Source organism: Puma concolor, chromosome D3, assembly GCF_028749965.1.
Source record: "Puma concolor isolate L17-30 chromosome D3, mPumCon1.1.hap2, whole genome shotgun sequence".
Taxonomy (NCBI): Eukaryota; Metazoa; Chordata; class Mammalia; order Carnivora; family Felidae; genus Puma; species Puma concolor.
Genome location: NC_141678.1, coordinates 70657981 through 70785751, shown reverse-complemented (window position 1 = coordinate 70785751; position 127771 = coordinate 70657981). Strand labels below are relative to the sequence as shown.

The 127771-nt window shown below is 39.9% G+C and overlaps 2 protein-coding genes, 1 long non-coding RNA gene and 3 pseudogenes across 3 annotated transcripts; 2 read left to right on the top strand and 4 right to left on the bottom strand.

Annotated features, from left to right (window-relative positions):
* Positions 1–26813: 26813 nt before the first annotated feature.
* On the bottom strand, positions 26814–40211 carry ELAC1 (elaC ribonuclease Z 1). The gene is made up of 4 exons (XM_086683008.1): positions 40088–40211; positions 36525–36689; positions 30048–30515; positions 26814–28301 (listed from the first exon to the last, which is right to left on the bottom strand). The coding sequence occupies exons 2-4, from the start codon at positions 36679–36681 to the stop codon at positions 27835–27837; spliced, it is 1092 nt and encodes a 363-aa protein (XP_086539134.1). The 5' UTR covers positions 36682–36689; positions 40088–40211; the 3' UTR covers positions 26814–27834.
* A 15774-nt stretch (positions 40212–55985) lies between these two features.
* ME2 (malic enzyme 2) lies at positions 55986–108578 on the bottom strand. Its single transcript, XM_025931217.2, has 16 exons — positions 108395–108578; positions 101157–101276; positions 91593–91726; positions 87472–87621; positions 84957–85032; positions 83708–83869; positions 83290–83393; positions 80308–80417; positions 80109–80206; positions 79698–79811; positions 76958–77072; positions 74605–74747; positions 71030–71132; positions 62481–62551; positions 61618–61716; positions 55986–56858 (listed from the first exon to the last, which is right to left on the bottom strand). Exons 2-16 carry the CDS (start codon positions 101262–101264, stop codon positions 56691–56693), a joined length of 1755 nt encoding a protein of 584 aa, XP_025787002.1. The 5' UTR covers positions 101265–101276; positions 108395–108578; the 3' UTR covers positions 55986–56690.
* Positions 108579–116522: 7944 nt separating this feature from the next.
* Positions 116523–116968, bottom strand: LOC112868353 (large ribosomal subunit protein eL33 pseudogene; annotated as a pseudogene).
* A 5376-nt stretch (positions 116969–122344) lies between these two features.
* LOC112868481 (U6 spliceosomal RNA) lies at positions 122345–122443 on the top strand (annotated as a pseudogene).
* A 3269-nt stretch (positions 122444–125712) lies between these two features.
* Positions 125713–126752, bottom strand: LOC112868279 (small ribosomal subunit protein eS6-like; annotated as a pseudogene).
* Positions 126271–127309, top strand: LOC147575624 (uncharacterized). The gene is made up of 3 exons (XR_015242750.1): positions 126271–126381; positions 126636–126799; positions 127067–127309. It is a non-coding gene; the product is annotated as an uncharacterized LOC147575624 (long non-coding RNA).
* Positions 127310–127771: the final 462 nt, after the last annotated feature.

Sequence of the window (127771 nt, the reverse complement as noted above, 5' to 3'; positions counted from 1 at the left end):
GTTGTCACAGGACAGGAGAGGAGGGGAATTGAAAGACACGGGGTTTGTTTTTGAGGTAATGGAAATGTTCTGGAATTAGTGCTGATGGTTGTGCTACATTGTGAATATATTAAAAGACTGAATTGTACACTTTAAAATGATTAAAACACATGCACCTGAAACTAATGTAGCACTGTGTGTCAACTATACTTCAATAAAAACAAATAAATAAAATCGTTCAAATTCATAGAAACAAAGAGTTGAATGGTGGTTGCCAAGGGTTGGGGGAGAAATGAGAAAATGTTGGTCAAAGGATACCAGTTTCCAATTATAAGATGAATAAGTTCTAGGGATCTAACATATAGCATAGTGACTTTAGTTAACAATACTGTATCATATATACTTGAAAGTTGCTAAGATCTTAAATGTTCTCGCCACCAAAAAAAAGGTATAATTATGTGAGGTGAGTGATGTATTAAACTAACTTTATAAGGGTAATCATTTCACAATATATACATGTATAAAATCATTGCATCGTATGCCTTAAACCTATACAATGCTTTATGTCAATTATCTCTCAATAAAGCTGGGGGAAATAAAATTATTAAAATGGTGAGCTTTATGTTATGTACATTTTATCTTAAAAAGTTACATTCTAGGTGGCATTCACTTTCGAATGCCCCCTCTCTGTAAAGAGAGCTTTCCTACTATTCTTCCTTTCTGATCTTATACTCTAATAAACTTGCCTGCTACTCAAAAAAAAAAAAAAGTTACATTTGAGGTAAGCATCACTAACAAGGTTACTAAGCAAATAGCCCTTGGAGGCAGCCTCACTTGTTTCAGGTTCTCATTTCACTTCTTACTAGCTATGAGACAGGGGACAAAGCATTCTAAGTCTCAGTTTCTTCATCTGTGAAACAGGGATAAAAATAAAGCCTGTTGTGCCACTGAGCTGTAGAGAGGACTCAGTGAGATAATGCCTGTAAAGCACGTAACATGGTCCTGACAAGCACCTAATCAGTATTAGCTAACTTTTTAATCCAACTACACCTGCATATGTCAAGTCTATAACATGTCTTAATTTATTCAATTCAACACGAAGCAGGGATTATTCTCAATCTATAGGTGGTGAAACTGAACTATCAAGAGATTAAAAATAACTTGTCCCCATATTAGGGAAGATTCTATAAAATAATTGGTCTGTATTTTTCAAATGTGTCAATGTCATGAAAAACAGACTGGAGAACTGTTCTGGACTGAAGGAGGCACAATAGACATGACAATCAAATGCTGTGCGTGCTCCTGAACTGGGGATGGAAGAAGGGGGGGACATTATTGGGACAACTGACAAAATTGGAATATGGACAGCAGATCAGATAATAGTAGTGAATCCATGTTAGGATTCCTGATTTGGGCAACGATAGTGTGCAAAGCCAGGACCTAGGGTGTGGCGAGCAAAGCTCTTGGGAAGCCCTCTCAGGGCCATGACTCAGGCATTGCTTGCTTCCCCCCTGAATCTGGCCCTGGTGTTATGGTGGCATAAGAGATGTCCTTGTTTTTATTTTATTTTATCTTATTTTATTTTATTTTATTTTATTTTATTTTATTTTATTTTATTTTTTATTTTATTTATTTTTTTTTTTGAGAGAGAGAGAGAGAGAGCATGAGTGGGAGAGGGGCAGAGACAGAGGGGGACAGAGGATCCAAAGCTGGCTCTGCAGTGTCAGGACAGAGCCCGATGCGAGGCTCAAATTCAAAAACCACGAGATCACAATCTGAGCCGAAGTTGGATGCTCAACCAACTTGAGCTCAACTGAGCCACCCAGGCGCCCCAAGAATGTCCTTGTTTTTAGTAAGTACACACTGAAGTATTAAGAAGAAAGGCATGTATGTATGTAACTAGCCTTCCAGTAGTTCCAAAATAATATATAAGCATAGAAAGAAAATATTAAAGCGTATGTGGCAAAATGTTAATAATTTGTGAATCTGGGTAAAGGATATGCAGAAGTTTTTTGTACTACTCTTGCAAGTTTTCTGTAAGACTGGGTTTTTAAAACAATTTTTAAGTTACCTGCCCATGTAATGAAGTCCCTTTAACAGCAGAGCTGGAACCTGAGCCCTCTCCAGCCTCCAGCCCTCCACACTGAGTGCAGTGTGGAGCAGTCCTGCAACCCAAATCTGAAGCCAGGACCCAGAAGGGCCTCCTGACCAGATGCCTCAGGAAGTGGCCCAGGTGCCTTTGAACAGTGTTTCTTCCACTTTAACATGATCTTGTTAAAATACAGGTTTGGGGTGCCTGGGTGGCTCAGTCGGTTGAGCGTCCAGCTTTGGCTCTGGTCATGATCTCGGATTCATGGGTTCAAGCCCCGCATCAGGCTCCTTGCTGACAGCTCAGAGCCTGGAGCCTGCTTTGGATTCTGTGTCTCCCTCTCTCCCTGCCTCTCCCCGGCCTTGCACTCTTTCTTTGTCTCTAAAAAAATGAAACATTAAAAACAAATTTTAACAAAAAATGCAGGTTTTGATTTGGTGACTCCGAGGTGGGGCCACATTTCTAACAGGCTCCCAGGTGAAGTGATGCAGCTGGTCGCTGGACCAGAGCTCTGAACGCAAGACCCTAGACTCCAGAGCCTAGATCTCTAGAGCCTAAACTGCAAAATTTCTTGAGGTGGGAAATAGAAAGGAAAACTAGCTGATTTAGGAGACAGTCCACAGTTGCGATGCTACCTACTTCAAATGCTTGTCAATGATTAGCTTAGCTTTCTTTTTTTAAACATCCTTTCATTCAGGAAACATGCAGAGTGAGCCTACTGGGTGCCATGCTTTATTTCGGGTGAGGAATTGGATGGTGATGAACATTAACTGAAACGCCTAAAATTTATCCAGCCTCTCCCTTCCCCTAGGAGACTCCAGATCTGCCTTAAAACTAGACAGTTTTTGGTTTAAACAAGTGAATGTAGCATCTAACCGTCTCAGTCAGTGTCACAGGCACAACAGGGAACATTGCAGGGAGGGGGGTGCTGGAAATAACAATTTCATCAAAGGCAAAAACAAAACTTTTTTTTTAAAGGTAGAGTTGGTATCATTTTAGTGATAAAAGGATCTTATAATGAATATTTGTGCAAAGGGTTTTGAGCTTTCAGCTCCGAGGGGGGAAAACATCTAACCTTAACATCACCAAAATCTTTCCTTAGTTTTAAAGAATTTTTCTTGGGAGACAACCTTGAGGCGGGTAATTAACTTTACCTGGGAAGAAAATTGCAGTTACTATTTTATTTTAAAGGGTTCAAGGATAAACAAGTGCCACCTTTTCAGAGGTGGAAACGCAGGATTTGAAGGAGAAGGATGCTGTGAGCGCTTGAACAGCCCTTACCTCGCTTCTCCTTGGGAACCGGCTGTGTGAAGGATGTGCGAAGCTGCTTCCAGGACTCAGCCTCCAAGAAAAGGTGTCCCCTCCTTGCTGTCCCCTCCTCCAAGAAAAGGTGCCCGGCAGAAGCTCCCACAACACCTGCCACTCAGATTTGTCTTTCTCTTGCGCCCATTGGCTGCGGCCACCTCTCCCCTCTGCTGTTTTCTCTTCCCCTTTCCTTTGCCTGGTGGACTTTCACTTCCCGGGCCCTTCTGACAAGCTGCACCCAGCTGCTGCGGATGAACTGTCCCCACGCTTCCTGCCCTCCGCCCCGTGCAGCCCACGCAAGGTCAGCCCCGTGCGGGAGCACTGCTGCCCATGGAGCCGCCTTCTGGGCCTGGCTACCTGGGTCTCCACACGCGCATCTTTGACCAGCAAGGAAGTGAGAAGTCAACACCCTCCCAGCCACACGCCCCGGGAGGCCACCAGCGGCGGCAGCTGTTTGCCTCCCGCCCGTTTTTCCGGGAAGCCGGTTCCCGGGTTGGCCCCCACCTGGTTCAGCGCTGACACCCATCCTCACCGAGAAAGGTGCCCTGGTTCCGCAGCACGTCTCCAGCCTGGACGCCCGGCCCGCCCTCCCCAGCATACACACACACCACTGGCGTGGCCCGGGAGCCGCAGTTGGTCTGAACTTGCCTGAGGCTCCATGGGTTAGTGAGAATACCAGGCCGACTCTGGTCTTAGCCACAGTCCACAAAGGCTCCTTGGCAGGGGTTCTTTGTGCAGGCTTTGACCCAAAGGCCCAGGAATGCAGGCTTATGCCATCCTCCCTTACAGCTGCCCTCCATTCCCACTGCTCCCCCAGGAGCAAGTCCCAACAGATTCTTCGGCCAAGGAAAAGGCCATGTGAACAATCCCAGGCCCAGGCCCAGCGTTTGCCTGCCGTCCTTCCCTCCCTGCCTCCCTCACCATGCCAAATCCCATCGGGAGGCCCAACTCTCCCCTACCAACGACTCCAGCCCAGCTGATCTCACCAGCCACTCCACTGACCCTTGATTTCCTAATGTCCTGTTTACTTTCGACTTTATTAGCAGACAGTAGCATAGAAGTGGAGATTACAGATGGGCTTTGGAGTCAAATGGACATGTATTCAAATCCTGCTTCCATTGCTGTGTGTTCCTGGGCAAGTTACTGAACCTTTCTCAGCTTTAATTACTTCCTCTCTTAAAGTAGGTATCATCACACTTGTTAAAAAAATGTTCTCCTCCGAAGATTAAAGGCAAATTCTCTCATCCAACAAAAATATACCGAGTGTCTGGTGTTTGGCAGGCACTACTGTGGATGACAATACCGTGGTGTACAAGGCAAACTCCTTGTCCTCAAAGAACTTACATTCTGGTGGATGACTGATGATACACCAATAAACCTGTAGCCAAACAAACAACACTAGTGATAATTACCATTAAAAAAAACCACAACATACCAGAGAGAGTGATTAGATTTGGAGAGGGTGGGGAGTGGTATTTTAGATAAGATGATTAGGGAAGGATGTCTGAAGAGGGGACATTTGATCAGGGCCCTGAATGATACAAAGAAGTGAGCTATGCAAAAATCTGGGGAGTGCAGGTGTAAAGATTCTGAAGCAGAAACGAGGTCGATGTGTTCATGGAACAACAGTAACATCAGCGCAGCTAGGGCAGGGCAAGAGACAGGAGCAAGGTAGGGGATAAGATCAGATAGATAATATGTGGGGAGAAGCGTTAGCATGTGGCCAGTGCTCCATACATTCCAACTATTCTTAAAGGGGTCTTGTTTTCCTAACGAGGCTATATACTCTTTGAATGCACTCATTCATTGGAAAATACTGAGTGCCTACCAGGTGTCAGTCACTGTGCTACGAGATAGGAATATAAAAACGAACAACACAGATGTGGGAAAGGAAAATGAGAAAGTGAGCAGGGTGATTTGCAGGGTCAGAGACAGCTGAGCCTAGCCTACTGCAACCTTAGGGACTGAGCTTGGCTCAAGGGCGTCCTGATGCTTGCCATGCTGTTGTACAACATGCCCGAGAAAGTGCCCAGTGAAATCATTATCTGAATATTAAGGGATGGAAAAAGAGATACAGGTAAATATAAACCAAAACAGTTCCAGGGTAGTAACTTTCATATCATCTGAAAGAGACTGTAAGGTGGAAAACATCATGAGGGACAAAGAAGATTGTATATGCAGTGTAGGTCAACTGAATGACTCAATTAGTGAGCTCGATCTAATAGAGAACTTTGTACTCAACAAATAAAGAATATACATTTTTCAAGAATGTATGGAAGACTCCAAAGATCAGTCATGTACTAGTCATGCGCTTCAATAAATTCCAAAAAAATCCACATCATTCAGGCCATGTTCTCTATCATAATACAATAAATTTGGAAATCATTAACAAAAGAATACCTTCAAATTCCTAGAAGTCTGGAAATGAAAAATTCTATTAAATAATAGAATAGAGAAATTATCGTACTGGAAATTACAAAATATAATAAAAGCACCGTGTGTCAAACTGTACATAGCTGGTACATAAAAAGGATTTGTAGAGTTATATACATTTAACAAATAAGAAATATTGAAATCAAATGAGCCAAGTGCCCCGTGCAAAAACCCCAGAGAAATAAGCAGAAAGGAATAAAGATGGGGCAAAAATCAATGATAACGAGGCATCAGGGGAGAGGGGAGAAAAGCAGTACACATGAATAACAAAACTAAAAGATGATTTTTTTCAAAAGACTCCTGAAAGTGACCATCATGCCAAGATCAATAAAAAGCAGGAAGATATGCAAGTAAATAGAACACCAAATAAAAAGGAAAAAATAATTTACAGACAAAATAGGCATTTTTTAAAAGATTATTAACTACTATCTGCTAATAAATTTGAATACATTGATGAGAAGGGTATACAGCTGGAAAAACAGAAAATGCCTGTTGACACAAAATTTTAAATAGAAAAATAACCGTTAAAAAATTTGAAATTGTCATGAGATTTCCCCCTACTCCATCAGATATAAACATATACACACATTTGCTTATTTTAAAAATCAATGGAAAATTAAGTCATAAGAAATCGTAAAAGCTACTTAGGAGGAAAGAGACAAGGAGAGAGAAACTAGAATTCTCTAAATATACCCGGTTGCGTGAATTTTACTGTAAAACTACGTAAATCTTTAACATAATTATGAAATTAACTTAAAGTTAAAAAGCAATCCCTAAAATGTGAAAACAAATTGAAACAGACGAACCTGATTCTGTTTCAAGTTGGTGGCACACAAAGGAGCTATTCCAAGTGACTTTATTTATTTATTTTTATTTTTTGTAGTGTTTATTTATTTTTGAGGGAGAGAGAGAGAGAGAGGTGAACAGAGAGGGGCAGAGAGAGGGAGATACAGAATCCGAAGCAGGCTCTAGGCTCTGAGCTGCCAGCACAGAGCCCAACACAGGGCTCGAACCCATGCACTGTGAGATCATGACCTGAGCTGAAGTCAGACACTTAACCGACTGAGCCACCCAGGTGCCCACCAAGTGACTTTAAAACAAATAACTTGACTCTATATCCCTAGCAGGACATAGCCTGAGGACGAAAGAACTGCAATACAAACATAAGCATACACATAAAAAATCTCTAAAAATTATTTTTGATAATCACATTGGTGGTAGAGGTTTGATATCATGGTTTCTTTTTATGTAGGCTTCATGCCCAGCCCAACACAGTGCTAGCCCAACATGGAGCTTGAACTCATAACTCTGAGATCAAGACCTAAGCTGAGATCAAGAGTCGGACCCACAACTGACTAAGCTACCTAGGTGCTAGGGAGTTTTAGTATTATTATTCTGAGAATGCTAGTATGTATTGCAGGATAAAGTAAATGAGTAATTTAGGTTGGTATTATTGAGAACTGAGATTTCTGACATGACAGAAAAGAGATATAGGGGTTACATAGATGAAGGTGTGGAGTCCTGGTTTGAACTGGAAGTATGTGGTAGGCAGAACTGTATAATGATCCTCACTGAGACAAGCCCTTGTGAAATCTCCTCCCCTTGGGTGCAGGCAGAACCTGGGAATATGATGAAGTGTCATTCCTGTGGTTAGGTTACGTTATAGGGCAAAGGGACATGATAAAAAAGGAAAATAAAGTATTGTACAGATATAATTAAAGTTCTGGGAGTGCCTGGGTTGCTCAGTTGGTTGGGCATCCGACTTTGACTCAAGTCATGATCTTGAAGTTCATGAGTTCGAGCCCCACATCAGGCTCTGTGCTGACAGCTCAGAGCCTAAAGCCTGTTTCAAATTCTGTCTCTCTCTCTCTTTCTCTGCCCCTCTCCCGCTCATGATCTCTCTCTCTCTCTCTCTCTCTCTCAAAAATAAAAATAAAAATAAAACATAAAAAATTTAAAAACATAATTAAAGTTCTGAAATCAGTTAACTTTAAATTAATCAAGAATATTATCCTTGGTGAGCCTGACTAATCAGGTAACCCTTTAAAAGAGGATCTACGGGGCACCTGGATGGCTCAGTTGGTTGGGCGTCCAACTCTTGATTTCGGCTCGGTCACAATCTCACAGTTTGTGAGATCAAGCCCCGCATCAGGCTCTGCATTGACAGGGCGGGGCCTGCTTGAGATTCTCTCTCTCACTCTTTCTCTACCACTCCCCGGCTTGTGTGTGTGCTCTCTCTTTCTCACTCTCTCTCTCTCAAAATAAATAAATAAACATTAAAAAAAAAAAGATAAAAGAGGATCTAGAATTCAAAGACTTTAGATGGCAACCCCTTAGATGTGATTACTTTTAATTCAGAAAGATAACAGACTTGCTAACCACCACTGCAATTTGATCCAAATATAGAGGAATGACCAATTTAATGCCATGAGAAGAGAGTTCAAGGATTGGAAGGAAAGAGATAAATGTGTTATTGTCACTTATATGGAAAACCCAAGAGAAATTAACAAGTTATCAGATCTCACACAAATTCACAAAGATTGCCACATAGCAGGGCAACATATAAAAATCAATAGTATTTCTGTACACCTTCAAATTCCAGTAAATAAGATACCATTTACAGAGTTATAAAACTATAAAATATGCAGAAATTAAATTACCCAGTGATGTACATAAACTATCTGGATAAAAATGTAAAACTCAATTAAAAGGCATTAAAGAAAACCTGAATAAATGAGAATATATTGTATGTTCATTGCTAGAAGAGCTTAACGTCATAAAAATAGCAATTCTCTCAATTTTAACCTATAAATTAAATGTAATTGTATTATAATCCTACTTGAAGAGAATTTGACTCTAAAATATATAGAGAATTAAATATATATGGAAGAACACATATCTACAAAGAGTTAAGACACATCTCAAAAGAAGAGTAAAAGGGGGGATGCACCCTACCAAATAATGAGACATATTGCAAAGCTAGAATAATCAGCTGAATGTTGAATCTCACAACATATGCAAAAAAAAAAAAAAAAAAAAAAAATCCTCTAAGCAGATTAAGTCCTAAATTTGAAAGAAAAAAATTGTAAAGCCAATGGAAGGAAATGTGCAAGAATATCATTGGGACTTTAGGGGTGGGAAAATTTTCTTTTAGATGCCAAATGTACAAATTTTAAGGGGGAAAGCCATAGATTTGATTAAATCATATTATTTCTGTCTTCTAGAGGCCACCATAAACACAACTAATAGGTGATCAAATGGGAAAGCTTATTTGTAATACTCAAAGTCAACACAAAATAAAGATTTATATTTTAAAAATCCTAAGATAGCTCCAAGGAAAATATAAGAAATCTAACAGAAAATAAAATGAGCATAGGATGTGATGAGGCAATTCACAGGAGAAATCTGAATGACTATTAAGTCTCCTAAGAGATGTTTAAACTCATTAGTAGTCAGTGAAATGTAAATTAGAGCTAAAATACCACTTTACACATCTCAGATTAGAAGAAAGAAAAAGGAGAATCAGATAGCATTAACTGCTGGCAGTGACTAGGGCACAGGACGTTTAAGGTGCTCTTGGTGGGAGTGTAAATTGGGCAGCCATTCAGGAGAGCACTTGGCATCACTGCTTGGAAACAGGAGTACGTAGCCTTCCAACCCCGCAGTTCTGCTCCTGGCCTTATCCTTTTTCCTTTATTTTATTCTATTCTATTTTATTTTTTATTTTTTTAAATTTACATCCAAATTAGTTAGCATACAGTGCAACAGTGATTTCAGGAAGAGATTCCTTAGTGCCCCTTCCCCATTTAGCCCATCCCCCCTCCCACCACCCCCTCCAGGAACCCTCTGTTTGTTCTCCATATTTATGAGTCTCTTCTGTTTTGTCCCCCTCCCTGTTTTTATATATTTTTGCTTCCCTTCCCTTATGTTCATCTGTTTTGTCTCTTAAAGTCCTCATATGAGTGAAGTCATATGATTTTTGTCTTTCTCTGACTGACTAGTTTCACTTAGCATAATACCCTCCAGTTCCATCCACATAGTTGCCAATGCCCTGGCCTTATCCTTAAAAGAAATTTAGGGCCATTGTAAGAATCAAGTGAGTAACACTCAGGAATCAAGTGAAATATTTGTTCTTTTGTTCCATCCTTCTTGGCAAACTCTAATTTCCAAGTGGCTCTTAGACAATTTTCACCTGGAAGTTGAAAAAGGTTGGCAAAAAGGATCTAGAAATGCAATTTCACAAGCCAACTGATTGTCAAAGCTAACCCTGTTGTCAATCACTTCCACGTTAAAACTTCTAGGAGCAACAACACAGTATACCCTATGGGTATCTCACAATTTGCTAAGCATTTTTGGATGTGTGATCTCATTTCAGCTATTCGATAATTCTGTGAGGAAGGTGCCATAACTCATTTTCACAGATAAGAAAATAAAGGCTCAGCAGATACAAATCCAAAGAAGTTTCACAGTTACTACCCAGGAATGTCAGAATTTATATTGGATCAGATGACTAGGGAGCACAGTGCCTTCCTTAGGCTATAGTTCTCTTTTGGTTGCAAAACAACACAATTCAGTAGGTACTACTGAGGGAGGAAAGCCCCAAGCTGATGAGGAAGGCTTTCATTTCTACCCAAACTGCAGCTGCTCTTGTCTTAACTTTCCTGATCCAAAGTCTCCCAGTTTTCCTCACCCTGTTCTCAGCATTGACCCCACCTGTCCCCACCTCCCTAACCTCATCTACCATCATCACTTCCTCCCTAGGCCTCACTTAGCAGAAACCACCACCTATGTAGGTACCACTGTTGCCTGAAGGGCATTTGCATTAACAGGATCTCAAAAAAATTCAAAAAGGGTGATGGAGAAAAATGGTACAAATAAAAAAGGAAAAAAAATGCCAAAAGTATATACAAATGGCACAAGAAAAGAAGCTCGATAGTAATAGTCATCAGTGAAATGCAGGTTAAAACCACAATGAGGGGCATCGGCGGGCTCAGTCAGTGGAGCATGTGACTCTCAATCTTAGGGTCAAGGCTTCAAGCCCCACATTGGGCTTAGAGCTTATTAACACACACACACAATGAGCACTGGGTGTTGTATGGAAACCAATTTGACAATACATTTCATATATTGAAAAAAAATAAAATAAAATAAAACACACACATACACACATACACACACACACTGAGATAGAGCTTATTAACACACACACACACACACACACACACACACACACACACACACACACACTGAGATACCTCTTTGTGGCCACCAGGATAGCTAAAATTACAGAGGTTTGCTGTATAAAGTGTCGGCAAGGATGTGGAGCACTTGGAACGTTAGTAGGAGAGTAAAATGGTACAGTCACTTTGGGAAACAGTTCAGCAGTGTCTTAAAAAATGTATATATGCATTCATCATATGACCCAGCAATTCGACTCATAGATATTTACCCCCACCCCCACATGAAAACATAGGTCTTCACAAAGACTTGTACACCAATGTTCATAAGTAGTTTTATTCAAAATAGAACAGGAAATAAGCCAAATATCCATGCATGGGTGAAAATACAAACAGATTGCAGTAAATTCATTCGATGGTCTCCTACACAAAATGGCAAGATTAATTGATGCATGCAAAGACATGGTATGTGGGCCACCCAGTTTGGGCATCTATATATTATATACAGTTAAATAATTAATGATGCTTGTATATTTGTGGTTTGGAATATTTACATTGCAGTTCTAGTATTAGCTAGCATTCCTTGTGGTATGTCTCAAATCTACCTAATAAAAATTATGTGGTATGGTAGCATGAATAATGGCTCAACTATGTCCATGACCCAATCCATGGAACATATGAATATCACATTATATGGCAAGAGAGACTTTGTGGACATGATTAAGTTAAGGATTTTGAGGTGGGGAGATTATCCTGGATTATCCTGGTGGGCCTTGAGGTAGTCACAATGGCCCTCTCCAAAGGGACACAGGAAAAGTCAGAGTAGAAAATGCTAAGAGGATGGAGGAATGGCCATAAGCTAAGGAACACCACTAGAAAGCCACTAGAAGCTGAAAAAGACAAACAGATTCTTCCTTCAGAGCCTCCCGAAGAAAGCAGTCCTATCAACTCCTTGATATTAGTCCATTTGAATTGATTTTGGACTTTTGGCCTCCAGAACTGTAAGACAATAATCTCATGTTGTTTTAAGCCACTAAGATTTTGGCAATTTGTTACAGTGGCAACAGGAAACTAACACACTTGGGTTACTCGTTTACTATACAAGTTACCATCTGTCTCTCTTGTAAATTCTGCTTGCATTGGTTTGAGGGGGGAGCCTAGGCATCTGTTTTATAATGGGCCAAGGTGACTTTTTTTAGTTTATTTACTTATTTTGAGAGAGAGAGTAGGAGCAGAAGAAGGGCATAGAGGGAGAGAGAGAGAGAGAGAGAGAGAGAGAGCGAGAATCCCTCTAACAGCTAACAGTGCAGTACAGAATTTTTGAGAAAATTGCCTTGATGTGGGGCTCACAAACTGTGGGATCATGACCTGAGCCAAAAATAAGAGTTGGATGCTTAACCAACTGAGCCATCCAGGCACCACCACCCCCCTCTTTTTTTTTTTTAATGTTTTATTTATTTTTGAGAGAGCACAAGCAGGGGAAGGGCAGGGAGAGGGACAGAGGATATGAAGTGGGCTCTACACTGACAACATCAAGCCCGATGTGGGGCTTGAATTCAAGGACCATGAGATCATGACCTGAGCCAAAGGCAAACACTCCACTGACTGAGCCACCCACCCAGATGCCCTAAGATGATTTTTATCTGCAGGTAAATTGGAGAACTACAGCTATAGTGGACTGTGATAGCCCAGCCAAATTTCTCACCACCAATTTCCTGATAATAAACTCCATGGGCTGTGATTTGGGTGTGAGCACAAGAGCAAGAATTGACCAGTTCTGGCACTCCATTGCCTTTGAGCCTTAGACTGGTCCACAGGCAGACATATGGCCTACACTAGCCAATCACAATCCTCTGTGAATTTATACACGGAAGCCATATTCCTTCTTTGTGCTGAGATTGCTATGCTAGGATGGAGCATCAGTTTGCCCTTCTTCCCTGACTAGGTAGAGGAAGTCCTTCTACATTAGCAAAGAGATAATAAACAGAGGGGAGCAGAGCTAAAAATTAGAAGGAGAGAGAGGAAAAAACCCTGATCTCCTTTGAGCTCTGGATCCAGTTGTACCTGATGCTGGTAGCATCTCTGTTCTTTTGACTTAAAAGAAATCAATTAACTTCTGTTACTGTTTAGGCTCATTCAGTTTGGTTTTGGTCCTCTGAAACATAAACACTCCTATCATACTTGGGTGTTACACAAAATGGGTCCTTTACACTGGCTTTCTCTTCACCAGTTTCTATCCCCAACATCATATGCTTCATACCTGTCTATGCCAGTTTATACTTGTCTGGTCAGGATTTATACACAACTTGCATTGAGATTTTAGTCATTCTGTCTCTACCACTCAAGCTAACTCCTTTACAGTATAAATACTTTCCATCAACCACATAGGAGCAGCCCCATTCAACTAGAGGTTCAGGCTACTTCTCTTTCCACTTTAATCCTGCTCCCTCTCATCTATTCAATGACAAGAAATTCTGGGATGCTGGCTTTCCTCCAGGGAAAACAAACTGCAAAACTCCTATGATGGCTTTTATTCAATGTTCTGTCTACAGAACACCTTCTGCAGTCACATTACATGGGGTTTTATAGGCATCTTTAGCCTGATATGAGAAGCAAAGAGGTTGAGTGCTGACTAGAAGATTTTCTCTCATCATTCAAGTTATTTAATAGATGATTGCTTTTGATCTTTCAATTCCAAAGTTTCTCAGTTCCAGCAATGCAGTTAAACACTGTTATCTGCAACATTTCACTAGTATAAATCCTCATTGTCAGGGGGATGAGCCTGTAGCATTTACAAAATGGGACTGACCAAGGGAGGCCTGGGCTTCACTGAAGGCTCACACACAGACCATCCTGGAAAATAATGTCTGGTCCTTAGTAGAGTCAGGATGTAAAACTTGGTGGAAGAAAGTGGGAATTCCTAACTTTTTCCTCTGCCAACAGATGGAAAGGGCACTGGCTAACAATCAGGAAACCGGAGGATAGCCTTGGCTCTGCCATTTAATACCAGTTAGTAAATTTAGGCAAGTCAGTCAATACCTCTTGATTCCTTTTTTTTTTTTTTTTTAAGTTTATTTATTTTTGAGAGAGAAAGAGAGAGAGAGAGAGGGAGGGAGGGAGGGGCAGAGAGAAAGGGAGAGAGAGAATCCCAAGCAGGCTTCGCTGTCAGCGCAGAGCCTGATGCAGGGCTCAATTTCAAGAACTGTGAGATCATGACCTGAGCCGAAATTAAGAGTCAGACGCTTAACCAACTGAGCCACCCAGGTGCTCCAACACCTCTTGATTCTAATTTCTTCATCTACAAAATGGAATTCATCATACTCCCCTGCATCAAACGACATATGCAGATGTTAGGGTGCCTAGGTGGCTCTGTCAGTTGAGCATCTGACTCTTGATTTTGACTCAGGTCATGATCCCAGGGTCGTGGGATTGAGCCCCACATTGGGCTTTGTGCTATCAGCATGGAACCTACTTGGGATTTTCTCTCTCTCTCTGCCCCTCCCCTGCTCATGCTGTCTTTCTCTCAAAATAAATAAATAAACATTGAAAAAAAAGATATACAGATGTAAGGTATTATTATGCACTATACAAATATAAAGTTTAATTACACTGCCCTATTCTTAGACATCTTTATTCAAATCTGGGATTGTAAGATTCTGACTATTCTAATTACAAAGATTGAAAAAGTGAATTGCTTCTCATAAATCAATTTATTTAATATCTATATGTTATAATGAGTTAGGAATTACCATATACAGAGTAGCATCAAATTTGGAACACCAGTTAGGATATTACTCTATGCAAATGACTGAAGATTCGAAGTATGGATGCACATAACAATGCAAATAGATGCTACACATTTCTGCAAATGCCTAAAAATGGTCTTCAGCAGATGCTTCTAAATTTTCTCTGGATTACAGCTTTCGAACAAAACAAAAACCCAGTGGATTTGGACCAGAGATCTCTAAACCTTCCTCCACCCCCACAACTGTCTTTATTTAGTCCTAAATTTAGAGCAGATGGAGAAACCAGCAAGCAAGACAATGCCTGCATCTGCTAATAAATTAATACTGCTGAGCCAAGCAAATGGATAAAACTTGAGCAGTCTCTACACGTTAGCTATAAAGAATGCAAGGGCCCCTGCTTTTGAGGCATTTATAATCTATATAACTTAGACATAATATTGTTTGCTAGCATTGATCGAGGACTTACTATGTGTTGGGCACTATGCTTAGTGTTACACTCATATCAACTCATTTAAGCCTCCCAATGACCCTGTGAGATGGATACTATTATATTATCCAGTGTACAGAAGAGGACAATGAATCAGAGATTAAGTGATTTTGCCCAGAATCACATGACTAATGATACAGTTGGAATTTAAAAGAACACTCTCTTATCCATCATGCTAAACTGCTCTTCTAGAAAGACACAGATAGATAGAAGGAATAGATTACCCTATAACCTCATTTAATATTTACCATATACTCTTTATTATTCTATATTATATTATATTTTATTTACATGTATCATTTATATTATATGACTGATGTGATGGGCTAGGATTATATTATATTATATTATATTATATTATATTATATTATATGATTATATGACTGATGGGCTAGGGAGAGGGAGAATAGGGAGTTGTTGTTCAATAGGTATAAAGGTTCAGTCATGCAAAGTGAAAAAATTCTAGAGGTCTGTTGTACAATAGTGTGTTATTGGTAATAGCAATACTGTAATGTACAGTTAAAAATTATTAGGGCAAGTTTATGTGTTTATTGGGTTTTTTTACTATTAAAAAAAAGAAAGAGGGGTGCTTGGATGGCTCAGTTCTTTAAGCGTCCAACTCTTGATTTCAGCTGAGGTCATGATCTCAGGGTTTGATGGATCAAGCCCCGTGTCGGGCTTTGCACTGACATCATGGAGCCTGCTTGGGATTCTCTTTCTCCCTCTCTCTCTGTCACTCCCCTGCTTGTGTGCTCACTCATTCTCCCTCTCAAAATAAATAAATAAACATTAGAAAATATATATCTTGCTCTGAGAAAGAGAGAGAGAGAGGAAGGAAGAAAGGGAGGGAAGGAGGAAGGGAGGGAGGGAGGGAGGGAGGGAGGGAGGAAGGAAGGAAGGAAGGAAGAAGGAAGGAAGGAAGGAAGGAAGGAAGGAAGAATAAAGCCTGGTCCATCAACTGATGAATAGCTAAACAAAATATATATCCATACAAAATGTATGCATATATCCACAAAATGGGTATCCATACAATGGAATATTTGCTGTTCAGACATAAAAAGAAATGAAGTTCTGATACATGGATATAGCATGTGTGAAACTTGAAGCATGCTAAGTGAAAGAAATCAAGCACAAAAGATCACACATCGTATGATTCCACTTATATGAAATGTCTAGAATAGACAAATCCAGAGAGACAGAAAGTAGATTGGTGGTTGCCTAGGGCTAGGGGATGGAAAACTAAGGGATGATAGCTAATGAGTAAGGAATTTCTTTTTGATGTGATGAAAATGTTCTAAAATTGATTGTGGTGATGCTTGTATAACCCTATGAATACAATGAAAGTCATTGAATTGTACACTTTAAATGAGTGAATTGTGGTATGTGAATTCTATCTTAATAAAACAAAAATATTTTTTTAATTACATAGTGATTGCATTAGTTTTCTATTGTATTATTATTGCATAACAAAATACCATAAAAGCAGCAGCTTAAAACAACACTCATTTATTATCTCACCATTTTGTAGATGAGAAGTCTGTGGTGGGTAGAGGAGGTTAGGACTACTGGCTGAGTTTTCTGCTTAGGGTCTTGCAAGTCCAAAATTAAGATATTAGTAGGACTGAGTTCTTATCTGGAGGCTCTGGGGAAGAAAATGTTTCATTCATATTGTTGGCAGAATTAAGATACTTGCAGTTGTAGGACCAAAGTCCTGTTTCCCAGCTGGCTACTGGCAAAGCACCACTCTCAGGTCATTGAATGTTGCCCTTTCCATTTTCAAAACCAGCAATGGACTCTCAAGTATTTCTCATGCTTCAAACTTCTCTAACTTACCCTTCTACTACTAGCCAGAGAAAATTCTCTGCTTTCAAATAACACCCCTGATTGAATCAGATCCATCCAGATCATTTCCATATCTTTTTTTTAATGTTTATTTTTGAGAGAGAGACTGAGTGTGAGCAGGGGAGGGGCAGAGAGAGGGAGACACAGAATCCGAAACAGGCTCCAGGCTCTGAGCTGTCAGCACAGAGCCTGATGCGGGGCTCAAACTGATAATTTTCATGTCTTAAGGTCAATTGACTTGGGACTTTAATCATATTTGCAAAATTCATAGCAGTACCTAGATTGGTGCTTGATAGAATAACCAGGAAATAGGAATTAGAACTCTTCCTATAATCTTTTCTTCAAAAAATATTCCCCCCTTTTTCAGCTTCATTGAGATATAATTGACATATAACTCAAAAATGTTCTTACATTTTCATTGATGTGTAACTACATATAGAAAAATACCTAAATCAGAACTGAAAAGCTTGATTATTTTCACACCATAAAGGTACCCATATAACTCCCACCTAGACCAAGAAACTAAAGATAAATTTAGGGATAAATGACATTTTTCTAATACTGAGTATTCCAAATTTATTAACATGGTATAAAGTTCCATGTATTTGAGTCTTCTTTAATATATCTCAATAATGTTTTGTAGTTTTCAATTAAGTTTTGCGTATCTTTCATTAGATCTTTTCCCAGGGTTTTGTTTTTGTTTTTTTGAAGATTTTTATTTTTAAGTAATCTCTACACCCAACATGGGGCTTAAACTCACAACCTCAAGATCAACAGTCACATGCTCCACCTACTGAGCCAGCCAACTGCCCCTATTCCAAGGTTTTTGATAGTTTTGATGCCCCTGTAAATGGCTTCAGTTAAAATATTTAAATCTGTTTATTGTTGGAATATAGAAACAAAATTGATTTTCCATACACTGATTGAGTATCCAGACATCTTGCTAAGCTCACTTATAATGGTAACATGTTATCTGCTTATTCTTTTGAATTTTTCTATGGACATAATCATATCATCAGCTAACAATGTTTTATTTCTTCCTTTCTACTCCTTATACCTTTCATTTATTTTTCTTGCCTTATTACACTGGCTAAGACCTTCAAAACAATGTTGTATAGAAGTGGTATTAAATGAGCATCCTTGTCTGTTTCTCACACCACAAGGGGAGCTTTCAATATTTTATTACTAAATGTATATAATATTTAGTCTATTATTTTGTGGATATATATCAGATTAAGGGCATTCCTTCCTGTTCTTAATATGCTAAGAGTTCTTATCATATGAGTATTAAATTTTATCAAAAAAATCTTGTATTTATGAAGATCATCTTACCACTTTTTCCCCACTTATTTTATTAATGTTGTGAATAATATTGATTTCAAAATGTTAAATAAATCTTCCATTCCTTGAAGAACAAACTCCTTTTGTCAAGATATCTTATTCCTTTTATATAATACTGAATTCAATTAACTAATTGTTTTCTTTAGGGTTTTCATGAGAGAGATTAGACTATAATTTTCCTTTCTTTTAATGTCCTTTAGTTTCAGAATCAAGGTTATGTTGACCTCATAAAATGAGTTGGGAAGTGTTCCCTCTTTTTCTATTTTCTGGAAGTATTTGTAGGAGAAAGGTATATTTCTTCCTTAATTGTTCAGAATGATTCACTAGTGAAACCATGTAAGCCTGGATTTTTTTGGGGGGGCAGGGGAGAGGCGGGCAGGGTTTGGAGGTTTTTTGTAAGAAGTGTTTCTTACCACAAATTCAATTTCTTTAAAAAACAGAAAATTTGAATAGTCCTATATTTTTTCTTATGTCAGTTCTAGAAAATTGTTTTTTAAGAAAGTTCAATTTTATCTAAAATTAAAGTTACTTATAGTATTCTTTTCACTTTTTAATATTTGTAAGATCTGTAGCAATGTCTCCTTCTTCATTCCTGATATAGGCATATTGTAAAGAGTATTTTCAATAATCTATCATTGGATCAACTGATGAATGGATAAATAAAATGCAGTGTATCCATGCAATGGAATATTATTATTTGGCTGATACAAGCTACAACATGGATACATCTTGAAAACATTATGCTAACTGAAAGAAGCCAATCACAAAGGACCACATATTGTATGATTCAATTTATATGAAATGTTAAGAATAGGCAAATCTATAGAGACAAAACAGATTAGTAGTTAGAAAGTAGATTAGTGGTAGAAAGTGGTTGAGGGCTATGAAGTTTGGGAGGAAAGTGGGAGTGACTGCCAAAGGGTACAGAGTTTCTTCAGGGGATAAAGAAAATGTTCTACAATTGATAATGGTGATATTTACACAACTCTCTGAATATAAGAAAAACCGCTGAATTTCATGGTATGTGAATTGTTATCTCAATAAAGCAATTTAAGAATCTATCATTGGATAGGTCAGATACTCCTTGATCTAGACTTGATTAGATCCCCCTTCAATTTTGTTCAAAGCAACAAATTAGAAACTACTTACCCATTTTGCAAAAGAATTTGGTACCTAATCATTCATGTCTTAGCCCCAATGCCAATACTTCAATTTCCCCCTTTTTTGGTATCCTGGAGCATTGTGAAATGGACCCAGAAAGATACTGTGCCTACACTAGTTATCAGCAAGATTGATTTTAGGAAATCCTTCATATGGAAGCTTGCCTGTGTATCCTTAGGAAAGTCTTTACATGTCCCGAGGGGTACAAATATCCTAGTTTGAAGACCACTGCAGTAGGCTATGCTGCCTCTTAGTAGAGGCATGTGGGAGAAAAAAATGTTTTCCAGTATCTACCAGCTGTATGAAGATGCGTTCCATAGCAAGGCCCTTTGTGGTCAATTAGGAACAGCATTTGGGTTGCTGACCCAGACATAGGTACTTCTACAAGGTCAGCTCCAGTCCAGGATGTTTGACAAAGATACGGTCTCATTCAGACAAACCTATGATCTCTGGAAGCCACAACAATGTCGAGTACAACCTAGACAAAATAACCTTGGCTTCATTTGGCAACACCAAACTAAATGTTGCTTAGCTCTAGCTGAGGTTGCCTGAACAGTTTCTGGCAGTTACAGGGGGATTTATATAGCTGGGAAACTTGATCTCTTGCCTTTCCCCTTTTACTTTTTCGTGGGCGAATTTAATCTTTGTACCTGCCACGTCTGCTGAGTGTATAATTAGCATGCTGACATCTGAGCAACAGTGTTTCTCAGCTTTATTTAGGAATGGAAATATTTTTTACTTTGGGTCAACTTAGGCACCCCCCTCTACTTCCTTATTATCCTGGAGATGACAGGTGTTTAATCCCTAGAATATTTCTGTCAAGGGCACAGAAATATGTGTCCAGACATTAGCCAAAGTTGCCCTCTCCTTTAAGATACACATGACATTGGCTCAATACCTCTCCTGCCTCCCCACCCCATGGGTTACATAAAGGTCAATGCCCTCCTTACAATTTTCTGAAAATTCCTGGGAGACTTAGGCTGTGTTCACCTCTGACTCCAGCTCCTGTCAACTGTGTTAGTTTGGGGTTGTCTCACTCTCACTTCTGCTGTCCCTTTTCCACCCAGGTCAACACAGTCAGGGAATTCAGAACCTGTTCTTATTTGGTGTGCAGAGTTGAGGAGAGATTACTCAAATCCTACGTGTCTATCAGACTTCAAAGATAGTCTGGGGGAATTGGAGGGGCTTACTCCAAGCAGCGCAGCCACCATAAAACTGAATTATCACCCATCTGTGTTTTTAAGGTTCTCCCCCAGTTTCCTTACCCTGAATGGGGCTTAGCCTTCTCTCATTCTTTATTACCTTTGTTCTGACTTTCCTATGCCTCGCAAAAGGCAACATCCCAATTTCTTAGGCACAAAAACTTTTTTCCAACCTTTTCTCTGACTCTAGGTATCTGTCTGCATATCTTAGGACACAAGCTAAAGCTTTAGAATTAGTATTTATAAGGATTTGCCTCATTAAGGTCACAGACAACCATTCTATTCTTCTCCAGTTTTAGTTCAGAGAGTAACGGTGGGGATTTTTCTTTGTTTTTAGTATTGATCAGGAAAAATCCCTAGGAGAATGAGGTGTTGCATCTTAATAGAACAGGATGGCAAGGAAAATTGAGCCAGTCACTATTATTTATTGAGCGCCTAGTATGCTCCAATGAGCTAGGAACTAGGGCACAAAAGGCAACAAAATCAGACACAGTTCTGATTGCAGTGTTAGTGGGAAAAAGGAACGTTAATCAAATACTCAAATAAACAAAACGAAAATATAAGCGACAAGCACCAGAAAGGTGGGGGTGCAGGTGCTTCAAGAGTTAATATGCCTCCTGGTGGGAAGTCTGAGAAGGTCTCTCTGAGGATGTGACTGCAGAGCTGTGATCTGAAGGCCCACTAAAGGTTATCTTGTGGGGAGGAGAAAGAACTTTCCAAGTGGAGGTTGGAACAACAGAAGCCCCTAACAAAGCAAAAGAAGGACCCGTGGCTGGAGCTGCAAAAATGAATGCCACTTTGGAGAAAGATTAGGTTGGAAAGGGTGTTAAGGCAAGGCCATTAAAAAGTTTCAAGTAGGGGATGCTGGGCTCAGATTTGCGTTTTGCAAAAAAAAAAAAAAAAAAAAAAAAATCACTTTTCAGTAGGGAGAATGGATTGGATGTTAAAAAAAGCTTGAGAGAAACTGTCGAATACCTGGAGCAGCCATGTGGAAACCAGCAACTGATACGATTATTCTACTCTGAATGATATTTATGTGTTTCATATAATTTTTAAACGAAATGAATACATATACACATAAATCATTCAGAATAGCAAACAGGATTTTAAAAATAGCAACTGGTACTCATACTATATTAGGTTATAAAAGTCAGTAGTCCTCTGATCATTCCTCCTCATACCCCTCGCACCTTCCACTCAAGATCCCTTCCTCCACTCCTAACTATTCATCTGGTATTGACTACACCCCCCCCCTTTATTATTAGGAGAATATATTTTTTTTTACCTTTTAAAATGTTTACTTATTTATTTTGAGAGAGTGAGCAGGGAGGGGCAGAGAGAGAGAGGGAGAGAGAGAATCCCAAGCAGGCTCTGTGCTGATAGCTCAGAGCCTGACACAGGGTACGATCTGATGAGCTGTGAGATCATGACCTGAGCTGGGATTAAGGGTTGGATGTTTAACTGACTGAGCTATCCAGGTGCCCCCTTTTTTCTTTTTTAATACAGCATGCTAAAAGCGTTATTTATTTTTCAGTAGTTTTTAATTTTTATCTTAGAGGGAAAGAGGGAGAGAGTGTGAGCCAGGAAAAGTGCCCGAGGGGGAGAGAGAGGGTGAAGGGAGAAAGAGAACCTTAAGCAGGCTCCATGCTCTTAGCACAGAGCCTGACAGGGCTCAGTCCTGCAACCCTGGGATTGTGACTTGAGCCAAAATCAAGCGTAGGATGACCAATCAACTAAGCCACCTAGGCACCTCTATTTTCCAGTTTTAAACACTGTTTACTTTCTACTTTGGAAGAAAAGAATTTCTTGATTTTACCCCATGTCCCACCATGCCCAAACTCTATTCTTATCCTGCCAAGAGTGAATATTCAAAGCATTACCAACATTTTCTTTTTATTCTTCCCAAATAAGAAAAAATATTGACTCATTCATTACTTGAAAAATCCATCAATCAGTAAGGACAGAACAAGTACATTGCAAAGACAAAAGTACCTTCCCTGTACATCGGTCATGAACACACTTAAAGCAGTAAGGACTTATACCCCATTAAGTAAAAACTGTTCAATTTTTTTAAGTTGGCATAAGAATAGTCAAGGAAATTATAGTTGAATTATACATGCTAGTTGAAAGACATAATAAAGCTATTTGCACTAGGAGGCAAAAATAATCTTTACAAGACAAATATCTTGGAAGAGAAGTGTTAGAAAAGTCATTAACTGATGAACTGTATAATCCACCCAATGACTAGCAAAATAGGCCTCTCTCACACTGCTGTGAGCTAGAAAACAGGTGGGTGATTCCTATGCAGAGTCTAAAACAACAGTCAGAGGTTTTGGCCTTCCAATAAGTCAATCAATCCTAAGGAAATATTCAGAGATACAAAGATTGACACCAAAGAATCTTCATGATGGTATTATTTATACATAATGGAAAAGAATCTCAATGCCCCCCAAATAGGAAATAGGTTAAATTATGTTACATCTATAGAATGGAATATTATAATCATTAAATTCATGCTTTCAAAGAACAGTTAACATCATGGGACAATGCTCGTAATGTGAAATTAGAAAAACAGTTGAAATCAACCTACATGTAAAAACATACACACATACATAAACATAGTATGTTTAAATTTTTTTTTTAACGTTAATTTATTTTTGAGACAGAGACAGAGCATGAACGGGGGAGGGTCAGAGAGAGGGAGACACAGAATCTGAAACAGGCTCCAGGCTCTGAACTGTCAGCACAGAGCCGGACGCGGGGCTCGAACTCACGGACCGTGAGATCATGACCTGAGCCGAAGTCAGCCGCTTAACCGACTGAGCCACCCAGGCGCCCCAAACATAATATGTTTAAATATATATAAAATATCTACACACACTCCACTTTTTTTCTTTCTTTCTTTCTTTTTTTTTAGTGCATAGAAAAAGAGCTTTTTCTCCCACTATGGTCAGACATCCATGTATCTTAGAGGGCTTGCTAGAAGTGCAAATCCTTGGGTTCCACTCCAGACCTACTGAATTAGAGGCTTTGGCATCACAGCCCTAGGACTTCTGCCTACCTACACACCCTTGTCCACCCACGTACTACCTTGTCTGCCTATATCCTGCCTTGTCCACCTATGTCCTGCCTTGTTCACCTACGGCCTACCTTGATTGATACTGATTCACATCTCCATTTGAACACCAGTGAATGAGAAGTAGGTGCTTTCTGGGTGACAGAATTATGAGTAATCTTCTTCCTGGAATTCTTTAAAAAAATTATCTGCCAAGCATATGCTGCTTTTGTAATTAAAAGCTCATTAAAAGTATATTAATGAAGCATGAGTATTAGAAAAACAGAACAGATTTGGGGTCTATTTGGGCAAGTCTAAACACCTTTTGAGAATTGGAGAGTTCATTTTTAAAATTTAAAGCAAGCAGGTACCTATAGATTCCTGACAGAATGTCAGTTTAGACAGAACAAACTGAAGGTTGATGGAGAGGTTTTGGGTGGGCGGGAGATGGGCTAAATGGGCAAGGAGCATTCAGGAGGGCACTTTTTGGAATGAGCACTGGGTGTTATACATAGGGGATGAATCACTGGATTCTATTCCTGAAATTACTGCACTATATGCTAACTTGGATATAAATTAATAATAATAATAATAATAATAATAATAATAATAATAAATGAAAAAAATAAATAGTTTAGGACAAAAAAATACGTGTAAATACGAAATTCATTAACTCAATAAATAGTGCAGGTAAAAAATATAAATATAATAATTTTGAAAAGTATTAAGAAACAGTATTTTCCTGTGCTCCAAGATGTTCCTTGGCAAAAAGGATTCAATGATCAAATAACTTTGGGGCACGATACATATTCTAATCCTCTCTTAGAGTCATACAACCATGAGCATATTATAGGCTCTGGGAAGTCCAGTATAATCTTCATTCTTAATTCTAGCTCCACAAATTCTTAGGATGTGTCCTACCATTAAGAAAAAAACTAGGGGCACCAGGGTGGCTCAGTCAGTTAGGTGTCTGACTCTTGATTTCGGCTCATGATCTCGTGGTTCATGAGTTTGAGCCTCGCATTGGGCTCTGCACTGATAGTGCAGAGCCTGTTTGGGATTCTCTCTCCTCTCTCTCTCAAAATAAAAAAATAAATAAACTTAAAAAAAAAAAATTCTAGGCCAGGAGAGAGCCCAAGAATTCTCACTATGGACTGACACTCTACGTTTGATCAATCTTACATTCCCATGGTCTCTGATGACTTAGACCACATACATTAATAGGGTCTGATTCTAAGGGCACAGCTCAAATCAGTTACCAAATAACACTTAAGAAAAACAAAATTGAGTGCCAGGCTACAAAATTAGAATCTGAGAAGGAATTGTATATTTACTTTTGTTTACTAGTAGTCTCTACCACCAGACATTGAGCCTGAAATTGTGTCTTATATTCACTTATGTAGTTATAACACGGTAAAGCCCAGCACTTAGTTGGTACTCAGTTGAACAGAGCACAACCAAACAGGTGGCCAAATTTTTTTAGACAAATGCAATAATGAAATGGGCTTAGCACAGGTCCTCAACATTAGGCCATATAGTTTATGCAGTCATGATATCAAGGCCTCATTTCATTCAATAAACACTTTTGAGTGCTTATGATGAGTGGGTAATTCCAAGAATGCAGAGGTGATTAAGCTACAGTCTTTAACCTCAAGAGCCCCAGGAGCATTACCAACCAGTCCCTGGTGTACAGGGTTGGGCACACATTAGGTGTCTAATAAATGCTTGTTTTAACTGAGTTCGGAAACCAAGATATGCTAGGCTGGTCAAACTTTGGTGGCCCGGGAGCCTAGAGTAGGGTAGAATCAGCAGTCAAAAGTTTTTGTGAGATAAGTCCCAGAAAGAACCTAAAGGGATTTAACAGTATATACCATGACAGAATTTGTAAATATGTGTACTATGAAATTCTCTAGGTTCCTGCATGTTCATAGATGGTATGTGGTGAAACAGGACTGAGAAAGGGGTCCAAAACAGATGACAGGCCCCTCTACTGCAGGACTTCTCAACCTTTAAGCCATGTGCTATGTTCCTTTTATGCTATGTTCCTCCTATTTAGTCTTCACAGCAATCCTACACAGTAGGTCTCATTATTTTTCCTAGTGTAGAATGAGCAAGGGGTACCTGGGGGGCTCAGTCAGTCAGGCATCCAACTCTTGATTTTGGCTCAGGTTATGATCTAACGGTTCACAGGTTCGAGCCCTGCGTCGGGCTCTGTGCTGGCAACGGGCAGCCTACGTGGGATTTTCTCTCTCTCCTCTCTCTCTGCCCCTTCCCCGTTCTCACGCTCCCTCTCTCAAAATAAATGGAAAGGAAAAGGAAAAGGAAAAGGAAAAGGAAAAGGAAAAGGAAAAGGAAAAGGCAAGCTGAAGCTGACAGGGAGTAAGTAATCTGCACCAGGCCACAAAAGTACCACCATAAGGTACAGAATTGGACTCTGAAATCAGTCTTTCTGGCACCAAAGACTGGTTTGTTATCACTCAAGCAGTACAGTTTTTAATATATTGACGAGAACTAGAACACCTCCAGAGGGACACACAACATAAAGTGTTCCCCAAACTAATGTGATTAGGAAATCCTTCTGAATGAATCTATGCTTGAGACTAGCTTTCCATGTAACCCATTTTGAGAAACACTGTCAAATGAGTCAGAGATAACCCCATGGCAGATAGAAGGAAGAAGGAAGAAAAGCTAGCTTATTGAAACTGTGCTCAAAGAATTATTAATTAATAGGGACACATAAATTAAACTTCGGTTTAATAGAGGGCGCCTGGGTGGCGCAGTCGGTTAAGCGTCCGGCTTCAGCCAGGTCACGATCTTGCGGTCCGTGAGTTCGAGCCCCGCGATGGGCTCTGGGCTGATGGCTCAGAGCCTGGAGCCTGTTTCCGATTCTGTGTCTCCCTCTCTCTCTGCCCCTCCCCCGTTCATGCTCTGTCTCTCTCTGTCCCAAAAATAAATAAAAACGTTGAAAAAAAATTTTTAAAAATAAATAAATAAACAAACTTCGGTTTAATAGATATCATTTCTTTACCTCCAGATTCGTAAGTTCCAGTTCATGGCTCATTGCTGTCAAATAATATTTGATATAACATTCCAATCCCCATACCTTCATGTAGCTAGGTTTTTAATGCTTGCTGCAGAATTTGACTTACCCAGTAGTTCAATTCACATCACTAATTTTGACAAAGTATATTTACATTGGGAGTATGTATAGATTTTAACTTGCTGTGTATTTCAAAAGGCCTGAGATTTGCATTTTGGGGGGAGATAATTTTTCACTGTACAGGACTCAAATTTTTTAGTATCTAGCATCCCTGGTCCCTACTGACTAAATTCTAGTAGTACCCCTCTCCAGCCCTCGAGTCATTTTGACAAGAAACATCCCCTAATTTCTAAGGGAGTGGTATCACCCCCAGCCGAGACCCACAGGTTTACAGCAGAGCAGAAAGTTCCATAAAACAACGACTGAAGATAAACACCTATCTTGATCCTGCATTCAGTATTCCAGCAAACAAATACAGATTTAATATGCTACCTTCAATCCTGCATGTCCAATGTCTCATTACATTTCTCTGTATTCTGTTAATAATATGAACAGATTCAACAAACTGCCAAAATACCATTTTTAGCCCAAAGGGCCAATCCCTATATACTGTGCCGACAACAGCGATAAACCTGGGCAGAAGCTAAGCCCAGGATTGCATGGGGGTACTGGCTTACACCTGAGGCAGCAGCCACAGAACAAAAAGTATACCTGAACAGGTTATCGTTTTGTCAAATTTGGGCTTTAAGAAGGATGCTGGTTTTTTTCTTTTTAAAATGGTTTATTATCCAAAAGCTTGCTCCCTGTCACTGCTGAATCAGCTCAGCAATGCAGCTCTATCCTTTTTTAGGGTGGTTAGGACCCAAATAATTTCAGACCAAAACTAGAAGCACAACCTCCAACTACAATAACCAACTTGGCTGTTGGCTCAGGAACATATTCACAGACATGTCAGTATGTATTCCAGAACCCGGGTTTCATTTCTTGATCGGAATGCCAATCACCATAAAGTCTTCTGCTAGAGTCACTTCTTGGAGATCTAACACTGATTCGGCTTGCTTTTTCAGTTCTACAATCCCATCTGTTTCTCCTTCTCTGGCCAAGGCAACTGGCTTGTACCTCTGACTGAAGTGAGTCAGAACTAGCCTCTTTGCTTGGCACAACTTTGCAAATGCTGCTGCCATCTGTGGTGTGCTGTGGCCGTGCTCCTTTGCTTTGTCCATCTGGGCATCATCTAGGGTCGCTTCATGGATCAACAGGTCTGCTTCAAAGCACAGCTTCACTCCTCCGTCACCCACAACCCCAGAACAGTCACCCAAAATGCAGATTTTTCTTCCAACGATAGGCTTTTTTAAGACATCTTGGGGAGAAATTGTAACTCCATTTTCCAGAACAACAGAAATTCCATTTTTCAGCTTCCCATAGGCAGGACCTGGCGGCACACCTAATGACGGAGGCAGATAACATCACATCATGGGAATGGAATTTATGACTTGTTAAGAGAGTCTGTTTTAACAGCACCAAAATGGAAAAGGCATCCAATTCTTTTCATAATCGTTATAAATATTTTACTACTTGTGGAAAGCTGGAATATTTATACATTTTTAAAAGTTCAGTGTTGGCTATTGATGTTAGTGATGCCCTAGTACTTAAAACATTTCCCAAGCACACATGTCAGATGAGTTTTAAGCTTTTAAGTCCCACTAAGACCTTCTTAGGGTCAAGCTATCAGCTTTGATTCTCGGCTGTGAACAGGAATAACAGTTTTTGAGGCCGCTTTACTTAACAAGCTCATCTTTTGAGTAAATTTAACGAGTCCATTTAAATAATGACAAAGTACCTACAAACTGACTAACTTAATAAAAAAAATTGTTTGAGGGGATTGTTTGGATCACAAGATCAAGGAGAACTTCTGGCAATCATACATAATCTTCTTCGTAGGCAGGGCAGTTCCATGTTTACCAAATTAGGTTTGGTAAAACTTATATTAATTATCTTACATTAATATAGAACAACACCTGATGATCATCACTCTGAACAATACCTATAAACAAATAGAATGTGTTCGCTAATTCCAGCATACATCATATTTAAAGTTTCCCAATATAATAGTATTTCCACAGCTTTTAGATAATAAAAATACCTTTGGCCTAAGTCACTTTTCCTCATTATTTAGCGTTTTGTTTTAGTTGAGGAGGAAGGAAGAGTTTGCATAAAGAAACAAATCTAGGGGCACCTGGGTGGCTCAGTCGGTTAAGTGTCTGAATTCAGCTCAGGTCATGATCTCAGAGCTTATGAGTTCGAGCCCCATGTTGGGCTCTGTGCTGACAGCTCGGAGCCTGGAGCCTGCTTCAGATTCTGCGTCTCCCTCCCTGTCTCTTTCCCTCCCTGCTCGCACTCTGTCTCTCTCTCTCTCTCAAAAACAAGTAAATTTAAAAGAAAAAAGAAACAAATCTACGGAAGATACCATCATGCTTTTTATAGGGTCTACATGGCCATGACAAGGAAGGTGGTGATGCTGGAGGTATAAAGGACCTGGACACTGCTTCAAGAGAGGTGCTGAAGATCCTCTCATGCTTGATGGCCTGGCAGGGAGGAGGTACACAGCCTCAGATGGGGCCCAAGTCTATTTCTGCATGCTTGTTTCCACCTATGATGAACCCAGGCATGTAAAACAATTGAGACATAGTATTCTGAACATCAAATTAATTTAATCAAGGTTGAATGAGTAGGCAAAGTTGATAAAGAAAGAAAATCCTGAAACAAAGAAAAGTAGCTGGTTGCAGTTGCAAGGTTAAGAACTCTGGCAAAAATTCTCAGGCCAAAGATGTCACTGAAAGCATATTTCAAAAGGAAGACATGAAAAAATAAAAGCCTAGACCTAGGACAACAACAACCACCCTCCCAAGCAAGATAGCATTAGCTGAAGATAAGAGAGACTAAAAATGTGGATCCAGGGGGTTGAAGAGAAAAGGATTCAAGTATATATTTGGATTTTGGTCTGAATAGCATCTTTTGCCCTCAAGAATTTCCCTTAATAAGCAGACTTTGGGCAAAAGAAATAAGTGGAGAAATGTCAGTTTCGGGCCTGGGAGAAAGGAAAGGAAGGTTATTATGACACTTCTAACAGCTTCAGCTAACAACAGCTCAACTGATAAGAAGAAAAAGAAGAAGAAAGAAAACCACTTACCGAGGTCTTTCAGTTTCTGTGCATTGAGTTTACCTGGTCGTTTCTTCTCTACGACTGAAAACCCAAAGGAGGGAATTCGGTGAAAGAGGCGAAATGCTTTTACAACAAACTGTTCATCATCAACCAGAAGGTATGAGTTTTCTTCTGAGTCTAGTAGGATAGTTCTTCCTTGTCCCTCTTTGGGAACACTGTCTGTTTTATTCACGTGCGTAAATTCTTTTAGTTCTTCTGTTGGACACTGATCTGCTGTAGGCACCAGCTCATGGACCACGTAAGGGAAGACCAGCTCTGTGTGAGAGAGTTCCATGGTTCTCCAGATAAAGTCCCGAAGCCCGGCAGGGCCATAGATTTCAATAGGCTGTTTGGTAACCACAGAGCCACTCTGCAGGCTGATTGTGCAGAGGAGGCCAGGAAGGCCAAAGAAATGGTCTCCATGAAGATGTGTGATGAAAATCTTGGTAATTCTCCCTTTTGATTGAGGCAGAGAAAAAAATTTGGGAGTTTTTCCAGAAATAAAAACCTATACAAAGCTACTTGAAACATGTGTAACAACTTACATAGAAAGCAGCAAAATGAATTTAGAATTCTATTTATTACCATAAACATACTTCTTTATATTTTTCTACATGATTTCAGAAGCAAGACAGGCTTTATGTTTTAACAAGATCTAGATGTAACTTTTTTCATAAAGCATCTTCAATTTACATAGTATTGCAGTTTTAAGAGTATTTTCCTACATATCTTCTTACAGAAAGAAAGGAAATAGAAAAAGAAAAGGGAAGAAAAGGGAAACAAAGAGTGTGAAAGCAAAGCAGAGCAAAGCAAAGCAAAGCAAAGCAAAGCAAAGCAAAGGGAAACAGGGGCACCTGAGTGGCTCAGTCGGTTAAGCGTCTGACTTCAGCTCAGGTCATGATCTCATGGTCCGTGGATTCGAGCCCCGTGTCAGGCTCTGTGCTGACAGCTCAGACCATGGAGCCTGCTTCAGATTCTATGTCTCCCTCTCTCTCTGCCCCTCCCCCACTCATGCTTTGTCTGTCTCTGAAAAATGAATAAACCTCAAAAAAAATTTAAAAGACAGACAGAAAGCCAGAAAGCAAGCAAGCAAGCAAGCAAGAAAAGGGACACAAAAAGTGTACCAAAATAGTTCACTTAAACTAGATAGGCCTCAAACGTCAAAAGCATCTGACAGTTACAGTGCCCTCTACTGTTCCCTCTGAGAATAAAAAATACATACCTCCAGCAAAACAAATGTTCCCCAGGATCCAACTGGACCAATGCCTGAACCCAAAACTGCCGTGTAAGGACCCTCTGCACTGGACAGAGATGAATTAACCAAGACAGAGCCTGCCTGTCTGAGTGAGGTTGAAGGGGGAGGAGGAAAAAGAAGATGATGAAACAGGAGGGGGAAAGGAGGACGCAGGAGAGGAAAGGGGTGAAGAACCCAGAGGGAAGGTGGGCAACAGATGCTAGAATGTAGATCAGAGGGCAGATCTCCTATGGTATTATGTCAACGTACATGTGTCCATGCCTTCTTTTCAACGTGAGCTAACACAATGGCTTTTTCAGTACATATTGGCTTAGGTCGTAACTTGAATTCATCAATGGTAAACTGACTCTACTGCTGGTATGTGGCATGATGCCACATTAGCATTTCTCTGAGATGCGCCACAAGGCATTTTAAAAGTAACAATCCCAATTAACACAATTTTAGTATAACAGAGGCTTCTGCTCCTAGCTCATGGCCCATCTATTTCAAGTATTTGATACCATAAAAGAACAGGAATAGTTTATTGTAATGTGATTTATCCTGTGACATCAAGGCGAAAGTGTTCTCCAAGTAAGTCTTTCCTGAGTTAATACATCAAACCCAGGCCCCATGGCAGAGAACAACAGTTGGGCAGAGGCTGATCTGAGATCTGGAGAACCCTGAGGCACTCCAGAAGTATCCTCAGTATGCTCCTTTTTGTTTTCTCTTTTTAGTCCCTGTTGTTGCTGTCTTTTGACTTCTTGGAACCCATTCATCACCCCCCTTCCTGCTGTCCGAGCTGCCAAGACACACATAAGTGTGACCTGAGGCCTCTGCAGACAAAAGAACTAGATAACTAGAATGGCTATTGAGTCATGATCTCCACGTTGACCTTAAAACTGCCAAGTGAGACTTTCTGGGCCCTCTCCCTATCTGGTGTAAAACAAAGCCAAAACTGAACACCAAAACAATCTGTGAGTCCAAAGCAAGTGAGACAAATTAAGTAAGTCAAAATTGCTTCCCACAGTTATCACAGGTTCAGGGAAGACAAACATTTCATTTCAAGAAACTTGATTTCAGAAGGAGAAGGAATAGCAACCTCAATTATCAAATTTAGGGGATGCTATCAAATGAAGAAAGCAAAGTGCATTGCATGAATTTCCTTTCACTTGCGAACAAGAAAATTACAGGGGAATATGCCATCCATAGAGAAGTGGAATTCTAAGGATCCCCTAAGCGATGACACAGTTATACTTACTGCCATAGGAAAATATCTGCAATATATTATTGTTCAGTTGAAAAAAAAAGCAGGTTACACCTAATATGATACTGTTTACGCAAAATTGTACGTACACACACACACACACACACACACACACACCAAATATACCTATACCTTTAACATATATACATCTATAAAATATTTACCTATAAGGGGGATTTTAGGCTTTTTTAATATTTTTCTGCTTTGTTTGAATTTTTACAATGAGAATGTACACTTTTTAAAATGTCTTTATTTATTTACTTAAGTAACCTCTACACCAAGCGTGGGGCTCGAACTCATGACCCCGAGATCAAGAAGTTGCATGTTCCTCTCAGTGAGCCAGCTAGGTGCTCCCTAAGTATACTTTTTATAAACATTTTTTCATCATACTTTTGTAATACTTTTTATAATCATTTAAAAAAATTGTTTAACGTTTATTTATTATTGAGAGACAGAGAGACACAGAGCGTGAGCAGGGGAGGGGTAGAGAGAGGGGGAGACATAGAATCTGAAGTCGGCTCCAGGCTCTGAGCTGTCAGCACAGAGCCCGACGCGGGGCTCGAACTCACAAACTGCGAGATCATGACCTGAGCCGAAGTCTGTCGCTTAACCAACTGAGCCACCCAGGCGCCCCCTTTTTATAATCATTTTTAAGGGAAAAAGAAGAAAAGCTTAAGCTCACTCTTTAAAATTATGAAAGAAATAAGACATGACAAACCTATTACTTGTTAATCAGATGCTTGCACATTGGGGCCAAGGAAGCTTAAAAGAAGTGTGTTTAGATAAACAGAGAGCACTTCCTTACAAAACTCATAAGAGGAGGAGTATAAGCTGACAGGGTTTCAATGAATCAAATAACAGGTCCACATTGGGTTGAGAGTAACCAAGATGAATTGAGGGTGCTGCATTCCAGTTTGAGACTGAGGGCTTTTGAAATGCTAAAGAGTCATAGATAATATTCTAGGATTACCATCTCACCCTCCTCTCTGAAGCCAGTAATCTTTTTAGCCAACACGAATTTCATAAACTAAAGATTCCCTTAGACTTTATTTATTTTTTATGAGGCTTAGCTTTGCAAAATGTTTACTTAAAACATATATAAAATAGCTACAAAATATAAAATATTAGAGAAAGGTACTGTAACAGATAGACGTGAGGTGGTACCCATGGCCCCTGGCTCCTGATGTTCATATCCTTTCACAATTTCTTCTCCTTGAGTGTAGGTGGGACTTGCAAACTGGTTCTAACCAGTAAAATATGGCACAGGGATGCAGTGTGATTATGGTGATTATGTTATGTTATAAGACTCCACCTTGCTAGCAGACTTGCTCTGGAGTTTCTTTGCCCTTGGATGGCAGTAAGGAATCGAGCTACCACAAAGGAGAAACCCACATGATCAGGAACTGGAGGAGACCTCTAGGGGCTGAGGCAGCCTTAGTCCTGCCAACAACCTATGTGAGCTCTGAAGCAGATTCTTCCCCAGATGAGCCTCTGATGAGACCTCAGCCCCAGCCAAATACAGAGTGCAACCCAGTGAGACCTTGACGCAGAGAAGACAGCCAACCCAGGCCCAAACTCCCTGACCCACAGAAACTATGAGACAATAAAAGCAGTAAGACACTAAATTTGTAATCTGTGATACAGCATTGGTAACTGACACAGGTATTAAATAAAAAGTAACGACTAATCCCCACACCCACACCTCTAGTACCCACACTTAACAGTTTCTTGTTTCTGTTTTAATCATCCCACCACCTCAACCCCTACTCTCTAAAATGGGGTATTACTGCCTCCACGCCAGCCTGCTCCTCCCTGAGAGTTCTCATGAAAGGAACCTCTGTGTGACCCAAGGGAAATAAAGTATAGTACCTGCTATACTAAGACCTCAGGGTCTTAGGCTGAACTGTGTACACCTCAAGGCCACAAGTCCTAAGTGAAATGCATTAGTTCCTTCCTCCAACAGCTCCTTTCCTGTCTCCCTGTTTAGGTCTCAGACACCATCCTTGTAACTTGGAATAATCCTTCACTTCTTCACATCCTAGACATTCAGTCAGTCACCCACTCCCTGCTAGGTCTACAAGTATTTCTTAAATTGAGTCTCATCTTCATCCCTATCCCTACACCCTCATCTCTCTCTCTTCTCTCAGATGAATGTAACTGCCTTAACACTGGTCTCTCCCAGTACATCTGCCACGAGAAAACTCTGTCCCTAACACATAAATCAGACCATATCATTCCCCTGCTTAAAAACTTTTAATGGTTCCTTACTGCCAACAGAATAAGAAGGTCCAAATACCTTAGCAAACCACAGAGAACTTCATAATCTGCCCTCACTTTTTCAGCATTTTTACCTCTCATTTATCCTGGCCAAACATGTCACTTCTCTCCTAGAAACTCGATTACTTCTTGCTCACTTTTTCTGTTCCTTGAAAGTCCATCCCTACTTTTCTCCCCAGAGAAACTTCTAATCATCACTTAGATCCTAGCTGTACTGTTACCATCTCTGGGATGCTTTCTCTGAACACACAGTTAACGTCCCCCTCTTTTGTGCTCCAAAAGTATTTAGAAAACAGATCCATTATTCTCTTTATCACATTACATTATGACTACTTACACATCAGTTCCCACCACTAGACTAAGAGATCCCTGGACGCTAGAACTAACTTTCTTATAGCCATCAATGCCACACACTGTGATGAATCAGAGGAATAATTTCAATAACTTCCAGTTAACAAGTTGCAGTAAGTGAGAGGGACCATACTAAGTGCTGAACACCTTATTCATGCGTTAACTGATCAGATATTTACTAGGCATCTACTAAGGATATAAATGATCCTTGGGCTTACTTTATCATACAGGGAAAATACAGCGAACACAGAAACAACTATTTAAATAACAATTTTAGATATTGATGCTAAGAAGTCAATAAAAATAGCACAAAGCAGTAAAATGCCTGAGAAGAACGAGGAATTACTGAACTCCAGGGGTTCAGGGAAAGTCTCTGAGGAGATGGCATTTGAGCTAAGCTTTAACTGATGAGAAAGAAACAATCACACAGAAAGGGGATTATTTTATGTAATTTTTACAACACCCCTTTTAAGCTGACTTGAGTTGAGTTTCTATCCACGTTTTAAGATAAGGGGCTCAGTCGGTTAAGTTTTGTACTTCGGCTCAGGTCATGATCTTGTAGCATGTGAGTTCAAGGCCCATGTCGGGCTCTATGCTGACAGCTCAGAGCCTGGAGCCTGCTTCAGATTCTATGTCTCCCCCTCTCTGTGCCCCTCCTTTGCTCGTGCGCGTTGTCTCTCTCTCTCTTTCTCTCTCAAAAATACATAACATTAAAAAAAAAAAGTTAAGGAAAATAAGCCTTAAGTTTGTTGATCTGCTAAGGCCAAAAGCCAAGACACTGCTGGGACTGCAACCCAGGTTGGCCTGACTCTAGGCCAAAGCTTTGAGCCACTGTACTCCTCAGTCTCCCTGATGCTGGGCCTTTGCACGTTCATCTCCCCAGCCCAGCAAATCCCTCTACCTCCTTCAACGACTCACAGGTCACCTTCTGTGAGAGGCCTACCCTGATAACCTCACATGAAAAAGAACACCTCACTCTTCTGAATGTCTATTACTCTTTGTATCTTCTCGTGATACTGACAACCATCTCCTGGTGGAATCATGTACACTGTTCCCTTGCTTGCGTAGTCTCCATCTAATATGCCTCATGTATCCCAACCCATCCTCCACCACCTAACCCTATATAAATCCTTGCTCTCAACATTTACAGTACGAACAAGTAGATAAAGTTCAGTGGGGGAGGCTGGATGCCTGAGGGTCTTCCAAACCTTGCCAGGGCTCTAGCACTGAAGTGGGATGCAACTGTGAGGGCTGTTTCTGAGCAAAAGCCTCAAGGAAAGCCAAGAAAATGAAGCAGAGTAAGAGATAGTCTTGGTGAGAGAGTTGAATGCACACTAACCTGCTTTAAGTTGGCTTTTCATCAGCTGTGTCTGAGTTCCCTCCCCACAGTCAAAGAGCCAGCACTCGCCCTCACACCGAAGGACCAGAGCAGAGGCACCCCGGGTTGGGGATGGGTATGCTGCACCCGTACCCAGAAATGTCACATCCATAGACATCTTCCACCCTGCAATGAAAAGATTACCCAGGGATTATTACACATCACTGCTCGATATCACCAAAAACAGGTCGTTGTGAGATTTACTGTTCATTTATCTTTTCGTTATTCAGAAGAGACTGGGTTCTTATACAGAAATCCCAAGTAAGATGTGAATAACTCTTAGTGAGTTAAAACCACAAGTTACCAAACCTTGGATGGCTGCTCACACGTACAAAAACAAACAAGTTAAAAAACTGCCAGATCCAGTCAATTAAAAACTGTAATTGAATCCCAACTATGTAATGTTCTGGAAAAGGTAAAACTATGAAGACAGTAAAAGACCAGTGGTTGAGAGTGGTTTGGGGGGGAAGGAGGGAAGAATGAATAGGTAGAACACAGGGGGAAATGGGTATTCTCATATGTTACTACTGGCAGAGATGTAAACTGCTTTTATGTTTGGGAGCGCAATTTGGCAATATATATTACCAATAATAATGATGCTATTAACAGTACATTTTAACTCAGCCACCCTATTTTGAGGAATCGACCCTACAGAAATAAAGGACCTATGTACAATGTTTCTGGTGGTACTTTTAAGGTGGCTAAAATTTGGACACGGTCTGAATATATTTCACTAGGACAATGACTGAATATTTTACTGTACATTCCTACCATCAACTATTTATTCTGCAGTTAAGTCAGCTCTGTAACTCTTGTCCTGGAGGGACGACAATGAGAAAAGTTACAGATTTTTACAACATCATTTTTACAATGCCCCAAACCTCTGCATTTATATGAGAGAGAAAGTCTGTGTGTAAGGATACACAGCATATTGTTAATATTGGTTATCTCAGGAGTGATTAAAATGGTGATGGTGGGGAGTGGTCATTAAGTTTTCTTTTAAATCTTTGGATTGGTTTTCATTGCAATGAGCAGCATCTGATGACTTTATTTTATATGTTTATTTCATTTATTTAATACTGATTATTAAAAAGAAATGGGTCACAAGGCTGAACATACTTTTCTAACTACACATCACCGAATCTTCCTTTCCGTTTGGGGACACAGTCAGCCCTCCCAACCCCCCCCCCCCCCCCACCTCACCCACACAGATGGTACATCTCTCCAATTCATGCACAGGCTTTAGGTTATGCTACTGTCCCTTCCATGTGTTACTCCACACTTCTACTTCCAAAATCAAGCATTCCTCTGATAATTAGGTAATTTGCAGAGGCTTTCCTGTTGGATTGCAGTTTGCAACAGAGATGGGAATAACACAATATAGAAAGTCAAACATTTTAAAAGCTAATAAATGCAGAAGGAATAATAAAATATAATCACTCTGCAATCCCTAACAAATAATGGATCTAGGCCAATGGTACAGAACTCGAGAGCATATTAGAATCACCTGGAGAGCTTTTAAGACATATCAATAATTGGGTTCCATCCCAGAACAATTAAAAAGGAAATTCTGCAAGTGAGACATGTGTTTTAGTATTTAAAAAAAAAATTCTTCCCCTGTGATTCTAATGTGCAGTCTGTTTGAGAATCACTTAGTGAAAGGCTCATGGAGAACTATAATGGATGGATCAGGCTGACCTGAATTCACTAGCCAATTAGTCAAACTTAACAAAATAAAATTTTATTTTGAAAAATTTCAAACACATACAAAAGTAGAGAGATTAGTATAATGCATTACCACATGACCATCGCCAAGCTTCAACAAGTATCAACTCATGGCCAATCTTGGTCTATATCCACCACCCACATTCATATCCAAGAATATTTCATAAGTATTTATCCAAGAATGCTTGTTTGCGTGGTATTGGGTACTCCCATCAGGAAGCACATGCTGTCTGAACGTCTCTCTTCCTGATGTTTAACAACTACTAATCATTGCCTGGGTTATTTCACTAGAGGTTGCCAAAAGGTGATATTCTCTCATTCCTTCTGAAGTTATTAGTTGGCATCCTTCTGTAAATCTCTGGCCAATTATTTAGTTACCCTGCAGTGCGATTTGTACAGAAAAGGCCCACTGACCAATCTTAACACCACAAAGAGAAACAAGACCTTATATAACTCCTGGTGGGCTGCAATAGGAGGTACACAATAACACTATGAGGTTTTCTTGCCAAAAAGTAGGACCTGAAATCTGAAAAAGCCTGTAATCTAAATACCAGTTTATTAAAGGACAACACAGGGATGGAAGAAGCAAAATCCAGTACGTAGAAATACAAATAGGTTGCTTCAACAAGTAAAATACAGAGGAAAAAAAATAAAGAGGGATGGCATAAGGAGATTAAATGAAATATAAGAGATGTCAACCAAATGTCATGTGTAGCTTGTTTGGATCTGGATTTGGGCAGACTGAAAAAGAGAACTGGGAGAAAAAAGAGAACTGGGGAAATGTAAACACTGACTGGATAGATGGTAACATGAAATGCTTATTAAATTGATATTTTAAAAAGGAATTATTGTGTTTTATAAACGCAAACAAGTATTTAATAGACAAAACGAAACATTCAGATTTGCTTTCAAATTAATCTAGTGAGGTGAGCATAAGAGTCACCCAACAGAGTTGGGAATTCGGTACAGTATCTTGTTTCAATGTGTGGAAGTTTCCACAATAAAAAGTTAAAAAATGAGCCAAATGATCAAAACCCACCCAGTAGGTCGGAAAGTAATCAGAAATTACTTTATTTACAATGGTTCATGTTTTGTGGCATGCACCATTCTATGCACCAGGAATTCAATGTGACCAGACCGGATTTGGTTCCTGTCTTCTTGAACATAAAACCAGCCACTTGCTTTCTCATGGCTATGATCCACCTTGGACCAAGTGCACATTCCGGTGGAGAACACAGCACACGACCACAGTACTGTCACCTGACACTCCCGGCCAGTGGTTCTCGTCCCGGCAGGATATCCCAATCACCTGGTGATTCTGGGGACTCAGCATTGGGAAGGCTTCCCAAACGATTCTAAAGGCTGCCGGGTTGAGAACCAGTTTCCATACAGGCAGCGCCAACCCTGCAATCACCCTGTGATCTAGGTAGGGCGCATACTGCCTTCCTCCATTTTGGAAATGAAGGAACCGTGGCCCGGAGACAAATAGATGCCAACGCCGAGTCAGGGCCACAGGCCAGGTCTCCGACCACCAGCGAGCCCAGGCTCGCCCTCAAGTCAATGTCAATTTCCCAAAGGAGGGGTGGGCGGGGGCTCCCGCCTTGGGGTGGGGGTGAGGGGGGGTGGAGGACAGACTAGGCGCGTCCACGTTCCCGGGCGCTCCCCGGGCCTGGGTCCTCCATTCCGGCCCGGCCCTCGAGTCCGGAGGAAGCGCCCGGGCTCGGCCCACAAGGCGAACGCGGACAGACGGCGGCGCAGACCCTGGCCCGCCCCTCTCCGGCGCTCCCCGTCCCACTCACCCACTACCCGAGGCCCGCGGCAGGAGCCGAGGGAGGCGCAGGCCCGCGGCAAGGCCCAGCCGTCCACCGGGCGGCGCCGGCGCGGGCGGAAGTGCCCCGCGGGCTGTGGCCGCGTGTGGCCGCTCTAGGATGCGCCGGAGGTCCGCGCTCGGTGGTGCCGGGCCTGGCCTGGCCGGGCCGCGTGGGTGGGCTCCGCACCGATGGTAGGCGCCCTCTAGGTCCGCGTGGGTACCCGTCGGCCTTCATTCGCCCGCACAATTCTCTGGGTAAAGGTGGTAGCGGTCACCTGTGAGGACCACAGCGCCCAAAGGAGAAGCGTGTAACGTTTTCCAGCGTGCTCCCAGATGAGTGTTGTCCCTAATGCTTTGTTGCTGCATATGTTTGTGTAATTTCTAGTCTTGCGCTGAAATAAATCTTTCTTTTAATCACTAAATCTAAACGTTTAAGCCTACGATGCCTTAAGAGAAAGCAATGTGCCTTTGAATCAGAGTTCATAGCAGCATTACTCTAGATCCTGAGAACTCCGTTCTATTCCACTTTATTTAGGGATACACAGGATATCTGCTTTCACACAAACATTGCTGGTGTGTTCTCTTTGTGCACAGCATAGCCTGCTGGACACGACAGCGAAAAACCCAGACGTGCTCTGTGCAGAAACTGCACGTGGTGATTACCACAAGGGCAAAAAACTTGGCTTAAATTCCAACTTAAAAAAAAAAAAAAGGTATCTTAAGCTCCTATGCAGTGCCAGATGGCCCTGAGTTTTGCTAGACATATTTGAGATGGTCAAAGTATCCAACAGTTTCATAACAGGAATAGAGGTGCTGGGACTGTGGGGGTTTTGGAATTACCAGGAGAGAGGACTCAAGAACCCTTTTGCCCCACCCCGACTGTTTTATCCAATAGACCATGGCATAATCTACTTTTTGGCTTCTTCAAAGCCTTTATTCAAGTATTAATTGAGTTCCAGCTCTGTGGATGGTATTATTTTTGATGCTGAAATAATTTTTTGAGTATGTCATAGTCCCTGGCTTTAGGAGCATACACTGAGGCTGGAAAAATATGTCTTGGGAAGCCACCAACTCACAATATGAGGGAACAAACAAGAAGACAAAATGAGGGGCGCCTGGGTGGCGCAGTCGGTTAAGCGTCCGACTTCAGCCAGGTCACGATCTCGCGGTCCGTGAGTTCGAGCCCCGCGTCAGGCTCTGGGCTGATGGCTCGGAGCCTGGAGCCTGTATCCGATTCTGTGTCTCCCTCTCTCTCTGCCCCTCCCCCATTCATGCTCTGTTTCTCTCTGTCCCAAAAATAAATTAAAAAAACGTTGAAAAAAAAATTAAAAAAAAAAAGACGACAAAATGAGTGACAAAAATATAGAAAAAGAGAGATGACTAGATATGCAGTTAGTTAAGAAAAGGAAGGGTTTGAGCTGGGTCCAGAAGGATGGTTGAGACTTGGATTGGTATTTTGGAAAAGGAAAAAAATAAGTTGGATTTGGTCATGTGGGGTCTGCCTTGGCAAAGTATTAAACACCAGAACGTGAACTTTATTTATCCTGATACTTGCTTAGCTCAGGAGGGCCCAGGAAGACACACATCATTCTACAGCGAGGTCTTGGTCACAACTCAGCTACGGGTTACCCACAGCAGTACCCTCCATGGACTTATCTGCCCCAGGACTTCCTGCCTACCCATCAAGGCTTCCTACAACTCCTCTTCCCAACTCCTCTTCTCTTCCCATTAGAAAATCATGGGTAGAACTTTTTGCTTATTTTTAAAACTTTCCATTATGGGAAATTTTAAACATATAGAAAAGTTGGGAAAATGTCTAATGAACTTTAATGAATAGTGATCACTCACCTTCAATAGTAACATCTGGTCCATCTTGTTTCACCTACAACCAACCCTTCCCCCTTCAAAAGCAACAAAAACCTGGATTATTTTCAAGCAAATTCCAGACACAATATTACTTTATCTATAAATAGTTCTATAAGCATTTAAGAATCCTCTGTTGGGGGGCGCCTGGGGTGGCTCAGTCAGTTGAGCACCTGACTCTTGGTTTCCCCTCAGGTTATGATCTCACGGTTTGGTGAGTTTGAGCCTGGCATCAGGCTCTGTCCTGACAGAATGGAGCCTGCTTGGGATTCTCTCTCTCCTTCTCTCTCTGCCCCTCCCCTGCTCATGCTGTCTCTGTATCTCTCAAAAATAAATAAATACACTTAAAAAAAAAAAAGAATCCTTTTTTTGGTAAAGTCTTATCACTATATAATGATGATAGGCAGTTGAGTATATAAATATAAAAGATAAATTTTTTGTTATATGATCATAATATTATCATAAGGAGACAATAATTCCTTAATATCAAATATCCATTCATTGTTTAAATTTTCCTGATCATCTCATAACTTTTTGAGGCTCATTTGTTCAAATCAGAAAATAAAAATACACAATAAAAACATTAAAAATCTCTTAATGTTATTGTCTCCCCTGAAAAAGTTAGCAATTCCTTCATCTAATTTGTTAAAATACCCAGTTATTTATTAATATCATTTAATAACTGTTCAGTGTTCAATTTTCCCTAATTATTCCCAAAGAGTCTCATATGTAGTTGGTTTGTTTGAACCAGGATTCAAAAAAAAAATGTTTAGACTGCATTTAGTATGAGTTTCTAAAGTTTCTGTTAAACTTTGATGGTTTCTTTTCCCTCTCCTTTTTTCTTGCCATTTATTTGTGGAAGAAATTGGGTTGCTTATACTCTAGATCTAGTTTCCGAAATTCTGGACTTGGCTGATTCCGTCTCCATGTAACATGTTTCTCTATCCCATGCATTTCCTATCACATGGGAGTTAGATCTAGAGGCTTGTTCTAGGCCTTTTAGTGGGCAGAGCTAATAAATACATATTTTTTAAAGTAAAATAAATCAGGGCACCCGGGTGGCTCAGTCGGTTGAGCATCAGACTTCAGCTCAGGTCATGACCTCACGGTCTGTGAGTTCGAGCCCCGCATCAGGCTCTGTGCCGACAGCTCAGAGCCTGGAGCCTGCTTCGGATGCTCTGTCTCTCTCTCTCTCTCTCTGTCAAAAATAAATAAACATTAAAAAAAAATTTAAAGTAAAATAAATCATGAATTCATACTGATTTTTTCAATTCAGTTACAAGATTACAGAGTTTTTACTTAATTTGTTTAGTTTTATACTGATGTCACTTAAATAAAAAATCTTGTTTCCTTGGGACCCTTGGGTGGCTCAGTCAATTGAGCATCCGGCTCTTGATTTCAGCTCAGGTCATAATTTCATGGTCATGAGATTGAGCCCTGCATGGGGCTCTGAGCTGGATGTGGAGCCTGCTTAAGATTCTCTCTCTTTCTTCCTCTGCCTTTCTCCAACTCACATGAGCGCTCTCTCTTACTTGCTCTCTCTCAAAAAAAAAAAAAAAAATCTTGGTTCCTAATGACATTAACATAATTTGATTTGGCTCCAGGAGAGTAACTTTAGCAAACCACTGTATATATCACAGTAGGTATATACAGTCAAAAACCTATTTTTAGGTTTCTTAAGAATTATTTTTTTCGGGGCACCTTGGTGGCTCATTTGGTTAAGCCTCTGACTTTGGCTTAGGTCTTGGTCTCATAGTTTGTGAGTTTAAGCCCCAAGTTGGGCTCTATGCTGACAGATCGGAGCCTGGAATCTGCTTCAGATTCTGTGTCTCCCCCTCTCTCTGCTCCTCCCCAGCTCACACTCTGTCCCTCTGTCTCTCTCAAAAATAAATATTTAGAAAAAAGAAAAAAATTATTTTTTCCATGTTGTTATGCCACCAACCTGATACACAGTTAGATTTTTTACTTATTTTCCATTTTTAGGTACTGCTTTTTAAAATTTGTTTTAAATTATGTAAATTACTTACATGGGTTCCAAAGTCAAAATCATATTCAGAAAAATATTCCTTCCTTCCATAGGTGACACTTTACTTTAAAAAAATATTTTTAATATATTTTCTTAATATTTTATTCATTTTTGAGAGAGAGGGAGAGAGAGAGCATGGGAGGGGCAGAGACAGAGGGAGACACAGAATCCAAAGCAGGCTCCAGGCTCTGAGCTGTCAGCACAGAGCCCAACACAGGGCTTGAACCCACAAACTGTGAGGTCATGACCTGAGCCTAAGTCGGGCACTCAACTGACTGAGTCACCCAAGCGCCTTGACGCTTTACTTTTTTAAATTTATTTTTTATTTTTGTAAATGGGGGGGTGGGGCAGAGGGAGAGGGAGAGAGAATCTTAAGCAGGCTCTATGACCAGTGCAGAGCCCAATGCGGGACTCCATCCCACAACCCTGGGATGACCTGAACCGAAATCAAGAGTCAGATGCTCAACCAACTGAGCCACCCAGGTGCCCTGGTGACACTTTATTAAAATTAGTTTTAGAGGAACTTCCAGTATGACAGCATGAGGTGCCTATGGGCCCATTCCCCAGGAAAACTGGTTATAATGATAAAAACAAAATCACTTCAAGTCTCTGGAAATTGTCCTAAGGACATTCAGCAAATGAAGAAACATTTATTCAAAAATTCTACCAAAATTCAGCAGAACAGTGAGAGTTTATAGTATTTGAACTGAGACCTGTTTCCCCCCTTTTCTCTCCCAAATCAGTGAGGCTGAACCTCCGTGCCAAACTGGCACAACCAATAACACAAGACTCCTTGTCCTCCCAGCTCACAGTCAGGGGGCTGTCTTCCAGGAAGGGCTAGTATATCCGTGTTTCTCATGCTGCCCCCAGCTACTGGTTGGTGAAGCTAAATTCTAGGCAAGTGTAGCGAAGAGGCAGGATGGAGGCTTTGTCTTAGACGTGGCTTAGCGAGAGTACAAGGGTCCTGATTGCCCTTGGCCTGGCTCATAAAGTGGTGGTTCCATGAGGGAGAGGCCAACCAAGAAGACCTGAGGTCTCTACTCCACTCCTCAAGGGCCCAGTTCCTAAATTGGGGATGTCACTGAGTGAGTAGCATGCCATTGTCTCCAGTTCCAGAGACTTGGCAAAGATGCTTTGCCTGGGGGGAGAAGCAGACCTAAAATCTACCTGTTAGGGGCATTAGGTGGCTCAATAGTTTGAGCGTCCAACTCTTGATATGGGCTCAGGTCAGAATCTTATGGTCATGGGATGGAGCCCTGTGTTGGGTTCCATGCTCAGCATGGAGCCTGCTTAAGATTCTTTCTCCCCCTCTCTCTCTGCCCCTCCCCTGCTTACACTCGCTGTAAGAAAAAAAAAATAAAACGTGTATTTTGGGGCACCTGGGTGGCTTAGTTGTTTAATGTCTGACTTTGGCTCAGGTCATGATCTCACAGTTTGTGAGTTCGAGCCCCACATCAGGCTCTCTGCTGTCAGCACAGAGCCCACTTCACATCCTCTGTCCCCCTCTCTGTGCCCCTCACCCAGTCATTCTCTCTCAAAATAAACTTTTTTTTTTTAATTTTTTTTTTCAACGTTTATTTATTTTTGGGACAGAGAGAGACAGAGCATGAACGGGGGAGGGGCAGAGAGAGAGGGAGACACAGAATCGGAAACAGGCTCCAGGCTCTGAGCCATCAGCCCAGAGCCTGACGCGGGGCTCGAACTCACGGACCGCGAGATCGTGACCTGGCTGAAGTCGGACGCTTAACCGACTGCGCCACCCAGGCGCCCCTCAAAATAAACTTTTAAAAAATGTATCTTTTAATCTCTTCCACCGTGTTAGTTTCACTTGCAATAGAGTGTGGAGACATTCAAGCTTAAGGGCACTTACAAAATGAATGGAAATGATGGTGAAAGGGAACTGGGAGGAGATTGGTAGAATCATTAGACATACAGGCTAAATTGTCAGCAGCTAGTTTTCCTAATAAGGGACAGTGGGCACAAGACAATGGAAGGAGCCTACCTGAGGTCAGAACAAAATTCAAACAGTAAGAGAAACTGTCCCTTCAAAGGAACTCAAATTTGATTGCTTTAGTCTGTGGGGCAATCTATGCCCTGGATATTGTTGAAAATAATAAAGCAATCAGCTGGCAATCAGAAAGCTTAACAGATTGGTATAGTTAGGGAAAGAGACAAAGAGAGCCCTGTCAAAACACTGTCAGCCCAGGATGACAGTGGGCCTAAAAAGACTGTGTCTCCTAAGGGCAAATATCAGAGGCTTAACTCTGTAGGCAGACGGGGTTGGGGAAATAGGCTCCAATAAAAGAATCCAGCAGTCATTAAACAAATAAGCAAGCAAATAACAATAACAAGTTTCAGAAGTGGTAGGTGGGCAATACCCAGACTTGCTACAATATATTATCTAAAATATGCATTCTCCAACAACAACAAAAACAATGTGGGAAATATAAAGAAAGTGGAAACTATGACCTGTATAATAGAAAGCAGGCAACAGAAACTGCCTGTGAGAGTGACCCAGGTGTTAGATTTATCAGACGAAGCTATCCAAGTAGCCGTTATAAATATGTTCAAAGAACTAAAAGAAATCATGATTAAAGAAGCAAAGGGGGCACCTGGGTGGCTCGTCAGTTAAGCATCTGACTTCGGCTCAGGTCACGACCTCATGGTTCCTGGGTTTGAGCCCCGCAATGGGCTCTGTGCTGACAGCTCAGAGCCTGGAGCCTGCTTTAGAGTGTGTGTCTCCTTCTCTTTCTGCCCCTCCCCAACTCACATTGTCTGTCTGTCTCTCTCTCTCTCTCAAGAAGCAAATACATTGAAGCAAATACATGTGAAAAAGCAAAAAGCATCAGTAAAGATGCACTCCTTGCAGCAAGTTATTTTTGGAAAGAAGTTCCAAATAGCACATCTCCTTGGCTACCACAACCCTGTATCAGGATACAAATTTCTTCCTCATTCCTTTTTACAGTTATCTAATACTGAATGGATTATACTATAGTTTATCCAGTCAGTCTTCTGGGTTGTTTAGTCTTTTGTTATAATATGTGTATAAGTTATTTTTTTTTATTTTTGCAAGTGTATCTTTGACATAGATTCCTACAAGTGGGATGGCTCAACTAGTAACTACATGTATAATTTTGCTAGACAATGCCAGAATTACTGCTCTGGATGTTGTGTCATTTGCCTCGCATTAGCAACGTATCAGAGTACCTTTATCCTGAGAGCCTCACCACCATTAATGTTATCAAAGTTTGGGGGTTTTGCCAATCTAACATCTTAGTGTAGTTGAAATTTGCATTTATCTTTCATGAGCTATGTTGAGTATGTTCTCATAAGTTTAAGGGTCATTTGAATTTTTTTCTGTGAACATTTTGTGCATATCTTCTGTTCAGTTTTTTTTTCATTTTAATGGTCTTTTTCTTCTGAATTTCTAGGTGCTTTCTATATATTAGGGATACTAACTTTTTAACTATGATATATGGTGCAAATATTTTCCAAATTTGTCATTTGTCTTTTTACATCGCTTAACAGCATGAACTTTTGAGTCAAAAGACAGTTTCAGCCTGGATTTTTTGTGTCTGCTCTTGCCTCAAACCTTTGTTATAAAGGCTAAATGGTGTTTGTTGAAAATGCTTTGTAAAGTGTTATTCAAATGTGAGTCATTCCAAAGTGATACCTAGCACATCTAATAATATGATTTATACACGTAGGAGAAAGGTGCCTTCTCTTTTTTCTCTCATTCTCTGGTTAGAGGTAACCTTGATGTAATATAATAGTGGTCTTTTCAAATCAGTAAACTAACCTACCTATCATTACATCTACAACTGTAACTGACCTGAAATTAAGGGGGAAGGTTAATGACTCTAATCACAAATTTGTAAAAGCAGTGGGCAACTTTCAGAACCCACAAAGTGATAACATGGCAGACTCCGTGACTTTATTTTTATCATTCAAATTATATTTGGGAACTTTTTTGCTCATCATTCAATTATTTGAAATCAAGCACTGCTTAAACCTATATAGAGAAGGAGCCCCGAACTGGGTGAGAAAGAGATTTTGAGACTGCAAAATACATACAAGACATGACCCAGCTCTTGACTTGCTCAAAGTATTGTTGGATGGGCAAATATGAACACACTTATAAGTAGCTGACATCTTAATTGGATGTCAATCAGAATTATTGGTTACAAGCATAGAACCAATTTTGGCTAATTTAAATTACAGAATGAAAGCAGAGTGGAGAGCCCACAAAATTGACAGAAACCATGAACTAATGCAAGCAGCAGAAACCACATGCAAGGTCTTGCCTAGTCAGTATCCTCTTAGGGCACTGCCATTGACCAACCATCATTTGATCCTTGACCACTGTTCTTGCCAGCCATGAGGTAGGGCAATGGAAGATCTTCCCCCACCGGCTTTGGCTTCCATAGAGGAAGAAAGCACATTCTATCTACCCTGCAACACTATACATAGAGGGGAGGTGATAAGTTCCGTGGAGAAAAATAGGGAGGAGAGAGAATGCTGGGGAGTTTGGGCTGCAATTTTTAAAATGGTAAGTTAGAGGGGTGCCTGGGAGGCTCAGTCGGTTAAGTGTCTGACTTCGGCTCAGGTCACGATCTTGTGGCTCATGAGTTCGAGCCCTGCGTCGGGCTCTGTGCTGACAGCTGGGAGCCTGGAGCCTGCTTCGGATTCTGTATCTCCCTCTCCTTCTGCTCCTCCTCCGCCCACACTCTGTCTCTCTCAAAAATGAATAAACGTTAAAAAGAAAAAAAAGGTGAGTTAGAGAAAGCCTCACTGAGAAGTGACATCTGAGCAAAGACCTAAAGAAGCAAGTAGAGCAAGTAGAGAAGATGATGTCAAGAATGTTCTTGCAGAGGATGCAGCAAATGCCAAGTTCTGTCTGGAGTTTGCTTGGGTGCTCAAGACAAGTATGGCTGAATTAGAGCAAGAGAGCAGGGAGGGTAGCAGGTGAGGTCAGAGAAGTAGGAAGTGGTGGTGGAGGCAGTGGTGGGTGATCACGAGGGACCTTTTGTGGCACCATAAGGACTTCGGCTTTGCCGTTTAGGGTTTTGAACAGAGAAGTGACTCCATTTTATGTTTAAAAGGGTCACTTGGTGGCGCCTGGGTGGCTCAGTCGGTTGAACGTCCGACTCTTGATTTCGGTTCAGGTCATAATCTCAAGGTTCATGAGTCTGAGCCCCGCATTGGGCTCTGTGCTCACAGCACGGAGCCTGCTTTGGATCCTCTGTCTCCCTCTCTCTCTCAAAAATAAACAAATGTTTAAAAAAAATTAAAAACAACCACAGAAAAAGAATATATTTAAGGATAGAGCCAACAAGAATCGCTGATGGATTTAAGGTATGAGAGAAAGAGATGGGAGTCCAGGATAACTCCAGGGCTTTTGGCTTGAGACACTTAGGTAAAATTGGAGACGGGGAAGAGAAGGCTTGGGGGAGGAAGAACAGAAGTTCTTGGCCTGACCATTGTGGTCAGAGTGGCCCTGCCTGACACTGACGTCCTGTGAGCTGGGTAACATTCAACAGGAGAAGACGGAGGCCTAGCCATGAGCTCCTAGCAACAGCGAGGCCAGCCAACGAGGTGGGGGCCAGCTTCTGGATGTCAGGAGCTGCTGTTTCTCTCACCTTCTCAAGGTACCTGGGGAGATGGGGGAAGGGGAACTTAGGACATTCTCTTCTTCTGTTGGGTTTTTCTATGAGACAGGAAGCAAGGCTGTCTGCCGTGAGTGGGGATGCAGGAAGATGTCCGAGGTCTGATGCAGGGAAGGTGTCAGTCACTGGATGCCCATCTTAAAGTTAGTGATGATGACTGAGTGAGACAGCCAGCACGACTGTAATTTTCTGCAGCCACGTTCTGCTGTGTGGGCTGTGCTCAGAGTAGGTGAAGAGTAGCTGACATAGCGTCAGATGCAAGAGGTCTGAATCCTAGCTTTGCCATTTTGGTAGCTACATGACCTGCAGGGCTCTGTACCTGAGAGTCTACATCTGCAAAACAGGAAAAATAGTAGTACCTACACCTCAGAAGGTTGTTTTGAAGGTTAAATGAGTAAATAGATATCAGGTACTTAGAACAGTGCCTGGCTTAAGGTAAGCACTCAGAACGTATTAGCTGTTCTACCATTTCCCCCCTTTATCACAAAATCAATGTACAATCTTTCCTGACTTGGTGTTCTAACATTTGGGTCTTGCAATGTGTATGTAGTGGGGGAGAAGGGATAAGGAACAATTCTGTTAGTGCTATGATTAAATAAGGAGATAAAGTAGGAAGCTGAACAAAAGGAAAAGTTGGTGAGCATGAGTAGTGCTCCACGTGTGAATCTAAAGCTAAGCCCAGAGCACTCCCAAGGGAGCAGGTGTTCTGGGGTGTGTGTGTTTTAAGGTTTAAGATACTACCGAGCTTTGAAAGTGCCTCTAAAAACAAGGTCATAACACATTTTTTATGCATGGGAAGTTTTACTAAGAAAATACACACATCTCATTACAATTTATGTACCTCAAAAGAGAAAAAACAATTCACATCATTATGGAGTGTTTACAGATTCCTGAAACCATCTGTAATAAGTCAGTCTGGTATAACACTCTACACAAGGCTTTCCTCTTAAACTGGTAATTCCCTTAAGCAATTACCACAAGATTATCCCATCCTTTTATCTTAAATGCACAGGTGAGAAAGGCTAAGCGGTCACTTTTGTAATGCATGATTCCCTTGAAATTAGTAATTCATGCTTGGGATGTTATCAAAGGGAACACAGTATCAATTGCAAAAATATGGTTTTAATTTCAGTTAATTTTAAAGGTCATTAGGCAAAGTATAATAAAACATTAGGCAGAAATGCTACTTTGTCAAATATTTAGCTAAAATAGGTCTAAGAAATTCCTTATTCCACACATACATTTTTATATTTCTACTTTTTAACTCTTAGCTTTTTCTCCCCGTCACTTTTTTTTTTTTTTTTTAAGCAAGCTCCACACCCAATTCTGGACTTGAACTCATGACCCAAGATCAAGAGTCACATGCTCTACTGACTGAGCCAGCCAAGCACCCCAACTGTTCTCAGTTTTTAATGGAAGAAGTTACGCATATTATAGGCATATATACATGCCTATAATACAATAGTTATCAGTGTATCAAAATATCATTGCCTCAAGATATGGAAATGTATCTCACAATTCAAATTCACATTGGCAGAGGCACCAAGTGTATAAGCATTATTGAAACTGGATAGCAGTGATAGCAATTGGTGGTTATGGAAAGATTATCAAATCAAAAGTGTTAGTGAACTAGCTCTTGAGAATCTTTGATATAAGTTATCAAATTCAAAACAAAATCTTTTATGGTTACATCCAGTACTTAAAATGCTGAAGACTAATACAACAGTGTTATATTGTATTTGAGTTATATACGGGAACAAAGTAAAAATCAAGTAAACTGATAAAACACATTTAAAAGGACCTAAGTCTAATCTTAGAAGAACACGTGAGTTTTCATCTGAAATAACAGTTCTTGGAGACAACGTATTTAAGATCCAGATAAAATCACCCATCACAGAGGCCCTTCTTCCTTGAGAGGGGCTGAGGTTAAGAGCCCTGACTCTGCTACTCACCAGCTAGGACCTTGCGCAAGGCATTGAACCTCCCTGTGCCCGTGGCCTTTCTAAAACAGGTGCAGTGACAGGAGGTGATTTGTGAATGAAGTACGCTGACGCCTATTAGATGCTTACAAGGAGACCAGGTACTATCCATAAAATTGACTTTAGCATTATTTGTTAACTGTACTTACCTAACATGTTGGTGACATTCAATGACTCTGTAGGAATCAATGACTTATTAGGATATACACTTAAAATCAGAAAAATGTACACTTAAAACGTACTGGGGAATATTTGTACATAAATATACAAAGCATCCAAAAGTCATCTGGCTTAATTTGTATGTTTTATGCAACTAAATTATGAACACATTTCCTCATCATGTATCATAATATATCGTGTTACTTTTCTGAGAGGCACCATTTTCCTTATCCAAGAAGGGAAATAATTATTGTTTTAAAATCTAATCACCAGTTTACCTGAGTAACTCCTGGCAAGAATTATGCACGGAGAGTCATGTCCTAATCAGGTCCAGCTGAATGTATTAAAATTTGAAACAAAGCATTGAGCTTTTACTCTGCTTCCATTAAAACATTCTCATTTCAGATGAGGGGGAAGTTGTCTATAGTCAAATTATCTTGGCTATTTTAAATATTAAATATGTTACTTTATTTAAGCTTGGCTGTAGAGGATTTATTTCATCTTAACATTTAGATGCACATTAAAGTACAAATCACAAATCAGTTGAGAGCCAACGTAGATAATGATTCTGTGTTCTCTCCTATAAAGTCAGCAATGTGCCAGTCCCTGAACATGTGTGGTCGTGTTTTGGATGGAAACACGATATTGGTGCTATTTCACTGTTTAGGGTAGTCCCTCTAAATGGAATCCCAGCAGAGAGCTTTGAGATTTCTATCAGTGTCCTTAAGTGTTATTTACACTCAACAGAGAGGATTCCATTTTGGTGAATTCAACAGAACCCTGGAGCTGTTCAAGAGTATGAAGTTCTTTTTGAAAGCTACTGAGTGGCTTGGGGAAAAAAGCTACAGGAGTATTTGGATGAAGTGTTCTTTCTAAGGCAAGACTTTTCTCACTCCTCTACCACCTGTTTGAGTTTTCTCAGTTATCTGAGGGCAGTAAATATATTATGCTCTGTGCCCCTTAATAATTATGCTTTGGTCTTAATTCATTAGCAACTTCTTTGCAAAAAGGAGAATGCAGAATCTTATTTCTGCAGAAGCTGATAATTTAAGGAAAGAAAAGACAAAGGATAAGTCGTATCATAAGGCAACCAACAGAGAAGAAACAATTACCCATTTCATTGCTAATCTTAAAAAAATTTTTTTTTAACACTTATTATTTTTGAGAGTGAGAGAGACAGAGCGTGAGCAGGGGAGGGGTAGAGAGAGAGGGAGACACAGAATCAGAAGCAGGTTCCAGGCTCTGAGCTGTCAGCACAGAGCCCGATGTGGGGCTCAAACTCACAAACCGTGAGATCATGACCTGAGCCGAAGTTGGATGCTTACCCGACTGAGCCACCTAGGCGCCCCAGATAGCTAATCTTTTCATAAGTGAAAACTGGCTGCTAGGTTTTACTTAACAAGCGCATTTAAAAACTATACTTCAGGGTTACCTGGGCGGGTCAGTTGGTTAAGCGTCTGACTTCAGCTCATGTCATGATCTAACAGTTTGTAAGTTCAAGCCCTGTGTCGGGCTTTGCGGTGACAACGTTGAGCCTGCTTCACATTTTCTGTCTCCCTCTCTCTCTGCCCCTCCCCTGCTCGCTCTCACTCTCTCTCAAAAATAAACAAACATTAGGACTTTTTCTAAAACTTAGAAAAATAAAAAAAAACTATACTTCAGAATTGAACAGTATTCTACTTATATATTTCAGAAAAATCTGTTTAAAAGTTCTATATTAATTCCTGTCCTTATAAACATCCCACAAAAACTCTACATAAGTGGATGAAAACAATTACATGGAAGGACATAATTCCAGTTATCTTTTTTTATATAAAGTATGTACTATATGAGCACTAAACAAACTGCACATCACACTCAAAACTCTGGAAGAAAGCCACTCAATGCCTTCTCTGTGCCAGCAGCCTAGACATCACCTGGGAGATGGCAAGAAATACAGACTCTCAGGCCCCACCCCAGAGCCACTGCATCAGCGGGAGCCATCAGTTAGCTCTCCAGATAATTCAGATGTACACTTGAAGACAACGGTTGGGAGGCAGGGCACATGTGTGCCAGAATCCCCTGGGGACCTGCTGAAAATACACCTGCCAAGGCTGTCCCTGGTGGTCCAGGGGACCTGGAAGGAAGGGGCAGAGGCATATGTATTGTAAAGAAGCTTCAGGGTGGAGGTGCCTGGCTGGCTGTCAGAGGAGTGTGCCACTCTTGATCTCAGGGCCATTAGTTCAAGCCCCACGTTGGGTGTAGCGATTACTTAAATAAAAACTTAAGCAAACACACAAACAAACAAACAAAAAAGCTTCAGGGTGATTCTGAAGCAGCTTCCTGGTTAAGACATCATCCTTTAAAAAGATTTTAACCAAATCTCGAACATGTTCATCATTATACCCCTACTATTTACGCAGGCTGTTTCATACCATGGGTGCTGGTGCCAGATTAGACTGTGTTCTCACTTTCCCTACTGGGTAGTGTCTGACAGACTAAGCTTACAGAATTTCTTCTCTATTCAAAAGAATGAAAATGACTCTCCACTGAGGTTTTAAAAATAATTACCTTGTTAGGTAACAGATTCCATAGAAGGTCTGAATGTTTGTTTCTTTTCCAATTTGATGCCGTAATGCCACCAACCCCCTTCCACTATCCTAATAGCTCCTGGCTAGATTCTTAAAATTTTTTCTTCAAAGTACATCCAGTAATTGTTACTTTGTTGGTAAATACTACATGAGAATAGGTTGCTTTTAATATATATTCCAATGTATATTTATTAAAAGCAACCTGTTCTCATGTGTTACCAACCACTATTTTACTGGTTATATGTATATAATTTCTCTTTTAAATAAGCAGGCTATATACCAGTTGGCCTTGTTTTTTCCTTGAAGTATAATTTCCATGAAGACTATACTAGAAAAAAAAAAAGACTATACTAGACATATTTACTAAGCTTCGTAAAATTACTTTAATTTGGCATATGGTCCTGCCTTCAATAAGCACTAGGCAAAAAACAGGATTTGTAATTATTATGCTTGTAATGTTAAACTCAAGATAGTATTTTGGGGGGTGATTTTGTTTTGACAAAGGTAACAAGAAAAACATAAACCTTTCATCTTTAACAGAAACAAATTGTGACCTGGTTGCTTATTTTATAAAACAGATTTATTTAACACACTTCTGACTTCACTCACCTGTTAAATGGATTAATCAATTGCATTTTTCCATACTCCAAATGGCAATGCCATTTCAAGCATTCTTAAAATGTTGAATTATATTCAAAATTAGTATCAATCAATCTCTACATATAGATAGAAGGAAATATGAGCATAATAATTAAGCCCTTTTTTCCAAGGACCATGGAGAGAAATACCAAATAATGTCCACCCTTATACGAAGCTATGAATAACTTCTTGTAGTTAATATTCTAGAATGAGAATTTAAAAGTTCCTTCAAAGCAACTATGTTAGGCACACATAAAGTAATACTACTAATTCTCAAAATGCTTTTGGGTTTTGCTTTAGATCTCTCCAATACAGGGGCACCTGGGTGGCTCAGTTGGTTAAGTGTCCAACTCTTGATTTCCACTCAGGTCATGATCTCAGGCTTCGTGAGTTCGAGTCCCCTGTCCGCACTGACAAAGCGGAGTCTGCTTGGAATTCCCTCTTTCTCCCTCCCTCTCTGACCCTACCCTGCTCACTGTCTCTCAAAATAAACAAACAAATTTAAAAACCCAAAAAACAACAAATACCTCTCCAATACGCCATGTAAGAAAACTGGCTTCACTAGCCAATTGTTACCCATTTTAATTGGGATTAAAAATGGCATTTCCTGGTAAGAACACCAACCTTATTTATCCCCACTTAGATCTAAACTAATTAAATTAATTAAAAAATTAATTCCATCTTCAGTAGAGAGAGCTGTCACTAATGGTATTCAAAGGAATGTATCACAGAAACATTCCAAAATTATCAAAGTGATAAAAAGCACCATACTGGAATAGGGGATACAGCTTCTCCAGTTAAGTATGCTTCTTTGGATGTGAAACATATGACTAATTTGTTAAGGGTCACATGATGTCACTTATAATTTATGCATTATATCCCTTCCTTTCAATCATCTAGAAATAAATAAAATGAAAATAGGTATTTTTCATCATAAGCAAACCTAAATTTCTAGTGGGCAATAAAATCGCATCATTGAAGCAAATTAAATTTAGGGTATTACCTTTATTAAATAAAAAAGTTACACTATGATTTTTATACACTATTGAAAACAATGACTATTTTGTTTATTTGTCTAAAGGCAGCAATACTTCCCACTTCTCTCTCATGATGTTAAAGCTTCAAATTAGGTCCAGAAAATAAATAACAGGGTAGATTTTTCACATTTCTCTAGATTTATCAACTCGAAAGGGATTTCAGACCATAAAGATAAAATGAGGCAGACAAAAAGAAGACTTGCTGATACTGACAGTTTGTCCTCAGAATTTGGTTAAATTTGGCTTCTTAAAATTCTATACTCCTATCCACAGAAGTAAATTTCGATTCTAGGGCTGGGGAGAGAAGATCATTACTATAATAGTAAATAGTGAATACTTTGGCAAGCAGGAATAAGAGCACAAGTGAAGACATTGATAAATACATTTGGAACATCTCTTTGATGTGGTATGAGCTACAAATCAGAATGAAAGCATTATGGTTATTTGATTGCAGGGTCCTGGTGGGCATTAACAATATAGCCAACACATCTACCCTCTACAGAAGTATAAATTCATGAAAAGAATAAGTCAAGCAAAGCAGTGGGGGAAAATAAAACACAGGAAAAAACCATAAATTTGAGAACATTCTCTCTTTTTGTCTGAAAAAAACAGGTTCCCTGAAGCATGGAAAGTATTTCTCAGTGGGTATGCTTCTATTCTGTTATCAGGGGAGGGCTTAATGCAGATTCTGGCCAATCATAAACATCTGGCAGCAACGAATCATATTCACTTCGCCATATTCTTTCTCTAATGTACTTGGCCTTGTCCTCAGGTTCTGGGTATCGAAAAGCCATTTTGTTAGCATACAGGTATTCTGTAACCTGAAAAATAAGTAAGATTACTGTGTAGGCTCTGAATATCAACCTGATTGAGAGAAAAGGTACTATTCAAACACAGAGAAATGAATTTAGAAGAGTGACGTTTTTCTTTTTTCAAAATACAAAACAACATTACTTTGACTCATTTCAAACATTTGGAAACTATTAAAAGCTTAAAAGATGAAATAAAAATTATCTCCAATCTCACTGTAAGTCTGATGTGTTTTAAAGTCACCCCCCCCCCAAATATTGGCATTTCCTTCATACTTCAATCTAACAAATAATTTTAAGCTCTACTCTGTGTCAGTCAAGTAGACCTACTTGGGTAGCCTGCCCAGCCCATGTCCTTCTCCCTATTTTCAAATGGGGTGTAGGAGACTCTACTTCCTACCCACAGGTGACTGGACTCCGGTGAAAACCTAACCCACAATGAGCCAGGTAGTTTTTGCTCTAGAATCTGGATTAAGAGACACAGAAATTATTATAAATCAGGTGTTGGGCACTGAACTGTAAGGTCAAGTAAAGTTAGGGCTGGGACTTACACATGGAAACTCACTACCACCATCATGGAGTGCCAACCATGTTCTATGTGCTTTACATGGACATTTCATTTAATCCTCACAAGAATCCTATGAGGTAAGTACTGATAGTATTATTTTCATTTTACATATGAGGGCACTGAAGTATGAGGAGTTTAAGTAACTTGCCCAAGGCAGTTAAAAGAGAGCTGAGTTTTAAACCCAAAGCATTCTGATTATAGATCCCAGGCCCTATACGGTTAAGCTAGATTACCTCCCACGTCACTTGGCTTGAATGGATTTCTGGTATTTGTAACCAAGTCACACACCATGACTGGTGATGAGGATAAACGCTCTGAGCCTCAATTTTGATGTAAAATGAGGTAGTACAAAAATCTTCCTTACAGGATATAGCACAGTGCCTGTGAAATAGTCAATTCTCAAGTCACGGTTTCATTTTAACTTAAAAAACAATGTAGTGGCAAAGAGTAAAAAAATACTTAAACAATTATGCCTTTCTCCTCCTAGTCTAGTTCCCATTCTAAATGGTGATCATTATTGAAGTTTATTTCAGCTCTCTAAGAAAAAAACTTAACAAAAACGGAAGGTTATTAAAAATAAGCTTTCATCCCAGGGGCTCAACGTTCCTGTATTTTGCGATGAAAATATGTTTCAATTATTTTCTGGCCTATTGTAAGAAACATATTTGTACCCACGGAAAAGACCGGGGCAAGGCAGGAGATCAGAGTGAGTTCTCCTTGGTCAGGTAGGCATGCAGTAGGTGACTGGTAGCTATAAAGAGATGCTCAGTGGCTGTGGGTTGGGGTGGGGGACAGAAACAAAGCACTGCCTAGTCTCCTGATCCCTTGTTCTTAAAAAGGAAAGCCTCAGTGAAGGAGAAAATTCTCTACTCTAGGGAAGGGGAAGAGACATGATCTGGGGGCTGTACTCCTGTGCCAACTCCTAAACACAGGTATCTCCTATTTCATACGACCTTCCATCTGGGCACGAAGGTAACCTCTTGACTGACTGATACGTTCCCAAATCTTTCCCACGTGTAATATCATTCTATAAATTCTAAAGCTGAACTCTTTCCATCCTAGTTCTGGGCTCTAAAATCCTCAGTGGTTTTGCAACAGTAAGGTATTCAGACTCTTTAGCCTGGCATTCATGTATCTGTACAAGCTGGCCTTAAGATAACTTTCAAATCCTGTCTTATGCCATTTTCCTACCTATACTTTAGATTCCAGCTCAACTGGAGTGGCTGTTTTTATTTTTTAGGATTTTATTTTTAGATAATTTCTACACACAACCATGGGGCTTGAACTCATGACTCTGAGACCAAGAGTCGCACACTCTACCGAATGAGCCAGCCAGGTACCCCTGGATTGGCTGTTATTTCTTAAACATATCATCCTTTACTCTAATTCCCAACCTTTGTTTAGTTTATGAGTACTAAAATAATGCAAAAATAACATTTATAGTCAAAGGGGTAAAAATCTTAGGATCATCAGTATACAGTCAAAAATGTGGTTGATAAATTCCGCATCTAATCTTGATGTTTAAGAAAATTTTAGTAATCTGGGAATGAAGCCTACTTCTTTAAAAAGATGAAAGAATATTTATTTCAACCAAAAGCTAGTATCACATTCAATATTAAAATATAAGGATGTTCTTGTCAACTGAGTTGCTTAAAACTGATCTTAAGGGTAAAAAAAAAAAAAAGAGCAATACATATAAATTAATAATACAATTGCTTGCAATTGATTTAAAACTCAAAATTCCAAAAGAGTTAATTAAGAGACCATTAAAAGAATAAAAACTGGGGACGCCTGGGTGGCTCGGTAGGTTAAACTTCTGACTCTTGATTTCAGCTCAAGTCATGATCTCCAGTTCGTGAGATGGAGCAGCACAGGGCCCATTTGGGATTCTCTCTCTTCCTCTCCCTGCCCTTCCCCGACTCAGACTCTCTCTCTCAGAATAAATAAACTTAAAAAAAAAAAAAAGAATTAAGATTGTTCAACCGACTAGTTATCAAGTAAATTCATAAAAATTAATACCTCCCCTATATGGCAGAAATGACTAGCAAGGAAACAGATATGGAAAGAAAAACTTTGTTCGTTATAAAGAACACAAAATTTTAAATATCCAGGAAAATAAGTATTCAGCAATGTACCACATTTATAGAAGAAAACAACAAAATGATATTGAAAGACTTAAAAAAAAAGAAAAAGATTGTGGTGAGTGAAAAGAGACACTGATGGGGAAGAAGAGTCAATACTAAAAGACAACTGTACCAATTTAATTTATAAATATGATAGTTTCATACGTAGTTGCAGGGTTTTCTTTGAACTCAAAAACTGATCGAAAAATTCATCCAAAAAAATGCACAGTTTAAACAAATCCTAAAAAAACATAATGATGGGAAGGAACTATATAGTATAAAATAATACATATTATATATGCCACAATAACAATTATTTTTCTTAAGGTTTTAAGACTGTTTTTAAGTAATCTCTACGCCCAACTCACAACTGCCAGATCAAGAGTCTGTGGGGCTCAAACTCACAACCGCCAGATCAGGAGTCACATGCTCTACCGACTGAGCCAGCCAGGCACCCCACATACCACAATAATTTTAACAGTGCCTAGTAATAGGCCAATATAGTTAGCAACAGACTCTCAAGATATGAGGACTGTATGTTAATAAAAGGACCATTCTCCATTAATTGGTGCTGGGGCAACTGGTTAACTACTCCGAAAAAAATGTTTCTCTATCTCACATCATATTCTAAAATAATTCTGAGGGGTTAAAAAGTTTTATGTTATTAAAACACGCAGGTAGATATTTATATGATTTTGGGAGTGGGGGAAGGCATTAACATCCATAAAGGGTGAAGAAACAATCCACAGAGTAGACACATCATTCCATAAAAAAAACTTTTGAAATATGGCATTCCACAAGTTAAAATAAATGGCAAACGGGAAAATACCTGCACCACAGCCAAGAGGAGGATCACGACACTTAATATATACAGAGCCTTTATAAGTTAGTATTAGAAAGAAAACAACCAGTACAATATAAAAACAAGCAAAAGTCGAGGTGACTAGGTGGCTGAGTTGGTTAAGCATCTGACTTTGGCTCAGGTTATGATCTCACAGTTCATGAGTTCGAGCCCTGTGTCAGGCTCTGTGCTGACAGCTTGGAGCCTGGAATCTGCTTCGGATTTTGTGTCTCCCTCTCTCTCTGCCTCTTCCTCCCTCCCTCCCTCCCTCCCTCCCTCTCTCAAAAATAAATAAACGTTAAAAAAGATTTTTAAAAACAACGAGATATAATTCTCCACCTATTAAGTATCTATGATTAAAAAAACACTAAGTATTGGCAAAAGTGTGGGAAAACAGATGTATTTCATATCTAATATGTACAATGTAAACTGATACTTTTTTCCTGAAGATATGTGATGGTAATTCATATCAGAAGCCTTAGCATAGTAATACTTTTTGTTCTTATGGTTAGACATTTATCTTACACAATCACAAATGTGTGCAAAAATTTATCTAAGGATGTTCATTACAATATTTCTAACAAAATGAGAAATGCTTAAAGTCCAAAAATACAGAAATGGTTAAACAAATTATGATATACCAACAAAGAGAACACCATGCAGCATTTTTTTTTTAATTTTTTTTTCAACGTTTATTTATTTTTTGGGGGACAGAGAGAGACAGAGCATGAACGGGGGAGGGGCAGAGAGAGAGGGAGACACAGAATCGGAAACAGGCTCCAGGCTCCGAGCCATCAGCCCAGAGCCTGACGCGGGGCTCGAACTCACGGACCGTGAGATCGTGACCTGGCTGAAGTCGGACGCTTAACCGACTGCGCCATCCAGGCGCCCCCATGCAGCATTATTAACAGTCATACAGGAGAATTACTACTGATTTACATGGGAAAAGGTTTACAATATACTTAATGGAGAAAGTGCAGTGAAGAACCAATTATAAAAACAGTCACAGGTGACTGCATGTGTGTGCAGATGTATGCATGTGTTTGGGAAGAAGAAAGACTAGAAGATAACAAATCCAGAATAATAATGTGGGTTACATCCTGGCAGAAAGAATATGGGTCACCTAAAATTTCTTCTTTGTACTCTTGAAATGTTTCAAACTTGTCTCTGTAAACTTGTGCTACTTGCATAAGAATACGCCATTAAAATTTATGTGAGGAGGTATAAATTAATACTTACCTTAATAGCAATGTTAATAGAAACTTCCTGAATATCAGCAAGTGGTGGGTAAAGTCTCCCTTGAGCTAGCTCTTTATCTGTCAATTGATTTGCCAGTGCCTGAAGAGAAAGACAGCATTTTACTTTTGTTTAAATAACACAGAATAAGGATCTAATAAAATGGGAAAGGGGTTTGGGGAGCAGTAAATCATACAGGTATCATAATTCTCCTTACTTTTATGAGGAATATGCTTAAAGCACTGCAGAAATTAAACCTGTTCACCACTAAACAATAAATAACCAGATTTAAAGGCTTATTGACAAATGCTTCTTAACACATACAAAGTTTGGCATAATTACAACAGCTGCTATGAAAACAGACATTAAAATTTGTATTAACACGAGTTCTTCAAAACTCATATTGCAGTCTGGCGCTCCAAAAGGCCAGCACACTCCAAATAAACCAGTATTTGTCCATTAAAAAAATGAAGGTGCCATAGTATATCACCTTCAGATGTATATACTCCATATATATGTATATTCACTACACATACACACACACACACACACACATATACATACTATACATATACTATACAGGTACAGTACATGTCATAAGTATAAAGGATTCATAACTTGCAATCAAACATCTAAAACATCATGATAAAAATGAATTTTATGCAAACATAGATGGGCAAGTCACAAAATCAACAGATGAAGAACTTCCTTTCCATTCATAAGGCAGATTTGACCCATTCTCTATTTCTCTGATTTTAATTAGGATCCATTCATCTTTATAACTCATCCTTTATAAAACAGCCAAACAATATTTAGTATGTGTGCTGCCGAAGTGAGCACTGCCAAACACTATTTAAAGCATTTACCTTTGCAGCTTCTAGGAAAACATGGTCACTAATATGCCGGGTATTACAGAGAATAACAGCTAAAGCCACACCTAGAAAACATTATAAATAGTTTATTTAGTAAGGTCACTTTTCAAATTACGAAAGGAGCCAAATAAATTCCAACACTTAAAGCAAATTAATGGTAACCCACTTCCCCCCCAAAACAAAGCAGCCAAGAGAAAACAGAAATCTGAGAGTTAAAAATCAAGTGATCTTTGTTAACTGTTACAATTCTTATTTACCAGAACAATTTTAGAAATAGCAAATGGTTTTTCTCAATTTAACAGTTAGCAAAATTACAACGCATACAATTCATCAACACTTGTTACAAGAAACATCAATCCCCAGCCCACCTCTAAACACCTTTCCACTTCTTAGACGTTACTATGGACTTCTATAGAGGCAATTACTTTCCATTCTTTTAGTTGATTATTTTAATGTTTCTCTCTCTCACTCTTCAACAGCTTGCTTGAATTTCTCCTGACTGACTTCTGAGTTTTAGAGATCACTGATTCCTTCCTGCAGGAAATAAGTGTGTTGGCTTTCCTTCACATTTCCAGCCTCCTCCCTTCTTCCCACATGGTTAGGGCACAACTTTGGCTGAACCAATATTGTTTATGTTATTAGGACTTCGTAAGTGTTACTTGCAGCTGAGCCATTATTAACACCCTGTCATGATTATTTCTCCTCTCCTGCATAACCTTTTGTTTTCCCTGAAGTTACTGTCCGGCTGTTCTCCTTGTTTTAGATTTTCTGTACTTAAAATCACTTCATCCTGAAACACTCATTTAACTGCCTAAATCATGAAGTGTTTCAGCTCCCGGACATAGTCTCTTCTTTCATCCTCTAGAAGAAACCTGTGCTGAAGCTCCCATCTGGTATGGCTGCTATGCATCCCAGACACAGAGTTGGCATCCTGGAAAAACCCTGATTTTCATGGGGACTCCCTTTGCTTCTGAGTTCACTTCCTAAATCCCACTTCTTCCTAGTTGTTTGTTACTTCTCTTTTTGGTAGGATACATTCTCCTGTAGTTTTCTGAAGATGCTCCCTCTCCTCTCCCCTCCTTTTTTCTACTACTTTCTACTTATTTGATAGTTTCTTTGGGTTTACAATTCTAGTTTGGAAATAATTTCCTATCAGAATTGTAAGCATTATTCCAACACCTTCTAACTGCCAGCTAGATTGAGCTGATTGAGAAATCAGTGCCAATTTGATTCTCGATCCTTTTCAGTAATTATCTTTTAGCTGCATCTCAGGAAGTATTAGGATCTTTTTTCATACTGAATGCTCTGTAATTTCCCAGCGATGTGCCTTGAGGTTCATGACTTTCACACACCACGTTTGGCACTCAGTGGGAGGGCCTTCCTATCTAGAAACTTGGATCTTTCAGTTTGGGGAACTGTTCATGAAGTTTTTCATAATTTTCTTCCCTCCATTTATCTGTTGTCTTTCTAAAATTTCTGTTTTCTGATATTGTACTTCCGGGACTAGTCTGCTAATTATCTTATTTTCCACCCCTTGTTCTTTGCTCTATTTCTAAGTGACTTCCTCAGCTTTTTCTTTCTTTCTTTTTTTTAATGTTTATTTATTTTTGAGAGCAAGTGGGAGAGAGGCAGAGAGAGACAGAGACCCAGAATCCTGAGCTGGTTCTGTCCTATCAGCACAGAGCCCAAAATGGGGCTTGAACTCATGAACTGTAAGATCATGACCTGAGCCGAAATCAAGAGTCAAACGCTTAACCAACTGAGCCACCCAGGAGCCCCCTTAGCTTTTTCTTATAATCCTTCTGCTATCAAACTATTCATTTTCAAGCACTCATTTTTGTTTCTAATTTAAAAAAATAAAATTCTGTCTTGTTTCTGGAACATAATATTTTTGTCTCCATTGATAGTTTTTTAACTTTCCTTCTCCCCACCTAATCCCTGCTTCTTTCTAAAAGGCTTTTTTTTTTTTTCTTGTTTATTTGGTCTCTTTTATGAAATACATTGCTCATATAAGAGATTTTCCTCAGCTGATTAGTAATATTTGAGTGTTTCTCATATGAGCGTTAGGCACTAGAATGATGGTAGCTCTGAGGCGAGGATGGGGTTTGCCCACTCCGAGAATCACTGTGGTGGCTTGGCTTTTAATCGCCCTACTTTCCGGCACCTTTGTCCTCAACTGTGTCTGGCATCTTCCAGTCTAGAAATTCTCAGTTTTACACTATTCAAAAGGTATCCCAACAGTCTTCACCAGAGTGGGGAAGCACAGTTATCTAATTACCCAAGGATGAGAAGAAAATCAGGTGGTTAATAGCTTCCTTATTTAATCCAGCCTCTAGATAATATATATATTTTAGAAAGTAGAGCATTTGTTCTATCTACAGTTAATGTTGTTACTTAAATATCTGGGGCAAGATCTATAGTCTTCTTATATTTTTCTTTTCGATTCCACATTCCTTTTTTTCCTCTTTATTCTTGACTTTCAGATTTTTAAAAAAATTTTTAAAAAATATTTTATTTATTTTTGAGAGGGAGAGTGCAAGCGGGGGAGGAACAGAGAGAGAGGGAGACTCAGAATCCGAAGCAGGCTCCAGGCTCTGAGCTGTCAGCACAGAGCCCCACGCGGAGCTCAAACTCATGAACTGCGAGATCATGACCTGAGCCAAAGTTGGACGCTTAACCGACTAAGCCACCCAGGCTCCCCTCAGATTTTTAAAAATCATTTCATTTCCTCCTCAAAGGTTCTCTCACCATAGCTGGGAAGTTTTTCTAGTCTTCTAGTGATTATCCTAAAATTTATAACATGCACCCGTATGAAAATTCTACGTAAATCTCTAATTTACCCTCCTGACACAAGGCAAGTCCCTCATAACAGTTTAACTCTACTTAACCAACAAGCTATGTATTATTGTTGCTCCTTTCAAGTAAATCTTTTTCCTCTGGCTGCATTCAGTCTTCACTTTGTTGTTGTCTGCTAAAGCCTCACAATGATGTTCCCGGATATGGCCTTCTTTTTATTTATCCCACATGGGTTTCACTGAGCATCCTGAATATGTGTATTGACATCATTCATCAGGTTTGAAGAAATTCTCAGCCATGAAGCCTACCAATATTGCCTCTGATTCATTCTCATGCCCATCTTCTAGGGCTTCAATAAACCACATCAATTAAAGATATGCATCTGTTTTTCTATATTTTCCTCTTTGTTTGGTCTCTGGATCATTTCTTCTGGCCTATCTTACCATTTAATTCTCTTTGCTCTAATCTGCTATAAGCCCCATTCACTGAGTTCTTAAAATTTATTTTTCAATGCTAGAATTTAGTGTTACTTGGCTGAATTTTTCGAATTTGGTTTTATCTCCATAAACTAATACTAAGCATATTTGCTTCAGAGCACCTGTTTGATATCTAGAATTCCAGAGTTTTCCTGTTGTTTCTGCTCCTTTTGCCTTGTGCTGTTTTATCTCTTTACATGAATTTTTAACTGGGAGTGTATTTCAAAATTTGTGAAAGGAATTTGAAGACTAGGGTGGTGTTACCTTGTTCCACAGAAGATTTCTGTTTGCTTCTGCCAGGCACGTGTGGATGCCGGTAGGCCAGAATAAAGGCCTGAGGTTTTCTAGATCATCCATGTGATAGTGCAAATATACCCCTATTCCAAGGTACAGCTTTAGGGTTTCGGCCCACTAGTGGTTCACTAGAATCCCTTCCTTGGCAGGTGCCAGATGTGAACACTGGTCTTCCCTTTGTGGAAAGTACTGCTTTACTGCTCAGCCACTTCTTGCTGATCAGAGAGTGCTTCCGGCATAAGACTCCTTCACATGCTGGTTTTCTGAGCTCTGGTTCTCTCCCTAATCTTGACCCAGAATTCCCCTGAGATCAAGAGTTGCATGTTCTACTGACTGAGCTAGCCAGGTGCCCCAGAAAAAAAAAAAAACAAAAAACAAAAAACTTTTGAATGAATGAATGCCGCAGAAATCCCCCACATTACAGTCAACATTTTGTTAGCCTTTTGACTATTTTCAGGTTTTATTTTTGTTGTTATTTCATCCAGTTATAATTACTGGACTAAGTAATTCAAATATTATTGGAGCCTTACATGTTTACTTGCTTTATAAACAGACTTTTGTCTTCTTGGTTTTTTTTTTAAATCATTTTATTTCTCATCCGTCCTCACCACTTCAAGTTTTTTTTTTTAATGTTTGCTTATTATTTAGAGACAGAGATAGAGCATGAGCATGGGAAGGGCAGAGAGAGAGGGAAACAGAGAATCCAAAGCAGGTTCCAGGCTCTGAGTGGTCTGCACAGAGCCCAACATGGGGCTCAAACTCACAAACCTTGAGATCGTGACCTGAGCCAAAGTCGGACGCTTAACCAACTGAGCCACCCAGGCTCCCGTCTTCTTGTTTTAAAGCCCGTTTTTACCACCACCACCAATTTATTTTTACATCTATATTTATAGTGCTAATAATGGTTATTAATAAAGTTAGGACTTTGTAGTGCTGTATAAAATAATCAATTGCCAAATTCCTTACTAGTTAAATAAGATACAGAAAATGACTTTGTTAAAATGAACAGAAAGGTATTCTTTTCCATGTTCTTATGCTTTTATGCCACAGAAATATTGTTGGATAGAACAGATTGATTTTGAATATTATCAAGTTCGAGAAAGAGATCACTGGTGATGGGAGAGTTTCTACTACAGATACTAGGTCTCCAAGAGATAAGCAGGGTAGACCTCTAGACATAAAACTGCCACATGGAAGGAAAAGGAGGAAAAGCATTGGGATATTCACAGGCTAAAAGTCTTTGACAACAGTTGTAACATGCTTGCTTGATGCCAGCCCATGTACACTAAAAATCTACCTGTCATGAAATCTTAGAGTCTGCTCTCAGCTCTTCAGGGAGAGGCCCACAAGGAGAAAGACACACGTACAAGGGAAATTCAGATCAAATCCCTATTTTACTAAACATAGTCTCTCATTAAAATGAATGAACTAAGGATCACCAGAAATTTATAGAAAATGAACAGCACAAAAGAAGAAATATTTAAAAGAATCTTAGCCCTTAGGAGACATTTGAAAGGATACTGCAACCTTTAAAAAAAAAAATAAAAGTGGATATTAAAAAAAGGAGTGATTTTAGGACAAGAAAAAGGTATTGGGAATAAAAAAGGTATTTGAACCTACTAAACTGATGACATGTGATATTAAACACTGTTAATTTCATGTGGTTATGATACTAGTACTATGGTGATATTTAAATTAAAAAATTACTTTTTCAGAGATATATACTGAAGTAGTTATGAACAAAATTATATAACATCTCTGATTTGCTTTAAAATAACCCAGTGAGGAAGGCACGGGTGGGAATATATGGTTACCTGTTGATAACTGCTGAGGTGTGGGAGACTGGAGCATGGAACTTTGTTCTTCCCTCTGCTTTTGTGTATGTTTGAAAATTCTTATAATAAAAAAGATTTTGGGGTTTTTTGGTTATTTTTATTTTGTTATATTTATATTTGGTTATTTTTATTTTGTTATATATTTGGTTATATATAATATTTTTTTTATATTGTTATTGTGTTATTTTATCTTAAGCAGGCTCCACACCCCATGTGGGGCTTGGACTCACAACCCTGAGATCAAGAGGTGCATTCTCTACTGATTGAGCCAGCCAGGTACCCCACAAAAAAAGACTTGAAACATACACTAAAAGTGCTAAAAACAGATGAATGAATGAATGCCACAGAAATCCCCCACATTACGGAATAAAAAAGGCAGAGGTGAATATGTGAAATAAAATTTACAACTCAAGAACAATAGAGGGATTTGACCGCGGTCTAACATAAGTTCTGTAAGAGGAAAACAGCAACAATGGAAGGGAAAAATGAGAAAGAAACAAAAAGTTACAAAAAATCCTTTGGAAAAGATATAGTGAACTGGCCCACACACATACATGCATAATAAATGGAAATTAAGCCTAAACCTGGATGCATCCTGGTAAGCTTTCAGAAATCCAAAGAGAAAATTTTAAATATTTTTAGGAAGAAAAAGCTAGTATTGCATGAAGAAATGGGAATCTTAATGACATCAAATTTCTCAACAGCAACACTGGCCACTAAAAGGAGAAATATTTTCAAAGATCTGAGAGAATGGGCTTTCAGTCTACAAATCTCTACCCAACCAAACTATCAAGTGAGAAGACAAAAGAAGGACATTTTAAGACATGTAAAAACTCGGGAACATTTCATCCATGCTCAATAAAAACACTTACTCAAAAATGCATTCCAAAAAGTGAGACCAAGACAGAAATAGGACACATGCGTGTGAGAGAGGACAATAACATGGGGCACAAGAAGTAGTCAACTGTGGAGCAGGATCTAGGAGAAACGAAGAAAGCTAACAGGAAATGAAAGAAAGATTCACTATACTTGACACCTGAAAGACTTTTGAGTTTCAAACATTTTGTAATATAGAATTATGTATTCAAATCATACTTGTTTAGACATAAATGATCTATAATCATGTAATTTTAGAATCAACCCATAGACAAAGCACAGAAAACAACAGAACATAATGTAAATGTCCAAAAACCCTCTCTACAGTGTAGAAATACTAACTGACCAAAATTGAGAGATGGAATAAGAACAGATAAGAAAGCTAAGTACCAGATTTTTCAACTGTGGCAAACTAATAAAAACGGTCCTGGGGAGGCTGGGTGGCTCAGTCAGTTAAAGTTAAATGTCCGACTTTGACTCAGGTCATGATCTAGTGATTCTTGAGTTCAAGCCCCACGTCAGGCTCTGTGCTGACAGCTCAGAGCCTGGAGCCTGCTTCAGATTCCCTGTCTCCTTCTCTCCCTGCTCCTCTCCCACCCACACTCCTGTCTCTCTCTAAGATAAACATTAAAAAATTAAAAAAAAAAAAAAACAGTCTTAAGTTGTTATCAAAAGGTCTTTAAATATGTTCTATAAAAATAAAGGTAACTACTCTAAAAACTAAAAATAGTAATACAAATTCAGAGGTATAGAGAAGCAGCAAGGTATTAGGAGGTATGTGGACACTATTATATTTTACAGTTGGGAAGTTCATACATACTGTCTATAGCTGGAATCAAGATAAGGGAAGAGAAGTGTATCAGTGATGATGGTAACCATCAGAAAAACTCAAAGCAAACCACTGACAGTGGTTATAGCTGAGAAGTATGATAACGAGGCACCAAGAGAACACATGGGCTCTTTCCATAATTTGGCTGTTGTTGATAATGCTGTTATAAACACCGGCGTGCACGAATCCCGTTGAATTAGTATTTTTGCATTCTTTGGGTAAATACTAGTAGTACAATTGCTGGACCATAGGGTAGTTTTATTTTCTACTTTTTGAGGAACCTCCACAGTGCTTTCCAGAGTGGCTCTACCAGTTTGCATTCCTACCAATAGTGCAATGGGGTTCCCTTTTCTCCATATTCTCACCAACATCTATTGTTTCTTGTGTTGTTGATTTTAGCCATTCTGACAGGTGTGAGATGATATCTCATTGTGGTTTTGACTTGTCTTTTCCTGATGATCAGTAATGTTGAGCATCTTTTCATGTATCTATTGGCCATCTTCTTTTGAAAAGTATCTATTCATGTCCATTTTTAAATTGGGTTGTTTTTGGGGTGTTGGGTTTTACACATTCTTTACATATTTTGGATTCTAACCCTTTATCAGATATGTCATTTGCAAATATCTTCTCCTATTCCATAAGTTGCCTATTGACTGATGAATGGATAAAGATGATGTGATACACACACACACACACACACACACACACACACACACACACACACACACACACTGGAATATTACTCAGCCATAAAAAAGAAATGAAATCTTGCCATTTGCCAACAACATGGATGGAACTAGAATTATGCTAAGCAAAATAAGTCAGTTAGAGAAAGACAAACACCATATGATTTCACTCATCTGTGGAATTCAAGAAACAAAACAAATGAGCAAAGGGGAAAAAGAGAGAGAGAGGCAAACCAAGAAACAGACTCTTAACCATAGAGAACAAACTGATGGTTACCAGAAGGGAGGTGAGTAGAGGATGGGTTAAATAGGTGATGGGGATTAGGGAGGGCACATGTCATGATGGGTACCCCGTGTTGTATGGAAGTGTTCAATCACTATATTGCACACCTGAAACTAATATTACACTGCATGTTAAGTGCAATTTAGATAAAAACTTTAAAAAAAAAGGAGGTACCAAAGGGAGACAAAGAGGCTTAAATAATTTTAAAACATTCTGTTCCTTCTGCATTTTTATATACCATGTAGTACATTATTTCTGTAATAAAAACAAATTTAATGAACAATATGAATACATTTATAGGGTAAATAAAGCAAGTTGGATTTGCTGAATTCCTTGAGTTTACCTGTACAAACATACCAAAATTCTATAAACACTATTGTTCATTTTATTCTTAAATTCTAAGCAATTTGGAGAACTAGTTAATGTAATTAACTATTGATCTTTAACATAAATAACGGTGGCATTTACCTGGAAAAATATATACATTGTTTCCTTGGCCTGGTGTAAATACTTGCCCGTCATTGAGTTTCACTGGCTCAAATGGACTGCCACTGGCAAACAAACACCTTCCCTGTTAAGAAATGAAACAACTTCAATTTGTAACTTCATTTGGACTAAAATATTGAGGTGAATCAAAACAATGAATCAAAACAAAGTTAAATCCTGTACTAAAACAGACCAATATATTCTTTGTGAACAGACATAATTTATTATATAACGTAATACTTCCACTAAAATTCTTATTAGATGGGTGCCTGGGTGGCTTAGCTGGTTAAGCGTCTGACTCTTGATTTTGGTTCAGGTCATGATCTCATAGTTCACGGGATTGCGCCCCGCATAGGGGTCTGTGATGACAGTGCAGAGGCTGCTTGGGATTGTCTTTCCCTTTCTCTCTGCCCCTCCTCCTGCTTACTCTCTCTCTCTCAAAATAAATAAATAAATATTTAAAAAATTCTTATTAGAATGATGTGTTGTTGTTTTTTTTAATGTTAGAGAGAGGCAGAGAGAGAAAGAGCACAAGTAGGGGAGAGGGCAGAGGGAGAGAGGGAATCTGAAGCAGGCTCGACATTGGGGTTTGATCCCACGACTCTGGGATCATGACCTGAGACAAAATCGAGAGTCAGACATTCAACTGACTGAGCCACCCAGGCGCCCCTAGAATGAGGTTTTATGCATCACACACATTCAAATAAAGTTGAAAACTGCCCATTAATAAACTAAAAATCCTGACACTTCTTTTTCCTTTTAAAATGTAGATGGGCCAACAAATGCTATCCTGAAAATAAAGATTGCTGTAAACACCTGTGAATGAAGTGGAACACATCAAAAATTAAATTGTGACCAATGACTGTCCATCTGCTGTTTTTTGGCTCTGTTCCAGGAGCTTTCTATGAGTTAACTCAGTATAGCCTGTGTAAGAAACCTTCTGGGATTATCATCTCCATCTCACTGATATATAAAAAAAAAAAATCTCATGGGGCGCCTGGGTGGCGCAGTCGGTTAAGCGTCTGACTTCAGCCAGGTCACGATCTCGCGGTCCGGGAGTTCGAGCCCCGCGTCAGGCTCTGGGCTGATGGCTCAGAGCCTGGAGCCTGTTTCCGATTCTGTGTCTCCCTCTCTCTCTGCCCCTCCCCCGTTCATGCTCTGTCTCTCTCTGTCCCAAAAATTAAAAAAAAAAAAATCTCATAAAACTATGGCTTAGATGTCCAAGTGCTTTGTAAAAAGTCACGCATCACAACTGCAGCAGTTACATTTGAATCCAGACTTTTTTTTTATAACTCTAAAGCCCATGGTCTTTCCATTCTGCTATAATGCCCGAATTATGCAGTTCACACAAAGGTGTATGGTATACCCACACTATTACCCCAGAAAAATATGGCATGTTGCCTTGTTGAAGAAAAATAAATCTCCAAATTTGTTGTGTCACTTCTAGCACTATGCTCAACAATGGTATACAATGTTACTAGCAAATTCAATATTTCTTTAAAAAATTTTTTTAAATGTTTGTTTATTTTTGAGGGGGGGGGGGGGGAGGAGAAGGGGCAGGGAGCGAAGGGAGACACAGAATCCCAAGCAGGCTCCAGGCTCTGAGCTGTCAGCACTCTGACGCAGGGCTCAAACCCACAAACCGTGAGATCGTGACCTGAGCCAACATCAGACGCTCAACTGACTGGGCCACCCAGGCACCCTGAATATTCACTATTTCTAAGAGAGAATCAGATGCCCATGAAATTGAAGAGCACCTGAAAGTAAATTTGTAAATCCTTTAAATATCATTTCCCTGTGCCAAATCTTACCTGCCCCACTCCTCCTTGGCAAAAAAACAAAACAAAACAAACAACGATAATCTATCTTGGAACACTTGAGGTATGACTAAAGTAGATCATGTTTAATCAGCTACTTGGATTAAAGAAAAGGAGATTTATAGAAAACTAAACTATCTCCACACAGTAGGATGGACAAACTGACATGGCACCTGAACACTGGGCAGAATAAGAAGCGTTTAGACAACGCTATTGTCTTCTTTTCTCTAGATCTAAAAATGTGTATTATACCATTATACCAATGGTGTAATGATTATTCTTTGAAGTACAGTGGATCCTCAGATTTAACACTCAAGAATTTGACCCTTTGGATCATATGAGCAGACACTTGTAACTGGGAATATAACCCTGTGGCAGTATTAAAGAATTCAAAAGAACTAAATCTTAAACAATTTGGATGAAAGTAAAAATTTGTTCCCAACAGCTGTCAGATGACTGAGAACAATGGCCCTCATAAAGACAAACACTGACAGTGAAGATGCGTTTGAAGAGGGTAAAAAGAATTGTTTTATGAAACGTGAGGGCAAGAAAGCAGAATTTATTTATGAGTTGACTATTTCTATAATACATCTTTGTACGTCTGTGTCACTAAATAATTGGAAAAATAATCAAATAGAAATTCTACAAAGGAAAAATACAATAAAATTAAGAATCTAACAACAGACTAGCATAGCTAAAAAAAAGAATATGCCAACTAGAAGATAAAGTCAAAGAAAATCACCAGATTAAAACACAGTATGCAGACAGGATGGTGTATATATAAACTAATGTAGTAGATATAAGAGATATGGTGAAAAGGTCTGACAATCACACAACTGGAGTCCCACAAGAAGAGAGAGAGAAGGCAGCCAAATCAGAGATACTGCCAAAAGAGACCACAAGAGAGGGCAGCATCAAGATAAAGAGCTCACAGTCCCAGGGGGAATAAATACAAAGAAAAACACACCCATGCCCAATGTGGTAAAACCCAAGACAAAATGGTATATCAAAAGGAAAACAAATCAGAAAACAAGAGAATAATATCTTCAAAGTGCTAAAATAAAGTCCCTGTCAACTTTTACTTCTATGCACAGTGAAAATATCCTTCAAAATGAAGGCAAAATAAAGCAATTATCAAGAAAATTCATCAGACCCACACTCAAGGAAAGTTCTTCTGGTAGAAGGAAAATGATCCAAGATAAAAGCACACACATACAGGAAGGACAAAATGGCAACAGAAGATATCAAAATGTATCGAAATGAATATTTTGTGTTTAGAATCATAATGTCTTTTGGGGTTTAAAACATAGAGAGAGTTAAAATGCACAACAATGGGGCCCCTGAATGGCTCAGTTCGTTAAGCATCTGACTCTTAATATCGGCCCAGGTTGTGTACTCGCCATTTTGAGATTGAGCCCTGCAACAGGCTCTGCATTCAGTTGGGCTCTGCACCTGCTTGGGATTCTCTTACTCCCTCTCTCTCAAAATAAATAAATAAACATTAAAAAAATAATAAATAAAACACACAAGACCCACAAGACATGAGGGTATTAAAATGGAAATATAAGGTAATTGCTTTCAAGAATTCAAACAAGCAATAATATCAGAATTTGACAATCCATGGGTGCATACTGGAATCTCTAGAGTAACCAAGAAAAGAATTACACAAGGATGTATAACTAACAGGCTACTAGAGGGAAAATAATAGACAAGACCAATTCATGCAGTTGTCATCAGTACCTCTGTAAGTGTATATGCTTCTTCAGCTGTGCATTCAGCCTTTGCTGTAGGATTGCTCAATGCAAATATTACAGGCCTTTCGTTGATATCAGCCATGGCTTTGATTACATCAGGGGTGAAAAGCCGGCCAGCTCCTGCAACTCCTATGACATATGGGGGGGGGGGGAGCAATTTCATTATAGTTAAAATAAAACAATTCTTATCAACATCATTTCTACAATAGGTTTAATACAACAAAAGCATAGGTAAACTCCCATCACAAAGACAGATTTTGTATAGCTGAGAAAATGCCATGGGAACAAAATCTTGAATCTGAAAACAACAATAAAATTCTAAAAGCTTTCACTGAAATACTCAGTTTGCCCCAAAAATAGTGAATTGCAGGAAATAAAAGAAGAGTATGAGAGCACCTCCAACTCTAATTAAGAAGATAAAACTTGCCACAACATGGAGGAACCCTGAGGACATTATGCTAAGTAAAATAAGCCAGTCACAAAAGGACAAACGCTGTAGGATTCCACTTACATGAGGTACCTAGAGTAGTCAAATTCATCAATACAAAAAGTAGAACGGTGATTGCCAGGGGCTGGGGGCAAGTATTTGTTGCCCCCAACATGGGTATGGAGTTTCAGTTTTGCAAGATGCAGAGTTCTGGAGCCTGGCTGCACAGCAACGTGAATGCACCTAACATATCCAACTGTACATTTAAAAATGGTTATGATGGCAAATTTTACATTATGTGTATTTTACCGCAGTTACAAATGAATTTTAAAAAGATAAAAACTTGCATCTCAAATGTTAAACTTTCAAACTCCGGTATTCATTACAAAATACCAGAAATTCAGAAGGGATACCAAATCATCTTGACTAAAGCAATCTATTTTCTTGATGGAATTTAATGGCCTTTTTATTAAGCTCCTATACTGTATTAGGCCTCTGGGATATAAAAATGAGTATAACGCAGCTTATAATTGAGAAAAAAAACAAGTAAAGAGAAAAATGAGAAAACCTGTAACAGGTGCCAACAAGTACGCAGTGTTACAGAGGAGGACCCGGCCCATGACAGGACGCTGGGGATGACCAAGCAGTGCCTCAGCTGAGTACTCTTCCAGTTCATCCAGTAAAGAGACTTCAATAGTCAAAATAATTAATTTTCAATTCTGTTTTATAAACTGATATGTAATAAAGAGAAATATTGATCTGGATACCAAAGTTTTAGCACCTGCTCTGTCACTCCTGGATATATGAAATATTCACAAATCTTGGGCAGGTTGTTTAACATCCCCGTGCTTGTTTTTCCTATGTACAATAGGAATTTATATTCAGTGTTTCTCCATGTGGAGGTGTGTGAACATATTTTTAGGAGTCCGTGAGTTCTAAAATAATTAAACCTTTAAAATTTTTGTTTTCTTGACCCTCCAGAGATAGACTGAATGGACAGATTCTTAGGTTTCCATATAGGGTTTTGAGAGAAGTTGGATGATCTTCAAGATGTCCTCTTGCTCTAAAACAATTATGAGTTCTAATCAATGAAGAAGCTAATGGCCATAGAAACTTACTGTTTGTGACTGGTTTACTATTTAAAATTCTACAGGGCCTCTTCAAGAAAGTGATAAAATTATTTAAAAATTATAGATTCAAATCTTACAGCTGTATACGAAATGAAATTGCTCCTCTTTTAAAAACTTTTACATTTTCGGGGCACCTGGGTGGTTCAGTCAGTTAAGCATCCGACTCTTGATCTTGGCTCAGGCCATGATCTCGCAGTTCATGAGTTTGAGCCCCAAGTCAGGCTCTGCACAGATGGCATGGAGCCTGCTTGGGATACTGTCAATCTCTCTCTCTCTCTGCCCCAACCCCTCGTGTTTTCTCTGTCTCTCTCTCAAAATAAATAAATAAACTTAAAAAAAAAAAAAGACTTTTACATTTTCTGCTATGAACTCAGTGCCATTCCGGCATAGTCAGATGTCAGCTATGCAATGCCTGACTTTCAAAACGTACCAAAGCTTTCTGCTTTGTTGCCAATGCAAAGCTTTGACTCTGCATAGGACTTTCTTGGTTCAGTCTGTCAGGTGACCTTGGTCTTTTTTCAGGTTTTGAGTGCAGCGGTCAGTCACACCAACTCTAAAAGCAAAGCATGATAAATTGCACAGCTTCGAGCACTTAAAAGTACAAGCAACATCTGTTAACTGAACTTTACACACTATGACCAAAAGGCTACCACAGAAAAAAAAACATTATATGCTGAAAGCTAAATAAAATGGGTCATTTCATTTTTAGTGCTCTTGCGTGATAGATATGCCCAGCAACATAGAGTTAAGTGATACAATGATTTGTCAACAACTCCACTTACCAATTATAGCTGAAGGCTTGAGTATGTTTACTGCATCTTCAAAAGTATCAGGTATATGCTCTGGGGCTGAGTGAGCAAAGGGCTCCTGATGACTCTCGATTTTAGCTTTTCGTCCCTGAATTTTTGGGAAAAATACAGTATTTTTTAGTAAATGCTTACCGAGAATTAATCGAAAAGACATCATTATGAGTCACATATTGTTTCTATAATACGAATGTCTTTTCATTCTCATTTACTTTCCTCTTCAACCTCTATCTTGCAATTCTATCTTTGCAGTGTCCACAAAACCCACATATAAAACATAAATCCAATCTTGTCATAATCAGAAACTTCCTAGTCCCTCTCAAAAACTCATTTACTTTGTTAAGTGCTTCTAAATCCAATATGGCACAAAGGCTTATAATACCCTATCCGGGTTAGGCACATTTTGGAATTCAGAATTTTTCACATTTTAGAAACGTATTATGGTAATATAGCAAATATTACAAATCTTCCCACCGTGGACACCCCAAAGTGAACAACACTTATGAACAGTACTACCAATACCCTCTCTGGTTTTGCTACCAGGTAAGTTCAAGTCTGTCAGATCTGTTACCAATTTCAGAAAAAACTTTGGGGTTTCAGAGCTTTTAGGAATCTAGACATCATGGACTAGTTGTGCTAACAAGAGTTCTGAAGCAAGAGGAACAGGGAATTCTGGCTCAGGACGGCTGAATTAAGAACATGCTTTCCTCCACGAATCCCAGGCCAAAAACTAGAACAATGAAATCCTTAGCAGTATTACAAGGCCACCAGAGGTACCACTGACAAACCAGAACATTGAAGAATTTCTCAGTATCGAAAGCAGGCAAAAACACATAGAACGCAAAAACCAACCAGGCTGAGAAATCCATACCCTTATTTTGGCAAAAGAGAAGACCCTGCCGCAGAGGTGAAACTTTGCATCAGAATTCCAGAATAGCCCCAGAGAAGAACTAGCAAGGTTTGGGAAAAGCAACACACCGCCATCGGTTGGCTGGGAAGTTAATTAAAGGACTGACATCTAGCCTCAACAGATCCAGGTTTTCAGAACAGTGGCTTCCTGTGCTCACTCTCCACTATGGGGGTTCAACGGGAAACTCCCAAAGTCTCAATAAGGAGGGCAGTGTTTGGGCCACCAAGAGAGACTGGACACCTATGTGTTTTATACATAGGTCAAGCTATCCACACACCCTCAAAGAAAAATAGACTTTGAACTTGTGGATATAGAGGGATTCTCACTGGTGCTAACCAATACCATATTCATTGTTGAGCTGACTTGTTTATTAAAAAGAATCACAAAACATCTGTGAAAACCAACACCACAAAAAGAAGCATCAAACTGGGTACCAGTAAAAATATGTATTCTGCCAACAGCTTTCTAAAAACACAAGGTTTATAATCCTTGTATTTGATATATAAGCAAATACGGTGGCTATAGCTCACTTGGGAGGCAGCACAGTCCAATGGTTAAGAGCACAGACCTCACAGGCTGCTCGGATGCGACTCTTACACACAACTTAAATTGATGACCTTGGAAAAGTCACCTGCCCTTTCAAACCGCAGTTTCCTCATCTGTAAAATTTCACAGAATTTTTGAGAAGATTAAATGACATAATACCTGTAGAGTCTTACCACAACGTCTGCTGCATTTTAAACTACTATTTAAAATTATGTATAATTTAAGCACTCAAAAACTTTTCATTCATACACTTCTTCATTTTATTTTTTGTACGAATAGTTGTGAGCACTAATTAGGAAGGCAAGATTTCAGAACTGAAACAAAGCACACGGAAATAAACTTGCTCCAAAGATATGTATTTCAAGTAACTGAGGTATGTCATTATATATAACAAAAATACAATAGCATTGTGTACTGGACAGGTTCAACTATGAAACAGTTTACCTACATTATAATGTGTTACACAGTATAAGATACAAGGCATTTCTTAAGCTACTAAAAATGGCAATCAATGCTAGGAAGGCAGGCAGGTCCAAAGGATACTAAATTAATCTGGCATAGAAGCTTCTTATTATCCATGAACTGGCTTCAAGAAAATGTCCGTGGACATCTGTTAGACTGCTACAAGGGATTATGATCTCCAAATGGTTAAAGAATTTCTGCTCAAATGTCAGATGTCCTGCTAACAATTTAATTAGAAACTTCTGAGTTCCCATATAAAGCCTAGTTAGAAAGGTCAAGTACAATCTTATTTGTATGGCTACTTGCTTTCTTAAGACTCAGAGAACAAAGCAAGAAAGAAAATGTCCGTGCCAACATGGAGATTATGATTTAAATAAAAAGCAAGAGTCTTTATAAAAGACAAAAAGTAGACTGGAGGCACCTGGGTGGCTCAGTCAAACATCCAAATCTTGATTTCAGCTTAGGTCACAATCTCACAGTTCCTGGGATCAAGCCCCACGTTGGGCTCCATGCTGACAGCGTAGAGCCTGCTTGGGATTCTCTCCCTCTCTCTCTCTCTCTGTACTCCCCCCACTCACGAGCATGCACTCTCTTTCCCTCTCTCAAAATAAATAAACTTAAAAACAAAAAAACATGGGAGGATTTCTGTTGAGAATATACTGGAAGGTCCCCAATTGGTACAATCTGGACAGTTCAGTGCAATACAGTATTTTAAGAATTGGTAATATTTTAAAAATCAAACTAAAAACACCATTGTTAACAACATTCTTTTGCTTCTCCAAGATTTAATTACCTTACCTTAAATAATAAACCAAACTTGTCAACCATCCAAATTTTCTTTTGTGCCTCTTCTTCTGAGAGGCCATTTTCTACCATGGCCATAACGATGAGATTTGCAATCCCAAGAGCAGCCTGTCCAACAAAATATAAATTTTAAAATTAAAGATGAAGGTAAGGCACAATGCTTGAGTTACTTTATATATGAGGATTATGTGTTATGAGGAATATTTGGTTTACTCTTCTCTAATAAACCACACAAAAGTTGATTTGCTATAATATTCTCTCTAATCATATTTTAAATGATCTACTTTATAATAGAGATCTTCAATTCACACAAGATCTCAACAAAATGAAAAGTTCATTATGTCCCATTTGCCAATTCTAAAGGACGATGTTGATTTTAAACTCTAAAAGCTTACAAAAACTTACCTCTCCTGCTCCAAGAAATAAGATTTTGTGTTCTGAGAACGACTTCCCAATAACTTTTTGTGCTGCGAGAAGACCTGCTAAAGCTACTGCAGCCGTCCCTGTGCGGAAAAGAAAGATTTCTTAGAATAAAAAAGGGGCATGTTAAAAACCTTTAAAGAAAGTAGGGGGTCAAAAACCTAAGGTTTTCTTTTTGCTTTACCTTGAATATCATCATTGAAGGTGCAGTACTTTTCTCGATATTTTCTCAAGAATCTGAATGCATTATGATTTCCAAAGTCTTCAAACTGAATAAGTGTGTTCTGTCCATATCTAAAAACAGCGAAACCCATAATGGCTGTGTTGAAAATACCACCATTAGATAGCTTTTCTAATAGTCTTTATCATCCCATTTAAAAATAATGTATCCCTTAAATGGGCACCTGGCAATTTTCAGAGAGCCTCTGAAAAACTGGAGTCGAAATGTAGAAATCTACTACTCATTCAGAAAAATTTATGAGGTGGACCTATGGGATAGTCACTGGCATAAACTATATCCACGTGTTACCAAGCACATACAAGCATGAAATAACTTCCTAAAAAGAAAGGGATTTTACCTCTGAGTCTCATAAAGTATCTATTTGACATGTATATTCTCACTGTACTAGCAGTTAAACAGCAACACAGGAGAGTATATTAAGGAAGAGTTTATATTAAATAAGAAATTAAAAAATAATTTCTGTACGAGTTCACTGGCATTCAAAAAAAAAGACATCAATCATCTTGGTGAGATGGGGTAAGGGAAGGCTTGAAGAGGCGAGGAGACTTCATTTGGGCCCTGAAAGAACAAAAAGTAAAGAAGCAGGAAGAAAAACAAGGTGTGTTTTGGTGAACCTGAATTGTCAACAATCAGGCTATATATTTCAGGGTTTATATGAAAGAATAAGACGTTGGTTAAGGTAGGCGGGGCCAGATAAGGGAGAATCCTAAATGCACAATCAGAGAATGGGACTTTGTTGTGGATCCAAGGTAAAATCACTGAAGGCTGCAGGGAAGGGAAGACCCCTGTTAGGAAGGACAGACCTGCCAGTGACGTGTAACACACACTGGTGTGTGGAGAAGCAGGAAGCAGCCAGGAGGCTACTATGGTATAAGGACAAGAGAATCTGAAGGAAAAACCATGGGAAGTTAAAGGGACAATTTTAAGACATTAGAATGAGCAAAAAGAACTTGATAAGGGCCACCTGGGAAGTCAGGGAAACGCCATTAAAATGCCAAAGCAATCTGGATGACTACGAAGGTACTAGTTATTGTCCAAGGTAGCGAAGTGAGGAGACAGGGAGGAGGTGGCAATTTGCGGGAAGATGAAACGTTTAGTTTTAGATATGTCAACTTTGACTAGGGAAAGGCATTAATTTTTAGTATCTTCTATGTACTAGCAATTTAAAAGGTAGGGCAGGGCTAGTATCATAAAGAGTTTGAACTTTACCCCAAACAACAGGAAACTACTGAGAGATTTCAAGCAAAAGAATGACATGATCAAGTGCACATTTTTAAAAGATTAGCAGAGGGAGCCTGGGTGGCTCAGTCAAGCAGCCGACTTCGGCTCAGTTTATGATCTCCAGGCTGGTGGGTTCGAGTCCCACGTTGGGCCCTATGCTGACAGCTCGGAGCCTGGAGCCTGCTTCAGATTCTGTGTCTCCCTCTCTCTCTGCCCCTCCCCTCCTTGTACTCTGTCTTTCTCTCTCTCAAAAATAAAAAAAAAAAAAAAAAATTAAAAAAAAAAATAATAAAAGAGTAGCAGAGAGATAAGGTGGAGATGAAATGGAGAGGAGAGAAACTGAAGGAAGGTTTAGAAGCCCCCCGGAGAGAGATGAGGATGTGCAGAAAGGCTGTGGCAATGGAAAAGAGGAGACGTATCTCTGAGGCATTTACGTTGTAGTACCACCTGGGTCTGAGGACTGAGACACTATAGAGGGCTGATGGAGAAGGAGGGAAGAGTCAAAGATAAGAGCAAAAGCAAAGTTTTGGCCAGAGGGTAAATGTTGCTGCCATTAATAGAAGCTGGCTAAAGAGAAAACAGGCAGCTTGCTAAGGGAAGGAGTGGTTGTGGACACAAATATGAAGTAGCAACAAAACGTCTCGATGGGATGTTAGAAATGCAGGCCTCAGAGAGAGGTGGGACTAGAGGTAAGTTCAGGAGTCACATGCCTGAAGGTCATGGCTTACATGACTCAAAGAGAAAAGAACTATGAATGTATCCCCACTTAATAGAAGAGAGCAAGAAGAACCAGTACAGATGACAAAAGACAGGAAGGTGGGAGAAAGACCAAGTTAGGAAAGCCTTTCAGTAATCGAGAGAAGAGAGAATTTCAAAGATGAAGGAATAGAAAACCTGGTCAGATGCTGCAGAGGTGGAGAGACAGGAGGAGCAATGGTCAGCAAATTTATTATTCTTTTTTCAATGTTTATTTATTTGAGAGGGAAAGAGAGGGAGAGAGAGAGCGCAAGTAGGGGAGGGGCAGAGAGAGAGGCCGACAGAAGATCTGACAGCCGAGAACCAGATGCTGGGCCCGAACTCATGAACCATGAGATCATGACTTGAGCTGAAGTCAAGTGCTTAACGGACTGAGCCACCCAGGAGCCCCAATTATCAGCAAATTATTTTTAAAATTTTTTTAACGTTTATTTATTTTTGAGAGACAGAGAGAATGAGCAGGGTTGGGGCAGAGAGAGAGGGAGACACAGAATCCGAAGCAGGCTCCAGGTTCTGAGTTGTCAGCACAGAGCCCGACCCAGGGCTCAAACTCGTCAACCACGAGGATCATGACCTGAGCTGAAGTCTGATGCTCAACTGGCTGAGCCACCCGCACCCCAGATCAGCAAGTTTAAAACCCAAAAGCTGCACAAGAGTCCCAGGAACGGTGCAAGTGAGCCCGGAGGCCAAGGGGTGGGAGAACTGGACAGGAGGGTCTGGCAGAAGCAGGGAATACAGACTTCCTACAGCAGCTCCAATAACTCAGGAAAGCAAGGCAGAGTATAAAGGGTGTCACCAGCATCAGAATCTAAGCAGGCAGAACAGAACCCAAATTCTCAAATATTTAATCTCCTTGTACCCATCTTCAAAAGAGGTAAAGGAAAAGAAAACTGTGGTTCCTTTCTTTTATTAATTATTCTTCCATTTACTCAACCTTTTAAAAAATACCTGTCAGTAATGGCTTTCATAAACTCATCAATCAGGTCATCATAGCGCTGTGATCGATCTCTTTTCTGATATAAGCCCATGTAAAACGGATCTTTTAAGAGTGCCTACAAAATAGACCAAATGTAAAAATAAAATCATTTTGTTACGTCACCAGTTTAAACATACTCTATAAAGCAAAAATTGCAAAATAAAAAAATTACTATCGTAATTTTTAAAAATTCATTACATTTTCTTCAAGAATCTCTTAATAGGCTTAATTTACTGTTATCTGTATAAATATCAAAAGCACAGTTCAAGAGAGACTAGCTTTAATCACAACATTTTCCCATCTTCTATTATCTTCAAAAGAAGAATATAATAAAACTTTTGTTTTTTAAATATGAGAGAAAGATCAAAGGGGAAAAATTGTTTTACTCACTGGATTATCAGTTCCTACATCAATACACACAGGCAGGCATCTATCAGGCCGTATTCCAGCACAAGCTGTATACAAACAGAGTTTTCCTACTGGGATCCCCATTCCATACACACCCAGATCTCCAAGACCCAGAATTCTCTCTCCATCAGTCACCACAACGGCCTTAATTACAAAAAATACATATAAATTAAAAGTTGCCAAAAATGGGGTACTAAAGCATTTGAAAAAAAGAGTCTCTTCATATATGTTCACTCTTTTAAAAACAAAATTGTTTCTTAACTTCCAACATAAACCAACCAAGCATACTTAAAACTGTAGGACTTTAGAATCTAGGTATAAAAATGAGAATGAACTAGGTCTGATTTTCCTCTGTCTTTGGTTTAGGAACAGAATGCTTCTGACTGGAGAGTCAACTTATACATCTTCACAAAGACTAAACCAGGGACAGGCAGGCAAACTTCGGACAGAGATTAACCAGAAGAGAAAATCAAGTTTAGAAATGAATATGCTACTCCCACATAATAATGTAGGCCAAACAAGAAAAACCTTAGCAACAGTGTGTGGGGGCTTGAGGGGAGATCTAGAATACAAAATATACCTACCAAGTTTTAAGATGATACTGTGAGTAATTATCTGACCAAATTTTTTCTAGATTACTACAACTAATAATTATTCATTAAAGATTATTTTGGTGAGGAAGACATGTTATAAAGGCAAGTAAGGTTACTGCCTATAATAAGCACTAAAGCCTACCAAAAGATCTTAATAAGTCATCAGATTTTGTTCTATGAAAGACAGCCAGACTGATGAAAATTTATATCTATTACAATTGAAACTCAAAGAGTTTTATATTTGCTACGGATCTAAATCTACCTGGGATTTAGAAGAAAAAAGGCGTAATAAATCCTCTCACCACCCACCAAAATGAAAGTTTTTTATGGCATTTAATGTATTTTCTCTACCGGCAATAACATTAATTGAAACAGAAAAGGAATAAAAAGAAGGCAAGAAACACCAGTGGTAGTGACAGGTTCACAGTGTGAACTAGTTTCAATTTCTTTCCCAGGGTAAACTCCGTACTGGTCACCCATTTTGTAAGTATTACTATCCAGATCTCCTCAGGGCACTAAATCTGCATGTATGTAAATGCAAAGTAAATCAGAGCAACAATGAAAACTGTTCTTGGAAATTCAGATAACTTACAAAGAAAGAAAATACATTGTGAAGAGGAAGGTTGTGCTATTAGTACCTTAACATGATTTTCTGGCCAGTTATCCACAATTGATCTAACATGACCTCTGTCTGAGATTGAAATAAATAATCCCCTGCAACAGAACAAAAACACCTTTGCATTTCACAACAGTTTTTTGCTTTCTACTAAGTTTTTGTTCATAATTGGAATACTTAGATATTGTAATAAAACATCAAGACACAGTATCATTTCCAAGCAGATTTTGCTAAATCACACTGGATTATTTTCAAACATTTTCAACTATTTCAAACTATAATTGCATTGCTCACACAGTAGCTGCAACAAAGATGATTATTACACCATGTGATGGTGTTACCCAAGAAGGAATGTTTCCACATCTCATGTTCAAATAAACTCCAGACACCTCCAGTAAAAGGCAGTACAAAAATAAACCACTAATGCAGGAGAGCATAATAAAGCTACATACACTCTGATTCAAACTCACTAAAACTGAAAATTTGAAATATGAAGCAGCAGGAAGGGAGAGAAGAAAACTACAGTAAATAACTTCACACAAAAGAGGATGTCCTTGAAGCATTAGGAAAAAGTGAAAAGTTATTTTAAACACACAGCGTATTGTTATCCAATTGAGATAAATAATCCAGATTTTTAAAAAGGAAGAGAGGTAGGGAGAAGGGGATGGGGGAGAAACATAGGTTGTAGAAAATGAGTCTGGCAGATGTGAGGGTCAACAGGTCCCCAGTGCCTTCAAACTGGTTCTTACACTTAACTTTCTCATTGGGACCTATCTCAGCTTTGGCATTACTATCCCATCTCAAATCAGTTTAAACAGTTTCTCAACTACAGCTGCTTAACAGAGTTGTCTGATCAACTTTTTAAAAAAATGCCAGGGGTCCCACCTCCAGAGATCCTGATTTAACTGGCCTGGAGTTTAGGTCAATTAAACAACCAAGATTTACTGATGATCTTCAATGCAAAAACAAAAAACAAAAAAACACCCCTGCAGCACTATACTGCATAATGGACACACAGTACCTGTCCTCACCCAAAAACCATGCTCTTTATTCTTTATGCTTCGAGTCCGTTCTGAGTGCTGGGTACACATCAGAACCACAGCAAGAGCTTTTATGAAATACCTACACAGAGGCCCAACTCCAGATTGAATGAATCAGAATCTCTAGGGTGGGGCCTAGGCATCAGTATTTTTTAACTTTATCTTAATCCTTTCATCTGGATTGAGAAACACTATTCTAAATGAAAAAGAAATGTAAAAGAGCTGAACAGCTGGGTTAACATAAGAAATGCTTAAGACTTGGGGCGCCTGGATGGCTCAGTGAGTTAAGCGTCTGACTTCGGCTCGGGTCACGATCTCACGGTTTGTGAGTTTGAGCCCCACGTCAGGCTCTGTGCTGACGGCTCAGAGCCTGGAGCCTGCTTCGGATTCTGTGTCTCCCTCTCTCTCTATCCCTCCCTGACTAGTGCTCTGTCTCTCTCGGTCTCTCAAAAATAATAAATGTAAAAAGAAAAAGAAAAAAAGAAATGCTTAAGACTCATTAACTGATGGCAGCACATAGGACAGAACAAGACAATGTTTGTTCTCCAAGGGTCTTCCAGGGAATACCTGCAGCACCATCACCAACCACGGTCATTAAAATCCAGACCTCCAGACCTTTCTCTTTGTCAGCAGAATCTTGGGAACGGGAAGGAGAGGAAGGTTGGCATGGGTCAACATTTTAAGTCCCACAGGTATTCTGTATGCACATTAAGGTCTAAACACCACTAGGCTAGATGGGGGGAGAGTGAAGGTCAATGCTATCCTGCACTGTCTGAATTTGTACATTTGTATCAACGTGTAAGCAGAACATGGGAAAGGTGTGAGGACTGAAGAAAAGGACAGGTTAGAGGAACATGACAAGAAAACACAAATTAATTAAAAATTTGTAAAGAATTGTCCCATCAGTTCCTCATCTGACTTTCTCAGCTGCTCTCTGAGAGGTGCTAGGATCCCTATTTCATATGAAAACAGATTCAGAAGGAGAAAGTGACTTATTGAAAGACTTAAGTAGATGCCCATTCCAGTACTCTTTCTACTTAAAATAGCTGAGGTGCCAGAACTATTTGAAATTAAAATTCGTACAAATTCTAAAAGAAAAAACAAACAACACAAATTAAAAAAAAAAAAAAAGAGAGAGAGAGAGAAAGAATCTCTTAATTTGGGCAGATCATCAAAATGATATTCATGATAATTCTGGAGAATCTGCCACGAAAATTAAGATTACATCCCCCCTTTTTTGGTACAGAAATGCACAGATCTAACAACCAAAATAAGTTACAGAAGGTTAGGAATGAATGTTGCTATTTCTACAAAAACAAAAGATATCAACATGCTGGATTTTTATTAATCCCTTTTTGTCCAAATTAAGCTTTTGTGAGGTGGGAAGGTGGTTGACCTAAGACTGTATATATAAAAGAGAAATGTAAGAGGGCCTAGGGGGTGCAATTTTCCCTATACAATAATCTTTGCAAATATAGTTTTAAAAATAAGTCTTACTTAGGTCTTCTAAAGATGTGTCCATATTGGGAGCAGGCAAGACCGACTGTTGGTGTGTATACAATTGGCATCAGACTTTCGATATCATCCTGCAGAATTCTATAAAACAATTTTTCATTTCTTTCCTGTATTCCCATTATGTAGATGTATCTGAAATTAAGCACAGTAAATAAGGTCTACATCAGACAGCATTTATACTTAGAGTTCTGGCCTTTGAAAGTCATATGCAAACATCAAAAACTGAGGACTCCCTTCCCTGCCAGAAAACAAAACCCTGAATTATCACTGTTTAACACCCAGGACAAAGATTAACAAAAGTAAAAATGCACTTAAATTATAGATGCTGATGATGACAAAGGAGAAGAGGAGGAGGAGAACAGCAGAAACAACAGCTAACATTTACTGAACCCTTACTGAGAGTCAGGAACTAGAAATGCAAAGACTATCCTTATGGAACTAATGTTCAAAGTGACTAACATGTAAATACGGAAGCAAAATAAAGTGGCATTCATTCGAATATTTACTAAATACTATGTGCCAGGCACTATTTTGGACTCTCAGGATGTAAGAAGTGACCTCTGTCCTTGTGGAGTTATAATCCAATAGGCTTAATGGCATTATCAGGTCTATATAAAGCATAGAGGTAGCATAAAGGCAATGCTCAACTCACATACACATATAAACAATGGCTTTTCAAGAATAAAGTTTAGAAAACTGGAAAATGTTGGCCTGAAAAAAAAAAAAAAAAAAACCAGCGATGGGGCATCTCGCTCAGTCAGAAGAGCATGAAACTCTTGATCTTGGGGTCATGAATTTGAGCCCCATGTTGGGTGTAGAGATTACTATAAAAAATAAACTTAAAAATATTAAGTCGTAGATGCTTTTATTATTAAAAAAAAAAAAAAACAGTGGTCACCCTGAATTAAATATGTGTAAAACAGACGCATTACTTTTTACTCAAACTTGTTCCTCTTCCTGTTATCACCTGACCAAATGGGAATCCAAGATCCCATTCTTGATTTCTCCTCTCTCACTCTACCTTACCCTAGTCTAATAAAGCAACAGCCCTACAGAGTCCACCTACTAAATAATTTTCAAATATATCTATTTCCCCCTCTCCACCCTCACCCCATCCAAGCTAGCATCATTTCTCACCTGGGCTACCTCAAGAACTTTCTTAACTGGTCTGTATACACACGGTTTTGCTCCCCTGCTCCAATCTAGTCTTCTCTTTAAAAAAATAACTCTTATTATTTGTATTCTCTTTGAATGCTTTCCAAACACCCATTATATAGGCTAATGCTTCTAAACTAGTTAGCAACACCTGCGCCTACTTTCCAGCCACATGTTCATACTGAACTTACTTCAGTTTCTCAAATACACCCATGTCTTACCTTGGTGTTGCTACATACAACACAACTTCTGAACACCCCCTATGCATGCATAGTCCCTACTTACTCTCCCCGAATGCAGCTCAGGTGGCACTCTCTCCCTTGGTGCCCGTTCCCCTCCCCCACCACACAGACACAGATTTTCCTCTTTTCAGATCCCTTAATACCCTACTCCCTCCTCTGCATCTCTCACTCTACTTCCTGACTCTGTCTTCCCTCCAGCCTGGATGGTATCATGAGTTAGGGACTATTGCTTTATATACCTCTGTATCTCCAGTAACTAGCAAAGTAAGTGGAATATAACTGGTGTGCAAATGTTTGGTGAATAATCAGGGAGAAGTGATTCTATTTAGAAGAGGAATAGTATTTTCTATGCAACTACCACAGGCAGAAATAATAACATTAGGTAGAAGTTAAAGAGAAGGAGATTGCTCCTCAGTCCAGGGGAGAAAACAGATAAGACTGAGTAGCTCTGTGAAACAGACAGCAGAGACCTATCAGGCACTTGTGATTCACTTTCACCTCCATCTAAGTTTGGTCCCTCCTCTGAGTGCTCCATGCTGGATCTTGTCCTCACCTAGGACCACTACAGCTCAGAAATTCTGATTACCACTAAGGCAACCCTCTCCCCTGTGGCTAGCTATCCATTGCCCCCACTTCCCAGTTCTTTGAGAGATCTCTGGCTCCTGGATCCCTCTGTTTTCTCCCGCTCTATTAGCTCCTCCCTGGCTCCTCTTCTTTCCCCACTCTGGATCCCATGATCAAGCCTCTGACTCTGAACAAATCTTCACCATTTTGGAACACCCCTGTACCTTTATCACTGCACTCCCCTTCCACAGTGTCTGTCTTTTCCAGCCATGGACTCCCTGAAGGAAAGGGTGGAATTTCTCATTCCTGTAGTTCTAGAGCTTAAAACAATGCCTGACACATAACAGCCCTGAATGAATACTAGCTGAATAAATTAATGTAGCATCTTTGCCAGCCCAGCAAACCCCAAACCTGAATTAAGTTACATTTCACCTTTTCCATGTAAAAATAACATTGCTGGGCAGAATGACATCAATACAAACAAGATTAAGCCACTAAGCCTTCAGGGCTTTCCCATCCCTTTAATCTGTCCTTGTTCAGCTACACTCTTTGGCTAAATGGCTATTCTAAACATTTATCACTTTCCTCACCAATTCTATTCAACCTTGGCCCTTTTAAATCTTAGCCACAACCTCCATATTTGACATCATAGAGAAAATCAAGGTCAACAAGGCAGGATGAGATCTCACAACCTCTGCCCTACCACCTGCATAGCTTATCCGTATTGTACCTGTATTTATCTTTGCTCTTGCCCCAGAAAATGACCTGTTCTTTTTTCTTGTCCAAGGCCAGCCTCTACCTCTGCCCTTGACCCTACACCCTCTACCTCTGCACTCAACCCACTGTTCTCTTTGTACTTGACCCTATTCCCTCTACCTCTGTACTTTTCTTGTGCAAGGTCAGCCTCCACCTCTGTCCTCGACCTTATGCCTTCTACCTCTGCACTCAGTCCCATGCTCTCCATCTTTGCACTTGACTCTATGCCCCTTTCAGTTCTCTGGGATCTTGTTCTATCAATTACCCTTTCTTCTGGGCTCACTCCTCACAGCGTGAGCACCTTCAACTTCCTTCTAGCTTGAAATATACCTCCTTAACCCCAAGTCCTGCTTTACTTACTGGTGAGAAACCACTCTCACCAGTCATCAAACAATAATCTCCTGTACTTAACAAACCCAGAAGATATTTTTAATTCTGCATTCAGACTGATCCCTCTACCCATAATATTTTGCCCTTCTTTCTCATTTTGCCTGCCACGTGTAATATATTGTTTAAAACACAGCTCAGGAATCACTTCCTCCAGAAAACTTTAATGGATTCCCCAAATCCGGCTAGGAGTCCCTATTTTGTGCTTTCAGAATGTTCTCTGCATGTACCTTTTTCTCACTGTCCTGCACACAGTAGTATAGAGTACAATGACCGTCACAGTATAATCTCTATTGATGAGCTCCTAGAAGGCAGGGCTGTGTATTACTGGGGTGACAATACATTCTAGTTTTCCTGGGACAGTTTCAGTTACTCCTCTGGATTGGATGATATATTATATGGTCACCTACCTTTTACCTACTTTACACTCTCAGTGGCCAGTACAGTGGCAAACACAAAGTAGATGATTAATAAAAGTTGTTGGATAGAAAGGATACAAGTCAGATAATAGCTTTTGTTTCTAACATTCCATTCAAGTCTAAAATGCTCTGTGATTTTAAGCTTAAAAATAGATTTCTGCTAAATTTTACAATAGCAAACACAGTCAGTGAAATAAAGGAAACATAATCATTATAAAAATAATAGTTAACTGACTAAAATGCAAACTTCATCTTAAGACTACATATATTCCATATGCAATAATAACCATAATGCTCCCAATTTTTCTGATCAGGACATCAATAAAAAAGCCAAACATCTGAGGCACCTAGGTGGCTCAGTCAGTTAAGCATCCGACTTTGGCTCAGGTCATGATCTCACAGTTTGTGGGTTTGAGCCCCGCATCAGGCTCAGCACTGATGGTGTGGAACCTGCTTGGGATTCTCACTCTCTCCTGGCTTTCTGCCCCTCCCCCGCTTGTGCTTTCTCTCATAATAAAATAAACTTAAAACAATTATCTCCTTTAAAAAAAAAAAAATGAAACATCTAATCAACTCTTACTTTTCCAAAGGACTATTCAATTTTTTCACGTTTTTATGAAATCGTAAAGCTTGAATATCTTGTGTCTCTATCTTGGGAGGTAGAAGTCCTTGGAGACCAAGCATTTGTCGTTCTTGTAATGTAAACGCCATTCCCTACAAAGGAGAAAAGGATTAAAAATTATTGCTTACTGAGGTTGCAATGGTGCTATCTATCCAACAAAATGTAATTTCAATGTAAATTTTTAAAAAATAAGTAAGATACCATTTTGCCCAGACTGTCATAAGTATTTAAGATTGATCATCTCTAGTATCAGTGAGGGTGTGGTAAAAGAGTTATTCTCACATACCATTGCTAGAAATGTAAACAGGTTTAAGCTTTTTAGAAGACAACTTAAAAACATTCTTAAATTTTAATGCACATACTCTACAAGAGAGCAATTCTACTTCTAGACAGCCATCGTAGAGAAATAGTCATACATAAAGAGTCATATAAAAAAGATTAGTTATAGTACTGTTTCTAGTTCTCTTGACTATTACAAACTAACTAAAAGCCCATGAATTATGGAACAGTTAAGGAACCTATGGTATTTCCTGGTATGGAAAACACAGATCTCCAATTATGTAGTACAAGTATCTCCCAGACCCATAGTTAAGAAAAAAAAAAAGCAAGTTTCAAATCAAACACATTTACTGTTAACTGTTATATTCAGAAACCCCCCATAAAATAAATCATATACACAAATCCATACATACATTAGAAATGAAATTAACAGAATACAGCTTAAAAAAACACAAACCAAACTGATAACAGAAGCTCCTTCCACTAGAAAGCAGTGAGGCTGAGTTGACAAAGAGCAAGCAGGGAATGATACTTAGGAAAAAATTAACCTATGTCATATGAAAATCTTTTTCAATTTCTGATATCCAGCTGTGTGTTAACTTCTTTTTATCAAAGTGATGTCTGTAAAAACGCCAGAGTAAGGACTTCCAAAAATCTTTTCCTCCATAAAAGCAACAAGAATACTGGCCAAATGACCAGAATAAACTTTTTCAGAATTTTGGAAACTAACCAAAGGCCTCAGCAATCCGGGAACATTTTATTCAAGAGAAGCAGCTGAATTTTCATAAGAAAAGCAGGATTCATGACATTTTTATTTGCCTTATTCCTATGTTTCCCTCCCCAGCTCCACAGAAGCCTAGAAAACAGCAATCACTATGAAATAATCGCTTTGAAAAATAGAGTCTAGCGGTTGGAGATTTTTCTACAGCCCCATCCCCAGGAAAGCTGCCATTATTTCAGTGGAAGACCCCACTTGCAAATCTGTCTTTATTTAACCTTATATGGAGCTCACCCAGTGTGAATAGCTTTTTCTCCAGAAGAGTGTCCTGAAAACAATCTGAGGCAATTATTTAACATGGCGGCTGCCTAAGGCAGTAGATAACAGCTGAGGAAACAACAGGCTAACCAAAAAACTGAAAAGGAGAAGCTGAAGAACAAAATGTCCATGGGGTGGGAGTGGGGGCAGCGGTTGAAAAGCTTGACATATTCCTAAGAATCTAGAAGGTCATCATGCACAAACTGTAGGCAAGTCCAGGAAGGATCTGAGAAGGCCCTTAGCTCCCATCTCTGGCTAACCTGGAGGCTCCATGTAAGCAGGAAATAAAGGCTAATGTGTAGTTGTAACCTGCCTGAACACTAAAGACACACTCCAACATGTACACTGAACCCTTAGGTATTTAAGTCTCTGTCTAATCATGAGTTGACTACTTAGCTAATGATGCAGACTTTAGCGGGCCTAACAAACAAGAATAAGGACTTTAAAGAAGTAGTTCAATTATATTTCACACGCAGAAAAAAAATTAGTTCAGAAATGTCACTAAATAGACAACAGCAACATAACAAGCCCTGGGAGGAATATCTGGTTTCCAGAGCAGCCACATTCTTTAATATGTCCAGTTTTCAACAAAAATTATAAGGCATACACAAAGACAAAGTCTGGCTCATACACAGGAAAAAGGGTACCTAATAGAAACTGTCCCTGAGGAAGCTCAAACATTGTACTAATTAAACAAAGACTCTAGTTATTTTGAATATATTCAAAGAACTAAGGGACACCACATCTAAAGAAGTAAAGGGAAGTAGGAGAATGATACCTCACTAACTACAGAATATCACTGAAAAAATAGAAACTATAAAAAAGAACCAAACATAGAAGTTCTGGAATTGGAAGTACAGTAACTAAAATAAAGTTCAGAGGGGTTAAGCAGATTTGAGCAGGTGGAAGAAAGAATCAGTCAACTTAAAGATAAGTCAATTGAGATTCTCCAGTTGAGAAACAGAAAGAAAAATCAATGAGTAAATATGAATAGAGCTTCAGAGACTGGTGGGACACTATTAAGTGTGCCAACATATGCATAACAGGAGTCCCAGAAGGCAAGGAAAGAAAAGGACAAAAGGATATTTGAAGAAATAATGGCCAAAAGCTTCTCAAATTTGATGAGAAACACGAACCCTAGAAGAAACACATATCCTAGAAACTCAACAGCTCCAATCAGAAAAAACTCAAAGAGATCTATACCTAGCCACACATATTCAAACTGTTGAAAGACAAGGACAAAAGAAGAAACTTGAAAGCACAGAGAAGTGACTCATCATGTACAGGGGATCCTTAAAAAGAGGAACAGCTAATTTCTTATCAGAATCCACAGAGGCCATAAGGCGTAGGATGACATATTCAAAGTGCTGAAAGAAAAAATACAAAACAAAAACGTGTCAACCAAGAATTTCTAAGTGTTTACAAAATTATCCAAAACTGAAGGAAAAATTAAGATATTTTCAAATAAAAATAGAGAACTCATTGCTAGCAGGCCTGTCTCACAAGAAATACCAAAGACAGTCCTTTAAGCTAAAATGAAGACACTAGACAGTAACTTAAATCTACTTGAAGAAATAAAGAACATGGGTAAGATAATCATACAGGTAAATATAAAAGTCAACATAGGGGCTCCTGGGTGGCTCAGTCAGTTGACCATCCAACTCTTGATTTCGGTTCAGGTCCTGATCTCATGGTCGTGGGACTGAGCCCCACACTGGGCTCTGCACTGAACTTGGAGCCTGCTTAGGACTCTCTCGCTCCCTCTCTGCCCCTCTTCCTCGTGCTCTCTAAAATAAAATTTTAAAAATGTTTTAAAAAAAGAAATAAATATAAATCTGTATTGATGATCACACAATGCATAAGCACATGCTTTGTATGACAAACCAGCACTGAAGGAAAGGACAGAACTATACAGCAACAGCTTTTGTGTATTATTAAAATTAAGTTGGAATCAAACTGAACTAAGTTGTTATAAAGATGATAATTGTGATCCCCAGGGCAAACCACTAAGAAAACAACTCAGGAAAAGGCAGTAGAAGAAATGACAAGGGAAATAAATTGGTATACTTGAAAATACCAATTTACCACAAAGGAAGGGAACAATGGCAGAATAGAGGAACAAAAAAGACATTTAGAAAACAAATAGCAAAATGGCAGACTAAACTGTATCTTATCAACCATTAGATAATGTAAATGGATTAAAATCTACAATAAAAAGGCAGGGATTGGCAACTTTATGCTGTCTATAGCAAAAATACAATTAGGTAGAAAGTAAAAAGATGGAACACGATATACCATGTAAACAATAACCCAAACAGATTTTGAAATAAACACTGTTACTAGAGAAGGACATTTTATAATGACAAAAGTGTCAATCCATTAAGAAGATATAACAATTACAAACATATATACATTTGTAAAAGAGGTCCAGAATACTTGAAGGAAAAACTGACAGGATCCAAGGAAGAAAGACAAGTTGGAGACTTTAATACCTCGCTTCCAATAATGGAGAAAACACCTACACAGAAAATCAGCCAAGAAAATATAAGACCTGAATAACACTATAAAGCAACTAGACCTGACAGACGTGTATGGAACCCTCCACACAACAGCAGCAAGATACACATTCTTCAAAACAAGTGCACATGGAATATTCTCCAGGACTGTATGTTAAACTATAAGTCTCCATAAATTTTAAAGGATTTATGAAATCATCCAAAGTCTGATCTCCAACCATAATGCAATGAGATTAAAAATCAATAATAAAAGGAAATTTGGGGAATTCACAAATATTTGGATTTTAAACAACAAACTCATAAATGACTAACTGATCAAAGAAGAAACCACAAAGGAAATTAGAAGATACTCTGAGATGAATTAGAATACATATACCAAAGCAAACCAAACAACCACACACACCAAAACTTAGGACTTAGGGAATGCAGCAAAAGCAATGTTTAGAGGGAAATTTAGAGCTGTAAACACCCACATTAAAAAGGCAGAAAGATCTCAAATCAATCATCTAAGCTTCTACCTTAAGAAACTAGGGGGGAGAGAAAGAGCAAACTAAACCTGAAGCAAGGAGGAAGGAAGTATTAAAGATTAGAGCAAAAATAAGTGAAATAGAAAATAGAAAAAACAGTTGGAAAAATAAATCAGTTAACCCAAAGGTTGGCTCTTTAAAAAGATCTATAAAACTGGCAAAGCTTCAGCTATATTGGAAAAAGAGAAAAGGGAGAAGACTTAAATCACTAAATCCTTTGCAACTCATGTTTCTCCTTGTAAGATTTCACCTAAGGCTGGGAAATATAAAAGATGTAAAACCCAAACTATCACTCTTACTTTCTTTTCCAACTCTAGTATAAGACAAAAGTGGAAAAGCTAAACTTTATTTTGAAAATTATTTATTTATTTAAGTAAGTAATCTCTGCACCCAGCGTGAAGCTCGAACACATGATCCCAAGATCAAGAGTCACATGCTCCACCGACTGAGCCAGCTAGTCGGCTCCCCTAAACTTTAGCCGACCCTAAACTTTAGATTTAAATGAATTAATGAGTTCACTTAAAAGTGCCTATCCTAGTGCCAAAGACAAATGAGTTGGCTATACAAGGTGTCGCTGCCTATCTCCTATCTAGGTTTAAGGGACACTCAAAAGCATTTTATTTATAATGCAAGGTCGAAGTTAAAATGATTTAAAACATTTTTATATGTTGAGTATTTACGTTAACAGTTGATCAAATGCCTAAATTTTCTAGCCTGGTATTAATAAGTGAAGCAAGTCTGCAAAGATGACATTAGCTTAAAATGAATGCCTTGACTAGTTCTTTAACAGTTAGCCTCTCCCTCTCCATTCCTCAATGCCACCTGTTCCACCAAGTCTGCCCTTTTCTCATCTATGCAACAGCAATACCCCGCCAATTAACACAGTAGAAGTGTACCTCCTTTGACCAATCCTGAAAGATCCCCTGAGCTTTTTCCTTTAGACACACTTAGTTTTCTCACATAAGTCAATATTGATAAAAATCTGTTAACTAGACTTGAGTGTTGCAAGTAAACACTGGGGAGACATAGAAGGCCCCTTCTATATCTTTCCTTCCAAATACAATCAGAATAATCTGCTAGGGATTAGGAAATTACCAAATACCTACTTATAAAACTGATAACTAGTAACTAATGATTCATAATGTCAAAATTGAAAATTATATTCAATAATAGGGTCATGGCTAACTAAATTACAAAACATCCCCTGGAGGGGGTAACTCACATTTATAAAGCATTTACAGTGCCTAAAGTAGCTTTAGAATTTTCCTTTTTCTCCACAGCAGTCTAGATAAAGAAACTGTAGGTATAACCTTACACCGAAGATAACACAGCATGTAAGAGTCAAGGGGGTCTCTCTTTAGTCTTAATGATTCCAAATCTATCTACTAAATTATGATGCAGCCATATATAAAAGGCTTACGAAGCATCATGGAGATTATTTATAATATACTCTTCCCAGTAGTAAAATGGCATATAAAATTGTATACTACAATCTTAAAGGTAAATATACTTTTAAGGGGATTTGGCAAAATAAAAACAGATGATGTACTGGGGTAGTAGGAATGCAATTTTTCATTAGTCATAATATGATTATTATTTACACAAACAATAAAAATTTGAATTAGTTTACCTATTAGACATATAGCCAGGGGAAGTTAAAATAAAAACAAACAAAAACCCTCACAGAACTAATAACCATAAAGCCAGAGCTCCAGGTACAAAACTGGGAAGTGCAAACTTCCTACAACAAAGGATACAGAGATGAGTTTCAAAAAATTATCTAGAAAGTTAGCCAATCAGCCAGTTAAGCATCTGACTCTTGCTTTTGGCTCAGATCATGAATTTGCAGTCCGTGGAACGAGCCGCCTGTCAGGCTCTGAGCTCACAGCATGGAATCTGCTTGGGATTTTCTCTCCTTCTCCCTCTGCCCCTCCCCTGCTTGTGAATCTCTCTCTCTCTCTCTCTCTCTCTCAAGTAAAATTTAAAAAATAAATAAGTAAATAAATAGCCAAATGAGCATGAGAACAGAAAGAGAAATCCAATCTTAAAGTTGCACAGCCTTTTGAACGTTTCAGGATATTGAACCAGCCCTGCATCCCAGGTAAAAATCCCACTTGGTCATGGTGAAAAAAATTTGTAATGCGTTCTGAACATTTCAAAATGCTATATTACCTAATGATTTAAGGGTGAAGACTCAGGTCTGGAGAGGTTAAGTGAAGAGCCAAAGTTTCATGGCTACCAAATTCAAATTAACACCTAAAGTCCTGCTTATAACCTAGCACAGTGACATTTACTGTCCTTTAAAGTATAAGGACTTTGGGGCGCCCGGGTGGCTCAGTTGGTTGGGCTTCCAACTTCAGCTCAGGTCATGATCTCATGGCTTGTGAGTTCAAGCCCCACGTCGGGCTCTGTGCTGACAGCTCAGAGCCTGGAGCCTGCTTCCGATTCTGTGTCTCCCTCTTTCTCTCTACCCCTCCCCTGCTCATGCTCTGTCTCTCTCTTCTCAAAAATAAATAAAAACATAAAAAATTTTTTTTTAAGTATAAGGACTTTAAAAAATTTCATAAAGAATTTCATATTCATACCAGAATAGGCAAATCTATAGGAAGAGAAAACAGATTAGTGGCTGCCAGGGGCTGAGGAGGGGAAAGGGGAAATGGGGAGTGACTGCAGAATGGGTTCTGGGTTTCCATTTCCAGTGAAGGATGCATGACTCTGAACGTACTTAATGTGACTGACCTGTCAATTTTAAATGGTTAAAAGTGTAAATTGTAGACTATTTACCACAATGAAAAAGTCTTACAGACATAATAACAGGTATGCTTTTAGTAGACAGTGATTCCACACATCTTAAAAGATTACAATCTTTTTTGATTTATTTTTTTAATTGTCCAATTCATCCTTTCAATTTCTGGGATGTGTTGTTTTGTTTTTTTTTAAGTTTATTTATATTTATTTTGAGAGAGAGAGATAGAGACAGAGAGAGAGAGAGAGAGAATTCAAAGCAGGCTCTGGACTTAGTGCAGGGCCCAATGCAGGGTTCAAACCCATGAACCCTGATTTTGTGACCTGAGCTGAAGTTTGATGGTTAACTGAGTCACTCAGACGCCCCGCTGGGATGTGTTAAAAGATTACAATCTTAAAAGAATTCAGTACTGCCTTATATTACTATTTTATTAATCGCAGCAGCAACATACTCTTAAGACATTTAGTCTACAATGTTTGAAGCACATACCTGATTTCTTTTAAGTCCCCAAGGACTTCATGACCCTCAAATTGGGAATCACAGTCTATGTTCCTTCTTAAACACACACGACAAAATAACTCTTTCTGATGCTTACAGGGCTTCCAAAAGTGATCTTTCAATGAGATAACCATACAGATGCTATCCAACCTTAGAGATTTCAGAGGGCCAGAGCATTAGATTTTATTTTCTGTACAGAAGTACCGTAATGCATTTTAGACTACCCTCCTCCTTAAAATTAATTTGCCACTTAATGTATTTTATAAATTTCTTATAATCTCCTCACAGTACATTTTAAATAGTTTCTGTAAGGATAAAAATAAATAAAACCAACATACTTAGCAACTGTTTACTGTACTCATGGCATTGTAAAAAATTTAAGAAATTTTGAATGGTCCCTATCCCCAAAGGAACCTGAAATATAGTTAGGAATATAAATTCATGAAAACGCAACTACCGTCAACTACTTCAAGGACAGCTTAAGACATGAAAGGAAGCACGCAGCAACATATATTGATTACTTGCCACAGGAACAGGAAGATAAAAACTGCTACAGGGTTTCAGAGAAAGGAGAGATTATTCCAGTCTATGGTGGTATGAAAAGGCTCTACAGGAGAACTGGATTTGAGTGAGTTGCATCTTGGAGAGCAAGCAAGATTTGGGGAAGTGAGGCCAAAAAAAAAAAAAAAAAAGAGAGAATTAGAACATCCCTCATTAAGCTTCATTTAATTCACCACTGCCTACAGAATTCTCATTTCTGTGCAAGGTACCAAAAATGTAAAGATAAGGCGCTCTGCGTGACCCTTGATCAAATTTCCTCTTGCAGGCCTGAAATCCTTCAAAACATATACTGTACAATTAATTATGCCCAACCCCCACCAGAGGAAATAAACGGGACTGGCAAATTTCTGATGACCATTGTTTTAAAATAAATCACAACTTAATCTGCATGCACCCTTCCCAAGAGGTAACTCTCCATATTACAATAAATCCAATGTATCCTCTTACAAGCTTTCTGTAAGAAATCTTTTTTCAGAACTATGTGTATTTCCTAATTAATATCACCACTAAAAAATAGAGAGGGACTTGCCCACTGAACACACTTTGGGTACAGAATTAAGGCAAGACTAGGTATCAATAATACCTGCCACTTCTGCCCCAAGAGTTGTAAAGAGGGTCAGAAGTCTCCCCACTCTGAAGTAGCACTATGAGATTACTGGGCAAAAGCACTTGTACACAATGATTTGTGTCCAAAAAGCTGGTTGGAGGTACGGTAGGGGTGGACATTAGATGAAATTTTAGGGGCGCCTGGGTGGCTCAGTCGGTTAAGCATCCGACTTCGGCTCAGGTCATGATCTCACAGTCCGTGAGTTCAAGCCCCGCGTCAGGCTCTGGGCTGACAGCTCAGAGCCTGGAGCCTGTTTCAGATTCTGTGTCTCCCTCTCTCTCTGACCCTCCCCCGTTCATGCTGTCTCTCCCTGTCTCAAAAATAAATAAACGTTAAAAAAAAAAAAAAGTAGATGAAATTTTATTCTACAATTTTGACTCCATCTTCCAAGGGCTCAATTAGATTGGTCCAGGGTAAGTACCTGATTTGAGCTGGGTAAATCTAAATATCCCACCCGGGCTAAAAATCCTGGCTAACTGCTATTCTAGGGATTTTTTTGAGCTGAAACTAGGAAATAAAGTCAATCTTTTTCTGGTGGTAGAAGTTGTAAGGGGTGAAACTGGGAGCCATAATGCAGCCACGATTCTTGCCACATGGAGAAAAGGGAAAAGTCATGCAGAAAAAGCAAATACCTCTGAATACTTTTAGGATAAAGCTACAAAATACAAAAAGTTCATGCTTTATCAGTCTGAAATATATCAAACCTTTTCCAGGAAGAGAGAAAATGTTATGTTAGTATTAAAGTTACTAGCCTTGTTTGTTCTTGGGTTCAACATAAGTGGCTTGCCTTTCTCTTTTATGTGCAAATGACGACATGCCAGAGTACAAGGAGCAGCAACTACTCTGATCCGGGACAACATCTTTCCTTTCACCTGGGAAAAAAGAAGCAAATAAACTTTTCAGAGAACTGCACGCACATCAGGTATCAGTTTTCAAAAGCAGATATAGAAAGCCTAATTTTCCACACTTGATAAAGCTTTTTCAAAGTACATTTATGTTTCTACAGGTTGCAACGGTTGTAAAAGAGTAATAGTTGGGTGAAGACAAAGACTGACCCTGGTTACTCATCATTGCCATTTTGTATATATGGCACACTACAAAATGTGCTAAACACTTATTCTTTTTCTAATCTACCCAAGCGTGACAAGGAATGTATCTCCCATTTATGGGACCAAAAAAATGGACAGATTAAGAAACAAGGTAACATCTAGTAAACATGACTTCCATGTAAATGGGTGTGGGAGTCTAGGCTGAAGGTGGAAAAGTTAAGTAACAGAAAAGCCTGGAGCGTAAACATTTAGAGGAAGAGAAGCTATTCAAATTCTTAACCTAGGGGCACCTGGGTGGCTCTGTCGGTTATGAGGCCTACTTCTGCTAGGCTCAGGTCGTGATCTTGCAGTACATGAGTTTGAGCCCCTCCTTGGGCTCTGTGCTGACAGCTCAGAGCCTGGAGTCTGCTTCGGATTCTGTGCCTCCTTTTCTCTCTGCCCCTCCCCTGCTCACACACAGTCTCTCTAAAAAATAAACATTTAAAAAAACGAAAAAAATAAGCCAAAAAACAAACAAATTCTTAACCTAGATGTAGGACTTTAATGTACTAATATTAGTATAATACTATACTTATTTTTATGTAATAATTATATATTATGTGTTATGGATTATGTAATGTACTAAATATTTTTTTGTTTTCAAAAACCCTGTTATTTAACATAGAAAAACATGCAAATTGGGTAGAAAACATGTTTTTACCCTTTCCTGTCCATCACATAGGAATTTTTCAAAATGGAAAATTCTACATACTACATTAAACATTAAATGATAGGAATATAATAGATTCTTCTGCATATCAATTCTCCCACCAAAAATCAACCTGCAATGCCCATTTATCATAATTATTACAAATCATTGCAATGATCCCGCAATAAGTTCTTAGTGGAATTTGTAGTTTTTGAGAAATCAAGGGTTTGTATGGGGGGTGCAGCAAACCGTTTATATTGGGATTATTTTTTAAGTGAAGTGAAATTCATATAACAAAACTTGCCATTTTCAAGTGAATAATTTGGAGGGATTTAGAAAAGCTATAATGTTGTGCAACCCCACATCTAGTTCCAAAATATCATCACTATCCCAGCAGAAAACACTGTACCCATTAAGCAGCTTTTCCCCTCCCCCAGTGCCCATAAACCACCAATCTGCTTACTGTCTTTATGGATTTACCTATTCTGAGTATTTCATATAAATGTAGTGTATAAGTACGGCCACAAAAACAAGAAATCTATATGATTATAAGAACATCAAAAATCATGAGAGATGGGGATGGGGGGATGGGAGGATAGGACAGATGTTTAAAGGTACAAACCTGCAGTGAGAGCCTTAAGAGATAGTAACTCCTAGAGATCTAATACATGATATAGTGAATATAGACAACAATGCTGTATTATAATCATCAAACTTGCTAGGAGACTACATCTTAATTGTTTCAACCACCAAAGAGAAATGATATAACATTAGAAGCAATAAATATCACTACAATGGCAATCATACTACAATATATAAATATATCAAATTAACATGTTGTACATCTTAACTTTATACAGTGTTTTATGTCAAATATACTTCAATAATAATAGTAATAAAGAATTACAAGAGATATACAACAAAATAATTGGGCCACTTTAAAAAGTTAACGTCCTGAAAGACAAACACTAAGGAACTACTGCAATTTAAAGAAGACTAAATATATGACAACTAGATGCAAAACCTAAATCAAAAAAAAAAAAATGCTATAAAGGACATTTATTGGGACAACTGGCAAAACTGAAACATGTACCATAGCTTACATAAAAGTTTTATAAAATTTTTAATTTCCTGAATTTGATAACCATATGTAAGAGACACCTGTGTTTCAAAAACACACAGTGAACTATTAAGGGGCCAAGAAGTATGATGTATGCAACCAAAGCCTTTCAAGTTACTTCAAAATAAATTTTAAAAAGACAGAAGTTGAAATGGTAGCATTGATCATGTGTTTGTGTGGCTCTTCCAGGAGAGACAGCATTATGTGTCACGATTAAAACTTTAGTACCAGAAGACTGAACTAGTATTTGCAGTATATTGGTGAGGTAGGCACATCTAAAATAATACGGAATACTTTTTACTTGAAATCAAAGAAAATCTGAAAAAAAAAAAAAAGCATTTTGTAATCAGCACTTGTTGTATAATAAGAAATGTATTTGCTTTTTGTCCCCAGTTTCTGGAACAGAGTTCCTAAAAGTCTTTGGAATTTCCTGCATGATAGGAGTATTTTCTGTTATTCATAAGCCACCCATATTGAGGTGACCCAGGGTGGACCACTACAAAGCCTCAGGGAAGAGCTGGTCACCAGAAACACCAAGCGATTAGAGAGCAGGAATTTTCAGCCCCACTCCGGAACCTCCAGAAAAGGGAAGTGGGCAGGGGCTAGAGACTCGTGAAGGAGATCTGCCAAGCTTTCAGGTTGGTGAACACACCTAGGTGCTGGGGGTTGGCACACTCAGGGAAGGCAGGGAAGCCCCACATCCTCCCCCGACTCCCATCGATACCCAGTTCTACGGATCTCTTCCATCTGTTCCTGAGTTGCATCCTTCTATAATAAACCGGTAAAGGCAAGTAAAGTATCTCTCTGAGTTCAATGTGCCATTATAAAATCATCCAGTTTGAGGAGGGGTTTATGGGAAGCCTCAGTTTATAGGTCAGAAGTATAGGTCCCAACCTGGACTTCCAATTGGCATCTGAAGTAGGGACATCTTTTACGAATGAACTCTTAACCTGTGGGATGTGACGCTATCTGCATTTGGACAGCGTCAGAATGAGGTTAAATTAAAGGACACCCAGTCAGCATCTGCTGAGAACTGGTGAATTGCTGGGTGTGGGGGGAAAAAATCCCATGTTTGGTGGTCAGAAGAATTGAGTCTGCAAGTAAGGAGAATTAGTTTTTCCTTTCAGAAGTTAAGATCAGCACTCTAATACATGAAATCTACTTTCAACTCCTGGTTAAAGTTTTGCTATCAAACACTGAATTTAGTCTGTTTAATAAAGATAATACCACCTGTCAAATCTACCTTACAGATAATTTTGATGATCAAATGAGAGAATATACCCAAAAAATATATAGATGTTATATCACTTACTTTATTAGTAAGTGATAGTAAAATAAAATATAAAAGTAATTTTAACAGTGTCTTTAAAACAGCAGGCATGAGTAAAAAACAAACAAACTTAAGGGGAAAAAATTCTGCCAAAATTAGAACCAAGGACTAAGAGACAGGTAGCCTTAATATCATCTGGGGAGGCAACAAGATAAAATGTTACGTTATGCAGATGTGATACAAGGAGAGTTAAGTAAAAAAAGGAACCAAAAGGCAGGGCTTCCAATTTTTAACCAACATGCAAAATCAAGCTGCCTGCTTAAGTGAGTTTCTGGGATACTGAGATATGCCTGTGGTTTCTCCCCTGGTGTGTCATTCACATGGCCTTGCCCTGGAACTTACTCTCTGCTGTTTACAAACTGGACTGGGACAGAAACTGCTAGGTCACTGGCTGCGGGAGACTACTCACCTTAGCCTCTTACTTGGGGTCAAAGGAAGCAATGCAAAGGAGACCGAAATTAGACAGAGGTCATGACTGGGGGCAACGAGGACAAGTTTTGTAGTCAGACCCAAGTCTGAATCTGGACTCGGCTCATGACCATTTTGCAATCAGTGGTGTCACCCAGGCATTCCCAAATGGTCTCTGAATTGGTGTTCATCTGGGACACGTTTTTCACGGGTCTGTGGCCAAATGAGAAAAAATGGGACAATGCAATATAGTCGTTCATAAAACAAAACTTATGGTCTTTGTTTTTGTGTTCTAATTACGATCTTCATACCTTTTTAGTGATAAAAAAAAATGTCCTTTCTTTTATGAAAAGACGGGCATTGCAGACTGTGGTAGTTTTTAAAAAGGTCCTTAACCTTGACAGAATTAAAAGTTGGCAGTCTATGTCTGGTCCCAACTGTCCCCCTGTGCATGCTTGCCCAAGAAGTCCCAAAGTCTGGGAACGACCACCTTACAAGTCTTACTTCTCTTATCAATGAACTAGCGGAGGGCAAACTCTATTGGGCAGAGCTGTGTGTAGTAATCAGGTATTTATAAAGTGTCAAGCAATTAGAGCTTTATCATCATCATTAAGAGCCTGACTACTTGACGTGAAGGTTTATTCAATAAAATCCATATCCAGGCAGGTCAGCAGTAGTCAAAGACAAGCTCTGGGTTCAACTACCAGATTTAAATCCAGGGTTGGCCAGTGCTAGCTCTGTGATTTTGAGTAAGTCTTGTTGCAGTCTTCTCATCACTCAAGTGGGGATGATAAACAACAGGACCTACTAAACAGTACCATTTTAAGATTTAAATTAGGTAATCCATGTAAGATGCTTATCACAGTGCCCTCCAAGTGCTTCAATGTTAGTTACCTAAGCACTACTAGTGGTAGTAAGAGACTAAGGTGGTCAGAAGGTGCCTCCTGAATGCCTGTGAGTTTCTGCATCAACATCTTCTGGTGTGAAATCCTTACTAAGAGGCTGTAAGGATGATCATGGTTAGCATTTATTTATACGACTTCAAATGAAATCTCTAGGTCAATAATGAGAATGTGGATGGCATACAGGTCCAGGCAACATCAAATGTCATCCTAAACAACATCTACAGAATCAATATAGTATTTTTATTACTTTTGAAATTTGTACGTGTTGATCAACAGAAATGATATGCAGCCATACAATCAAAACGGTGACTTTAAAATAAAAGTTAACTTTTAATAAAACAGGTTTTTAGAAAATTATATGTTAGAGTGATTTTGACATTTAGTACGAATTTTGTCCTCCCTCTAAAATTAATCCTCATTAAACTATTACAGGTTTCAACATTACTTGTTTTAAAATATTATTAAGTTTGTCAAAAAATTCACCAACGTAAATTAGAATTTTAGTTTAACTTAACATAAATTTTAATATAGTTGAGAAGAGCTTATTTTTATAGTAAATTAAATATAGTTTATGGCATTATAGAAATTAATTTACAAAAGAAATTCTCAAATGGTAAATGAGTTTTTCTTTTATGAATTTTTAACGTGTTTTCATAACAAATGTATAAAGAAAAAACATTACACATAAACACCTTCTAAGGGTGAAATCTGTACACGCTTCTTTCTCAGGAATAACTATTGAGCAAGGGTATATTTAATTCTCAAGAGAATGAAGAACTTCTACAAAAGCATAGCCCAATATTCCCTATTAACCTATGATAAAGGTTATAGCAGCATATCTGGCCGTTATGCCTAACTTCTCATTAAGTCTTTATAACTACCATAAAAGAGTCAGATACAGGTTACAAGTCAGAGTTCAAACCTAATTAAAGGTTCAATATTAGAAGCCAAGAGTTAAACTGTTTTTTTCTGTATTTCTGCAAACCATGTAACATAGTAACATGTAACTCAATTAGTTTTAGTAATTACACAGTAGATTCTATACTTATCTATATTTTGTATAACTACTAGAATTAGTATACACACACACACACACACACACACTCATACAATACAAGGGCAGCTGAGGAGGGGTAAATGTGGAAAACCATTTCTTCTCTAACTTCCAGAATGCCTGGAAACTAAAGAATAAATTTATGAGTGAAGAATAAATTTTAAAATTAAAATTCATGAGTACAACTTTGCAACTAGCTCAACAACATGAACAATGCTTAAGAAGCATACAAGGCAAGGTTAAGAGGGGGCTGGAGCTGTTATGGTAAATTGCCTGATTCTGCTTGAGTTCAAATCCAGGCTTTGCTACCTAAAACCCGGGATCTTGAGCAAGTTACTTAACCTTCTTAAGCCTGAGTTTATTCATTTGTAAAGGGGAAATAACAGTACCAACCTCAAAGTTATTTTGAAATGACTCACGTAGAGAGTAGTGTCCAGACCGTAACTGACAATCAATAGTGCTTCCATTGCTACCAATAGCAACACTAAAAGAAACAACAATGCTATTATTTTGCCAGAAGTGATTGCCACAAGCATCAGGAAGGTAAATCTGATAGGAGGTAACACTACGTTTTGTAAGGAAGCACTACTGTTAAGATTTTTATTTTGAAAAAAAAAATGTATTGTTTTGATTATGCTTCTCGTTAAAAGGCAACACGCTTTCTGGAATTAATTTCGTAAGAAAGAAAGTCAATTCCAGGATCGAAAATGTAACACCACCACACAAGCAGAAGTGGTTACCACCAGCGTCAAAGGAACACCTGCCAGTCCTGGTCTACTTATGACATTTTGCCTGACAGAACTGTTCCAATCTTAGAACTTTCTAGCTCCTAACAAACTTTCTTTAAAGCGAGGAACGAACTAACACACACACACACACACACACACACACACGAACGAGCGCGCGCGCGCGCGCGCACACACACACACACACACACACACACACACACACACACACACAGCGCCTAACTCCTGTCATTAATTCATCCCTGCAGAAAGACATTGGTAATAGGTGTCTAGCCACAAAATCGGGTGTTCAAAGGGCGCGGAAGGGAGCGATGCTCGGGTTCTGGAGGCCACAGGATCTCACTCCGGGGCGGGAAGGGGGCCACCCTGGGACCAGCGAGTCTAGAAACGGGGAAGTCGCGCCCCAAAACCGTGTCCGGGGAAGAGCCGCGGACGCTGGAACTGGGGACCGCTTCAACGTGACCACTCCCCCGCCCTCAGCCCCGACCCCAAGAACCCCTTCCCATTGCCTCGCCCCGCCCATCCGCTAAACGGGTCCATGCCGGCCGCACACACGGAAGCCGGCCGCAGGTCCGCAAACGGCTTCACTGGCCGGACAGGAGGAGGCCGGCGCCCGCTCCCCTCTAGGAACTCCCGCCCTGGCCCCGCAGTGCCAAGCCTCCCGCGACGGCGCGCCACGCGAAGCCTTACCCCAAGTCTCGCCCCGCGACAGGTGGTGCTGCCGGCGGAGAGGCCGCGGCCCTGCCGCCCACCCAGGCGATGCTCAGCTGCGGCCGAGTCCGGCCCTCCCCTTCCCGAGCTTCGCGGAGCCGGCGCTAGCTCAGGCTCGGACTGGCATGGGCGGCCAACAGCCGGCAAGGCAGCCTAAGTACGGCGGCGTAATGAGCAAGGGAGTCGGGAGGCCGGCTGGCGCGGCCTGGGGCGGAAACTGACGGGCGCGCGGACCAATGCGGAGGCAGAAAGCCGGCCCCGGAGGGCGGAGCTGTGGCTGAGGCTTCGCGGCCCGCGCGCCGGGGTTCCTTCCCCTGGGCGCTTTCCTCGGTCTGTTTCTTTGAGGTTTCTGTTTTGAGGCCGGGCGCGCACCCGTGTGCACTCGATCCCGAGGAATGCGAGAGGGGCGGTGTGGAGTAGGAGTCCGGAGATACAGGCGACGCCCGTCGTTCCACGAAAGGAATGGAGGCTGGTTTACGGCGGACCTCGCATCCCTGGGGCTGCGGGGATACTCGAGTTGATGGCTGCGCGGATACTCGAGTTGATGGCTGCGCGGATACTCGAGTTGATGGCTGCGCGTTCGCGCGAGAAGAGGCTTTGCGCAGGCGCGGGCGGGCCGGGGGATGTCGGCGGGTACCAGTCTTCCCAGTCCCCAGGAGGGAGAGAAAGGCTGGGAGTTTGGGTCCATCCTGAACAGCCCATGGAGGCAGGCAGAGGATGAAGGAGAGATTAAGGAGACTAGAGAAGCAGAAGGGGAACCCAGGAAATGCGAGGCCTCCGCACTTTAGGGGCGACTTCTGTTTCTGAGCTATTTTTGTGTCTCCTCGCTCTTTTGCAGAATTCTTTGCTGCTCTCCACGCCTGTTGTTAGCACAGTTACTGGCCCGCGAGGAATTTACCAATCCCTACCGTCACAGTCACCATAAATAGTTCAATGTTCTCTCAGAAGAGCACTGGAACCCTACATTGTCATCTTGAAAGCGGCAGGGACTGCACCTTAATACATGTTCACTCACTCACGGTTATGACATTGGAGGCTATTTCTTCACTTTTTTTCAGAAAGTCTTATAACCAAAACTTCTTGGCTGTAACTGAGTTTACTTTTGAAGTATGGTAATGATAATTTTAAAGTGAAAGTGTGAAGGGTAAAAAAAGTCAAGGAAGATGGAATAAGAAAACTGAGTGATGGAAATGTAAGGTAGAGAAAATTGAGCGGAAGTTGAGAAAAGTGAGTTATCCATTCTTAAACTTACAATTACGTGAAATCTGGAGCAGCCGGCCACTATGAGATGGAAGGGTGGGGCATGCTTGGAAACACCGTAGTTAGTTGATAAATGATAGATATGGCTGCTATAGTAACCATCTCAGTAAAAGAAGGACTATAAGTAACCATCACCTAAAAACAACCCTGCTCGCAAGGAATTGTCAAGAATATCAATCGGAATGAGAGAAACTTCAAAAATTACAAAAGTCATAAATGCTCCATTAATAGAGGTAAAATTGTTTTGTCTTTGAAAGACAGTTCGTCCTACATTAGAATAACCCATGGATGGGACTTATTTTTGTTAAATTGAGGTCATTTCATTCCTTAAATGAAATACTTGTTAATGTCAATGAGGCATACACTACTGTTTGGTGGCCCACCCCAATACATTTTTCCTCCCGAGTCCCTTTGGTGACGGGTCTGAGGCTTCTTATTCAAGACAGCGTATGGCTATTGAGTATCTGAAATGTGGCTAGTCTAAATTGAGATACACACTGAGTATGAAAACAGTACAAAAAAGAATGTAAACCATGTATGTTGATTTTTTTTAATGTTTATTTCTTCTGAGGGAGATGAGGGATAGAGAGAAAGAGAGGGTGTGAGAGAGAATCCCAAGCAGACTCTGTGCTGACAGCACATGGGCCTGGAACCCATGAACCACGAAATCATGACATGAGCTGAAACCAAGAGTCAGACGCTTAACTGACTGAGCCACCCAGGCACCCCTCTTGATTTTTTAAAATATTGATCACACGTCAAAATCTTTGGAGAATTTTGGTTAAATGAATTTATTATTAAAATTACTTTCCTCTCTTTTTACCTTTTTCGTGTGACTACTAGAAAATGTAGAATTATATATGTAGGTCCCATTTGTGGCCTGCATATATTTCCGTTGTATAGTACTAGTCCAAGAGGACCCTGTTAGAGTCACATACATGGAAGCTGCTGGGTGGGACTTCTGGAAAGCCATTTAAAAAATAAGCTCAACTGGTATATGCCTTTGGCTTTTTTGCTTCATTCCACTTCTTACCAGAAATGTTTGGAGGCGTGGCAGCCATCATTGCACCATAAGATGACAAACGAATGGATGAAGGCTTACCCTCTAAGGGTATTGGCAGGATTAAAGAACTTGGATCCCTGATAGTATTATTGAGCCACATTCCACCATGGTTCCTAGCCCCATATTTCTTACTTTGTGAAAAATAAGCCTCTGTTTGTATAAATCAACTCAATAGGGTTTTCTGTTGTTTGGAGCTAAAAATAATTACTAACAATTACCATTAACATGCACGAAAATCGTGTTCCTTGACATAGTATCTTAGTTATATACTTCTTTCTTTAGAATAGTTCATAACTCAAAAAAAATAGCTCACAACTCAAATTGAGGATATCAAATCTAAAGTAGTAGTAGGAGCAGTAGTAGTAGTAATGATAATAATAGATTTTCCACATATCTGTTTTCAGTCATATGGACTGAGTGCCCCAGATCTCACTGAAGGTAATGTATAACTTATAGGATATGTTCCTTTAATGTCTTCTCAAATCCAGAATTTTCTAAGTTCTCAAGTTGGCTCCAAGGGCTTCATCTGTTTGTATGATCCAGAAGTGCAATCCTTATGGTACAATAAATTGAGGCTATGTATAGTCCTCAATTTCAATTTTGCTGGAAGTAAGCAGATAATTTATTACTTAAATATTGCTTATTATAATACTCAAGCTAAATTTTACTTGGCGCTGTGAGCACAGAAATGACTGATTGGGTAAGTTATAAGAACTTAGCTTTTAAGGAGAAATTTTTGATGCTAGAAGTCAATAAAGTGGTTAGCTTTAATGGGGGGTTGGCTGAAAAGAGACAAGGGAACATTCTATATCTCAGTCTGGACGATGACTACATATGTGTACATATGTTAAAATTCATCACACTTGAGTGAGGTACTTATACAGTTCAATGCATGAATTTTATCTCTACCCCAACCGATACAAAATAAACCTTTTGCATTGTGCATTGCTGTTTCTTTTGGAGTAAATGCCCCCTGTTGAAGATCCAGTACCTTCATTTTAGGCTTCTTCCTTGGTAACCTCCACTGGACCTCTTAGAAAAAGTGAGGGACCATTCCTGACTGTCCAGAGTATAGCTCACTGGGCTCTGTAGAGTTGTCAAAATGACCGTGCAGACAATACAAGCCTAGAAAGAAGGTACAAGCTCTTCCAGAAAGGATGGATTACAAAGCAGGACATCTGGTAAAACAAAATGCCAAGGCCCAAATTAACAGGAAAGTAGGAGGAAGAAATAGGTCTAGGGCTTGGTCACTAAACTAAGGGAAGGGCATAGGTATGGATAAGTTTGTATAAGTCTTGCACTGTTGTGAGCTGAAGCTGCTATTTCAGTTTGTCTTCAGGTTGGCTAGTCCACTTGTGAAGTAGGAGGAGCCTTAAAGGGGCAGGCTTCCAGGGCACACTTGGCCAGGCGACTTCCCTAAAAACCCTTCAATAGGCAGCTTAAAGTGAAAGGTATGCCAGTTATCTCAAGATGGGCACACTCTTGCCCATCTTCCTAAAAATTAAAGGAAGATGCTTAGAGAAACTTCTGTACCAGTTGCCATGAAAATAGAGTAGCTTTATTTCATCTAAGCACCAAGTGTGTTTCCTTAAGGAAAATCCATATTATTGAGTTTTCAGAGAATTATGGACGGTTATTCTCCTTATAATGAGAATATATGTAGTAGGGTCATTGGTTTTAGGTTGGCACATCATCTATAGCAAAAGTAGATAGATTGTGCTAATCACGTGTTTAGATTTACACAACTCCATCTGCCTTAGAATAGAAAACATTAATAATGAATGCTGACTGCACCACTGGGAATTATCCTTCAATAAATTAGGGTCATTAAAAATGCAAACTCTTTAAAAATAAAAGAGAAAGTAAACTGTATATCTAAAGGCATTTGTGTCCAGTCAGCCTGGTTTGGAAGTGAGACATAAAAGCATTTGATGTTAAAAAGAAAGAAAGAAGAAAAAGAAAGAAAGAAAGAAAGAAAGAAAGAAAGAAAGAAAGAAAGAAAGAAAGAAAGAAAGGCATTTGGTGTAGGTGCTATCATTTAAAAAAAATGTGTTTTTTTTTTTAATGTTTATTGATTCCTGAGAGAGAGAGAGAGAGAGAGAGAGCGAGAGCATGAGCAGGGGAGGGGCAAAGAGAGAGGGAGACACAGAATCCAAAGCAGGCTCCAGGCTCTGAGCTGTCAGCACACAGCTGGATGCAGGGCTCGAAACCATGAACCATGAGATATAACCTGAGCTGAAGTTGAAGGCTTAACTGACTGAGCTACCCAAGGGCCCCCAAAACAATGTGTTTTAAAGTACAATGAAGTGCCAGGGCACCTGGGTGGCTCATTCTGTTGGACGTCCTACAGATGAGGTCATGATCTTGCAGTTCACAGCTTGTGAGTTCCAGCCCCTCCAGCCCCGCATTGGCGCCCACTTCAGATCTTCTGCTGTCTCCCTCTTTGCCCCTTCCCTGCACATGCTCTCTCTCTCTCTCAAAAATAAACATTAAATGTTTTTTAAATAAAATACAATGAAGTGCCAATGATGGTAATTGCCACTTAAAAAAGTACTAACCATTTTTTATATAATTAAAATAATGTAACTTTTCAGCATATCTAAAAGACTAAACTACTACTGTAACTAAGCAGTAATTAATACCATAATAAGCCATACCTTCATTACCAAAATATTCTTAAGGAGAGTTCTAGAAACTTTTGTGAAGCACAAAGAAGGTAATATCATAGGCTTATTAACAATAGAAAAACCTCTACTCCTTAAAGAAAAATAACACTTTGGTGTTTGTGGATAATATTTTACCTCTTGATTTTTATCTAGAACTTAGGTAACCTGAAGAGAGTAAAGTTAAATTTGCTAGCATCACGTCATTGTGGCACAACCTTCTTTCTTTCTCTTTCTTTCTTTATTTCTTTCTTTCTTCCTTCCGTCAGCACAGAGCCTGACACGGGACTCAAACTCATGAACCACAAGATCATGACCTGAACTGAAGTCAGACACTTAACCGACTGAGCCACCCAGGTGCCCCAATATCTTCCTTCTTTTATGAAGGTGATTCAGTCTTACTAATGCCACCTCTAAAATTTTCCTGGTTGTTTGGTGTTATTCATTCTAAATCCTAGTCTCTCTTCATGATTATCTAATAAGCCCTTAAGAGAGGACTGGAGGAGCGGCTAGATTGGCATCGAAAGATTGTTAGAAAAATGAAATCTATATCCCCACCCCAGACCTACTGCATCAGAATCCAACATGGTCATGCACATTAGCATTTGGGAAGCATGGAGGACCCCTGAAGTTCTAGATTCTGTGAACTCATGCTGCTGTGAATGAATTTTTATATCTAGATATGGGATAATGAGAAACCCATGACACTTTCTTTACCTTCAAGAAGTTGCTGTGCCAAGGCAAAAGAAGTTCTTTCCTTCCCACAATGAGAATATGTTATGCTTAAACCACAAGCAGTACGATTTTATTGTTCATTCATCAGATGTGTAGTTATGATCTAGGCACCAGGTAGAACGTTTGCACCAAATAGAATGTATGCAAAGTCTCTGGCTGATGTCAGGGAAAAAAATCCCAGAAATGTTTGCCTTTATTATTCAAAAAATGTTCCTGGTATCTTGAGCATAACTTTACATGCAGTCCTTAATAGACCCCACATGCTTCATGGTTCTTAGACTACATGGGATGAAAAGGTACCTCTGAGATTCTATCTCTTGGAGGCATTACAGGGACACTTTTCTATAAAGTTTTCAAGATTTCTGTGGCCAAAAGAGTAGCTATAATACATAACAGTAATTTAAGAAAAAACATGAATTAATAGCTTGGGCTTAAGTTATTTTACTCCTAATCCTAGTCAATGTATTTTACTACTAAGCAATAAATGGTGGGTTCTTTGGCACAAGGGATATCAGAATCCTAAAAACAGCTTTGATGTTGTTAAATTGAATATGTCATATCTGTTAGATCAATAAGATGTGGTCTAACCATAAAAGAAATCTCCTAGGCGTGCCTTTCCTTCCATTACTGTTTGCTTTAGACTTGTTAGCATTCTGAAATGTTTCTCAAAAGTGAGTCACCCTCCACACCAAGCTGCACTCCTGGGCTTGGAATTCTTCCAGATATCCTTACCATGGTCACTGTCTATCTCATGAATGTCTGGGGAACCCAACACCTCCCCGGAGGTTTGACTCAATACCGATGGTTCATATTAGAATTTGATCATCTTGGGGTCTGCACCAATTTCAGCAATTAATTGGAGCATTCTGGGTTTTTTTTTAATTAATTAGTTTATTTATTTTGAGAGAGAGCGACAGAGAGAGTGTGTGTGCGCGTAAGCAGGAGAGGGGCAGAAAGAGAGGGAGAGAGAGAGAATCCCAAGCAGGATCCACGTTGGCCCAGGGCCCGACTCAGGGCTAGATTATATGAACTGTGAGATCGTGACCTGAGCTGAAATCAAGAGTCAGACATTTAACCAACTGAGCCACCCAGGCGCCCTAGAGCATTCTGTTTTAATAGGCATCCAAAGTGAAGTAGAATGTCTTTCCTTCATTATACTTGAACCAAAATTATATCGCACAGAAGAATATAGAATAAGAGGTTAGTCCAGATGACACAACCTTCCAAAAATTATACCTGGATTTTTTTAGAAATATTTATTTCTTTTTTAAAAAACATTTATTTTGAGAGAGAGCGAGCAAGGGAGGGGCAGAGAGGGAGAGAGAGAATCCCAAGCAGGTTCCGTGCTATCAGTGCAGAGCCTGAATTGGGGCTCAACGTCACCATGAGATCATGACCTGAGCCAGAATCAAGAGTCAGATACTTAACTGACTGAGTCACCTAAGTACCCCTCAAAATACTTTTTATCCCCAAATTTCTGGTATAATAATACATATGCTACTTTATAATACATTAAATAAAAATCTAATGGTGGGTCTAATAACTAGTAATGATGAATATAAATGATATTTCAAAGTATCTGCAACAGCTGTAAGGTGATATGAGAAATCTGTGGTTTCTGTTAATCGTGGCAGTTTGTCGTCTTCATCCACAAACAAAATGCTAAATTCCAATGAAGAGATAGCGAAGATAAGTATACTTTTCTCAATCCAAGTTCACCTACCACCTGTGGCTAAGAACCCTGTGTACTGGGCTGTTTTGATCTCAGTTTAGCTAAGAACTTCCTTCTATCAGTCAGCAATTTATGAGTTTAACTTCTGATACCGGGAAACAGTTTCCTGTAGCAGTTTCTTTTGTCAGATCTCCAGTTTCAAGGATATGTGGAGACATTCCCTGTCAACAGGTCTTTTGTGACTTTCAGTAAATTCTACTCCCTTTCAATTTATTGAGTGTTCCTTGGGACAGTGTTACCCGGGCCTTCCTGTGGCCTGGTGAAACAAATGTGGGTTTGCCTGGTCAGCATTGCAGAGGGTGCCTTCAAGTTGAAAACTGGCCACATTTCCAGTTGGATTTCACCGCATCCAGTTTGGATTTCAGCATCCAAAGTTGATGACTTAGAAAACTTCCCTTATCATCTACTATCCCTTGTTAAGAGGAATTTGTTCACGTCTTTCCTTGTGCTAGAGGCACACATTGTGAGACACATTAAGGAAGTAATTTTATTACTGACATTCTTACTCTTGGAGTAATTGCTCTAGAATATATTTTTGAAAGCCTACCGTGATGACTTTTTTAAATGCATTTTACAATTTTTTTTCTTGGTAGAAGAATGTATCCGAGTTCCTTTTGTGAAGAAAAATGACTTGTTCATTTTTTTAAACAAAAATACAAGAGAACAACTCTGCACCTTTATTAATTTATTTTTCAGTTAGTTTAAATCCTTGAGGTGTACAGCATCACACGGATTCTGTGGCCAGTGGCTTTAGCAGGAAGGTTGCTTCAGAACTGGGCTGGGACCATCCCACTGTTTCCATGAGCACTAGCTACTTTTCTCCAGATTACTCTGGTTTTATTCAGTTCGCCACCAGGAGTCACTGTGCTGTTCTTTGCTTTGTACATGCAAGCCCATCTCTTGCCTAGATAGAATCCAGTGTCATTTAGAACATAAACACCTTCAATTTTAAGAAGAGCTGTGTGCTCCCTCTGGTTCCAGAGACTCCAACTTATAGCCAGCAAAAACGGCTTTGGACCACAGCCTTCCAGACATATTTGTCATTTCAGGAGTCCTGCTACCCGCACACCTCCACAGGTTCCAAGATGGCGGAGAGAGCGACGTGTCGTATTTTTATATTTCACTCACATTTTCTGAAGAAGATATGAAAAGCAACTGTCATCCTTACGTTAAGTGTGGAAAAGGAATAGAATTTTATTTCATGCCAGCTGTGAAAATAACATTCAAAAAACATGCCAACAATGAGAAAAGGGAAATCAAACTGTTCAGTCATGAATTCAGCCCAGTGTGTACTTATTAGGGAGGAAAGGAGAAGTGAGAAGAAAATGTGAGAAGGAACGTTCTGGAGCTCATTTTACACTGTCCAAATGGGAGAGCTTGACTTGCCTCCAAGGTGGTAAGCCCTTTAACAAACAGCCTGCAGCTCTGCTCTCTCCTGTGAAACCAGTCCCTTCCGTATAGCCTATAGTCTGGCTTCCTTCTCCATAACTTTATTAAAACTGTGCAAAACATCCTCTTTTTTTTCTTCGGTGAAATTCAAACTTTTTTTTTTTTTTTTTAGTCCTCAACTTCCTTATTGTTTCGGCAAAATTTGACCCAACTGGCCTTCCCTTCCTTCTTGAAACACTTCCTTTGGCTTCTTGGGCATAATACTCTGGATCGTTGGCCTCACCTTTGCTGTCTCTTCTTCCTGCTGCCACGTTATGAAGGGTGATCCCTGAGGTTCAAAGCTAAACCAATCCACTGTGATGGTATCTGTGTCCTCTGCTGTGAATTTTCACCTTTGATCCTACCCTTTCTTCCCCGAGCTTCCATTCACTCCGGAAACACTTTTAGAGGGCCTACTTGCTTTCTTTTTTTTTTTTTTTCAACTTTTTTTTTGGGGGGGGGACAGAGAGAGACAGAGCATGAACAGGGGAGGGGCAGAGAGAGAGGGAGACACAGAATCGGAAACAGGCTCCAGGCTCTGAGCCATCAGCCCAGAGCCCGACGCGGGGCTCGAACTCACGGACCGCGAGATCGTGACCTGGCTGAAGTCGGGCACTTAACCGACTGCGCCACCCAGGCGCCCCTTGAGGGCCTACTTGCTTTCAAATGAACACTTGATTAATTAATTGTCTCTACCCTGAGGGAGTGTTCAGGAGGCCGAGTGGGTAACAGGTGAAAGACTGAAGAATGAAGAGAGGTGGGAGCAGACACCTGTACAGATACTTATGTCAGTGCAATAATAGAAATGCGTATTACAGTGTATAACGGGGTTGCGGAGAAGAGACACCTACCCCATCTGGGACTGGGGTGAGGGAACTTACTCATTTTAATTCAACAAACATTCACATTCATTAAATCAACAAATAGTAGCAAGGGCCTACAAATAAAGCCAGGTACTAAGACCGTAAGAATGAGCAAGGCAAGCCTGGTCCTTGTCTTCATGGAGCCTACAGTCTTACCAAGTGGGAGAAAGAGACATTAAATGGGTCATGCAATTTTACAATTGCGACAGGTGCTACTAAGAGGTAAGCGCAAAACGCCAGAGAGCGTTTAATAGAGAGATCTGGTAAACTGAGAAATTGACGAGGGCTTTCCTGAGCTGACACTTAAGCTAGACTTCAATGAGGCCTGAAGCTGAGTAGAAAATAGGCAAAGTGAGGAAAGAGTAGTCAGGTATATGATGACTCAGAGGAAGGAGAATTTGCCAAAGGGCTGATTGAATTTGCCAAAGGGCTTTGCCAAAGGGCTAAGGTGATGCGCTGAGAGGGGTAGGTACGCGGTGATTTGCAGGGCCTTGCAGTTAAATAGTTTAGTCTTTATCTTAAAAAAAAAAAAAAAAAAAAAAAAAGGCCAATAATCCAACAGTTTTTAAATTGGTAGCTGACAAGATCAAATTTCCATTCAGAAAAGGTCAGTTTGGCTACAGAGGGATAATAGACTGGAGAGGGGGCAGGAGCCAATGAGGAGAGAATCTATAGCCACGTCCTAGATGGAAGTTAGGGATGGCTTGGTCTCGGGGGCCACAATAGAGATGGGGAGAAGCAGACGTATTTGAGAAATGTGTAGGAGGCAGAAACTATGGGGCCTGGTGATTGGACGTCGGTGGTGAGGGAAAGGTATAGATAGAAACTTCACAGGAGGAGCTGCTTTTACAAGAAGGTAGAGGGACAATGGCCCAGAAGTGCTGGGATGTTGGGGGCCTAAGTGGCATGTGGCCAGGAAGCAGGACCGGGCCATTAAGGAGTCTAGTGGTAGCTGTGGCTATGACCCTGGTGCTGCCTGGAGATACCACTCTGCATGCCTCACAGCTTGCCATATCTTGTGACTTAAGTATTTTTTATCTCCATGTTGGGGAGGATTATCAGGGCAGGAGGGGTGCATCTGACCTGGGTTTGAAACGATGAGTAGGGTTAGCTCAGATGTGTGGAGGAGGAAAGCTTTTCCAGGCAGAGGGAACAGAATGGGAGAAATAGCATAGCGCAGGCAATTCAGAATTGCTAGAGTGGGCGACAGGGTGGAGGGGGGCAAGAGATGATGCTGGAGAGAAGGCAGGGCCAGACCAGGGAAGGACTAGAGTGAGTTAGCAAACAGTTTTATTTAATAGAGGGAGAGACGTGGCCATTTTGGGCTTTTGAGGCCATCGCTTAGGCAGCTGTGTGTATGTCAGCCAAGCAAGAAGAAAACCCAGCTGAACACTGAGGAGGTTGTGGAGTGGACGGGTGGACTGAGTGAAGGCCTGAGCTGGGACAGTGGTACAGATGGAGCAGAGGGCAGGGGGGCTAAGGAGCCAGCCAACTGAGAGGGACCTCCCCCCCCCCCAGGCTTCTGGAGAAGCTCACTGGCATAGGTGGGGCCACCAGCTGAGACAGAGAACAGAGGAGTAGAAGCAGACCGAGGAGGAAAGACAATAAGTCCAGTTTTTAGCCTGTTTAATTCAAAAGCCACAAGGGTGGAGATTTCTGGAAGGCCACTGAAGAAGCAATGCATCTGAAGTTCAGTACAGTATAGAGGTGAGCATCGGATGGGTGGGTCTGGATGTCCCTACACGCAAGTAGCCATGGCAACTGGGAGAGCTTACACCTAGAAAGCTTAGGCCACTTAGGAAGTATACTTAGTGAGTACAATGGACCCAGGTTGGAGCCCCGGGCTGGTCATTTGTGCACCATCTCTCAGCTCCCCGTTCACCCTTCTACTGTGCTTCCAGGCTACGGCCAGCCTTCCTTGCCAGATGAATTCCCACTGACTTCTGCCTGTAGAGCCACTAAAGGGAAACAGGAAGGCATGAAGAAGCAGAATGGACTTTCTTCCTGCTTCTAATCGTTATCGCAGTCACCCAAGTCACAAAAGTCACAGAGGACGGCCACAGTGCCAGTTTCAGCCTTCTTCATTCACTCCCAGCCCCGGCCGAGGTGCCTCACTCAGAGCTACTAGCATCAGTCAGCAGAGCAGCACAGACAAGGGTCTGAGTACCACGCCACAGAGCAGGGGTATCTGAGAACTTCTGGTCCCCAGCCTTGGTGGTGAAGGACAACCTCACCTCTTCCTTTGTTCCTCAGCCATTTGGTGCAAGTGGGAATTACTGATCCCTCTGTTACTGACTTGGGCGGAATGTTGGGCCCCACCTTTCCCCTTCTTACTCTTTCAGCTTTCCAGTGTTTGTGGAACCAACAATCTGTATCGAACACTCTGTCTTTGAAAGGTGGTTTTTGTTATTCTAAATGGATACAGGGAGACCCTGAAAGGGTCTCAAAGGAGATGGGGAAGGAAGGAGAAGGAAGGCCACAAAAAGAATGGAGAGTGAGAGTGAGGACAGTGTCTCATGGAAACAGTGTAGCAGAGAGCTTCAGGAAGGAAGAAATGATAAACTTTAAAAAATGGAGGAGATGATATGATCCAGCAATACTGCTTCTGTGCAGGTATGTGAAAGAGACGAAAACAGGGTCCCAAAGAGGTATTTGTACACCTATGTCCATAGCACACAATTAGTCAAAGGTGGAAGCAACCCAGATGTCCATTAACATATGAATGGATAAACAAAATGTGGTCTGTCCATACAGTGGAATACAATTCAGTTTAGCAAGGAAGGAAATTCGGACACATGCGACAGCATGGATGAACCTTGAGGACATTAAGCTCAGTGAAATAAGCTAGTCACAAAAAGACAAGAGGCATCTAGAGTAGTCAAACTCATGGAAAGTGGAAGGTGTCTTCTAGGGACGGAGGAGAATGTAGACTTGTTCAGTGGGTACAGAGGTTCAATTTTGTAAGATGGTTACCTAACAATGTGAATATACTTAACACTCTTGAACTTACCCTTAAAAATGGTTACGACAGGGGCACCTGGGTGGCTTAGTTGAGCAGAGAGATCCAGGAAGATTAAAATTATATGTACCAATTAGGAGGGCATTTAAGCTCTATAGGAATGTAGTTTTATTAGCTAGTTGGATGTGGAAGTCAGAATCCAGTGGGTTGAGGAGCAAGTGCGAGGTAAGGATGTAGAGACTGACTCCTCTGAGAAGTTTGGACAAGCAGGGGAAGAGAAGTTGGACAAAGGCTAAGACGATGGTGAGGTCAAGGAGGTCAAGGAGGAGAGGGGGAGGAGGTTTAGAAGCTGAAAGGGGCCAGCAGAGTTAGAGAAGTGACATATGGTGCTGTGAAGAAGCAGAGTCCTGAGGGAGCAGCAGAGGCTGGGACCTGGCCTTGGGCAGAAGGGATGGCTGATTTTCTGTTGTGGGAGGACAAGCAGGGAGGAGGGGTACGTACTAATAGATTTACAGATAGCAGGGCGATGGGGAGAGCATGCATGGTGATCTGGGGATTTTCTCTATGAGGTAGGAGGCAACAGAGAGGGGCCCTAGGCAGGGAAAGGATTGAGCGGGGTACTGAGGGCCCAGTTGACATTGGAGATCACAGTATTCTCTGCAAGACCGAGAAATTGTTTTCTGGCAATTAGGTCAGCATGAAGGTGGATTACAACATTAAGCTAAGCTTGGGGTGTTGTCAGAGAGATGCTACAGAGGGATGGGGTGCAAGGGAATCAAAGGTGCTGGTAAGAGCAGGATCTAGAGGATCGGCCATGGAGTCTAGGGTCATTTGGGGAGATGGAGAAACCTGGAGGAAGTAATAAAAGGTTGGAAGAAAAGAAACAGATCAAGAGGCCGATGTTTCCAAAAAGTCAAAGGCATTTGTAATGGGAGTAAGAGAACTGGAAACCTGGGGAACTGGGGAGTCACAGGCAGAAAGTGAGATGTGGAGTGGAGCATTTGTCAGAGACGGTAGGATCAGCGCGATCCAGGAGGAGAAATGCACTGAAGGTCACAGGCCCGTGGAGGGACTGTGTTTATGAGTTAGGATGGAAGGCAAGACTGAGCCAGGTCAGTACAGAACATCTCCAACTGGATGGATGTCTCACTATGACTCCTATTTGTGGGTCCAAAAATCAAACCCTCTGTGAGCCACTCCTTTCAACTGCAAATGCCACATCTCTAGTGCTGGCTTCAGCAGCACACATACTAAAATTGAAATGATACAGAGATTAGCACGGCCCCTGTGCAAATGTGACACACAGATGTAAATGCCACGTCTCTAGATCCATAATGTCATGAAGAAAACATGGGACTGGGAGTTAGGACAGCTGGATTCAAATTCCACACTAGCACCTGTTAGCCAGAGACCACAGGTGGTTCTCTCAATGACTCTTATAAAACGTACCTCTGCATGGTTGTTCTAAAGTCCATATTAAATGGGCGTGTCAAAGCACCCAAGTATACAATTAGAAATCTAATAAATGCTCAATAGATAACAGTGGAATCTGAATATGATTTCTTCCTTCATCCCCCATATTGAATGTATCACCAAGACCCTTCCCTGGCCCTTATGAATTGCTGCCCCTGCTAACTGGTCACATTTTTGTCTCCCTCCTCTTCCCAGTGCTCATCATTCTTACCAATGGCCGCCTGACTTCTCTTTCAAAAACAGCATTGTTATATCATGTCCCTGTGTCAGGGTAGTGGAAAGAAGCAATGATCTTCAGGAACGCCTGGGTGACTCAGGCAGTTGAGTGTCTGACTCTTGATTTCGGTTCAGGTCATGACCTCACGCTGCGCTGACAGCTCTGAGCCTCCTTGGGATTCTCCCTCTCCCTCTGTGCTCACGCACATGCTCTCTTGCTCCTACCCTCTCAAAAATAAAATAGAACTTAAAAAATAAAGAGTCTAACAAGCATTTAATTCGCTCATTTTAGGTTCTTGATCTGCTGGAATCTGGGGAGGTGCAGTGTGAACCTGCTCTGTCCCTGTATCTCATACAACTCTCAGGGTACTACGAGGCTCAGATGACAAAAGGGAGGTTCTATAAAATCCAAAGTCCAATATTCTCTGTTCTTTCTCCTTCCTCTTCTCCCTCTCCTGTGTCAAGGTGGGATTTCACAGCCTGACTCCCCAGACTCTCCATGAGTTGGCCTTATTTTATTCCTTCCCTATTCTACTCCCAACTTGGATGTTAATTTTTATTTTCAGATGTGTTAGTTTTTCCCTTCCCATTTGGGCTTCAGGCTCTTTTTTACTTCCTAGGGATGCAACAAAGGCACTTGCTCAGAAGGTCTACTCATTGAGTGAATGAATTTCTCCAAATCACAGCTTTAGAGCTAGAAAGGGCCTTATGGTTCCCTAAGTTTGATGTGCTTATCACTATCCGGAGGTGGCAATGAGGCTTAAACAGATGAGTGGATGATTCCCTTGAGGATGCACAGTGGGCAGGACCAGCTAAAACCCAGCCATCCTGGCTGCTGGGCCAGAACTCACCCTTCTGCCTACCATACTAACAGGCTGGCCATCTGTCCACAAGATGGCTTTCTTTGGCATTGCGTGTGCGATGCTAGTCAAATTTCATTGTGTATTAATCAGCACCTTCATGGATGACTCACCAACTGCTCAGAGAACCATACCCCAGGGACTCAATACAAACATTTCCCTAAACCTTGCAATGTTCTAAATCTAATCTCTGCCCTCATTTGCTAGGGACCTTGAATACATTCCTCACCCACCCAGTTTCCTTTCCTCCCCTGACTCACAAGGAATACAAAAGAGTCGGTTCTTATGTACAGTGTTGAGTAGGCATTACACAGTTTTCTGGAATAGAACTCACTTGGATTCGTAACTAAAGTTCATCCCCATATGGATTAACCTCTGGACTGAGAGCATGATTGCGTAAGAAATGATTCACATAATTTCCTGGCAGAACGTATATAAATTCAAAAAGGTTGCAAGTTGAAGTTGAAGCTATCTACCTGTAAAAAGTTGTTGACTAACATCACCACTAGCACATCAATGGATTTAACAAATATTTTATTAAGTAAGTTTATGTAAGGGAATGTGTGAGGCACTGAAAAGGGTATAAAAATCAACGGCACTTTTCTTGACCTTATAGAGTTTTATTGCGTTTGAAAGAGGAGACGGAATGTGTGCACCAGTTACTAAGTGAGAGGTAAAAAGTGCCCGGGGACACGTGTATGGAAGTGTGGTGGACCCAGAGTCCAGGGAAGCATTTCAGGCAGGGAAAAGTTAGGAAGGTAGCAGGTGTAGCAGGTATCATTTCATCTGATCCTTGAAAGATAGCTGGAGGAGTTTTTTTTTTTTCCTTGTTTCTTTTCATAGACTTTATTTTTTTAAGAGCAGAGTTAGGCTCACGGCAAAATTGAAAGGAAGGTACAAGGAGTTCCTATATATGCCTATCCCTTCACACGCACAGCTTGCCCCATTATCAACATTGCACCCCAGTGTGGTGCATTTGTTACAGTCAATGAATCTGCGTGTACATCGACACATCACAATCACCCGAAGTCCATAGTTTGCATTAGGGTTCATGCTTCGTGTGCGTATTCTGTGGACTAGGAAACATGTGTAACATGTATCCATCATTATAGTACCACACAGAGTAATTTTGCTGCCCTAAAAATCCTCCGTGCTCTGCCCATTCATCCCTCTCCTTCCCCGGCCACCTCGGCAACCACTGATCTTTTTTTTTTTTTTTTTTTTCTTTTTTTTTTTTCTTTTTTTCAACGTTTTTTTTTTTTTTTATTTATTTTTGGGACAGAGAGAGACAGAGCATGAACGGGGGAGGGGCAGAGAGAGAGGGAGACACAGAATCGGAAACAGGCTCCAGGCTCTGAGCCATCAGCCCAGAGCCCGACGCGGGGCTCGAACCCACGGACCGCGAGATCGTGACCTGGCTGAAGTCGGACGCTTAACCGACTGCGCCACCCAGGCGCCCCAACCACTGATCTTTTGATGGTTTCCAAAGTTTTGCCTTTTTGAGGATGCCGTATAATTGGAATCATACAGGGTGTAGTCTTTTCAGATTGGCTTCTTTCACTTAGTAACATGCATTTGAGTTTCTTCCATGCTATTCATGGCTTGATAGCTTGTTTATTTTTAGTGCTGGATAATATTCCATTGTCTGGATGCACCAGTTTATTTACCCAGTCACCCACCGAAGAACGTCTTAGTTGCTTCCAAGTTTGGGCGATTATAAATAAAACTGCTATAAGCATCTGTGTGCAGATTTTTGTGTGGATGACTGCCAGGATCTTAACAGGTAGACATGCATTGCAGACAGAGGTGAGTTTGAAGTCTTAGAGCCTGTTGCACTGGCAGGAATTTAGAGTCTGAGAATGTAAGACCAGACTGGCAGGTTGGGGAGCAAACGTGGAAGTCTTGAATACCATGCTAAGTAATTTTGTCTTTGTTCTGTGAGCAATAGAGAGTTATTAAAAATGTTGAGGGTAGGGGAGTAAGAGGGAACAGTAGTGACATGATCAAAATGTGCTTTACAAGTATCATTTATTTATTTTTTATTTTTTATTTTTTGATGTCTGATCTTATTTATTTGTTCCTCTTACAACCCTCTCATTTTTGACTGGACTCAGACTTTGAGGTAGAAGCTCTCAGAGAAGACAGCCTCCATCTCTTGGCAATCTGTCCCTGGCGCTATTCTTTGGCCTCCTTCATTCTTTTTTTTTTTTTTTTAATTTTTTTTTCAACGTTTATTTATTTTTGGGACAGAGAGAGACAGAGCATGAACGGGCGTGGGGCAGAGAGAGAGGGAGACACAGAATCGGAAACAGGCTCCAGGCTCTGAGCCATCAGCCCAGAGCCCGACGCGGGGCTCGAACCCACGGACCGCGAGATCGTGACCTGGCTGAAGTCGGACGCTTAACCGACTGCGCCACCCAGGCGCCCCTGGCCTCCTTCATTCTTTTGGCCAAAAGCTTAGCATCTTCTGCAGCCTCTTCCTTTTCTTCATGTGCTGTTTCTTCAAAGCAATGCGCCGACGAAGTGTGTGTTGGAGGACACGTGGAGTAACGAGATGCTGAATCTTGGGTGCTTTGGTTCGAGGTTTCTTACCTTCTTTGTTTAGGGGCTTTCCCACAACATACTGGTGGACATCATCTTCCTCCGAGAGACTGAAAAGCTTGCGGATTCTGCTAGCTCTTTGGAGCCCCAGGCAACGAGGCACAGTAGTATCAGTGAGTCCGAGAATATCCTTCTCCCCTTTTTTCACGATGACCAAGTTGAGAACACTGAGACTGGCATCCACAATGCAACCTCGAACAGATTTGCACTTTATTTCTCCAGTCCTCCGTGGTCGGTAGCAGGAATGCCCCTTACTCCGCAGTAAGCGGACACGGCCATGGGTCAAGACACCGCTTCATGGGGAAGACTTGTTTGTCATTGCCACCACTGATGTGGACCCCGTAACCCTTCCATTCTTCCCCTGAAGCATCAGCAGCAACTTCTGTGGCCATTCGCTTCTCATAATGGCATGAAGTTTGCATTCATCGTCCACTGCAATGAGTTTCTGGCAGCCAGTAGCTGGGAAAGAGATGTTCAGCTTCATCGTGAGGCTGCCTACTGCCTCCGAGGCACCACGAAAAGGAGCTAGAGGTAAGTATCATTTAGAGTGATATCAGAAACCGGGTGACCAGTTAAGAGGGTAGAGCAATAGCCTAGACTAATTAAACTATTAAGAGGGCCTAACCCAGGACAATGAGCTGGGAATGGAAAGGAAAGGGTAGAGGATAGAGTCTTGCAATTCTGAGAGGAAGAGGGAGGAGTTATTATAAAGTTTTAAGACTAGTTGGTTTAAAAAAAAAAAAAGATGTTAAGAAAAAGGAAAGTTATCTTTTTTTTTTTTTTTTTTTTGTCAAGCAGAGTCCCGGAAACAAGAGAGTCTGAGAAATACAAACCACCAGCTTGATGGAGAGCAGCTTAGCTGTTCTGTGAGCATTGCATGCTCCTGAGCTGAAGGCCAGGCCAGAAGGGAGGGAAGAGGTAAGGTGTGGGGAGCTCTGCCTTTGGAAACAGAGGCTGGAAGCCCCTTCAGTCTATGACCTTTTGAATTCTATAAACTATACGTTGTTTATTTATAGTGAACTAATGTTTCCTGTGCCATGGGAGTCACTATAAAACCCTTCCTCGGGGGGTGCCTGGTGGCTTAGTTGGTTAAGCGACCCGACTTCAGCTCAGGTCACGATCTCACAGTTTGTGGGTTCAAGCCCCACATCAGGCTCTGTGTTGACAGCTTGGAGCCTGGAGCCTGCTTCGGATTCTGCGTCTCCCTTTCTCTCTACCCCTCCCCTGCTACATTCTGTCTCTCTCTCAAAAGAAAAAAAAAGAACCAGAAACGTTAAAAAAAATTAAAAACAAAAACCAAAAAACCCTACCTAGGAAAACGGATTCAGTTTTCTTTGAACCCTGGGATGAAGAGGGGACACGTGGCTTCATCTCTGGAGTTTGCAGCGATGGAAGGAGATTCCAGCATCGGAGTTGGCTCAGAAAAGAAAGAGCCTTGGGGGCTGGGTAGTAGAAAGGTCTGTGAGGCTTCCTGACCTGGGAGGTAGGTATGTTTAGCAAGCA

Coding starts and splice junctions, on each gene's coding strand:
- ELAC1 (XM_086683008.1), bottom strand. CDS start 36,681: ATGTCTATGGATGTGACATTTCTGGGTACGGGTGCAGCATACCCATCC. Junction 30,516..36,524: donor GAAAAGCCAACTTAAAGCAG/GTTAGTGTGCAT, acceptor CTCAATCAAAAG/GGAGAATTACCAAGATTTTC. Junction 28,302..30,047: donor ACAGAAACTGAAAGACCTCG/GTAAGTGGTTTT, acceptor CTCCGTCATTAG/GTGTGCCGCCAGGTCCTGCC.
- ME2 (XM_025931217.2), bottom strand. CDS start 101,264: ATGTTGTCCCGGATCAGAGTAGTTGCTGCTCCTTGTACTCTGGCATGT. Junction 87,622..91,592: donor TTGAATAGTCCTTTGGAAAA/GTAAGAGTTGAT, acceptor GCTTAATTTCAG/ATACATCTACATAATGGGAA. Junction 85,033..87,471: donor CACATCTTTAGAAGACCTAA/GTAAGACTTATT, acceptor GTTCTGTTGCAG/GGGATTATTTATTTCAATCT.